At 40.6% G+C, this 119,270-nt stretch overlaps 1 protein-coding gene across 3 annotated transcripts; it reads right to left on the reverse strand.

The window, feature by feature from the left end:
• Positions 1–9,543: 9,543 nt before the first annotated feature.
• Positions 9,544–114,189, reverse strand: DUSP16 (dual specificity phosphatase 16). Of its 3 annotated transcripts, none has more exons than XM_069101502.1 (7): positions 113,420–114,189; positions 59,197–59,798; positions 57,648–57,786; positions 29,115–29,278; positions 21,211–21,370; positions 15,908–16,031; positions 9,544–13,373 (listed from the first exon to the last, which is right to left on the reverse strand). In XM_069101502.1, exons 2-7 carry the CDS (start codon positions 59,422–59,424, stop codon positions 12,206–12,208), a joined length of 1,983 nt encoding a protein of 660 aa, XP_068957603.1. In that variant the 5' UTR covers positions 59,425–59,798; positions 113,420–114,189; the 3' UTR covers positions 9,544–12,205. The 3 variants fall into 3 exon arrangements, with proteins under 3 accessions (XP_068957603.1, XP_068957602.1, XP_068957605.1); XM_069101501.1 differs by having other exon boundaries at positions 113,409–114,189; XM_069101504.1 differs by lacking the exon at positions 113,420–114,189 and adding an exon at positions 112,741–112,850.
• Positions 114,190–119,270: the final 5,081 nt, after the last annotated feature.

The raw sequence follows: 119,270 nt of genomic DNA on the forward strand, positions 1-119,270 counted from the left end.
CAGCAGGAAATCTAACTGAGTCTATTTCCAGAAGTACATATGAAGAAATACAACTAAACAAAGTAACTAGACACTCTTCAAGGTCTCTTCTGGCTCAAAATCTGTAATCTTAGGAACTAACAGCATTTTCTAGTGCTGGATGAAGACAAGCTCAAACAGCCAAAAGACTGGACAAACAAATTCTGTTTGGTGCCTATCTGGGGGAGAATGAATTTGACGCTTTCGTTTCCTAGAGAATTCACAGAGAACTGTGTTGGGAGGGACCCTGGAGCCCAGCTAATCTAATTCTTATATTTTACAGTACTGATAAAACAAACAAACAAAAAGACATTTAGAAAAGTTATGACCCAAGGCCACACAGCTAGGAATAATTCCTTCTTGCCAAATGCTGGCGCAGTATTAATCTTCATGGAGATTGTGAACTTTAAACCTTTCCTCTCCCTCCTCCCCACCCCTATCTATATCTAGGGTTTTTTTTTCTATATCTGTAGAAACTGGATGATCTGGTATGCCAATTTTATTAGGTCTCCTTGTCCCTGGCTAGCTATAGGTTTAGTTATTTTAGGAAAGATCAAGCCTGCCTTGTTGCCCAGTAACAAGGATAGTCTTTCCCCAGTTGTTTTAGGAAGACAGTAAGTCTGACACTCATGTTAGACACCCAGTAGGGAAAGTCTTCTTCTTCAGTTAGTTTAAAAATAAGTGGATTCCAAATGAAGAAGGGCTTCTTAAAGATGTAAGGGAGCAGGACATCTACCATCACTAATCTAAATTAGTGGTTTTATTGGTGGTAAAGCTGGAGGTTTGGGACATTTTTTTCTTCTCACAGTCTAAGAAAAATCCAAAATTAAGAAAGTCTAATTTGGATTAATTTTGTTCTAGGCAAGCTGTAAACATGTCCTACCTTATAAAAATATACATTACAAACCTACAGCTTAATGTTTTAGCTTGAAAGAGTTAGGGTTCATATGGAAGCAGCATGATGGTGCATTGGAAAGTGCTGGATTTGGTGTCAGAGACCCTGGGTTCTTATTCAGACTGCCATTTTTGAGCTCTATGACCTTGAGCAAGTCAAGATCCTTTCTGGGTCTGTTTTCTCATCTGTAAAATGTGGGAGTTATAGATTCAATGATCTTGTGACCAAGCACAGAATGTCAGAGCAAGAAAGGGATTTAGGGATAATCAGAGGTTATCAGTCCAACTACCTCCTTTTACACATGAAGAAACAGGCTGTCATATTGGTTGTCGTTCAATCATTTAAGTTGTATCTGACCCCATTTGGGGTTTTCTTGGCAAAGATACTGGAGTGGTTTGCCATTTCTTTCTCTAGCTCGTTTTACAGATGAGGAAACAGAGGCAAAGAAGGGTACTTGCACAGGGTCACACAGCTAGTAAGTGCTTGAGGCCAGATTTGAACTCATGAATGTGAGTCTTCTGGACTCTAAATTCAGTGTTCTATCCACTGCACCATTGGCCCTTGTCTTATTGGAAAGACCCTCAAACTTTGAGTCAGAAAACCAGTGTCCAACTCTGAACTCTAGTGCTTACATGTGTGACTGTTGACAAGTCATTTCCCTCACTGGGCCACAGTGTTTTCATCTGTTAAAATGGGGTGAAGGAACAGGACTAAATGAATTATCCCCATGTAGCTCTCAATCTAGGACCCAGTAAATTATAATTTTTTTTAAAGCAATTGGGGTTAAGTAACTTGCTCAAGGTTACACAGCCAGTTATTTCTGGGTGTGGTGCTAAGTATCAGAGCCCGGATTCAATCCCAGGTCATCCCGACACTGGAGCTGGTGCTCTTACTCACTGAGCCACCTGGCCGCCCCTAAGCAATTGGGGTTAAGTAACTTGCTCAAGGTTACACAGCCAGGTGTTTCTGGGTGAGTGCTAAGTGTCTGAGCCCAGATTTGATCCCAGGTCATCTGACTCTGGGGCCAGTGCTCTTACTTGCTGTGCTACCTGGCCGCCCCTATAAATTATTTTTAAAAAATGAAAAGACAGACATCAAGCAATCTGCCTGAAGTCACATGACTAGTGACTGGCAGATCCAGGATTCAGTCCCTAGTCTTAATTCTCCCCTCTCATCTGGAGGACCACTGAAAAGCTGTGTTCTTACAGAAAGGTGTTTAGACAGCCTGTTATTTGGGGAAAAAAAACCCCAAACTGGCTGACAAAGGCCTACCCCAAGGCCATAGAGCCTTTGTCTAGAAGGTACTTGCTGAAGGCTTCCTGACAAACCGTACTTTGGTTTGGTTTTGGTCTGGACCTGGGATTTCATTGGGGCAGGATTCAGTGCGGTTCAGCACCTGCTTTACAATGTCGTGTTTGAGAGTTACCAGCACAATGGCAGTGCTGGGAGAGAGGTGGGAATCTTCATAACTCACAGGCCAGTTCTGGCCATCCGGTCATGGTTGGAGGAGCCAGTGTGTCTCACACATAATGAATGGATCTCATAAAGAGTAAAGGCAGAGCTGCACCAGCTGCAGGGGCACCAGGGTGCTGCAGAACATCCCCTTTCCTCAGCCAGCCCCATCCCTCCCATCCCACACTCATGGCAGAGAGAGAGTATGAAGCAGAGAGCGCACACAGCAGACTTGGAACAGACGCTGGAGCACACTGGGCTTTAGACACTCTCCCTCTCCCTTCACTCTGAGTCAGTAAGGGCTCCAATTCAGCTGAATGAAGAGAGGATAGAGCAGCAGGGCCTGGAGTGAAGACTTGAGTTCAAATCCAGCCTTAGACACTTATAAGCTATGTGACCCTGCACAAGTCACTTAACTTCTGGTTGAGTTTCCTCAGCTGCAAAATGGGGAAAACCATCTTCCAGGATTGTTGTGAGGATCAAATGAGGTATTTATAAAAGTGCTTAGCGCAGTGCCTCTACCTAGTAGGTGGAATGAATATTAACTAATACAGCAAATAATAATATAATAAATATTAATGAATCAATAAATGCTTGTTTCCTTCCTTTTGGAAGTGCCTGAGTACTTGCCCCCTTCTAAATGCTGAAAGAATCCGATAGTAATAACAATTACAATAAACATTTATATAGCATTGACTTTTTGCCAGGCACTGTGCTCACAGTAATTTGCTGCGATTTGCTCAGGCTCACCCAGCTAGTAAGTATCCAAGGCTGGATTTGAACTCGGGTTTTCCTGAGGCAGGCTTTAGCACTCTAGCCACTGCACTGCTGAGCTGCCCCTGGACAGGGGCTCCTCACAGCTGGGAGAGGGAGGCACCGTAATTATCCTTATTTTGCAGGTGAGGAGATTGCAGCAGCGGTTAAGTGATCGCTTAGCTATTAAGTGTGGGGCAGGATCCGAACCTGGGTCAGTGGAGGTCCAGGCCCGGGCCTGGCTCTGTATCCATCCACCTAGTTTCCTGCGCTTACAACACACCACCTTCGCACCAAGAGTTTGCAGGAAGGCATGAATGACCAGCTGGCCGCCTCTCCCAGAGCTGAGGGGAGAAACAGAAAGCCCGGCACTCATCTGCATTTAGCCCTTTCCTCCTATTCTTCAGGCGCGTCCAGCTTTGAAAAGTGGTCAGCTTTCTGAACTTGCTTGCTGTTCCTTTCTCCATGGAACTTCCCACCCATTTTCTATCTGTGCCTTTGCCTGCTCTATTTTACTGCCCCATTCAGACAATAACATTCTCCCAAGGTAGTGCCAAGAGAAATTAGGTCAGCGGTTGGTTAAGTAAATGAGCGTACAAGGCTCATTTACGTTTTGTAATGGCGTTGAATGTCTCATAATTTTGGACATATATGGTACCTCTCATTCACATCTGGTCACAAAGAACTCATAACCTCTCAATCAGCTACATGTTGGAATTGCAAAATTGGTTTTGTAAGTTTACTTTTCCAATAGTATATTCAGCATCTCTCCCCCCACACCCCTCCGTCCAATACCTGGCCAGCCTCTTAAGCTGGCATATGGGTGTTACCTCTGGTCAGCAAATTCTCTACAATATGCAATGCCAGAGAGAAACTCAGAGGAAAATGTTCACTTTAGGGCTTTGTAATGATAATTACGAGTCTGTGAATGAGATGTAATCTGTATACAAAACCTTTGTGATCCCCAGTGATTCTGATGCCGCCACTGGAATTCTCTCCCCCCTCTAACCAGACAAAAATTGTCTTCACTCTGACAAGATACAATGTAGAACAGAGCTATTTCCCAGTCAGCAAGGAAGGGATATTGGAAAAGAGACTACTCTTAGACCTAGGAGACCCATGTTCAAATTGTGATTAGTTATCTCCCGAGCTTATATTTTTATTTTTTTTAAAGGGGGAGGGCAGGGCAATTGGGGTTAAGTGACTTGCCCAAAGTCACACGGCTAGTGAGTGTGTTGGGCGTCTGGGGCTGGATTTGAACTCAGGTCCTCCTGACTCCAGGGCCAGTGCTCTATTCACTGTACAACCTAGCCGCCCCCAGATCTTTCTTAATCTTAAGAAGTTTTGAACACAATTCAAATGTTGGTGTGCTGTAGTGGATAGAATGGCAGCTTTGATTCAAATCCCACTTTTAACATCTGGCTATGTGACCATGGCCAACTCATTTAACTTCTCTGGGCTCTAAATCTGTGACTCATCTTGCAAGGCCCTTCCAGCTCAAAATCTATGATGCCACCCATTCTCTTAACTAAATGTAACATCTTTTTGCTGGAGATCCTTCTTCTTAAGAGCTAGAAGTAAGGAAATTTGATTTTCTGTAAACCCAACCAGCTAGGTGGTACAAGATAAAGCACTGGGCCTGGAGTTCGAAAGCTATGAGTCCAGGTCCAGCCTCAGATGCTCACTAGCTGTACACCCTGGGTTATACTTAACCCGTATTTGCTTTGGTTCCTCATCTATAAAATGGGGACACACGAGAAAAATGGCAAACCAATCCAGTATGAACGACTGAATAACAGAACCAAAAATCCAACCCGGTGTATGTCTGACAGTTTACATGTGTGTACACATAATGTGTAATTGTCCTTATCAAAATTGCAACGATCAAAGTGACAGATTGGCCCTGTTGTCTTTTTTATCACTTTAAACATATAATTATTCTGCACACACATTTAAAATAAAGAGAGGCACATTGGATTCACAGAATTCTTTAAATGGCACAAGCAACAATGAGTTTAACATTCAGAGAAAGGTACCCAGAAAATAGTTTTCTGCTGCTAACAAATGAAAAAGCATTGAGAAAGCATTTACTCTGTACTAGGCAGTGCTGAGACTGGGAATTATAAATACACAAATGAAACAGTCCCAGCTCTCAAAGAGCTTATATTCTAGGGGATGGGGGGGGGGGAGGAGGGAAGGGGATGTAGGGCATCATATAAATAGGGAGTGGATCTACACCTCTCCCAGGAACAATGGCGGCATGTTAGTGTTGATGTGGAGGTAGCTAAGGTGTGCTGTGGATAGCAAGGAAGTCTCCTCTTCCTGAATTCAAATCTTAAGACACTAGCTGTGTGACCCTTGGTAAATCACTTAACCCTCTTTGCCTCAGTTTCCTCATCTGTAAAATGAGCTAAAGAAGAAAATGGCAAACCATTCCAGTATCTTTGTCCAGAAAACACCAAATGGGGTCATAAAAAGTCAGACACAACTGAAATGTCTCAACAAGAGTATTAATTTGATTACTGTGCCAAAAGCATAAAGTCAGAAAGGCTGGGGAGAAGAGAGGAGAATGGCAAGAGTGAATAATGGCAAGATTGCCAGAGTTGACAACTGACTGAAATATGAAGCTTGGTCTGGGGTCAAACAGATAAAATGGGTTTTGTCAGTTTGCCACTCCCATTAACACCAACCAGTCAAGACAGTTGGGCCCCAGGGTAACTGTTCCAGAACTGAGTGGATTAATTCCCCCCTGGACCGAAAGCAGGACTATCCTCAGTGTTAGCAGTGTCTCCCTAGAAAAGTCTGTTAGAGCTGAAAGCAAGACCATAGTGGAGGGCGTGCAGGTTTAAAATGTTGACCAATTTGTTTACTATCTCTAAAACTAACCCTTCCTACCAATCTAGCTTTAGCTTAAACCACGGGCTAATCTCTCTTTCATAACTCTACCCTAGAAACAATTTGGTACAGTGGAAAGAACACTGGTCTGGTAAAAGGAGGTCTCCACTGGTGTTTCCCAGGAATCTCTTTACTACTGGATGGAAGGGTCAGGATGGAGAAAGATCCTAACAGAATAGATCACTGGACCATATTAACAAATTCTTTGTTTTTACTAAATCTGTGGGGTTTTTTTTAAGAGGGTAAATTAATTTTTTTCTATTAATTTTTTCAACATTCATTTCCACAAGATTTTGAGTTCCAAATTTTCTCCCCTTCCCCCACCCCAAGATGGCATGCATTCTAATTACCCCTTCCCCCAATCTGCCTTCCCTTCTATCACACTCCCCCTTCCCCTCTACATTTCTATACCCCATTGCCTGTATGTCTTATTTCCCAGTTGCATGTAAAAACAATTTTAGCATTAGACCTGTGATTTCATTGGTGTGGGGGAGGAACTTTCTCTACCCATACAGATTAGTACTTGCTCTGCAATTTAGTCTTCCAAGACTGTCTGGGTCACTGAGAAGACTTGCCCAGGATCACATGGCCAATATGTCAAGAAGGACTTCATCAACCCGGGCCTTTCTGATTTCAAGCTCAGCTCTCTGCCTTTCAAGATGAAATATCATGGGGGTAAATGTCAAGTCAACCTAGGTATTAAAAAAAAAAATCAGTCTCACAAGTACAAGATGGCAAAAACTGTCTAGACATTGGTTCATCTGAAAAATAACTGTAGGTTTCAGTGCAATGCAAGCTCAGATTCCTCTAGGTTAGGTGGTAGAGGAGTGGATAAAGTGCTAGGTCTGGACTAAAGGAGATCCAAGTCCAAATCCGGCCTTAGACACTAGCTGTTTGACCACTTAACTTTTGACCACTTAATAGCCTCAGTTTCATCAACTGTAAAATGGGGATAATAATAGCATCTACCTCAAAAGGTTGTTGTCAGGATGCCTGGTACACAGTAGGTACTATATAAATGCTAGTTGTTATTATAATGCAAATCAGTCACTTGGCCTACAAGAGCTAAGGCAATCTCAGGCAGCATAAAGATAGACATGGGGCTCAGGATGAAGGAGGCAACATTCACTGTCCTCTGCTGTCCTCTACCCTGGTCAGGCCTCATCTGGAGTGTGGTGGGCTATTCCAAGCATCACACTATAGGAAGGACTGTGTTGAGCTGGAAGGCAACCAGAATGGTGAAGGGCCCCCAGTTCATTCATATGAGAATTGGCTGAATGAACTGGGGCTACTTTTCCAGAAGTGAGGACCAAAGTGAAGGCCAGACAGGGTGTCTTCAGCTTTTTCTGCCTTGGCCCCGGAGACCAGTCGTAGAAGCAGTGGGTGAAAATTGTAGAGTCAAGTTTAAGATTGCATGTTAAGGAAAACCTTCCTGTCAATGAGAACTATCCCCCGAAGGGACCAGCCTGCCCTTTACCCCAGGTCTGGGCACCAGGCTGCCCACCCAGGAGACTGCCCTTCACCCCAGGTCTTCCAACAAAGGTTGGATGATTCTTGTTCCAGTACAGATTGGACCAGATGACCTCTAAGGTCTTAGCTTCTGTAATCAGGTGCAGACTATGGTTCTGTCACTGCCACATTAGATTGAACCTTACCTTACTCATCCAGAAGACAAAGGGGTCGGTCCAGATGAGCTCTAGAGCTCCTGCCAGCACTGATGTTGTGATGCCCTATCTATCCAGTGTGAGTTGGTGTTTCTTATCTTTGCCTTTGCCTCTATCGTGATAGTAAATAGCTAACATCTTTTATAGATCTTTCAAGGCTTATGAAGTACTTTACTTACATTTTCATTTGAAATTCAAAAAAGACCTCTGAAATTTAGTGACTCCAGGTTCTGTTACCCTGGTATTACAGAGCCGGAGATGTTAAGTGACTTACAGTTAGGTGTCAGAGGTGAAATGTCAACCCAGGTGTCCTGATTCCACATCCAGCATCTGCCTTCTCTTTGTCTTTTTAGACAAGCTTTGAGCACAAGGTCCCTTCACTGATGCCTCTTCTACCCTCCCCTTCTGTTCTTCCTACTGTACATGTCCTTGCCTGTCTCTTCTACTCAATAGTCTTTAAACTTTTATCACTGGCAGCAGTGGAGAGAGGGCTGGACCCAGAATTGGGAAAAGTTCAAATACAGCCTCAAGACTGTGACTATGAGCAAGTCACTTAACCTTTCCTAGCCTGGGTTTCCTCATCCACAAAATGGGTATAACATCCACTCTATCATGGTTTGTGAAGTGCTTTGCAAGACTTAAAGCGCTATCTGCACAAATGCTAGCTATTAGAGGCTATTAGCTATTGGAGGGGAAGGGGGAAAGAGACGAACCATACTAAAATCCAACATGGCAGACTGGAAAAAGCACCCGGAGTCAGGAAATCTGAATCTTAGTCCAAGTAATGGCAGCGACTGGTTGTATGACCTTGGATAAGTCCACTTAGTTTCTCTAAATAGTTTCCTCACCCATCAAACCAGATTGCTGGACCAAGAGAATTTCTAAGACTAATTCTCAGCTCTCAAGTTAGGTGAGCCCTCCTTCATCTGCTCATCCCACACCTATCTCAGCTGTAACTTGTTTATCCTTCCCACCCCTACCCCCAAGAACATACCACTTCCTAAAGAACATGGAGAAATAGGAGGTTGATGCAAAGGACAGCTCCATTGGCTGGCCCTTCTTGTCCTACCTTACACCACCAATGTACCGTGTTACAGCAACACCACACTCTTTGCTGTCCCTCATACTTGACAAACTGGCTCCTGACTCCACTGGCTGTCCCGATCTCCTTCCTCATCTGCACCTCCCAGCTAACCAAAAATCTTAGCTGAAGTTCTACTTTCTAAAAAAGGCCTTTCCCATTCTTCCTTTATCTCAGTGCCTTCCCTCTGAGATTGTCTACAGCTTACCCTGCACACAGCCTACTTGTGTTATCTCTGCCCTCCTTGAGAACAGGGCCCATCTTTTGCCTGTCTTTGTTATTTTCCGCACACTGCCTGGCACATATCAGATGTTTAATAAATACTAGCTGATTGATTAATTTGCTCTTTTAACTTCCTGCCCTTCCTGTATGCAATGAGAGCTGTCAGCAAATATTTATTCAATGCCTACATAGTACATATTGCTGTGCCAGGCAGTGGGTCTACATACTGAAAAATGAGCATGGTCCCTCTCTCCAAGCTTACAATCTAATCTGTTAAAGATCTGATTTACTAGATCTATTACTAATCAGAGATCTAGTCATTGTTACTTGTGAGAAATATAGGATATCAATGAACGAAACATATTTAATAACGCTGTCATTAAAAAAAAAAAACATTGTCCCTTTACATTTGAAGCATTTACATGAAAATTAATAGTAGATAGCAGCTGTTCAAAGCCAAATCTTGAAGGCACTGACCTTGAGGCTGTTGCAAAGCTTGAGGCCACATGATGTGATTCAGCCCTTGTAGAGCACACAGAAAATAATGCTGTAAAAAGAACTCCTTCTTTGACTTTACATATAAACAGGTACCAATTCTGATTTTATTCATCGTATTAACATACAATAATGTTCATGTCACAAAGTGAGAAACGCACAATTTTTAACCACGTAGCTTGCCTTACACCCAAAGAACATTATATCCATATTCAACATGTACGTAATCAGTCCACTCTTAACGTTTACAAATGTCCGAAAACCACTTCCAGCATTTCTCACCAAATTCTAGTTGGCTGTTTTTTGCCGCTGTTTTGACTTTATTTTGTTTTGAATCACCATCCTGTACAGCGCTAAATAGGCACTAAGGGTTCCCCTAAGAATGGATTCTTGAGTGTGAGTACCAACCATGCCACCTAGAGCTGTCCAAAAGGCCATACTTTCAATGCTGGAGAGCTGGTGATCTGACATTAACTAGGAGGCCTGTAGGTTATGGTATGATTACCAGATAAGAGCTGCATGAAGAGAAACCCCAGGGAGAGGGGTTGTGATTTGGGTTTCTGCTGATACACTTCTGTTGTTGTTAAAATATAAAGTCCTACAAACCTTCATGAAAAGTCCAGAAGGTTGAAACTATTGTTAACATTTCAGAAGTCTGACAGTTGAGACTGGAATTTGGACACCTGATTGTCCATGTATATATTATTCATATCAATGAATGATTCACGTCCATTCATTAACTTGAATAATGAGTAGTTGAATAGTTGATATGTATTGAGAGAACAGTAACATTACACATTCAGAACATCTGTCTGTGTAAAACCTTGAGAATGGGTCTATGTCAAACATTCGAACTCTGCACGTAAGAAACCAAGTGGCAGGAATCCCCTCTCTACCTGCATTTCACCCCCATATAACACCTGGGTCACCACATGCACCCTCACACTCATCACGATCAAGTTCAGTCACCTTTGAATCATTCCGGTCTGTGCTGGATTTTTGCAGTCACCACAGGAAATGTAAGTCACATCCTGGTCAAAAAAGACCTGTTCATTTCTCACCATATAAAAAACCTGAGATTTGAGTCAGCAACTAGCTAGCCTTGAGGAGGATAAAAAGAACAGACAAAACAAAACAAAACAAAAAAAACCAAGTTGCTGACATGAATTAAGGCTTCGAATGAGGACCACATCGTAGTTGACAAGACTCAAGCTTAAAAAGTTTAAAAGTAAATAAGTAATATCCCTCACATACTTGCCATAGTCTCTTTATATTTTCAGCTGCCTAGAGTGATTGGCCATACAGTGATTACAGCTCAGGACCAAGTGCTTTTTCTTCTTGCCCCAGCTACCAAAAAACCAAGGGTAGTTGCTTTTGAGAACTGCTTGGGGACCGCCATCAGCTATAGTGCCATTGTTAGGAGAAGACTACAACATTCCCCAGACATTCCTATACTTGACGTTTTGAGCCTGCTTTCTCTAGCCCCTACATTACTGGTAAATCTAAGAGTCTAACTGGGGAAAGTATAGACACCACCAGAGGAACTATATACCAAAAAAGAAATGTTGCTGGGGAAGCAGATACATTTTCCTTTTCCTTCAGCTCTTTTCCTCCCCATAAATCCTCCCATAGTTTTGTCCCCTTCTTCGGCTTTAAGTTTTCCTGTTAAAAAAGAAAGATACCTTTGGGTTGCACCATGACTAAACCCGTATTAGGAACAGTGGAAAACACTACTAAGCCGAGAACACCTGAGCCGTTGCTGTTACCACCAAACACACATTTGGTTTTAAGGAAAACACAATGGTTAGTGTGATCTCACTTTTTAAAATTCCACTTTGAACTGGTGGATGGAAGTCAACTTGCCTAACCACCCAACTGCTGTGTCAATCAGTAGAGGGCCTGATTCCTAGCTATTTAAATGAACTACAAAATGGTTTTCAGTCTTTTCCTTCCCAAGCCAGAGAATAAAACCTTTTTTTTTAACCCACTTATATCTAGGCCCAACTGGAAATTTGTGCATAGACAGCTTAAATTGCCCTTAAAAATATGACTAGCTAACTACCTATTCACAATGCTTACAAAACCAGCTACCGGAAATGGGTAGCAGTAAAAGCCCTAATTGTAATATCTGAGGTACTTGGTTTTTGCTCTTTATAAAGCAGCTCTTGGAAATCACCTAATAGCCTATCCATTAGAATGACATTTTATGTCACCGGTTTTACTGAATGTGCTTTGATGTTCAGATGGGCCTCTGTTACAGTGAGTTGTTTCTTTCGGATTCATGACTATGTTTCTGTCCCTAACAGGGTCTACCCGCCTGACCCAGAAGCTGGCTCAGTTTCAGGGCTAAGGTGCACTGTGAAAGAATTGGGTAAGGACTAGCTTTTGAGAATTATTAGTAGCACAACTTGGAAATGGTGCTGTCCTCTATCACCAATAAAGCTTTCTTTTATAAGAACAAGAGGATGTGCAATTTATCGCATGACTGCTTCATCTGTCCAGGGAAAAAAAAAATCTTAAACATCTGCTCTTCCACTTTTAACTGGGAGAAAAATTAGCTGCTCTCCCACATGTAGACATCAGAGTAAAAGAAAACAGCTTTTACACCAAAGCCCCACTTTCCAAAAATATCCACGTCCATACATATATTTCAGATTTACAGGGAATTTCTTTTTTCATTAAACAAGAAGATAAAAACAAATCTCCAGAAGTCCACCCGTCCGTGTTTTCTCAGGACACTTCGATAATTTCCATGCTACCTGAAAAGCTTGACTGGCTACCTACTTTTCCTAGCTCTTCTCGTGACCTGTTCTCTGACATTATGCTCTCTCCAAATTCCATCTGGCAGCTCCTGCGTTTCAGCTGCTTCTCGAAAGGGCTTTCCTCATGCCAGCTCCTCCTCGAGTCGGCGCGGTCACTCGGCTTCTGCCGCCGGCGCACTGAAAAAGCCTGGTCACTGCAAGTAGGCAGCTGGCTGCAGCTGTAGGCAGAGTACCTGGAGCTGCCCCCGTAGATGGCGGAAGTGGAGTAGAAGTGAGAGGACTCGGTGGCGAAGTACCAGCTGTTGGTCAAGGAAGGGGCGGAAGCCTGGGGAGCCCAGATGTCCGAGTGCCAGCCCTTGAGGCCCAGGCCAGCCGCCGACTTGGCCAGATGCTGCTGGCTGGTAGAAAGGCCAAACAGGAAATTGGTGCGGTAGTTGTCCTCGACACTCCCGCTCCGCTGCAGCGGGGATAGGAGCGGCCTTTGGGTGGGGTTGCCGCTGCTGGTTCTTCCAGGGTGCAACCTCTTGGTCTGGCTTTCTGACTGCCAAGCAGACTGGGTCTTCTCGGGGATGGTGGCTTCCTCTTTGTCTGGACTGGTCTCTGGAGTCTGTTCAGACACTTCCTGAACTGGAGAGAACTGGCACAGCTTACTGCTTCCATCCAAAGCACTAGAAGGTTTGTAGTATTCTAGAGCGTCGTCAGATGAGGGAAAGCTATGTAAAGATGCCGCCATGCTGGAGGAGTATGAAATGGATTTGATGTCCAGAGAGAAGGAACGTTTGAGTTTGTTGCTGTCTTCCAGTGTGTCTGAAGACATGTGGAGTCCATTGAGTCCCTGCACCAGTGGACTGTCCTCAAACGATGCTAGCTGCATGCCTGGAAGGCTCCCAGGGTGCACGGACCTCTGCCCCATCGTATCTGAGGTAGCACAGTTGGTACTAACGGAGGTTTCGCTGTTTTGTGCTCCTTCGGAAGCGGTGGCAACAAATTCACTGGCTTTCTCTAAGTGCAGAAGCTTAAGCTTGCTTTTTGTACCCAATGCTCCAGTCTGGTTCTTAATCTTTTTCTCATAGTCTAGCAGTTGGCCCAGAAAATTGAAGTTTGGAGAAATAGTTGGTCTTTTTTCTTTCACAAATCTGATGGATAGAAGGAAAAATGTTAAAAACTCAAACTATACATGATTTAAGCTCTTTTTTTCCCCCTTTAAACATACAAGCAAGAATGGAAATCCTGGGAAAGGCTTCAGCCAAATCAACAAGATACTTTCTGGATGACAACTTTGGAAACTAAAATGTATTAAATATTAACTGAAAAACTTTAGCATAAAGAACGTTCCTCTTCATGAGAAAACTTTCAACACATTAATAGCCATAGTAGGGCCTTGGGATGGACACTAGTGGGTGACACTGGACATCATGGTGCCTTTCCATGCAACAGGAAAAGAATACCCAGTCCCTTTAAGCTATTGTGCTAGGAGAATTTTTTTCAAGGAATGATAGTTTAACATTGTAACTGATGTTAAAGGTATATGACTCAGGTTCGCAAGCGAAGCCCTCCTGCCATGATTAAGAGCACCAGGAAGGCTCAGAGAGCCAAAACACCGTTGGCACATTTGGCTGTGGCTGTAGCTTACTGGCTCTTCCGTTTCCCCGTGTGACTCCTCAGGGGGCTTATAATTATGTCTTCAAGGCATTTCAAAATTCAGGATTTTAATTCAAGAAAAAGAAGGCATCAAAGGCACATTTCCCAATTCATCTTGGTACTTAAAGTGACTTGATCAGAAAACTTGTGAGCTACTGCTCAGTTTAAGCCTTTATGTTACAGGGAATCCTCACTAATACCAAGTTTGTCAAAAGGATAAAATCAGTGATAAGGAATGGAAGAGAAGCGTCCACAGCAGTAAAAGACTCAGGAAGCTACCAAACCTTTCTATGGCTTTTTTATATCAGAGAAGGTGCAGTTTTTTCAAAAGTTAATATTGATATAAAACTAAGGTTATAGCTTATTTTAGCTTATCGAGAAAACTAAGGAAAAACAACCTGTTGGAAATAAAATAGTTTAAAACAAAAGAAGAGATGCAGGCAATTGGTTGAACGTTAACTTAAGTATAAATAGAGAAATCCAAACAATTCAGTAGCTCTAGTGAGATAACAATTTATTTTGTTCTCTTTCATAAATGAACTTCAGTGTGGGACAGAAACAAATAGGGGCCATTCACACTGTGCTTTTCTCCATCGGTAGCTATTTAAATATGTAATTTCTCACCTTCATGTTTATCAGCTTGACAGGAAAGAACTGAACTGCTGTCAGCCTATGCCCACCTGTCTGGTACATAATTACAATAGTTCCTGCCATTTGTCACTAGGACTATTTTCCTGGAAAGGCTTAAATATAAAAGCCCAACCATGGTCCCCATGAAGGTTCTCTGGGATCACACCTTCCAACCCTGACCACTACTCACTCCCTAATTGGAGACTGATGGTGTCTTCACTTACTTGCCCTACATTTTGAACTTTGAACAAAGTAGTAGACAGTAGGCCAAAAAGACAATTTATCAGTAAACAATTTGAACAACTGTGATGCTGGCAAAAATGGAGTGTGTGCCACTCAATGATAACCACAGGGTTCAGCATTCAGGTGTATCCTTCAATCTCTAACCTCTGACGCTGCCCAGAAGTTGCTTCCTCATCCTTTGTAGAAAGGGAGTCACATCAGATGTCAAGAAAAGGGCATGTCATGAACAGTCTATCACGTACGTGTCAGATGTTGATTTTAATGGATGAAAAAAGCACAATTATCTTCCCTTGATTTGAGTAAGAAATAAACTAGAGTAACAGTGGATGGTTTAATATGTCTGAAATTTATTCAATTTCATTGAAAATGAGTTTATGCTGAATAAATGCTAAGTAACAAAAATGACCTCTCTCCCAGTTTTTGAAGGATCACAACAACTAGTAAAGAGCACTTGTTGAAAAGATCACCGCTCATGTTAGTTGCAATGGTACCCAAATAATGAAGTGTCCTAAAGGAAGGTCCCCCACCATATTGGACAGTCACCCAGGGAGACTCGATAGAAGGACAAGAGTCGTACCAGAATGTTCAAAAGCTGTGGATGCTCTGTATTGATATAGGAAATGACACATAGCACTGAGATGACAGATCCAATCAAGTACTACAGACGTATAAATATCTGTATTTCACTTCAAGCAGCCATCACTCCCCTCTGTACAGTGCTTTTATGTTTCCAATCAGCCTCTGCGGTAATAGATTCTTATGTGATGAAGGTCACACAGTTACTGAGTAGCAGCTTAGGCTTTTGGCCTTCTCTTTCTACTTCATTCTCCTATTTCTCAGAGACCTGTACCACAAGAATTCATAAGAGAGGCAGCTGGTAGAGCCATGGATAGATCACTGGTCTGGAATCAGGAAAATCCGCATTTAAATCCAGCCTGAGATATTTATTAGCTGTATGACCCTGAACACATCACTTAACCTCTATCTGCCTCAGTTTCCTCAACTGCAAAACAGGGATAACTAATACCACCTATATCCCAGTGTTGTGAAGATCAAATGAGATAATATTTGTAAAAAATACTCAGCACCCTACCTAACATAAAGTAGGCTCTTGGATATTTACTTCCCCAAGATGGAGTCCCTTCTACACCCTTACCTGTAGGCTTCATCTAAGGACATATCCATCCTCTTCATGATGTAGGCAATAGCAATTGTGGCAGAGCGAGAAATTCCAGCCAAGCAGTGCACCAACACGCATCCGTTAGAGGCTTTTGCTTTCTCTGGACAAGAATCACATTCAGGAAATATCACTCACAAAGGCTTTTTCCAATAGGCAAGCAACATTTTAACAAGAAAAACAGTAGACCTCAGAAGGGTTAAGTGATTTGATTTACAATCCAGCTTACCCAATTCCCTATTTTGGTGCTTTTGCCCAGTGGTTCCCAATCCTCTTATTTTGTCCCCATGCCATCCTACCCACCCCGCCCCCAACCTCATAATCTCAAAGGATCATTATGAAATTCTCCCAAAATCCATTTAAATATCCTATAATTTTAAGGAAGCTCATATTATGTTTATGTAGTGAAATTAAGGTCATCAACTTGAATATGTTGACATAACCCTAGAAAAACTGGTTTGAGAATCACTTCATTCAACTAAGTAGTAAAACACTTGAAAACTTAAAAAGAATCCATCTTTATTAAGTCAGCCAGTTCACCTACTTGTCCATAGTATTTTTTAAGTCGTTTTGTTCTGTTTTACAATTTTAATAAAAATATATAGTACATGTCACTGGTAACAATAAGTGGAAGCTTAAAGAAATCCCCCTCCTTGGGAGTTTAGTAGAAAAGTCAAAGTAAAGTTATTGTCTCATCACAACAAAGACATCTTCTATTTGTACTGAAGTTTCAGGGGCCAAGAGGTTTGAACTGTCTTGTTGTTGCTGGAATATGTATAACTTAAAGCATTTCTCCATGTAAATAATGAATTTATTAAACCACGCTTTCATGAAGAAGACATATCTAATTGAATGACGTAAGAGCTGATAGACAGTCAGTAAATTTGGTTGTGTAGATGGCCAAACAAAAACAACAGAAACAAAAACAAAATCCACTTTGGCTGTTTATCTGTAAGCACCTCAATCACAGTCTTTTAAAAGTAATTAATTTATTACTCAATGAAGCATCTATTGAGTCCTTCATGAGTATAAAAATATTGTATTAGGTCTGGGTGGTGAGAAGAAATAGAAGATCCTTAAGAAGTTTACAATCTGGGGCGGCTAGATGGTGCAATGAGTAAAGCGGCGGCCCAGAGTCAGGAGGACCTGAGTTTGGTTCCGGCCTTACACACTTAACACAAAAAAACTAGCTGTGGAACCGTGGGCAAGTTACTTAACCCCAATTGTCCTCCAAAAGGCAAAAAATAATAATAATAATAAAATTTAAAATTTAAAAGAAATTTACAATCTGATTGTTGATACCAAGCTTACATGTATAACACAACTAGAAAATGGAGATAAGGCAAGTGCAAGATAACATAGATTTAGAAACATCCCTCCCCCACCACACCCAGCCCCCACTGCCATGAAACCTCCTCACACTCTTTCAGCGAATACTCCTATTTTCCTTCTAACAATTATCACTTATATTACGTTTTTCTTAGATTGTTCTTGTTTCTTATGTTTAACTCTCATTTCTTCAGCCTGTACAGCTTTAGACAAATCACTTTATTTCTCAGGACCTTAGTCCCTGCATCTGTGAATTTTTGTTTTGTTTTGTTTTATACTTGTTTTAGTCACTTCTAATACTTCGTGACTCCATCTGGGATTTTCTTGGCAAGGCTAATGGAATGGTTTGCCATGTTCCTCTCCAGTTCATTTTAAGATGAGGAAACTGAGACAAACAGGGTGAGTTGCCTAGCTAGTAAGTGTCTGAGGCTAGATTCAAACACAGGAAGATGAGTCTTCCTGACTTCAGGCCCAATACTATCCACTGCACCACCTGGCTGCCCCATTTGTGAAATAAGGAATTTTAAATAGCGGATCACTGTGGTCGCTTTTTAGCTCTAATGTCTATGATTCCATGTCCATATTATAAATTTCTTGTGAAGTAATGATAAAGAGGCTAATTGAAGGTGCAGGTATCAATTAAGGTGCATAGTAAAATACCTACTGATTAACTGGTTGATAGGTATTGAAAATTAATCATCAAATTAAAATGGGGTTATTGGAGAAAGGCTTTTTAAAGAGCTTTAAGAGAGGTCTCGGGAAGTGGTCAGTGCAAAGGGTATATGTTGTTAATAGGGGGAACAGGCAGAGCTTGAGAGGATAGATAGGTTTGGCTGGTGCAAAAAGGCTACACTGGGAAGAAACCAAAGAGCAGTACACAAAGGGTCCGAGCAGCTTGTCAAAAGGCCTTGAACATTAAGCTGAGAACTTTAGATTGTATATGATAGGGAATAGGGAGCCACATGATGTTCCTGAGTTGTCTCCTTGATGAAAACAAAGAAGAAAAAACGAAGGTGGAAGGAAAAGAAAATTCATTGGAGAATTCGGGCATAAAAAGAAGACTAAAAAGGATAAAAGTAACTGGAAAGGGAGAGTAGGGTCAGGAAAAAAATTTTTTTTAATACTATCAAGACTAGTGAATCTCTAAAGTAGAAAGGGGAAGGGGCATGTGCCAGATCTCCATTTTCTCAGTGAAATAACTATAAAATTATACTTTATAAACTACAGTTTTATAAAATTATACTTTATAATTATGAAATTATATAATTACAAAATCATACTTTCCCTATATACATTTACATATAGATATAACTACATATTTATGTGTATATAAAGAGATACACATATATTAATGACCTATATCCTGGAATTGCAGAATTCTAGCTGCAAGTTACAGTTAGCTCAGAGCCCATGTAGGCTCAACCCTATCATTTCATAGATGAGAAAGCCGAACACAGAGAGGTGAAATGACGTAGCTAGTTAGTGGTTGAAGTAGGCCTGAAATCTGGGTCACCTAATTCCCAATGTTCTTTCCGCTCCATGTGGTCTACACAGCCTCCAAATGAGGCATAATGAAAAGTAATGATAGCCTACATTTGAATACTGCTTTACATCAGATTTTGAAAGTCCTTTTACTTTAAGAGCATCAGCTAACATGACCCAGATCCTAAGTTTCCCTCAACAATCATTTACATTTCACAGTGTGAGAAAGAGCGATGGGGCTTATTATTATCATAAGGCCATGGATGTATGGCCCCACCCTGGAGTTATATATATTCATTCTGTGGACATAATAAACCACCATAAATTAGAGAGGAGGGTGGGCAATTATTCAGTGAATTCAGGCTGAATTTTTAAAAGTTGGTTGAATTTTTTTGGGTTTCGAATTACATGTAGGGGGTAAGAGTAAGATTAGTGTCCCACAAAACAATGGAAATCTACCAACAGATAGTAGAGATGGTTTCTTTGTTATTTGAATCCTTAGGGTACAGCACTGTATAATACATAGTAGATGCTTAATAATCCTTTTTGATTGATGGATAGAAGTTTTTGACCCAGAGCTGAAAAAAAAACAAAACTTCCTTTTAACAATAATACAAATTTTTCTTTGGAGGAATAGAACGGGGAAAGGAATAAAAATTTGAGGGGGAAGAAAAAGATATAGTATAGTTTATAGTTTATACAGTTAATAAATACTAGTATTTACAAGGATTTAATCCTGCCTCAAAGGGGGATTCTAAAACCAGAGTTGAAATTGAAATTAGAGTCAAATTTTCTTGAAGCGATCGCTGTGTTATGAAACAGGATCCTCAACTGTCAGGTAGGTTATCAGCTTTTAAAAAAGTAACAAAAAAGCATACATTAGTGGTGTGTCAGGCTTTAGTCTGCTTGTTTTTACTTTTACATTGTCTGAAAGTTACCTAATTGTTGAGGTTTCAAAGAACTGATATATCCCTAAATCAGAGTTTCTTAACATGAGGTCATTAAACTCATTTTATTTTATTTTTTGGAATTTATTTTGAACTTTTTTTTTTTGGTCTTTTTGGAGGGGGGAAAGCATGGCGATTGGGGTTAAGTGACTTATCCAAGGTCATATAGCTAGTATCAAGTGTCTGAGGTCAAATTTGAACTCAGGTCCTCCTGACTCAAGGGCTGGTACTCTGCACCACCTAGCTGCCCCCACTGAAATCATTTTAAAAAGATATTTTGATAAGTGAATTTCAATCTAAATGTGTTCTTTTGTAATTTACACATTTTATTTTATGGTCCATAGGCTTCACCAGATGGCCAAATGGCTTTATAACATGAAAAAAGGTTAAGAACTCCTGCCCTTAAAGAAGATTAAGATTCATAGCAATTTCAGAACTTAAAAAATAAAAAAGCTTGGAAGACAAGTCAGATTATCTGCACACACACACACACACACACACACACACACACACACACAAACCAAATTGGGGGGGGGTGTGGAGCAGGAGAGAAGGGATGTCTCATTTCCTTAAGGAAAACATAAAAGTACCTGAAGTCTGATTTGTAGCTTTTAAAAGTTTATTGTGCTTTTGTAAATGTTTTTATATGATTTCACTTCTGATTGTTTACTGTCTCAGGGAAGGAGGAGGGGAGAAGGGGAGGGAGGAATAGAATTTGGAACTCAAAACTTCTTTTAAAATGTTAAAAAAAATTGGGGAAAAATAAAATATAGATAAAAAAAATAATTCTCAATCTACAGAAACTAATTCTAACTGATTTGTGATGGCTTAGAGGTTGAAGAACTCCTAGACCATATTCCAGACATGACTCACCAATGTCTTTTAACAACCAGACCCCCCCCAGGTTCAGTACAATTCTATAACTGTCCTGTCAGCAAGTAAGGTTCACAGACAATAATGCTCTGAAACCACACCTGGTCCCAGTGGGAAAGAATATAGTACAAGTGAAAAAAAAAATTCTCTAAAAGGGACCGATTACATCCTTTGAACTGGAATTTTCTTTTTAAAAAAACTAAATTAAATGAAAAATTAAATATTTTTATATTTTAATTAAACTTATGAATTAAAAAGCTAATTATATGAATATATGTGTACATGTATTCTTTTTATCTACCACCAGTTTCTTTTTTAAGTTCCCAAGATAATTTTTAAGAGTACCAAAAAAAAAAGAATTCAATCCCCAAAGCCTTACTTTCAAAAATACTTGGAAAAGTAGTATCACAGTGTTCTCACTGAGGGGAGCAGTCAAGCTAGCTATCACATCACAAGGCCAATCCCCTAGGATTTATGTGGCACACACACTTTTAACCTTTGACCACTAATGAGGTAAGCAGCATCATGTGGTTTTTAGGCTTTGTGAATGTGTGAATTAGGCTGCTTTTTCCCTCTTCTTTTCCCTTTGAAAGACAACCACCATTTAGAAACTATGCCAAAGAGTCTGTTGATATTAGCTGAGCTACTTACCAATGAAATCAACCGATTTGTCTAACCATGGCAAAATTTTCTCACAAAAGCTGTCATTCACAGGCACTCGCAGGAAGTGAGACTCAGGGATGAAGTCAGGCTTTGGACAGGTGTTGCTGGCATTTAATACATAACCAATCCCATTCTGTTGCATCAGCTCCTACACAAGGACGTCAATTAAAGATGTTCACTGACGTGATCAGTTCGAAAGAGGGTTGTTTAAAGCAATGATTACAATTATCCTTAGAAAAATTTTAGAATCATAATTATCTGTATTCTATAACTGAAGCAGAGTCTACTCAATTGGTGAAATCTCAAACCTGGAAAAATGGCATTTAAAAAGCCCTGAGCACAGATTGAAATGGTGTTTTTCAAGATTAAACACCGTTATTGTTATGTGTGTTATTTTCACTGAAGGCTCACACCAGGAATGAAAAAAAAAAAATCCTTCAAATGTGTCCTCAAAGTACAAATTCAAATTATACTCAGACGGGTAAACCCATATACTTTGAATTAAGACATTCTCTTTTATCTTCTGCTCCCCAGTATGACCACACCTGTGGCAGGGGTGTGGTCAGGCTGGGTGGACGCTTCCAGGGGTAGAAAGATGCAAACCAAATATCAAGGTAGAAACTCTTGAGTTTCTATCCTCATTCCCCATCTCAGTGCAATCTTCCCAAGACCTGGGCTGGATCTTTAATAAGATCTTATAATCATGATAGATTATTTCAGACATATTCTCAAATCTATCTGTTGTCTATCAATGTATCTTCTACAAAACCACCAAACTGATCCTCCCCAAAGCATAAATCTGACCATGTCATTGAGCTTACTCAAAACTTCTGTTTACTTCCTATTTTCTCTAGGATTAAATACAAAAATTCTTAGGCTGGAATGAATGACAACTCAGAACTACAGGGGTAAATATGTACAGAGAAGAAAATGCCAAACAGCTACTTCGGGTTAAGCTGAAGGAGGTACCTACCCAGGACAAATGAAACTCTTTTTTCTCATTTTCATGATACTGTAAGATAGACCCACATAGGAACTATCACAGATGTTTGAAAACAGTAAACTGACCAATGAGGTATTTAGGGTCTATGAGAGAAAGTCAGTCAACAATCAGTTATTAAGTGCTTACTAGATGGTGATAAAATGATACATTCTCTAGGAAATAACTATCACCCAATCAACAGACTCTAGGTATCCTTTGCATTTATTTGTTTGTTCGTTTATTTAGTTATTTATTGCTTTTTGGAGGTGGGGAAGGCAAGCCAATTGGGGTTAAGTGACTTGCCCAAGGTCACACAGCTAGTGGGTGTTAAGTGTCTGAGGCTGGATTTGAACTCGGGTCTTCCTGACTCCAGGGCTGGTGCTCAATTCACTGAGCCACCTAGCCACCCTCTATCCTTTGCATTTAAAACACATTATGAGGCAGTAGAAGGTCAGCTAGATGGCACTGGTGCAGACAGCAACTTATCCAAATTTTTTAAGTCACAAAATCCCATTGTCAGGGGTCTCAAAGGCCATCTGGTCAACCAGTATCTAAAAAGGAATCTCATCTACATTGTAACAAACAAGTCACTTTAAACATCAGCAGATAAGAGAGAACCCACATCTTCCAAGGCAGCATAATCTACCTTACCATAGTTCTAAGGGATAGGAAATTGTTCTTTAGACCACTTCTGAAGTCTACTCAATGCTCTTAGTTCTGTCTTCTAGGACAAAGTAGAACGAATCTTAAACCCTCTTTTCCATGATAGGCCTTCAAATACTTGAAGACGGCTATTATCCCTTTCACCCCAAGTACCTTCCCTCCACCCCCAAAAGTTCCTGCATCATATTTTTAAGTTTAATTCACATTATTCAACTTTTTCTGCATCACTTTCTTTTTTGCTTTTTTTTTGGAGGGCAATTGGGTTAAGTAACTTGCACAAAGTCACCTGGCTAGTTTTTGTGTTAAGTGTCTGAGGCCGAATTTGAACTCAGGTCCTCCTGACTCCAGGGCCGGTGCTCTTTTCACTGTGCCACCTAGCTGCCCCTCTCTCCATCACTTTCTTAAGTTTAAACCATTAACAAAACAACTGCATCAAATCCTGATTTATAGCATTCATGATTTGTGACACGTAAATGGTCACACTGAAAATTTATCAATCAGCTCTCAGCAGTTTGAGCTGTCTCCAGAACACCCATGCTTTCAACCTTATTCATGCTTACTCATATAGCACAAAGTCACAGCTCTCAATCAACCCAGATCACCCTGCTCTGGTCACTCTCGAGTTTATCCTTCCAAAATGGTGGTGCCCAAAGCTGAGCCCAGTACTCAAGATATGGTCCAAGATCAGGATATATATAGAATACATACATCTCTCTGGTCCTGGTGACAATGCCTCCTTTAATGTTGTTTAAAACAGAATAATCTTTTTAACTTCTCTTTCCTGAGAAAATTGAGGTCATCTAGTAAGAGCTTCCTCTTCTTCCCATCTCTCCTCAAAATCTCTAGACATAAGCTTCCACTCTTTCTAATAAGGAGGCAGTCCTTGCCTTGCCAAGGTCAGCTCCTCTTACATAAGCCCTTGATCATTATCCCCCCTCCTGTTTTCTTCAAAAGACTGTTCCCACTATTATCTCTTCCTTTTTCTAACCTTCAAATTCTTTTCATTTAGTTTCTTCTCTGCCTTCAGAGATGCCCAAGTCTCTCTCCCACCCTTAAAAAGTAACTTTTAACAGACCCAACCTTCCCCCATCCATGATATTATCTCACTTCCCTTTCTTAAACTTCTAGAAAAACCTATTCATGGATTTTATGCTATCTCCACTTTCTCTGTTCTAATCCTTCAGCCCTTTGCACTCTTGTTTAAAAGTTACCAATGATCTTTTAATTAAATTTAATTTTTTCAATTAATGAAATACATATTCTCTCCTTCCCCAGACCCCAGACTAAAGGAGAAAAACCTGACCCTTGTAACAAATATGCATAGTCAAGTGAAACGAATTCCCTCACTAACCCATGTACAAACTAATGATCTCTGACTTGCCTAATCTGATGGGTCTCTTTTCAACCGAATTCTTCTTGGACCCTTTTCTAACTTCACCTCTGTTCCTGGGTATTTTTAACACAAATATTCTCCTGGCAGTACCAAATAACTGTGAATCTTAGAAAAGCACAATTTCCAACACTTTTAAATGTTAATTTTCATAAACAGATACATTTTTATATTAGAAAATTCTATTCTTTGTGGCACAATGAAGATCTCTTTACAAAGTCTTTGTAATTCTTTCAAATTCTTACTCCAATAAATAAAAAGGCAAAGCCTCATTTTAATCTGGATCACAAAATTCACAAGCATTCTGAGGATATTTTAACAGACATCTTTGAGAAGATGGGGAGATAAAACATCTTGATAGCTTTTTGAGAAAATTATCAAGGGACGTTTATTTTGATGCCAATTTTTTCTTACAGAAAATTTTTCTTTGACATTTGCGGCAGAGGTCAAATTGTTTGTTCCTACTTTTGTACATGATGAGGCTATCAAAATAAGTCTAGATGACCTGTCGTTAGGTATATACCATGTGCTACAAATGTAAGTAATGAAACTGGTTCATCAACCAACTAGCATTTAAAATACTGGACTCCTAAATGCAAAGCATGGTACACTACGCAGTGAGGACCAAAGACAAAAAGCCCACACCACTGGTGCTGAAGACTGCCTGGACATATGTAAAGGATCTCAGTCTCTGAAGCCTTACTCAGACCCATATTCTGAATACAGTGGTCATATCCCTTTCCATGATAACATCACTCTTTCCTTATATGAAGGAAATCTTAAATGTATAAGGATAAATCCAGAGTGAAGAAAATCCAATAAACAAAAATCTCAACTTACATAACAGATCAATGAGAAAGAGGTTATTTCACAAAAGAACTTTTTGCTTTACAAAAACAATCACCTTTAAACATAGCTCCTCACTTTTATTTAAATGTTTACTTCCTCAAATCATTAAGTACTTGGCAGATCCAGGGCTGGATTGGAGAAGAGGGAGAATGACAGGCTAAAATTAATTTTCTGAAGATTAAGCAGATAATAAAGCATCTCTGAAATCACAATGTAATTCAAGAGATGGAGTCTAATTTATAAAATCATTTATTTTATTTGTTATATAACAATATAGTTAGGTTAACTATATTGTTATGTAAAATGAGAAATATATGTGTATATGCATATATACATATATATACACATACACACAAATTAAAATGATTGAAAAATCACTGCTTAATATTAAATATGGCTTGGTCTCAATAAGTGATGTCAGCAGCACAGCAGAGTGGAAAGAACAATGACATTTGAGAGACCTCCCTTAGAATCCTAGCTCTAACTACTAACAATTAGTAAATATTAGCTGTATGACCATCATTTAACCTCTCAGAGCCTCAGTTTCCTCATCTGTAAAATGGGGATAATAATGTTTGCACTACCAACATCATGAGGCTTTCCTAAATAAGGCTTTTCATAAGCTTTAAAAGGCTATCTCAAATGGCAGTAGTTATCATCGTCTTTCCATTCCTCCAAGACAAGCAGAGTGGCATAGTAGACAAGAGGTCTGACCTTGGAGTAGGAATTTCTAAGGTCAAATCTGGGTAATTATGTCACCCAGTCACTTACCCCTTCAATGTCCTAGGAAATTCTCTAAAAGATTATGAGTCACAAGAAGGTGCTGACCTGTCCTGGTAGAAGGAGTTTCCATACCATGACTTCCTTGCACTAATGAAATCACAGGTCTGACAAGTCCCTTACCCCCTACAAGTCTGTCCATCTACTCTTTTGGCTGTATCTGTCTGAATCTGTTCATCTAGCTAGGCAGCTGTCTATATGCATCTATGTATATAGGGAGCTGTATGTGTTTATATGTTAGCCAGGGGTAGGACCAGGAAAGAACTTGGTGTGATTTATTTCATGTGACTATAGAAAGACAGATGGTGATACAATGGAAAGAGTGTGGGACCTGGAGTCGGGAAGACCTGAGTTCTAGTCCAACTTCAGACACTTACTATCCATATGACCCTGAGCAAGTCACTTAACCTCTGCCTGCCTTAGTTTCCATCGTATGTAAAATGTAGATCATAATAGCAGCATCTATGTAGCTCCCAGAGTCATAATGATGATAAAATGAGATAATATTTTAAAAAATTAGAGTACTATATAAATGTGTCTTCTCACTCCCTTCTTCTTCCTCTTCATTTATTATTTTTTGGTCCTGAGCTAGTTAGGATTTCATTCATGTGACTTGGTGACAGTTACACAAGATTTGACCTTAATAGGGAATTCCCACCCATTCCACAGACACTCATCAACAATGTGTCTATAAATCAGTCTTAAGAAAAACTGACAGGTGCCCTGAATTAATGAATTCGCCTGTGATCACAAAGCTAGTATGTGTCAGTAGTGAGAAGTCCATTTGCATCTTCCTGACTTCAAGGGCAAGAGTCCATTCACCACTCCACAATGCTTTTCCTGGGTCCTGCTCAGAGATGGATTTAACTTGAGAACGTATTTAATGATTACTGAGTATCTGATATTTGTATCAGCATCTCCTTACCCACACAAATATGTACCTAAGGACTGAAACAGTATCTTAGGGTAATCAGCAGGGCTCTAATAGTAAGAGGCTGGAAATGTAAAGAAGGCAAGATATAGACAACAGGGTCAAGGGAAGACATGGGGAAGGCCAAAGTGGGTTTGTAGGCAAGGAGTTGGTGGTAAACAGAGAGAGGCTGAAGATAAGGGAGGTAAGGATCCAGAGGGATCCTTTAAGGTGGGAGGGGCTAGGATCAAAGGCAGACTTAAGTTTCTTCACCTTAGCAAAGAGAAGGGCCATGTCACAGCATGAGACTGAAAAAAGGAGAGGGAGTGTAGTTTGATATATGGGGAGAGTGGATAACAGATTACCTCACACATCTCAGGAAAATGAGGGGAAGTCATCTGCTAACAGGAAAGGGGATAGAGGGTGAATTTGAGGACTAGAGGAAAACCAAGAAGGTGGAGAAGAGATGCCCTGAGGGCTATAGAAATACAACAGGATATCCCAGCAAGCAGATGTAGGAGCAGCAAGTAGTTGCAAAAAGACAAATTTAGGCTCGATATTAAGGAAAAATGACCCAACAACGAGAGATATCTAAGAGCAGAAAGGACTGTGCCTCAGTTGGTTCCTCCTTAATGGAGAACATCCAGGAAAGGCTAAACAGTCACTTTTCAGGTAGAAAATAGAGGGGAAGGAATCTTATTGAGACACAGACTGGACAAATTACCTTCTGTAGTGTCTTCCAAATCAGATTCTGAGTCAATCACAGGTGATTATGAGGACTGACGTGAAGCAGTGAGGGCCTAATTCAAGTCAAGAAAACCTGATTCTGTAGTGGGTCCAGGCCACATATGTGACTTTCAGCAGTATTCATTAAAAACAGTATCTCTCTGAGTATCTTTTTAATGCTCTGTGATAAGTATCTGTTGTATTTTATTTCTCTGAATCAGAGGGAGTCTTCCCAGCAAACTTATAGGATAAAAAAGAAAGGTATCAATCAAGCCTTTTCTGAATTTTGGTGGGGGAAAAAAATGGATCTGTTTATGCCGACACCTAAAGACTTCAGAATGAGGGTCCATGTATGCTAATGGCATTATAGCTAGAGATGACCAAATGAGACAACAGACGTGGAGCCCCCCCAGGGTAGGGCTGGCTTGCCTAGCCCACCTGTACTCATTTCTGATAGGTTGGGATAGTGTCCTCAGAGGAAGGCCCAGGAGACTAACTACTAAACTCTCAGGTTCCAAAAGGAACGCTATGGGTTGGGGTAAGGTACTTCTCACCATCGAAGCTCCTTTATCCCCACTGGTGTGCTTCCCCATTTACACAAAATCAGTTATGACACCATTGGCTCTTAAACATAAAATATTTACTAAATGAGAAGGCAAAAACAAAACCTATAGAGTTCACCCATAAACCTAGGTCATATTATAAACACAGACACATACACACACACACACACACACACACCCCTAGCAGGCAGACATATATGTCAAGAAAACCATGTCCCCAGAAAACAGTTTGTTCCACACACAATCACTGGACAAAACTGCCATAGCCTCTCCTATTCCAGTCCTCATAGCTCCCCTACTGCTTTGTTTTTCAACTTTCTTTCAGGTAGCTAAAGCAGCATCAAATTCTTTTTAGCACAAAGACTCCCTCAGGAAGGTGCTGAGAAAGTGTCATACTCTTCAGGCAAAACTGTAACAGCCTAACTTCCAGCACAATAGCTAAATGCCTGGCTCTCGTTTTGCCCTCCTCCTTCTCTTAAAGGCAGTAAAGGGTTTACAATTTACTTGCAGAAAAAAAAAATGGACGGAAAGAACATAACTAAATTTGAGAGGGTGGAATTATCCTATACCATGACATTATGACACCAAAAGATACAACATCCCAAAAAGATCATGAAAAATAATCACAAGGGACTGCATTTTCTCTATGAGTTTCAGGTATGCATTTAGAAACTTCATGAAATTTCAGTCAATAATAATAACCGCTACCATTTCTAATTTCTATAGAGCTTACTGTATGCTAACATTTATATAGTACTTACTATGTTCTAAGCACTGGGCTAATTGTTTTACAATTATTATCTCACTTGATCCCCACAGCAACCCAGGGAGGTTGGTGCTATTTTAATCCCCATTTTACAAATGAGGAAACTGAGTCAGGCAGTGGTTAAGTGACTCACCCAGGGTCACACAACTAGTAAAGTGTCTGAGGCTGCATCTGAATCCAGGTCTCCTGATTCCAGGCCCAGTGCCCCCATGCACTATGGCACCACCTAGCTGACCACAAGTCAGTGACCAAAAAATACCCACCTTGTTGAGCACATCTCGCTGGCAGCCGAGATAAAGATTCGGAAGAATTCGGGTTGGCCCAGTGTTGGCGACAGGTAGGCAGGGCTGGGAAATGCAGGTAGGGACTAAAGAAGATTTTCCTTCACAGAGGTCAGGGAAGCAACGCGAGAATTCATCAAACCCACCTGGGAACAAACATTTGTTTCGTCATACAAAGGTCATGTCACGCACAAACATGAAGTCTGCCTTCTGAGGACCACTAAAACTTTTTGGAGAAGAAGAAAAAAAACACACAGAAGAGAGTTAATTTACTAAATTTATTTCCTCTTCTCGTGCTGCTAACTTTAACCTATGAACTAGCACCAGCTCTAGCATGTTTACAATAAGTATATGAAGAAAGACCATCTTTTATTCTGAACTTAAACCCTCACAAAAAACATTTCCATACACACAGCAGAATACAAAAAAAAGGGTTCTACAAGAAACGGACTCATTTTATACCACATGACTTTTTAAAATTAGGAAATGAATTCTACATATACTTTCTAAAGCTTTTAAAAATTTTTCCCAAATTACATGTTAAAACAATTAAAAAAAAATTTTTTTTCAGTCTTGAGTTCTAAATTCTATCCTTCCTGGAAAGAATAAGCAATCAGATATAGTCTACCTATACTTTCAAAGACGTCCTGCTTGTCTTGAATTTGGTTTTTCACAAATATGCTTAAAAACAAACAAACAAAAAAACCCACTAAAAGGACCAGGTACATCAGTCAATGCAAAATTTTTTACCTTGAAATGAAACTTTTATCCTAGATTCTCTATTTTTTTTTTTTTATCAATTGACACAGCTTGGTTCTTTGAGATGTTCTTAAACTTCAGTTCTTCCAGTGTTAAAAAAAATTTCTATGGCCCTCCTGTTTGGGGGGGGGGGGGGGGGAGGTCATCTCTATACCTACCTTCCTACCCCCATTAATCAAGAAAAATAAAAGAAAGTGGGGGTGGGGGGAACCCTTCTAACAAATTAGCATAGTCAAAGGAAAAGGAATCTAGCTAGCGGTCATTTCCAAAAATCTATGTCTCTGCGATCTGTGCTGTCACCTCTCTGTGAGGGGATGGGAAACACTCTTCTTCTGAAGACAGAGTTCTTGAGTCTTTCAAAGTTCCTTTTCTTTCCCATGTTGCTTTCTGTATAAATTGCCCTCCTGGTTCTATTCTCTTCATCTTACCCAGGATTCCCTAAAATCCTCTTGTGTAATTTTTTACAGTTCGATAATATTCTACTGTATTCATATGCCAGTCTGTTCAGTCATTCCTCAACTGCCTAAGAGATGCCATACAAGGCAACGTCTTAGATTTTAGTTCTTCCTCTTCAGTCCTTCAGAATTAAGAAGTCTAGGGGCAGCCAGGTGGCTCAGTGAGTAAGAGCACTGGCCCCAGTGTCGGGATGACCTGGGGATCGAATCCCGGGCTCAGATACTTAGCACCACACCCAGAAATACCTGGCCGTGTAACCTTGAGCAAGTTACTTAACCCCAATTGCTTAAAAAAAAAAAAGAATTAAGAAGTCTATTTCCTTTGTGACTATTCACTCCTCTATATTATCTATCTTTTTAATACCTAGGAAAAAATACAGTATTTCGCTTCTTTAATATAGTAGCCTTGGATTCTTCCTATTATTAATTTTCCTGGGCAGTTTGCTTGAAATACAGTAGCCAGGCTTTTTTGTTTTCAATTAAATAATGGTTTTCAAGGAGCCCAAGGATTCTTAAATGATTTTTCCTTTTTTCATTTTCCAGGTCAGTTAAAAAAAAAAAATAGCAGATAGCTTACATTTTTCTATTTTGTTCTAATATTTCTTATCTGTCTCATGGAGTCAATGATTTTGTTTTGGTTCAGGGAGCTCATTCCCTGAATCATCTTTACCACTACTGCTCTAAGGTACTTGTTCTCCTTCCAATTCTTTCCACAAAAGCTTTTATTTCATTTTTTAAAATGTTTTGGCTACATTTATTCTAGGTATTCATGTAGTCCTTATAGGAAATATAGGGTTTTTTTTTGGGGGGGGGGGAGTTTGAATCTGTAGCTGTCACAAAATTAAATTTTAAATAATTTTTAATACTGATTGGTGTTTTCTTTAAGTTACTCATCTTTAGATTCTGAATCGGGGTTTTGTGCCCCACTTTTGGATGTGGTGGTTGGCCCTGTTTGCTCTCACTCTGGGTCCCTTAGGTTGCCAGGCTGATTTTCTCCTCCTGGGGTTAGGTGTCACCTTCAGGGCTCTCTTAGGCATTTCAGGACAGAAGGGACCTCAAAGGCCTGGGGTCTGGGCTGTCCAGATCTGAGCACTGGGTCATCAGCTATTCTGCACTGTGTAGGCTGGTCCTACTACTGAAGTGCTGGGGGAAAGGAGGGGCAAGAAAACAGGGCCTCTCCTATTACCTTCGGACTTCTGACAGATTTTTTATGTAGGGCTAGGGTGTAAAATGGCACCTCCTGAAATTCCTCATTGGACTACTTGTTGGTTATTTGGTCTGGTGAGAACGTTAAAGTTTTACTACAGGCAGGGAACCACTCAGCCTTCAAGTCCCTCTCCAAACACTCCTGGCCTTCCATTCATTGCACCTGCCCTCCCCTTCCCTCCAATCACATTTGCTTATGGGGTCAAAAGGAAACCCTAAGCAGAGTTAAAAATCAGTAGCAAGTAATGATGCTAAAATCAGTCACACACACACAATTCAAATTTATTGTCAATTTTATTGCTTCTTCAGAAAAAATATGAGTAAAATCTAGCTCTAGAATGAAAACAAAACATTTCCCACCGTAACATTAAATTTCATATTTCAAAGACACAGGCAGATATACTTGGGTCCTACTTCTATAAACTTGTTTCCACCCTCAGATCTATAGAGTGTGTGGAGGGGAAAAGGGAGGGAGATAGAAGAAAATAGAAAGTTAAGTATTTGGGATTCCCCTGGCACTCTGTCAAGATTACCATAATCACCATTGATAAGTCGGCTCTTGTATTCACATTGCAAGGTACTTCAGAAGAGTGTTGACAGATGCTAATTACTTAAAAAGCTCACAGTAGCCTCCTGGGAAGGTTTGTGGACTAGAAATCAGGAAAATGGAATTCTTTCTAATTCTGTCTCTGAAGTGATCTGCTTCCTTAGGAAGTGTTCTGGGGCTTGTTTTTTTCCTCATCTACCAAGAACTTGCAATACCTGTTCACTAAATACTATACCTGGTTGCTATGAAAATAAACTGTATTTCTGAAGCATTCTCCATTATATCAGATTAAAAAGGTGGGCAAAGGTCTTCACTGAGTTTCTGGATATAACATGTTGTGAAAAGTCTGAACCATAAATATGTGAGTTATATGGCAACTTGATTAGAAAAGCAAGGCCTTTTCCTTGTGTTTTTTAAAGCATTACTCAGGAATAGTTCTATGGTGCTCATTTATTTCATAAGTTTGGCTGTTCTCTCCTCCCAGAGCTGTTGTCTGCTAGATTCTTCGTGATTAAGAAACCCATACCTTAATATGCTAATATATGCATAATTAGCTTGTGTTTAATCAATGTCTATTGATTGATTGTTGCTCACACGTGACACCCACCTGCTGAATGTAAGTCTTTGCACTAGTCATGCCCCCAAACCTGGAATACATTCCCAGCTTGTCTCCAACTCTTGGAATTCCTCACTTCTTTAAAACTCTGCTCAAACAACACTTTTTACATGAAGCCTTTGCTGATTACCCCCAGCTGTTAGTGTCTTCCCTCCCCACCCAATTATATTTTATACATGCTTTTTTATTGCATGTTATTCCCCCAATGGCTAAGTGGCACAATGGATAAAGTGATAGGCCTGGAGTTAGGAAGACTCATCTTCCTGGAGTGAGTTCAAATCCAGCCTCAAACACTTAGCTGTGTGACCCTGGGTGAGTCATTTAACTCTGTCAGCCTCAGTTCCTCATCTGTAAAATGAGCTGGAGAAGGAAATGGCAAAACATTCCACTACCTCTATAGAGAAAAATCCAAATTGGGTCACAAAGAGTCAGAAACAAAGGGAAAATGACTAAACAATAACGTTACCCAATAGAATGTAAGTTCTTGGTGGGGGAGGAGGGGACAATGGGGGATGGACAGTTTCATTTTGTCTTTCAATCTCCAACCACCTGGTGCAAATGCTGGCACATAGCAGATAATCTAATTGGTGTGGTTCTATCTATGTATCTAATAGGAAGTAAACTAAGGACTCAATTCATCAAATGTAGCTCAAACGAGTTGCTGATAGCCACAAACTGAAATGATTCTATGCTTTCCCATCACTTAAAGAGCGCTTTAAATGCTATCTCCTCTACAAAACCTCCTCCCATTCCTGTCTCCATCAAATACACCACACATCCCAACACAGCCCACCTCTGCCAGTAACAGTCTTTTCCCTCTTGGAATCTGAGCAGCATGAGGAGCTGAGTCTGGATCCTAGCTGGGTGAATGAATGACCTTGGGTAAATCATCTTAATCTTTCTATGCCTAGGTTTCTTCACCTATGAGATGGAACTCTCATCCAGCTATAAATCCTACAAATGGAGTCTTTTATTGTGTATTTTAACCATCTCTATCTGGATCTTAGTCCCCAGCTAATGAGAGTCATCTAAAATGCTATTATCAGGCCAGCTAGGAGGGGTAGTGAATAAAGCTGGCCCAAGAGTCAGGAGGACCTGAGTTTAAATCTGGCCTCAGACACTTGACACACTAGTTGTGTGACCTTGGGCAAGTCACTTAACCCCAACTGCCTTGCCTTCCCCCCCTCCAAAAATAAAATAAAATGCTATTATCTTCCCCTCTGTGGCTACCAGGGCTGTGAACACAAGTGCTTAATAGATGCTCAATCATTCCAAAGGTAAGTAGTTCACATAATCACAGAATTTAATAGCTGGAAGGGGCCTCAGTGGCCTAGTCCAAACCATACTCAAAAGGAATTTTCCCACTGCCACATACTCTACCAGTGGTCATTCAACTTCCCCCCACCCCTTTCTCTCAGTAGCCCCTTCCACTTTGGGACAGCTCTAATTGTCAGGAATTTTCTTCTGTATATCAAGCCCAAACAGGCCTCTCTGCTAACCACTCCTTCACATGACAGGCCTTCAAATCCTTGACAAGCTGTTAGGCTCCCCCAGTGAACATCACCAGCGCCTTTAAAAGATCCTCCAATGAAATCCACATCCACCCTAGTTGCCCCACTATGAATAATCTAAAGCTTTTCCATGTCCTTAAACTGCAGTGCCCAGAATACAGAGGGACATTTTTTTTTTCCTTTTTTGGAAGGGGGAAGGTAGGGCAATTGGGGTTAAGTGACTTGCCCAAGGTCACATGGCTAGTAAGTGTATTAAGTGTCTGAGGCCGGATTTGAACGCAGGTCCTCCTGACTCCAGGGCCAGTGCTCTATTCACTGCGCCACCTAGCTGCCCTACAGAGGGATGATTAAATCCTTATTCTTCTCTTAAACTTGCACGAGTTTGCACAGGCTTTTCTGGCTGCCATATTTATGGGCAGCTGGATGGTAGAGTGAACAGAGTGTGCTGGGTTTGGAGGTCAGGAAGACAAGAGTTCAAATCTTGCCTCAGTCACTTAACAGCTGTATGACCCTAGGCAAGTTACTTTACCTCTCTTTGCCTCAGTTTCCTCCTCTGTACAATGGGAATAACACTACATAGGATTGTTGTCAGGATCATATAAGGTAAAATATGTAAGGCACGTTGCAAACTTTAATGTACCATACAGATGCTATCATAATATAAATATTAACTAACTGGATCCCAATATTGATTTAACTTGAACTTTTAATACACTAAAATCCCCAAATCTTTTTTTCAAATAAATGACTATCCAACCATGCCTACACCATCCTGCATTTACAAAGCTGATTTTTTGTACTAAAGTGTTAAGATTCCTCCCTGGGCACAGACTGGCTGTCTTAGAATCAATTAAGCAAGCAAACTTTCCCAGCTTCTGCCTGGCCCTTTTAATAAATTCCAGGGTCAGATCTCAGCTCCTTTAATTATAACTTAATTTAATTTGTTTGGTATTGAACTTTTCAAATTCTATGGCTTTGATGTCTTCTCTCAACACATTTTTTTCATTATTTCCTAACTGGCTCCAAAAAAATTTCACAAGACATTCTCTTTTTAAAACTCAGTAAAAGAAAAGGCAGAAGAAAGTTACAAATGAAAAAAGAGAAGCCAAGCAACAACCCAAGTAGGTTCAATGAAATAGCTGCAAGCAGCTTTACTTGTATATTCTTGCATGAAAGAAAGAAAAAGCATTATTTAGCATATACGAGAGTCCAGCCACTGTAGAAATGAAACAAAGCAAAGACAGTCCCTGTTGGTCAGTCAATCAACAAGCATTTATTAAGCACTTATGGTTATACACATTTTTTTTTCAAGTTTATATTCTAACAGAAGGGAGTTGGTGGTGTTAGTGGGGGGAGGGGGAGCAGAAGGTCCAAAATGTTATAGGAATTGTGAGTGGGGCCATACGGGGTTAGATTGATGCACTTTTCCTAGGAACAATGGCAGTTTTGATTTGGTAAGGTTCCAGAAAGAGAGAGTAGGGAAATGGGTAAGTACATAGCAACAACGTGGCTGGTGAAGCTGTTCAGAAGGTGGTAAATGAGGACAGAGTAAAATAAAATATGGCTGAAGAAGCCTGAAATAGTGGGTCAGGAAATCATCTACCAAGACAATGGGGCCCTCCCAGGAAGAACATTCTGGAGATGAAAGTGTTTATTTACACAACAAAACAGTGTATGGCTTCTGAGAACGATGGTTGAGGAGTAGCCACCATTCTTCCGGCATGTCCCATGTATATGAAATAATTCTTTCCTCATTTCCTCCCTGCATTATTTTTCTTGCCTCTCACAAAACCAACAAAATCAATCAAACTGGCAACTAACTCCCTCTCTAACTTTTTAGAATAGTAGGACTCTGAAGGAAAACTTACTTCATTCCCCCCATTAGAATGTAAGCATTTCACTTAGTTCCTTTCCACGGTTCAAACCTTTCTAGATTTCTTTTGACTACTATTTCTGCCCCATCTCCCTATGCACTGACCTATCAGGAGTGATTCTGTCTCTGGCTTGAGTTGTCAGAGGCCAAAGCTAGAATTTAGTTTCAGGCACGCCATTATTCTAGCCAGTGCTACCTCAGAAGGCCTGTTTAAAGCACTGAGTAGTCTCAGATCCCTTGGTGAAAGTCTTTTTTGGTTTCCCTAGGACACCTGCCTCTGGGGGCATCTTAATCATTTACCTGTGCTCAAGATAACTTCCTGGTGTGGGCCCCAAAGCTAGAAGAGTTGGGCTGACTTCACCACTCTCCTCCTGTACTCTGTAAGCTTCTAGGAATATCTACGTTCATGCCAGCTTCTGGCTTTCTTTTTGTGCCATTCTGGACTGGACGTAGGCATTTGCCAATTCTTTAGGGTTTTCTTTGTCTTCGGTCTTTCTAGAATCGTTCCCCAATATTTACTAGGGGAGAAATGGGCCTCTCTCTAACCTTTCACATTGCCATCTTAACCACAAATCAAGAAATCTACTTTTTTTCATCACCTGCAGGACCCAATATATCCTTCCTCCCTCTGCCTTCCAGACAACTATCTCATAAAAAGAGAGGGGGAAAAAACACTCAACAAAACCAAGCATGAATGAAGTCTGACATTCTGCACGGTGTTAGTGGAAGGGTGCCCAAGGCTTGTCCTTATAGTTTTGATGCACACCATTTCATTGTTTTGTTACTTCTATCCTCTTCACTGACATTGTTCTAGAAATCATGTGTCCTGTTCTCCTGGTCTACTTTCTTCACTTTTCATCAGTTCATCTAACTCTTCTAATATGGATAAACGTAAAGTTCTGAGCGTGGTTCAAAATTCAACTTCACAAATGCAACGTGGAGACGTGGACTGAAAATGGCTCCTATCAAATAGCTCTAGGAGAGCCAACAAAACTCAGATCTAATACAAGGGACAATGACGACATGATACTATCAAAGTTATCATCCTTCCTGTCTGTTAATAGTCGGTAAACAGCGCAATGGAAAGTGACAAGTGACTTCAGTCATATTCATTCTGTTAAGTAGTTTTGTTAAAAATCGTTTTCAGAGAATGACCTTGGTGATTGGGGTGGGGGCGAGGGGGTTGTTTGGGTTTTTGCTGGGAAAATTCTGTTGTGTCCAAACAAAATGTGGCACGTGGGAACACCAACCCTCACTACCTAGCTGGAACATGCATTTTGGCCACTTTGCAATCTACCTTGTCACCCTCCCTATGAACGAAACTAGATAATACACAGAAGAGCATAAGAAAAAAGCTTAGGTGGGAGCACAGACTAGCAAGCCACTGGGCACCGTCATGTTAAATTATATGTACACCTTTAAAATAAAGCTTATTCTGATGTTTTTAATAAGGAAGGTGGAAAATATCGGGAAGATGACAACCAAGATGGAAAGAAGACCAGAAAATGTGACAATCTGACTGAAGTACCTGGGGCTGGTAAGACTGTGAAAGACAAGAACTGGGATGATTAGAATAGTCATTTATATGAAGGATGTCAAGAGGAAAAGGGATTTGACTTTTTCTACTTGGCCCAAGGGAGCAAGAATTAAAAGAAACAGAGAATTGAATAATCAGGTCTCCCCATCCCAAAGCTGCCCAAGGGGGCAGTGGATTCCTCCTCGCTGAAGACCTTCAAGCACAGCCTTGGGGAGCATGTAAAAGTCAATTTGGTTGGCTATGCATTGGATGAGATGGTCTCTTTCCATTCTTAAGATGCTGGGATTTCCCTAGTTGGGTGTAGGATGGAGAAATTCCTAAAAATATCTTCCCCTCTTTGAAAGACTTGAGTAGCTCACATGCCATCCTCCCAAAAGCTTTGGGCTTTCCAACAGGACTGTAAATATTAAGACACACAATGGGACTACACAAGGACTCTGACCAGCGGTACTTAAAATGAATGACAAAGAAGATACAGTAGTAGACTCAGGTTTGCAGATAATAAATTTTTTTGGCTGCCTCGCTTATTCATAATAATAGCTAGCATATATACATATATGTATTATATATAGTGCTTTAAAATTTGCAAAGTACCTTACAATAATTTAACACAAGAAGAATTATAATGACAACTAACATTTATATAGCACTACAAATAAGGCCTTATACATATAAGGCACTGTGCTAAGTGCCTTAGAATGATTAATCTCATTTGATCCTAACAACAACCCTGGGGAAGCAGGCACTGTTATTATTCCCATTTTATGGATGAAGAAACTTAGGCAACAGAGGTTAAGCGACTTAGGCAGGGTCACACAGCTAGTCCTGAATCCAAGAATACTGATAAACGGGCTGCGTTACCCTAGGTTTAAGTCAGTATCAGGTCTGAAAGGCTTTTTTTTTTTTTTGCCTTTTGGAGGGCAATCAGGGTTAAGTAACTCGCCCAAGGTTACAGGGCTAGTTTTTTTGTGTGGGTGTTAAATGTCTGAAGCCAGAACCGAACTTGGGTCCTCCTGACTCTGGGGCTGGCACTTTACTCCACTGCACCACCTAGCCATCCCTGGCCTTTTTTTTTTTTTAATGCCCTCTATCAGACAACATTACTTTTAGAAGAAATGAAATTCAAATTGGTTTACAGGGACAAAACAAATGAATACCATTTTCCCGAAATCTTAATTAAAAAAAAATTTTATGGAAAATTTTACTTAACCAAGAAATGGTGTAATATCTGTAACAATGTTAAGTAACCTAACATTCTGAAGGAATCAGGGCACCACTGCTTTCTATACTAAGCCTCACTGAGTGTTCAAAGTCTACCTTTAAATGCCCCTAGCAATGGCCTGATGTAACTTCCTAGGAAAGACTCAGGAATAACTAACTACATTTTCCCTGATCTTTATCTATGACAATGTTCCATTCTGCTGACATCCTCCTTCACTGACAATTTTTTTCCACTCACTGACCTTTCATTCATTGCTATCTGTATCTCGTGAAGCATTCTGTTAATCATCTGCCAATGAAACTGCCTATTTTCCTGAAACCTTAAAAAGTAGCTGCAGTCTCACTGAATTTTTATCTGCTTCTAAAATATACTCCCCATCCCCACGACTAGCCAAACATACAGCTCCTCTAACAAGCAGATTGAGGCAATTTATTCAGAATTTACGACAGAATATTTTTATATTACATATTCACTTATATAAAAATTTATAATTTAGAACGAAGAATAATTTTTCTTGGACCAGATGTAACCCCAAATTAGTTTCTATTCCAGAAAGAACTCATCAGCAGCATTCCTGGAGTTGAAACAACACCCGATTTCGAGTCAGAGGAAGGTGGTTCTGTGGAAAAGGACCATTGATATGGAACCCCAGAATCACAGGGTCACACACTTAGAACTGGCAGGGTATGAGAGGTCATTTAGTCCAAATCCCTTATTTTACAGATAAGAAACTGAGACTCAGAAGTCACAAGGTGATCAGAAGGTCTTATGTTTCAATCTTGGTTCTGCTTTGAAAACCGAAAATTTAAATCTGTGAACTTGAGCAAAGTACTGGGTCTCTCTGGCCCTCAAACATCCTTACCTCTAAAATGAGGGAGTGGGATTAGAAGGTCCCTTCCAGCTCTAAAGCTGTAATCGGATAACCCCAATATTATTAGGTCATACTTTACAATCTATTGTTTACTGTGCCATGGTACTGAAAATCTGCTTAAATGGTAACAAAACTCCCCCTGCCCTGAATTTAACTTTCCACTCACTTGCCCTAAATTCCCCTTATAGACTTAGTTTGGTACCAGCTAGACACCAGTGCCAAAGAGCTGGCTGAGAACCTATGTGCCTTCCCAAAAGGGACCTATGAGCAGTAATATGCCTGCTCATTCTCATACTAAAAACACTGCCACTGGACCACAAGATTTAGAGCTTAAAAGAAGCTTGGAGATCTAGCCTGGTGCCCTCATTCCACCTGCCCAAGGTCCCCGGGAGAGTAACATGAATGGGATATTGTAATTACTACTCATAACAAGATCTGAGCCTGGATTCAAAACCAGGTCCCCCACTCCCAATTAAGTGTTCTTTTTACAAGACCATGCCTGTTGCTGCTGGGTTTTTTTTGCTTAGGGAAATTAATAAAAATAGCTAACATTTATAAAGTGCTTACTATGTGCCACTTGCTGTGCTAAGCTCCTTATAATTGTGACCTCATTTGATCCTCACAACAACCTGGGAGGCAGACATGACCCCCATTTTAGAAATAAGGAAGTTGAGGCAAAGAGAGGTTAAAAAATAGCAGCAGTAGCTACCATTTCTATAACATTTACTTTGGCCAGGCACTGTGCTAAACACCTTATAACTCTCCCATCTGATCCTCATGACGGCTCTGGGAAGCAGGTGCTGTTATTATCCCCAGGTGATTCAGATTAGAACTCTGGTCTGTCTCCCCCATTCCAGGCCCGTGTTCTGTATGTTTCTTTAATGCTCAAAAGACGCAGCCTAGCCTCTGTAAAAATCCATCAGAAGAAATCAGTGGGATACAGGGACAAAATATAAATTACATTCAGAAATCCAACTAAAAATTACATACACTCTGGTGAGTAGAGAAAATAAGGTGGTTTGTTTATCCTTCTCACCTCAAATGCTAAGAATTAAATCTCAATCTACTTCTGCCCCATCAGTCCTTACCTTTTCTGTTTAAAAATTAAATATTTTTTACCTGAACTTAACAAAAACCAAATTAGAATGGACATTTGCATTTATACATCAGAAGAGACCTTGCTAATAAGACTTATCTATTAATATATACTCTCCCATTAGCTTGTTATCAAGTGGGCATTTTATTAAGTGCCCCCAGGTGCCTAGCCCAGCATTAAGGTAATGTTAATGGATTTAATATCTTCCTCCCCATTAATAGGCCTCATGTGGAGCCCATTAAGGGAAGCTTCCTTAGGGGAGGCTTGCTTGTAGGAAGGCTTTCACACCTTTTGCTGATTTCTAATTAGGCACTCAGTAAGGAAGGGTGTGATGCCTTTGGCTCTGAGAAGTGTATATATACTCTGAGTTGGTATTTTGCTTTGGGGCTCGCTTATGAGAAGGATCTTGTGATTCCCTAGTTGAGATTCTGAGTGGCCGTATGTTCAGAGCTCCATGACTGCTCAGATGTAAAGGCTCTCTCGATCCAGGGATGTATGTAAACAGTATAGTTCATTCAGGCAGTCAGAGCCCTGTCTGTTGGTCTTTATTTCTCTGCTTATATTTTCTCTGAAGTTCAGGGTGCTGACTTTTCCCCTGAACTAGTAATTAAAAAAGACTGTTGCCCCCTTAAACCACTATCTTTCCTAGTGAAGCAGATCTAAGAACCCGTGCTAGCAGATATCCTGGGTATGCCAGTGTGGTTGCCACCATAGTTATGCACTGGGGGTATAAAGACAACAGCAAAACAGCCCCTGAATTCAAGCAATTTACTTTCTAATGGAGGATAAAACACATATTTTAGGTATATATGAAGTGCATACAAATATAATACAAAGGGAAGCTGGAGGGGAATGCACTAGCAGCCAGTGGACCACAAAAGGTCCCACCCATAAGGGGATGCTTGAGCTGAGGCTTGAAGGAAACAGGGATTTAAGAGAGGAAGGCGGGAGAGCATTTCCGATATAGGAGACGGCCAAAGGCACAACAACAGAAGAGGGGAAACATCATTTGAAGAACAATAAAGAGGCAGGAATGGGTGAGCCATAAAGTACATGGAGGGGAGGAGTGGGTAAAAAAGGCAGATTGGGGCCAGGTTGTGAAGAGTTCTAAATGCCAAAGAGAGGTATTTATATTAGATCCCAGAGCAAGAAAGAAAGAAAGAACCACCTGAGTTTAGCAAATGGAGGGTACGGTGACATGGTCAGATCTGAGCTTTATTTGGGGGAAATTCCTCTGGTGGCTGTATGTCCCTAATGAAGATTCATCTTTTTCATTATACAATGTTATGGAAGGGAAAAAAAAAAAAAGACACGATCTAGGCATCTGCCTTAAAATAGAGGAATCAATGGGGGGGAAGGCCACAGGGACAAAGTTACTTCCAATCTAAGAAGTAGTTCAGGGGTGAAGTGAACTTCCAAGGCGATGAAGTTTCTTTGGCTGGTAGATATAAGTCCTATGATGAGGCAGGGGGGTATAGTATAGCCAGTAAGCTCTTTGAAAACAGGACTGTTTTCTGCCATAATGTATCCACAGGGCCTAGCACTTACACAGACACTTAATAAATGATTGCTGACAACTTGATAACTAAATAAATAAATAAAGGACACTGAGAATAAAAAAAAGAGCCTTCAGACAGGTAGTTTCCAGAAGAACCAAGAGAGAGCAGTGTCCAAGAGAAGAGCGCAGCTAACAACGTTAAATGCTCTGGAAAGGTTGAGAAGGATTAGGATGGAGGCCATTATATATGGCCTTTAAGACATCAATCAATCGATCAATGCTACCAGGCCCTGCTCCAGCCCTACCGGAGGCAAGGCCTGAGACACACGAACTGCCTTCTGACCGGGCTTCCAGAGGTCCACGGTGCTATAACATGATCGTGGCCTTGCTCCTGCTTACCAAAAGGATCCCAGAACATGCCACCACCCACCTTCACTAGCAACAGAGGACTTCTTGCTCATGTCTTTGGTGAGGCAGGCTTCCTAAGGATTCAGGGCCTCCCTTGCCCAAGGTCATTACAATCCACTTTTGTGACCATTCTCTCCCCTCCACCTCAGCTTTTGCCATCGTTTACAAATGTCCCACTTCCATGATTAAGACGTCTGAAATCCCTTTACCTGATCACAATCTGCCACTCATCACCTTCTTTGCAGCCCTCAGACCATCACTCTGGCTCTGGATAGCCTGTCCTCCCTCCCCAATCTTAGCCCAAGTGCAATCTTTATCCTCTGTCCTTTTTGCAATGGGGGGAGAAAAAGTTTGGGTATAGGTTGTACAAGGTTTTTAAAATCAAGAATTTTATTTGTTGTTGTTTTAGTTGTGTCCAACACTTTGTGATCCCATCTTGGCAAAGACATTGGAGTGGTCTGCCACTTCCTTCTCCAGCTCATTTAACAGATGAGAAACTGAGGTAAACAGGGTTAAGTGACTTGCCCAGGGTCACACAGCTACTAAGTGTCTGAGGCTGGTTCTGAACTCAGAAAAAGGAGTCTTCCAGACTGCAGGCCCAGCATTCTATCCATTGTGCCACCTAGCTGCCCAAAGTCAAGAAAGGAGTTTGGAATTAATGCAGCAGACAATAAAGAGTCACTATAAATTCTCAGATCAATGACATGATGAAAATGACATTTTAGGATGGTTAATCTGGCAATAGGGTACAAGTTGAATAACTAAATAATAAGAGAAAATAGGAGAATATTCTGCCTTGCTTGGGAAGGCCACAAAAATGAGTTGTGATGGTAACTCAAAAGTATAATGTACAGATAAATTCTTAGTAAATCATCAGTCTTCTAACATTATCAGTTATTTCTTAAGGACTAGTCTGTAGATACGGCATCCTGACCCTTTAAACTTTAGGCCTGAAATGTCACCCAACAGGAAAAAAGAGGAGCTTCTGGGTTTTGTGACCTTGAGCAAGAAGATGGGCAAAGCCTAGATCTGCAGGAACAGGAGTTGGGATAAAAAAAAAATTAGGGAGTTACTTTCAATCAAGGTCATAGATTTAGAGCTGGAAGGGTCATCAGAAACCATGCAATTCAATCCCTTTATTTAGACCTAAGGAAAATAAGGTAACTGAGTTGTCCAAGGTCACACTGGAGAGAAGCAGCTAACGGGATTTGAACCCAGGGTTTTCTTTCAACAAATTCAGTGCTCTTTCTAGCAGAACACAACACTGGAGGGAGGAGGGAAAGATGCACGTCAGTAAGTGACACCTGACTGATTGGCACCAAGTGTCAAGAAATAGGAGGCAGTGCTTAACCCCAACTGCCCTCCAAAAAGAAAAAAAAAAAGAAAAAGGAGGTAGTGATATATCTGGCTGGTGCCATGAATTTTGTAGGGATTGTGACTTGGCTCCTAAGGGGAGACACAAGGAAATGTCACTCATCAAAAGGAGGGCGTCTAACTATTCCTCTACTAACCAGATTCCAATGTGAGCCTTTTTCCTGTTCTTTATGAGACTTGATAAAAATTGTACTACATTTAAATTCAACCAGGTTGTGCAGTGGATAGAGCACTAGGCTTAGAAGCAGGAAGACTCCTTTTCCTGAGTTCAAATTCATCCTTAAGACACATAGTAGCTGTGTGACCTTGGGCAAGTCACTAATCCCAGTTGCCTCAGTTTCCCTACCTGTCAAGTGAACTGGAGAAGGAAATGGCAAGCCACATTTGTCAAGAAAATCCCAAATGGAGCCAGAAGAGTCAGACTCCACTGAAAGGACTCAGTAACAAACAAAACACCAATACTAAAAGTTCCAGTGGAGAGCTAAAAACAAGACAAAATCAGATGTCCCCAGGGTTTCCCTAGGTAGGGCAATTATTAGCCAGGTTTTTAAAATGCCTTTAAGATTTAAATTAGTCTCTATAAGCCTAAAGTTGTGGTTCTGAGCCACAGATCAGGCATAAATATTTATTACCCATTTACTATGCCTATTTAAAAAAGTCAAGGAGTTGTTTAGGGGAGAGAAAAGTAATTGGAATTGGTAATTAAATCTTAGGTCTTTATTTCAATTTCTTTGGCTACTTTTTTCTCTTTGGTTAAAATAAATTACTTGGTTGCTACAGTATCTTGGGTTTCAAAGTTTCTAGGATTACACTACCTGTATCTTACTCCTCCTAAACCTATTTACCATATTCCTGGTAATCTTTAATTCCCAATCCTCAGTACTTTCCTATTTTTTCCATAATGGCAGCTTAGAGTTCTGGGCTTGGAGTCAGGAAGACCCGAGTTCAAATCCAGTCCCAGACATTCGCTAGCTGTGTGACCCTGGGCAAGTCACTTTGCCACTACATGCCTCAGTTTCCTCATCTGTAACATTGAGATAATAACTGCACCTACCTAATAGTAGCACCAGCCTCCCAGGTTTGTTGTGAGAATAAAATGGGATACCTCCTGTAAAGTGTTTTGCAAACCTCCAATCACTAAATAAATGCTATTACTGTTGTTATTACTTCTCTCCTACTTTTTATTCCCTTCCTTTCCCCTGCCTTAGACATGCCAGTGCCAATCAATAAATCAGCAAGCATTTATTAAGAGAGCACTATGTGCTAAGCATCAGGGATACAAAGGCAGAATGAAATAATCCCTATTCAAGTTGCTATTCCCTACTTCAGCTCAGTCACACTGTATCTTCCCATCTAAAACCAGTATATAAATATTCCTGAATCAAGCTCACCACAATTCCATTATACATTCCCTGATTAAGTGAACACCAGCTCTAAGATGCATGCATTCCTCTTTGACCTCGCTGGCCAAACAGGGATCGTTGCCATTTTTCCATTACATACGATGTACACTGAAGGTGAAAACACTTCATTCCACCCAACTGCTGTTCTTTATGAGTTAGTTCTTAGGGCACAATAAAAGTGGGATAGGAACTGACCTCATGGCTTGTTAATTAATTACAATTAAAAAAAAAAGTTTGGCAACACACTACAGTGTTAAAGTTTCTAAACAGAATTAAATTTATTCTTCCTCATTAAGATGGAATTGTATAGATAATTATGTCAACTATCTTTTGGGAAGAAATACAGGCTTGCTTACTATAATGGAATGCTTTGCTTACAGGGAGAACTACTGATGACTATATGGAATTCTTTTTTCCTTGCCACTGAAAAACAAGTTGTTCTTGGGGCAACTTATTTGGACTTCACACAACATGCATATGTTCATGTCCTTTTATCATTCCTTGAATATGAAGTTATTGGTTGATTCACCCACATACACACACACTTTTTTTTTTTTGCTCAAATGGACTATTTTAAGGCCAATATGAGCTAACACTAAATTTCTTCAGGGCATTTACTTCATATTTTGATACTGGGCACTTTCCCATAAGACATTATGTTTGCCCTTTTTTATACAAAGGAAACTTCTGAGCCTTAATCACTTAACAAATTCCAATTTCTCAAAACTTTTAACTTTTCAGAAGACTAGACTTGATGTTGTTGTAGGATTTCCTACTCACTAGAGACTTGACTATCTTAATGGATCTGGGAACTAATTTTTATCAATCAATAAGCATTAAATGCCTACTATGTGTCAGGTACCATCCTAAGTACTGCAGATAAAGATGAAACAGTTCTTGCTGTCATGGGCCTTATATTCTACTAAGATGATAGAAGAGAAAATACAGAGTGCTTTGGTGAAAAAGAGAAGGGTGAAGGGCAGGGGAACGCCAACTGGGGAAATCAGGAATGGCCTTTTGAACCAAGTAGCATTGAGCTGAGCCTGGAATGGAGATAGGGAGTTCTGAAAAGCAAAGGGGAAAAGGGAGGGCATTCTAGGCATGGGGAAGGCGTGTACAGGGAATTGCAATTAAACCAATTTGGCTGCAGCCTAGAGGAGTAATTATAATCAGCCTAAAAATGTTAGAGCCAAACTGTAAAAGACTTAATTGCCAAGTGAAAGACTATTTTCTCACAGAGGCAACAGGAAGCCACCGGAATGTCTCCAGCAGGAGAGGGATTTGGAGAGAATTATACTTTAGAAATACCATTTCCTCATTTCTCACCTGGGGTGCACTACTTTGGGACTTCTTCTGATTTCTTGACCATGCCTAGAGAAGCTCATTATTGGGGTAACCTCATCATCCTGTAAGACATTATCAGCCTTGATCTTCCTTTCTCAGCCATTCTGATTGGAGGTTGGGACCATGCACTCCAAACATGATGGTATCTTCCCCTAAGACTCCTCCTTCCCAACCCCATTCTTCTATTTTCTTTTGTGTTTTGTCTTCCCCGGTAAGACTATAAACCAATTGGGGCCAGGGACTGTCTTTCTTTTTGCCTATCTGTATCTATACAGTAGGTACTTAATAAATGCTTACTGACCTACTGGTTGATATCAAATTTGACAGTTGTGCAGAAGATGGATTAGACAGGTGAGAAGCAGGATGCAGGGAGACCAGTCAGGAGGTTATTGCAGTAGTTCAGGCCAGAGGTGATGCAGGCAGTGGATTAGGTGCAAGTAATGAGAAAGGGGTAGAAAGGAGAGATGTGGAAGAAACAGAATCTATAAGACTTGGCAACTGATTTATTGAGGGAGGGGGAGAATGAGAGTGAGGAGTTGAGAACATCTCTTAGGTTAGAAACCTGTACAACTGGAAAGGTGGTGGTGCCTTTAAGAAAAACTGTAAAGTTGAGGAGAAGTGTACAGATTGAGGTGAAAACATAATGCATTCAGTACTGGGTATATTGAGTTTTTGATGTCTGTGGGGCATTCCGTTGTAGACATGATGTAAGATAGGAGAAAAAGCTAGATATACAGATCTAGAAGCTATCTGCATAGAAATTCTACTTGTCAGACAAGTAAAACAGAATTGTGACAAGAAAAGCCAGTTAAGAGAGTATCCAGAAGAAGGGGGTAGCCAATCCACCAATCAATCAGTCAACCAAAAGGCATTTAATACATGTCTACTACGTACCAGTCACCATTCTAAATAATATAATACAAAACAAAGATGAACCAGTCCCTAAGGAATTTACATCCTATTAAGAGAAGAAACATGTATATACATAAAGAGATTTTTTTTAATGTATAAAATAAAAACAAAATTATTTGAGGAGGGGGAACTGGCATTGGTGGTAGGGGGCAGGAATTGGGAAAAATCTCAAACAGGAGAATGTTTTGAAGGAAGCTAGGGATGACCCTAAGAGGCAGAGATGAAGAGGGATTGAGTCCTAGATATATAATGTAATGAGACAGAAGATGAAATGTATTATATAAAGAAGAATCAGAAGGTCTGTCTTAGTAGATGGGCCTTAGAGTACAAAAGAAGTAATGTCTAATAAGCCTGGAAAGTTAGGCGGGAGTAAGGTTTTGAAATACTTTAAAAAGAATTGGCAATTGATCCTATAGGTAAGAGCAAACCACTGGAGTTCATTAAACAAGGGAGTTACATAGTCAGATCCATACTTTTGGAATTACACAATGGTATTACTATAAAACAGAAATGCTTTAACTTACAAAGGAAAGCTACTGCAAAAATACAAAATTGTTATTTAAGCCCCTACAATGTGTAAGACACTGAATCAATTGTCCTGGGAAATACAAAAATGTCTGAAACAAGGTTCCTGACTTCAAGGAGTTTAAGATTCCATCAAGAAAACAAGACAGAAACAAGTTATAGATAAACAACAATGTAAGATTTAGATAATAGTTCAGGAAAACAATGTATGGGATGTTACAAGTTGGTACATGCATACTTACCAAATAATTTAGATATGCAATAACGGTTATGAAAAGTTCAGAGAGTGCAGGTTGGGTAAGGCTTGATAGAAGAGGTAGGATGTGGACTTTTAGGATGGTCAAGATTTAGAGACACTGAAGGTACCCCTCTATGGGTTGAAAGTGAGGTCACCTCTGGTATTAAATGGTAAGAACAAAAGCAAAGATAAAGTAAAATCTAGGATGGCTGGAGTGAATGATTGAATAATGGAGTTAAGACTGTTCATGCAGGTGCTGGTACATGTTTCACTTGGTGGGCAAAGATTCTTTTCTATTACTCTTGGGCTGCTCGAGCGGTGTCAAGGTCTTTTGGAACATAGTCACCCTTGGCAGGGTTCTGGGGAAGTGTTACCCTCTCTTCACAAAAATGCCAGTATTACAATTTTTCCAGTAATAGAGCAGTCCTAAGCCAGGGGCCTGCAGATTTCTAAGTGTGTTCCTTGCTGGGCACTGAAAAGCAATAAAGATCAACCCATCCAGCTCTTCACACAGCAGGATTCTGCAATCTCCAACCAGCTCCCAGCAGCAATATCTCTCATCAACATAGCTCCCAGCAAACAGCTGCAAAGTCTGTCTTTCCCGTTCTTATGTCTTCTTTTTTAAAAAGTGGAACACAGACAGCTTGAGAAAGAAAGATTAACCCTCTTTCAAGCTACAAATGGTGATGAAGAGCAATGTAGCCTTTCTGCAGAGCATCAGCTTGAAGCAAAGCAATGCCTCTCTTGCACTCGGCATAGCTCCTAAGCAAAGCAGCCAAGCAGCCAGAGACCTCTGGTGCCTCCACTCAGATGTCTTGTCTTGAAGCAAATGCTACTCTATCTTATTGTAATCTGTCTTCGGATGTCTTGGCTTCCAGTGCCTTCTGTCCCTGGGTTCCTTTGATTCCTGCTTTGGTTGCTGATCTTTGATGCCTAATCTCAAAGACCCACCTCTGATGCAGGTTAAAAAAAGTCAATTCTACAATTCTATCAAGTATGGAACAGAGAGACGATACACTAATTTTCCCATATCCCTCAAAAAAGTTCTTTGTCTTATAGTTCTCCAGAAATATCCTTCAAACCTCTGAAATCATATGGAAAGGAACTGATGGATCAATTCAATTTAGTAAACATTTATTAAGTGCTTATTATACTTAAGGCACTATGCTAAGCACTGGGGATACAAATAGAGGCAAAAGCCCATCCTTGCCCTCAAGGAGCTTATAATCTCTAATGGGGAGAGGAAACAAGCAAACAAATATGTACAAACAAACTATATACAAGAAAAATGGGAAATAATGAAAAGAGGGAAAGCAGGAGAATTAAGAAGAGTTAGGGAAGACTTCCTGAGGCAGGTGGGATTTTCACTGGAACTTATAAAGAAACTGGGGGCGGTTAGGTGGCACAGCGAATAGAGTATCGTTCCTGGAGTCAGGAGGACCTGAGTTCAAATCTAGCTTCAGACACTTAACATTTACTAGCGATGTGACCTTGCCTAAGTCACTTAACCCCAATTGCCCTACCTCCCCCCCTCCAAAAAAAAAAAGTAAAAGGAAACCGGAGGGGTCAGTAGTTCATGCAGAATGATCCAGGAAGGGGGGAGTGTCAGGGAAAATGCCCAAAGCTGAGAGATGGAGTGTCAATGAATTGAAGAGTCCGTGTTGGGGAGTGAGATGGAAGAAGACTGGAAAGGTAGGAGGGGGAGAGGTTATGAAGAGCTTTGAATGCCTAAGAGAACATTTTGTATTAGAGATCCTGGGAGCAATACCTGTCAGACTAGTAGAACAGAACTGTGACAGGAAAAGCCAGTTAAGGGAGTATCCAGAAGAAGGGGGTAGCCCAATGATTAGCTACATTGGTCTTCAGAAACTCCAGATTTACTTTAGAAAAGCCACTTCGACAGCTAAAAGGAGCCTGGATTGGGATGGGGAGAGAATTACAGCAAGCAGACCCCACCAGACTGCCCTACAGTCATCTCTATAGAGGCTCACTAAGTGCAGTGCTCTTTCAAACAGGTCCTCTCTAAAACATTAAATGTGAAAGACAGTTTTCTGCCAGGTCTGCTGTTCTGCTCAGATCAATATCTTTTTTTCCTGTGGCTTTCACTGAATAAAATTTCAGTATACAAAAGGGGCTCCTACATGTACCATTTTTTTGTTTTTGTTTTTCTTTTTGGAGGGCAATTGGGGTTAAGTGACTTGCCCAAGGTCACACGGCTATTTTTTTTGTGTGTGTTAAGTGTCTGAGGCCGAACTCCTGACTCCAGGGCCAGTGCTCTCTCTATTCACTGTGTCACCTAGCTGCCCCCGGTTTTTTTTTTTTAAGGGCATTCATGATATAGAGGCATAAGGCTTCTGCTTAATCTCAATCTATGATTTCTCTTCTTTCTCCTAAGCCATACTTTTCTATGTATTTCTCCTGATCTTCACCTTTTCCCCATCTTTACATTGCCATCATCAAGTATTATAGTGTATGTTGATTTGGTTTGGAGAGTGTTATCACCTTCTTAATGGAATTTCTCTACCCCTCTGTCCTCAGCAACCAGTAAACTGCAATATGTTGATGTCCTTTTTTGCGAAAACTTATCATTAACATTGCAATACATAATGACCATGAAATCATATAGCTTTAGGGTATATAATAAAACCCACCTTGCCATCATTGCTGCAAAAGGGGAAGGCAGAATCAAGAATCCTAGGAATCAGGGTAATTTAAAAATTTTTATCTCACAGGTAGCCATAGCAAAAAAAAAAGACCTCCATAAAGTATTAATATGATACCTCATGATGTTTTGGAAATAAGCCTGGATTTCAAAGGTTACGGCAACAGAGCATAAACTTTAGCAGGTGCTACCATATTGGAAATGCTTTCCAGTATGGTCCTGGCTTCAGACTTGAGCCTATTTTCTGAAGACCAACCTAGCTAATCATTGAAAGACCCATTACCAACAGGATCAACACCTGGAAATGATTATTTCTGACCACGACAAACTATGGATCAAATGCAAATTTTCATTCTATGAGGTAACTCATTCTGTGTTCTATCAAACTACTCTTCATTTGTGACTTTTTTATCTGCATTTTAAAAATTTATGTCATACTTTTGATGCATATAGACAAAGACTATCTCATATATCTAGCACCTTTTGTCCTACAGAATCTCAAAGTACTTTACAAATGCAGTGAAGAAAAGCAATCATACTAGATGGCTTTTCTTAACTACTACTTAATTATTTAAGTAATTGATATTACTTAAATATTAATATTTACTTAATTATACTGTGTGAGGAAGTTTGTTTTGGGCAACTAGGTAATGTAGTAGATAGAGTCAGGGCCTGGAGTCAGGAAGACTCATCTCCCTGAGTTCAAATTCATCCTCAGACACTAGCTGTGTGACACTGGGCAAGTAATTTATCCTGTTTGTCTCTGTTTCTTCATCTGTAAAGTGATCCAGAGAATAGTAAACCACTCTAGTATTGTCAAGAAAACCCCAAATGGGCTGATGAAGAGTTGGACACAACCAAAAATGACCAAACAACAAAATTTGTTATGGAAAGACAAGTTTTTAATGTAAAAATCAAAAATAAAAACAAAAGCAAAGAAGACTTCAAAAATTATGGCTTAGGAGGCAGCTAAGTCAGGAGGCAATGAATAGAGCACTGGCCCTGGAGTCAGGAGGACCTGAGTTCAATTCTGGCCTCAGAAACTTGACACACTTACTAGCAGTGTGACCTTAGGTGAGTCACTTAATCCCAAATGCCCTGCCTTGCCCCCTCTAAAAAAAAAAAAAGATATCTTAAATACTGGATCATCTCCAACCACCTTGCTATTTCCTCTAACTACTGACGTGGATGTTTTTTCCATGCTGATCCATTTACTTTTCTACCCCAAAAAGATAGTAACAACTTAAACACCTGTTTTTCTGCCCTAACTCCTCAGCATGTGATCTAATTGGCTCAATCTTGGCATCTGACTAGACTGTCCACAGTTACCACAAACATCTTTCAAAGCATGGCCTTCCCATCTATTTAAATGGTGTTTAGCCATTTTTCAATTGTAGTCAAATCTCTACAACCCCATTTTGGTTTTTCTTGGTAAAGATACTGGAGTGGTTTGCCATTTTCTTCTCCAGCTCATCTGACAGCCAAGGAAACTGAGGCAAACAGGGTAGGTTAAGTGACTTGCCCAAGGTCACACAGTTAGTAAGTGTCTGAGATTGGATTTGAACTCATGAAGATGAATCTTCCTGATTCCACACACAGCACTCTATCCTCCATGCCACCTATCTGCCTTTGAAGGAAAAAGGGGGTTGTTTTTGACTGGTCAGGGGCATGGCAAGCTAAAAATACTCCTTATAACTGTAAACAGATGAAAGCTTCTCTGTTTATGGATGCTGCAACGGCTCCCAAGGAGGAAAGGGCTGCTAGTCATTCATGGATGACTGATGCTGAGAGGGAGATATTGTAAATAAACCGGTGTACCAATCACCTCAATGTGTTCAGGGCTTGGGGAACTTCGGAAGGTGTTGCTCTGTGAAGAGGGAGGTGACTGCTTAATAAGCTGTTAAAGCAGTCACCGATACATGTAAAAAAGATTTCAGACAGGAACAAGAGTACATCTAGGAAAATGTCTGCGTCTGCTCACTTAAAGGAATGATTCCTATAACTGGATACCAGGATACTCCACAGAAAGTTTCACATATGAGACTGAGAACCATCTCTACTAAATGCATAGCATAATGTTGGATGTTAGCTAGTTTTAAATCTACTGAAAAGGGCCCACCGATCTTTTTTTTTGTGGAGGGGGGGAAGGCAAGGCAATTGGGGTTAAGTGACTTGCCCAAGGTCACACAGCTAGTTAAGTGTGTCAAGTGTCAGAGGTCACATTCGTACTCAGGTCCTCCTGATTCTACTCACCTAGCTGCCCTACCCATCAATCTTTAATGACTAATTACATATTATCTTAGAAAGTTCTTCTGGCAATGCAAAATCTCTCTGCACCCTACTGGTCTAATGCCTCACCATCAGTGGGGAAAGGATTTGGATACTATAATCACTTCTCAGCTCTGGATTTTAAACAGTTTTCTAGACTGCTACAGAAACAAGATGAGATCATAGCATAAGCAACAGGCATGAGTGTAGTCCCAAGGAGAAAATAAAATGAAACAAAACTTTTCTCTCTGTGCCAATAAGGAAGGAAGGGACAGAGGACTTTAACCAAATGATAAAATAAGAAAGTTGTTTTTCAGAGAACTTGGGAACAGAGAAGCTATTCAAGCTTATTTGCTATCAATTTAACAGTTTTTACACAAATGTTTATGATTAATCCTCCTTCTCTGAAAATGGAAGATTCGAATATTTAGGAATCTATTAACAGCCCTGGCTTTAAATTCTCACTTCCTAACAAGACAGGGAGTGGGATTAAACGTGAGGGAAGTCCCATGTAAGGAAACTCCCCCTACCAACGCAAGTTAGTACCTTTTCTGTGACTTTTCTGGGTCTTACAAAGTTGCTCAGAGTAATCACAGGTAAAGAGATACATGTGCCCAGGGTGCCCACAGTAAATACCGTGCCAGGTATGTGGCATGAACCCAGGTCTTTCTGGCTCCCAAGGCTAGCTCTCTTTATCCAATTTGCCTCTAAAGAAATAAAATAAAAAGTTCCAAACTAAGATTCTTCCAACAACTTTATTAAATCAATTATATACTATAACACTTTCACGGATGAGGCAGCTAGGTAGTGCAGTGGATAGAATGCTGGACTTGGAATCTGAAAGACATGAATTCAAATCCGCCCTCAAACGCTCACTAGCTATGTAACCCTGGACGTATGTAACAATCTAGTCTCTGTCCGCCTCAGTTTCCTCATCTGTAAAACAGGGATAATAACAGCACCAACCTGGCAGTGTCATTAAGGATGAAGATGACAAATGAAAATTATTTTGTAAGCCTTAAGCCCTCAATAAGTGCTAGTTATTAGTATGAGCACCATTATGAGCAACTTCCTTCCCCCCCTCACAAATATGCTGCTCACAATCCACCCCCCTTTCTATTCCAAGCTATTCTTATCTGTGTCCTGCCACTGGAGACCTACCGAACCCAGCCTTTCTTTTATACTGTATTTTTCTTACCCTTCTGTGGGTGCCAGTGCAGGTCTCAGGCTACGCTTCACCTGTTAATCCTGCTCTGTCACTCCATGACTGACCCACCTTCATTTCCAATCATATATCTCCAGGATGGTCTTTTTAATGTCACTTTTTGTTTGCAAGTTGTCACTGAAAACACACTAAAGCCTGTTTATGCCCAACATATGTTTTTCCATTGCTTTTGGTAACATCGAGCAAGATCCAAAATAGGAAACGTGTGTATTCTAAAAACGGGCAGCTGAGTGGCACAGTGGGTGGAACACTGGGCTTGGAGTCAGGAAGACCCATGTTCCCGAGTTCAAATCCAGCCTCAGACACTTAGTAGCTGTGTAACTTTGGGAAAGTCACTTAACTCTGTTTGCCTCAGTTTCCTCATTTATAAAATGAGCTGGAGAAGGAAACGGCAAACCTACAGTATCTTTGCTAAGAAAACCAAGTGGGGTCACAGAGAGTGGGACACGACTGAAAAAAAAACAACAGACCTGATTAAACAACAACAAACAATAGGGCACTTACTCATTTGTCAGTGCCCCACAGGACATAGCCTGAGCTCTGCCTCGGCTACAAGGTGATCTGGGGGACAGGGAATGAGTAGGCCTTGGCAGGGCAGGTTTTCCCAATGGCCCTGAACACACACACATACACACACACGTATATATGTGTGTATGTGTGCATATGTATGTGTGTATGTATGTATGTATGTACATACGTACACACACGTTTCCTATTTTGGATCTTGCTCGATGTTACCAAAGGCAATGGAGAAACATATGTTGGGCATAAATAGCCTTTAGTGTGTTTTTAGTAACGACTTGCAAATAAAAAATGACATTAAAAAGACCATCCTAGAGATATATGATTAGAAATGAAGGTGGGTCAGTCATGGAGTGACAGAGCAGGATTAACAGGTGAAGCGTAGCCCGAAACCTGCACTGGCACCCAGAGAAGGGTAAGATAAAGTATAAAATTATATAGATATGTATGTATTTATATCATAGCATATCATATTAATCATATCATATCATATATTAGTATAGCAAGTTTTAAGGTTTGCACCTAGGAAATTGTGTAGTTCTTTTTTTTAAAGCAATCGGGGTTAAGTAACTTGCTCAAGGTTACACGGCCAGGTGTTTCTGGGTGGGTGCTAAGTGTCTGAGCCCAGATTCGATCTCCAGGTCATCCCGACTCTGGGGCCGGTGCTCTTACTCGCTGTGCTACCTGCCGCCCCTGTAGTTCTTCTTTACAATCATCCCAAGCTGCTTCAAGAAACAAAAAAAACATCTTTTAAACACCAACACTCTTCTCATTGGTGTCCTGATTCTAAACATCCATGAATTATGCAATACTATAAAAACTATAATGGTTAACATTTATATACCACTTTGAGGTTTGCAAAATTATATATGTGTATGTGTATATATAATTTATACACACATATATACAAACACACATATGTATATCTATAAATCTCTCTCTCTCTTTCTCCCTCCCCTCATTTGATCCTTACAACAACCCTGGAAGGTAGGTACTATTTTCCAGATGGGGAAAGTGAGAGAGAGGTTATGTGACTGCCCAGGTGCACAGGGCTGTAAGTTGCTGAGACAGAATTCAAAGTCAGGTCTTCTGGGCTCCAACTCCAGCCTTCTATCCACCATATCACCTAGGAGACTCAGTCTCGAAAGAATCAAAATTCCAGGTGACACAACTGTGTGATCACATGTGCAACAAGGAAAGAGCTCAAGTAACCAGGCCTCTCATCAGAACTCTGGGTGACTGGTCTCTAGGCATCTACCAGTTCTCTATGTGAGTGTCAGTCAGTGAGCTCTGGTTATGATGTCTGTGAGGGTGACATAAAGGGGTAGTATATTTAGTGGTTCAGAGGCTCACAGATTTGGAGGGGGAAGGAACCTGAGAGTTCATCCAGTCTAACCCCAGTCTGGTCCAATTACAGATGAGGAAATTGAGTCTCAGAGAAATTAAGTGACTTGTCCAAGGTCACACAGGTAGGAAATGGCCAAGCTTAATAAGAACCAGCCTATAAAATAAAGTGAGAAAGTCAGTTCCCCAAAATTATACAGCATACACACACACACACACACACACACACACACACAATCAGCCCATATAATAAAGCAAAAATCAGTCCCTGAAATTATGTAGGGGAAACAGACACACACACACCCCAGCTCTGGATACATTTCCTTCTGTGTCTACAACTAGTATTAAAGTTACCTTGGACCTATTCTCAACTACAAACATACAAAATATTTTTCAGATCCTTAGTCTGTTCTTGAACTTGTACAGATCCACGGGGGGGAAACCATGAGTGAGGGGTCATAACATGGCACAGCCGGGAGGGGAGGACCAGGACACATGGCGGAAGAAGTAAATTCCTGAGTACAGGAATACAGCTTGGAGCACACAACCTGGGGCCTTCAGTTTGATCAATGCGGCAAGCATGGCAGTCACGCCGAATACCAGTGCATGGCTGATGAGGCAAAAAGAACCCATCCGGGAGAATGACAGTCTTCAGTTTACATAAAGCACCTGTATTGGTTTAAAGTGTATCTAGAAGCCATTAAGTGAATCGCTTTGAAAACAGCTTCTCTTTATTTGTATCTTCTGTTTTTATCACATTGATTTCTGATTATATTCACACACATATCCTGCCCACTCAGCCATCCCTTGTGACAAAGGTTTTTAAAAAGCAGGTCACCACCAACAAGTCATACATTGAGAAGATGGGCAATACCTCCTACCCATGGACAGTCCCAACCTCTACAAAGAAGGGAGGGACGTTTTGTGAGTTTTTCTCCAGGTCCAAACTTGGTCATGACAAGTAAATAACTTATTTTTTTTTTTTTACAGAACATCTATGACTAAAATGAGCTTTTTCACAGCTTACAGAAGAACGAGGGTAGGTGTGCACACCCCTCCTGGAAGACGCAGTGTCTCCGGCATTGACTCCAATTCTTACCTGCGAGTAAGTGCACCGAGGTGAAGCTCTTCTCCAGTTTACCCAGGAGCACAGTCAGAAAAGAGTCTGAAGCCAGAGAGGACACATCTTGAGAGCTCTGGTCATACACCACCACCTTTGGGTTGCAATCAATGTCAACCTGAAACACAAACGGGGGGATATTTGAAAGAACATAATGAGAGACCACCTCAACTCCACTAGCTGGCAATTCCTTATCCTCATGCAGTTTTCTAGGCAAGTAGGTGGTACAACAGATAGAGCTCTGGAGTTAGGAAGACCTGAGTTCAAATCTGGGCTCAGACTCTCAGTAGCTGAGTGACCCTGGGTAAGTCACTTAACCTCTCTTTGCTTCAGCTTCCTCATCTATAAAATGGGTATAACAGCACCTACCTCCCAGGATTGTTGTGAGGATGAAATGAAATGATAATTGTAAGGTGCTTAGCTTAGCATGTAATAATCGTAATAACTGTAACACACTTAGCATGCTTAGCTTAGCGTGGCACATAGTAGGTACTATGTAAATGTTACCCCCGGGGGTCTCGAGGCCACATATGGCCTCCTGTTTTCTGTTTGTAGTTAGAGTAAAAAGGTGATGTGGCTAAATAACTGGATAGAAAACCTCACAAATATTCATTCTATACATGAAGACCAATTCAGAGAGGAAAATAATGATGCCATTTCCATCTGAAGACTTCATCTCACCTTGACAATTATAAATCTCCTTGTAAAACTGCCACAGAAAGAAAACAAAGTCAGAAAACAAAACATATACCAAGGACCCCAAACCACTACACCATATTTTTAAAAAATGTTTCCTATAATATAGGAAACCAGTTTTTGGCAAGAAATTATTTTGTGAAATATTTCAGAAAAACTTTTGAACTTGATTTAATGAAAAATGTTTATAAGGAAAAAATATTTTTTTTTCTTAAAGAATGAACTTTTAACTATAAGACTGGAATGGGGCAAAGTTTTATTTCCATAAAATCGGTAAGACTTGTCCTTCTAAAACGTATACTGTTTCACTTTTTCCCCATAGTACTCTGAAAAATGGTGTTTAGGGAGGCAATATATGAGAGAAGAAAGCATACTGGGTTTAAATCCAAGCCCTGTCACTTACTACTTATGTGACCTTGGGCAAGTCATTTAAGTTTTCTGGGTCTCTCTCAGTTTCCTATTTTACAAATTGGGGGTGGCTTAGATGACTCCTATGGGTCTCTTCAAACTCTTAAGTTTATCTGCCTATGACCGTCAAAGTTAATTTGCAAAATATAGTGAATGATGTTTAAGTTAAATGAATGAAAGTCACTCAAAGGGCATATGGGTGGGGAGCAAATAAAAAAACAACTTATTTTTTAAAATGTCAACTTGTGTTTAATTGAGAAACACTCTTGACTCTAACAAGAACACCTCACGAATGATAAGCACTTGATGTACCCAAGTTAAGAAGGATTTCAGCTTCCACAGATTTACTTGTTCCAGCTGGAGGGAGCAAGGTTCTAGTCTAAATGGTTCCTCACTCACTGTGTCCACTTAGGAGAAGAGTTACCTTGTGTTTTGCGGAGTGCTGGATCAGTTCGGTGATGAACACTTTGTCCTGCTGCAGCCTTCGCTTCATAAGCTTGGAGCAGTTGATATTGATGGCTTCCAAGATGTGGGATGCATTGTACTCCACAAAGGGCCGGCTATCAATTAGCAGCACTTTCTCTGTTCCACTTTCGAGCAGAGCCACCAACCTCTCGGTAACAATTTGGGTCCCAGTCATCTCATCAGCCATGTCAACAATAAGTCCTCTTTGATTACCTCCTTTCTTGAAATTGGCAACGATGATGTAATGGCTGTGTGCTCAAAGGCTCAGCCGCTCCATTGTGACCAAGATGTATGAGGTCAGCCTGGCAGCGACTGGCAAAGTGAAATGGAGCCCCATTTGCAGCAAGAGTCCTCCAAGTGAATGTCTGTGTCTCTCTTTCCTGCGGATTCGCCGTTACAAAAGGCTCATTCCACAAAGCCGCCCCTCACACCAGATTCATGAAGAAATGACTGGGGTAACCATCTCACAATCCCAACAAAAGATGCTTCAGGGCTCCCCCTGCATTACATCACCTTCTACCTTGGCAGCTTCTCACCAAGAGCTTCACGTGGATGGAGAGCCTGTGTGAAGGAAAAAACATGGGAGACAGAAGGTACATTGAATTACTCCGTCTGGGCAACTGATAATATTTACATAATTACATTTGGCACTTTTTTCATTTAAACAAAAAGAAAGCCATGGGCTTAACCCCAGAGAAAGCTCAGGTGGCAGCAGCAGATCCCTGCCTAACTTAAAACGTAAAATAGTTAGTGTGGGCCAACAAAGGTATCTCCATCAATGCATGACCTTTCGAGGAGATCAGCTGGGAAGGGAAATTACTAACTCCCATCACATTTGTTTACTATTTGGCCACATCCCAAAGAATGACCATCCAATTCCAGGGCTGAACAGCAGGAATATGAATATTTTATACCTGAAGAGAGAAACAGACAGACAAATAAAGACAGGGAAAGACAAACAGAGAAATAGAGAGACAGAAAGACACAAAGAGACAGAGACAGAAAGGAACAGAGAAAGAGAAAGAAACAGACAAAATAAGGTAGACACACACACACACATACAAGAAAGTACAAGGAGAAGGATTGAGTAGTAGCAGTCTCATTAAGTGGGGGAGAATAATGACAAAGGCAGGCAGGCAAAGATGAGGACCCAGGATTTTAAATTACTTCTGCCATTTAGCTATTAAGAGGACTGGGTAGTTAGGTGGTAAAGTGGATAGAGTGCCCAGTCTGGGGTCCCTCACTTTAAATCTGACCTCAGACATTTACTAGCTGTGTGACCCTGGGCAAATCACTTTGCCCTGTTGTAGCAGCAAGCACCCCAAGAGTCCTCAGGGTTGCTGCCACCACAGGTTCTTGGATCTGCTTTGATAAAGGAAAGCAACTCAAAATGGGTTAACAAGCTTACTTTAATCAGTCAAACATATATCGTTTTTCAGCACCCCGAACTTCAAAGTATACAGGCAGAATTATCAAGACAGAAACAGATCAAGTAGGCAGATTTCCAAACTGTCCAGCCATTACATCCATACCCAATCAACATCTGGGTTTTTCAAAGGGGGGGGGGGGGTCCGGACAACGGCTTCCCAGAATCCAGATCAAATCACAGAACACTTCTCAAAGTGAGCCCCCAAAACAAAGCTACACACCAGGGCTTATATAGCCTTCTCCTGGCTCAGAGAATGTAACAACCTTTTGGACCCACTGGCCAATCAAAAAGTATCTACTGAAAAACAAGCCTCCCTCCCCAGGCTTCTGGTGCACTTTAGCCTAGGGGCAGGGAAGATCTTTAAAATTTACATTCCTATTACACCTGTTTGCCTCAATTTCCTCATCTATAAAATAAGCTGGAGAAATGGTAAACCACTCCAGAATTAACCCCAAGCAAAGTCACAAAGAGCTAGACAGGACTGAAAAATGAGTGAACAAGTACAAATTAGGAGGAGCAGAGATAGCTAATGAATATGTCCTAAGGCATTTTCTGGAGGAACATGCTGATTTTGATCCAATGAAAGGGTCCTCATGCCTTTGTTTTAAAATTTGGATGATCCCTATCCTTTATCTCAAGTGGTTGTTGAGAAAATTAAATGGAATAATAAATACCAAAAGTTTGCAAATAATTTTATGTATATTATTTTATCCTCAAACCAACCTTGTTTAGTAGGGTCTAATATTATCCCCATTTTACAGATGACAAAGCTGAAGTTAAGATAAACTAAGTGACTTACACAGGCATTCCAGCCACCAAGTCAGGTGGTTTAGACCTCCCTGGTCTTTTTTTTTTGGAGGGGAGAAAGCAAGGCAAATTGGGGTTAAGTGACTTGCCCAAGGTCACAAGGCTAATAAGTGTAAAGTGTCTGAGGCTGGATTTGAATTCAGGTCCTCCTGACTCCAGGGCCAATGCTCTATTCACTGCACCACCTGGTCTTTTTCTTAACTTTGGTTCTACTTATTTGCATGAAAGCTTTATAAATTTTAAATATTACATAAGTGTAAGCTCATTTTTGCCACAATGCACTGGCCTTAGTCCGAGAGACAAAGAACTACTATACTTCACCCAGAGGAAAAAGGGAGACATGACATTTCTAAAATAGAATCTTGTAAGAAAACATGAGAGAAGCAGTGTACTATGATGGATGACAAGAATCTCATTCTGACACGTAATAATAGCTAAGATTTACACAACATTTACAGGCTGGAAAAGCATTTTACATACATCACATATTTGATTCTCACAATAACTGTGGGAGGTGGGTGCGACTGTTATCCCCATTTTACAGATAAGGATGCAGAGGCTGAGAAAGGTAACCAGATTTCTCCAGGGTTTTACATCTATCTGGGGTCATTAGTAACATTCAAATTCAGGTCTTTCTGAATCCAAATCCAGCCCTGTTACCCCAGTGTGAAATGTCTTCATAGGCCAACTCTGTGACCAAGGAGAAGGCATTTAAACTGTCAGCACCTCTAAGGCTGTAAGGTGGGTCTGTTCTGGTGGATGGAGTTCCCACACAGAGGAAATGACAGGTCCAGACTCATCACAAAAGGGGAAAATCCTTTTAAGATGTTCAAACCGAACACAGGCATGAAAGCTGGCGTGTCTAGTCTCCAAGACATCTGAACGCTCCTACACAAAAGCAGCTAAACCTAGTACTCTAATAGCTGAGTTTTTCTCAGAGCTTAAAGAACAATTCATTACTGACATGTTTCTGGACTTCTGAGATACTAAACCTGTGTTATATCTCACGTTTTTAGAATCTCAGTGGAGCAGTAAAGGAAGGAGGGTGAAACTGGGGGGGGGGGGCCACAAAACTGTTGTTTCCTATCCAGTCAATCAATATGTATTAAGTTCCAACAGTGGTTATAATGCTGTTTTAGGTCCTTCGGTGCAGTAAGTGGGGCTAGCTCTTTCTTGTTTTGTTTTCTTGGAGTGGAGAAGACAGGGCAATTGGGATTAAATGACTTGTCCAAGGTCACATGGCTAGTAAGTGTTAAGTGTCTGAGGCTGGATTTGAACAGGTCCTCCTGACTCCAGGGCCGGTGCTCTATTCACTTCACCACCTAGCCGCCCCATTCTAAGGCTCTTTCTAAAGGGTTATGTTATTCCCTAAGTAGCTTAACTGGGAAGGAAACCAAACTGAAAACATCTCACAGGACTAGATGGTGAAGCCAGCACTTGATTTAGAGTCTGGAAGACCCAAGTTCAAATTTATACTAGCTGTGTGACCATGGACAAGTCACTTAACCTCTCTCTGCCTCAGTTTCCCCATCTTCCTACTTCCCAGGGTTATTGTGAGGATAAAATGAGATATTTGTAAAGTGTTTTACAAACCTTAAGGTACTAAATAAACGCTGTTTCTGCTACTGTGGCTGATGGTGACAACTGGTCTTCTGTGTTAAGTGATTTACAAATATGATCTCATTTGATTCTCACCACAACCCTGGGAGGTAGGTGCTATTATTATCTCCATTTAACATACAAGAAAACTAAAGCAAGCCAAGTTTATAAGTGACTTGCCCAGAGTCACACAGGTAACAAGTGTCAAAGCAGAATCTGAACTCAGGTCTTCCTGAATCTGAAGCCAGTACCTAACTGGAGAAGGAGTTCTCAAATTAATGAAATCACAGGTTCTTCAGATATCATCAGATTTATGAGAAAACTACCATTTTTTCCTTTAAATGTGAAACTGTAAAATGTTTACTATCCTATAAAATGTGACTTTTGTATTTGGGGTCACTTACACCTTCCCCCTGTCCCATAGAAAACCACCTGTAACGTTATTTATAAAGTTTGTGAGACAACACAGTCTGATTTATTGAAATTCACTTTATAGTAAACTTTTAGTAATGAATATTCAATCAAGTGAGGTACATATGTATTCATGTGATCTGTGTGAAAAAAAGACTGATTCTGCATAGTGAAGGGAGTTTTTTTGCATCTGTATAAGATATCATTCAATAAAACATTACAGTGAAAATAAACCAGCCTTAACTATAAAAATGGGAGCACGTTACTTAAGAAAGAACTCAACATTACCTATATTTTTAAAGTAAGTGTTGCTATTTCAGAAAAAAAAACAAAAGCCAAGTCAAAATTCTGAATTTCTAACAATACATGTTTAGCAACTGTCCTAGGTCAAATTATTTAGGAAAAAAAATCCAAAACATCAAATATTAAAGTGTGTGGTGTCTCAGAATGAGGTAAAATATATTTTGAAAACATCTCCACTTAGATATAATGCTATTATCATTGTCACTGAGAAGAAAACCCAGTTTTCTCATCTTAGCACCTGAAGTGAGAGAGAGAGAGAGAGAGTGTGTGTGTGTGTGTGTGTGTGTGTGTGTGTGTGTAGCCCATGCATACTGTGTAGTTTAAAAGTAAAAGGAAGGGAGAGCATCATTTATACAAAGAGTTCATTTTTAGCTTTTCCCCCAAACTTGAAACTTAATATTGGTAACTGATTTTCACCCTTCCTACTTCCCTGAAAAGCAGCAAAGGGTCCAAGGAACTTGTTATTTCTATCAAATGAGAAATATAATTATATAATTATCAAAGGATGATAGCACCACAGTGCTGCAAGAGACTTAAACATTGAGGCTCGGCTAGGTGGCACAGTGAATAGAACGACCCTGGAGTCAGGAGGACCTGAGTTCAAATCCAGCCTCAGACACTTAACACTTAACTAGCTGTGTGACCTTGGGCAAGTCACTTAACCCCAACTGCTCCTCCAAAAAAAAAAAAAGTATATAAAAACACACAAGGAACAAGGGTCAGGGGTCAGGTCCTCTGATTCCAAACCCACTGTTCCATACTTCGCTGCTTCATCCTAGAGAAAAACAAAACTTTCTTCTATCTAAGCTTCCCAAGCTCATAGCAAGATATGTATAACTTAATTATATTAAAATATTTATATCATATATTCTCTTCTGTTTCCCAGAGAGGTCAAATAATAAATTCTCCTTCCCAATTTCCCCAAATTTTGGCACAATATTGGTACCTATATCACAGTGACACTGGATACTATCCACTTGAAAAAAAAAAAAAAGAAACAGGTATAATTTATTCATAGTTATTTTGTAACAGCCACACCTAACTGGCATCTTATCCCTATAGATATTACAAGAGATTAAGTTCTAGGAACTGGGTTTCCAGACTGAGTAGAGAGTAAGCATGTGAACGCCCTTCTTAAAGGCACTCTTCAATGTAAATGTGTTCCTTCTAAGAGGACAAAATCTGTAAGAAAAAGAACTAGCCAGTGGTCATAAGGTATCTAGAAGACAACCTCAGGGTCCCCGTGACTTGTTTTTTTTCCATTTCCTTCTCCAGCTCATTTTACAGATGAGAAAACTGGAGTAAATAATGGTTAAGTGACTTGCCCAGGGTCACGCAGCTAGTATCTGAGGCCACATTTGAACTCAGGTCTTCCTGACTCCAGATCTGGTGCATTATACCACTTAACTGATTCCCATACTTTCCCCTCATATTTCCATATAAGCATTTCAGAATTGGAGTAATGATCTATTACTGGGTGTCACTATTGTTAAAAGAGCCTGGCTTAATTTGTAAAAGGTAATCTCAGACAGAAAGCTAGAGACAGGCTATAATTCCTCTTATTTTCCACACACCTGGTTTCTATGCCTTTTTCTATTCTAATTTAGTCTGAATTTCCAATAATGACAAGGAAGATAATGAATGATCATCACAGAAGCACCTCTGTATGTCAAATGACTGAATTTTGACAGCAGGTATATTGGAAAAAGAACCTGGATTCCAGGGCAAACTCTACCACTGGGCCCAAGCAAATTAACATGTAAAAATGCACACAATATGACTCGAATGCAGATGAGCTAGGGATCCTAGAAGATGAAGGCAAATCTGACTTCACAGATATCAGTAAGATTTTATAGCATACGACCCATGACTGGAAAATTCCCCCTTCCTGTTGTGACCCAACCTAGAGAATCATTGAATTTCCTTAAAAGGATAATGTGGAAATCAAAATTTTAAGAAATGAAAGTTAAAAGATTTTTCTACCTGCAACTGGGAAATATTTAACAAAATAAATAAAGATGTAGTTTTGAAAAGCTGGGGAGGGCCTCAGGCCATCTATACTGAATAGGAATCTCCTTTAAAACTCCTCTAAGGGGCAGCTAGGTGGCATACCCTCCCTGAAATCAGGAGGACCTGAGTTCAAATACCGCCTCAGACACTTGACACTTACCTAGCTGTGAGACCTTGGGCAAGTCACTTAACCCCAATTGCCTTGCCTTCCCCCTCCAAAACAAACAAACAAAACCTCCTCTAAGTTAATTATCCAGCTTGCTCATAAAGCCTTCATCCAGGCATGGTAGCACGATGGACCATGTGTTCTCTCCCCACTCCCACCCCAACACACATTTTTAAAAAAGCAAAATAATACTTTTTGTTATTTTAAGTAAATAATTTAAGATTAAAATATTTTAAGACTTAAAAAGTTTAAGGACAGCAGCATCACCATTCCAGGCCTACTGTATTTACCTTCATGAAGACTATAGTCTTTGTGACTTTTTTTTTACCTATGGTTTCTTAGTTCTGCACTCCAGAGCCAAGCAAAACAATTCTAATCCTCTTTCCACAGGACAGTATTCTAAGTCTTTTATTTTTTTTCCAGGCTAAACATTTCCAGTTCCTTCAAGAGGCCCCCATCTAACATGATCTTGAGGCCCCTGCCATCCTGGCTGCCCTCCTGCTTGGCAATGGCCCTCTTAAACTGCAGCACCCAGAAAACGGAAAGCAAAACTGACCAAGGCAGAGTACAATGGGGACATAGCTTTCCAGGTCCTGGATACTATTCTTCTGAATGCCGGCTAAGATTGCATTAGCTATTTTTGGCTCCAACCACCCTGGAAGCAGAGAGGTCCTATACCACTCTGGAACTCCCCTTTTCTTACTGTAACTTAAAAGAACGCTTTTTTCCCCCTTTAGCTTTCAATTCTGAGCTTTTATACTCCTGACAAATTTTATAGAATCATGCCACATTTTTGTATTCACCTTCCATCATCTAACCTTTCTTCCAAATTTTTGTTGAAAAGTCATTTTTAGTCATGTCCCCATTTGAGGTTTTTCTTGGCAAAGATACTGGACTGGTTTGCCATTTCTTTTCCAGGTCATTTTACAGACGAGGAAACTGAAGCAAACAGGGTTAAGTAACTTGCCCAGGGTCACACTGCTAGTAACTGTCTGAAATTGAATTTTAACTCAAGTCTTCCCAATTCCAGGTCTGCCACTCCATCCACTAGCAGCCCTCCAAATTTTGGACATGTCTTCTAAAAACCACCCAGGACTCCCACATCAGTCTTTATTTTTGAACTGGACCTGTGACTTCACCGGTATCCCTGGATGAGGAAGGTGCCTCTGTTAAGACTGATCAGCCATGGGGCGGCCAGGTAGCACAGCGACTAAGAGCACCGGCTCCAGTGTTGAGAAGACCTGGAGATCGAATCCCGGGCTCAGACACTTAGCACCCACCCAGAAACACCTGGCCGTGTAACCTTGAGCAAGTTACTTAACTCCAATTGCTTAGGGGCGGCCAGGTGGCTCAGAGAGTAAGAACACCGGCCCCAGAGTCGGGATGACCTGGATCAAATCCAGGCTCAGATACTCAGCACCACACCCAGAAATAACTGGCCGTGTAACCTTGAGCAAATTACTTAACCCCTATTGCTAAAAAAAAAAAAAAAAACTGATCAGCTATTTGTGGTCTTACAGAGTTTTCTGGGGAATTTGAGGAGCTAAGGGACTTATCACTGAGGTAACAAAGCCAGCACAGGCCAGAGGCAGGAACAGGAGCCCAGGCCTTCCTGACCCAAGGCCATCTTTCTTTCCACTATGCCGCACACTCCCTCCACATCAGTCTTTGGACAACTGGATAGCTCCCCCATGTCGTCCTCCCATGTCAGCATGGCTTCTCTTTGGGTGTTCAGAATTACACGTAAGGGGCACAACTTCACTGCCCCATAAGGGCCTAGAAATGGAAATAAAAGGCAGTTTAAAATTCTCACCATTCACGTCTCATGGGCTGCTAATGCTCTTACTGGATATTTTTTTCCACTGCCCTCCCCCTACCAGTACCACATTTAAATCAAAACAAAAAACCCTTAGTGAGCAGGTAAGGAACGTGGGTGGCTGTCACGGTTCCTAGGGGCCAGGGGTAAGGTAGTGAAAGTAGCAGAAAACTTTCCACCTGAGGCTGGTGAGTGTGGGAGGATGGGCAAGGGAGCCCATGATGGACCACAGCGAACCACTATGTTACTACTGAACAAAGACTGGGAGAACCGACTTCACTGTCTGTTTCAAACACCAATAGAAATCCCCAAACAGTGCAGCCAGACCTACCCTGTAACAGAAAATCTAGAACATGTATATACTTCACTTTAAGCAAGTTCAGGCTGACTGAGAAACCTGGATTTACACTGAAGCTGTATGGGAGAATATTCTGGCTTTCCTGGAGCCAGGTTCAAATCCTGCCTCAGACACTTAACTGGCTGTGTGATCCTGGGCAAGAGACTTAAACTCCCAGTCTCAGTTTCCTAATCTGAGGAGTAGGGATAACAATAGCACTTAATGGGGTAATCTATGGAAGTGCTTTGAAAATCTTAAAGTACTATATAAATTCTAGTTGTCACACAAAAGTTCACACAAGTACCCCTTTAAATACAACCTGTCCTAGCCCATGTGAAGTGTGATTATATTTAAAAACATCAGCCTTGTATACAGTACAATGTTCACTATGTATGTCCTACTATATAAAGACACACCTGGGAGTTTAAATGTAGGCTTAGAAAACAGATAAATGAAGGTGTGACTATTCTAACTGCAAAGGAATCACAAAAAAAAAAACAACCACAATGTTAATTTGCTATATTTCTTTTATTTCTTTGATTTTTTTTTGGAGGGGCAATTGGGATTAAGTGACTTGCCCAAGGTCACCTGGCTAGTATGTGTTAAGTGTCTGAGGCTGGATTTGAACTCAGGTCCTCCTGACTCCAGGGCCAGTGCTCTATTCACTGTGCCACCTAGTCTCCCCAACTTGCTATATTTCTTGAGAATGAATTTACTAGGGCACTTAAAATAACATTTTAATTTTTTTCATTATTTATTTTTAGTTTTCAACATACATTTCCACAAGATTTTGAGTTCTCCCCATCTCTCCCCTATCCCCCACCCCAAGATGGAAAGCATACTGATTACCCCTTTCCCAGTCTGCCATCTCTTATATCCTCCCTTACTCCCTTCACCCTGACTTTCTTGTAGGGCAGGATGCATTTCTATACCCCATTGCCTGTGTATCTCATTTCCCAATTGCATGTAACAACAATTCTTTAACATTTGTTTTTAAAACTTTGACATTTTAATTTTTTTTTTTAAATTCAAGTTAGAACTTTTCAGGAATATATCGAGCAAGTAAATGTGTCCAGCTAGGTGGCACTGTGGATAGAGCATTGGGCTTGGGATTAGGAAGATTCATCAAATCCAGCCTCAGACACTTAATAGCTCTGTGACCCTGGATAAGTCACTTAACCCTGTTTGCCTCAGTTTCCCCATCTGTCAAATGAGGGCAAGAAGTAAATGGCAAACCACTCCAGTATGATAGTCAAGAAAATCTCAAAATGGAGTCACAGTGAGTCTAAAACAAATGAACAATAAAGTATCAAGCAAATAAAACCAGTGTGTAGACCAAGAAGACTTGGTACCTTCCTCAGCCCCCAGCCCCTGTCCCAAACAGCCACAGGGGCCGAGCTACTTCAGGCACATTTAACAGGGGACTCACTTCATTCTGGCTGTAATACAGACATGCACAGCAAGACCTGAATACAATCCACTCATGGCCTACATGTGAAGGCCACACCTGCTTCCAAGGACATACAGACAAAAATAGCACCGGGGTTTTAAAAGTGGGACACTGGCCAGACCCGAAGGTGATAACAGGCTTTTCCCCTCTACGACGCTAACTTTTAAAAGCCTTTATGCTTCTCAAAAAAATTACAGGAAACTCTACAACTGGTCTCAGACCTCACCCCAACCCTCATTCCCTTTTCAGCCTGAGCTCCTTATGGCTAAAAACAAGTCCTAGGCTCTCAAGGTGGTAGCAAACACTGCAGTGGACATCAAGAGACTTTGGCTCCAGACCCATTTCTCCTACTAACTCAATAACCCCTCCCCATGGAGTATTTCACAGTCAGGTCCTCTCTTCTTCTTCTCCTGCAGGGACCCCATCCTCTTAACTGATGTGTTCCTCCTAGAGTCAAGAAGGACAGTCCCAAAGGTCACTCAATTCACCCCTCTCCTGGCTTGGCTCCCCAGGCATCTGCTCCAAGCCCCTCATGTCTGTACCTTCCCTCTCCAACTTTTCAGCTCCCTTTTAATTGCTGCCTTCCTGTACTATAAGGTAAGCTCCTTGAGAGAGCTTGACTGTTTTTATTTTTTAATGTATACATATTTCCAGGGCCTGGCACATAGTAAATATTAAATAAATGCTTGTTGATTTAAATAAGCCCTTAACAGGGAACCTTAGCCATTCATCTATAAAGTGGACAGGTGTGGGGTGGCTAGGTGGCTCAATGAATAGAGCATGGGCCCTGGAGTCAGGAGGACCTGAGTTCAAATGTGACTCAGACACCTGACACTTAACTAGCCGTGTGACCTTGGGCAAGTCACTTAACCCCAACTGCCCTCCAAAAAGCAAAATAAATAAATGAAGTGGACAGGTTGGACTATACTATCTCTAAGGTTTCTCTCATCATTAAACTTCTCTGTCTCAAAACAGATGGGCAAAATGTCCCCCAAATGCAACCAACACATACTCACACTTTTGCTATTAGATAATCTATAAACTCCAGATATCCAACTATGAAACACTTTGTAAAATTAACCAATATTTGGTTATCACCCTCAATATTTTAGGGAGTTCTGGGTGGTTTTTAGAAGACATGATAGATTTAGGGTTGGCGTTCCAAACACCAAAGGCAGAATTATAAAACCGAGACTGATGTTCAAGCAGTAGTCCTTTGTAGTATCTCCCAACCCTCCAAGCCTCCACGCTTTTGCTAAAGAGAATCTGGTTGGCCCTAAAATGGTTCTGCTAGGCACCATGAATACCCTTCTGGTAAGAGGAGGCAGCCTTTGTAGCAGGAAAATTGCTTCCTCTGGTCCTCTAACAATCCCTTGGAATTTTACACACCCACTGGCCCCTCTCCTGGCAAATCAGACCTGATGTCTACTCCTAGTATTTCTCTCATTTTTTCCTCCATATTGATTATTTTCCTACTCTACCCTCTCTTCTCTCTGTATCATTCTATCCTCTCCTTATTAGAGTTAGTACTTTACTTTTTAAAGGGCCATCTTCATCTCAAAAATTAAAGTAATATATATGATGGCTGTGACAATAGAAATGTAAAGAACATCATGTACAAAGCAATTAAAACAGAATGCTCCAACAATTAGAAAAATTGTTTGGAAAAATTGTCTGGACCCAGAGAGGCACAGAAAAGAGTACTTCTTTAGTACTTCTTTGTAGAGATGGAGACATGGGAGTGGGCACTGTATAATGTCAGACTTTTTTAGTTTAATTTTAAATTTAGTTTTAGAATAGTTTGGCTGAACTGTTTTTTTCTCTTATTATTTCTTATAAAAAAAAAGATTTCTGGGAAAGGAAGGGGGAGGAATACATTGTGAAATTCAGACCACATAAAGACAAAAGATATCAATAAAACTTTATTATTTTTTTTTTTTTAGAAAAATCAAGGTTAGGGGCGGCCAGGTGGCTCAGCGAGTAAGAGCACCGGTTCCAGTGTTGCGACAACCTGGAGATCGAATCCTGGGCTCAGACACTCAGCACCACACCCAGAAATAACTGGCTGTGTAACCTTGAGCGAGTTACTTAACCCCGATTGCTTAAAAAAAAAAAAAACAGAGAAAAATCAAGGTTGAGTTAACAGAGACATCATTAAGGTCAGGACAACCTTATTAACAAGTAATTAACTGGAATTTCCTACCTCATTAAGGAGACACTGGAAGGATTCTGGACCCATCTTACCAAGCTCCTCCTTCTACACTGGGAAAGGAATAATTTCTCATGCTTTTTCATACTACATCCATTTTACTGAAAAGCTGACATTTTAACCTTCAGATGTTTTGAAACGTAAAGTATGGAGGTGGGGAAAGCTGGCTTCATCAAGAATCTGATTTCCTTCCTCTACAGATTTGGAAGAGATGAAAATGCCACCCATGCCAAGGGAGGGAAGCAAGAGGCTCAACAGCTTTTACACTGTTCATCCTTCTGCCCTCGGGGCTCCACTGAGTTATAATTTACCTCTTTAATTGAGAATAGGATCAAACCAGAAACATCAAAAGGAAATGAAAGAAGGCAGGGAGGACAAAAAAAAAAACATCTTTGAAAGTTAATCTGTTGCTTAATTTATATATAGGTAAGGTAGGTGGAAATTATCATTCCCCAAAGCCACTTCCTTTACCATAAGACGTTGTGGGGTTTTTGGTGGGGGGTGAGGAGAGGGGAGAAAAGAGAATGAAGAGGTGTGGGAAAAGAGGAGGTTATAAAGGGTTACTTTTTTTTTTAAATAAAAAAATTAGCAAACATTTACCAAATAAAGAAATGATTTTGTCATTTCTGGTCAATACTGCATCGAACCATTAGATTTGACTATGAAAATAAGTGCTGTCTTTGGAAAGAACAGTTTCAGCTGAGTGATGGGGTCCGATATCAAACTGTAGAGTTTAGAAGATAATGAGAGGAGAGGAAGAAAAACAATAATGATGATAGCTAGAATTTATACAAAACCTTACAAATAGCATCTCATTTTATCTTTACAACACTGCAAGGACACGCTTTTAAACTCTATTTTACAGAGATGGAAAACTCTGAGGAAATTGAGGCAGAGGAACAGTGACTTGCCCAGGGCCACACAATTAGTAAACTATCTGAGGCCACATTTGAACTCAGTTCTTCCTAATTCTAAGTTCAGCATTCTTATCCATTGTAAGACCTACCTACCTGCTTCTTGGGAGCACCAAGTGAAGGTAACTTTTTCTAGAAGTGACAGAAAAGGGGAGAAATATAGGATGATAGCAATTGGGGGCTGAGGAACACAGTCAGGATTTTTTAGGAATGAGGAAGCTGGGGTGTATTTGTAAATAGCAAGAATGGAGCTAGGAAATAGGGAAGAATTAGTGATTAGATAGAGGGTAATAGTGGGAGTTACGTGCTAGAAAAAAATAGAAGGATACGGCATCAAGGGCACATGTAGAGAGGATGGCCATGGCAAGGAGAAAGGTTTTTTCATCATCAGAGTCTGGAAAAAAGGAGGAAACTGGGAGGGACAATATTAAGGGGGTTATGAGATGAAGAGGGGAAAATGTGGAGACAGGGGAAAGGGAAACTTTTATCAAATGGCACTGATTTTTTTTTCCAGTAAAGTATGAGATAACGAATCTAGAGAATAGCAGGGTACGGTCTACTATGGTATACCTAAGGAAAAAAGAGAAAGTTTGGAACAACTATTATGGAAAATAGATTAAAGAATCAATCAGAAAGGAAGTATCCTTCAAAGATAGATATAATATATTTTTATATACTTACATTAAATTATATTACATGAATATAAATATAGTATATTTATAATATAATATAAACCTGACATTTCTATTATATGTAATATAAATGTAATACACATTATATACCATATAAATGACACATATCACATACACATATATATTACATATCACATAAAATATTATGCAAAATCAGTAAAATGTATAAAAAAGGACTTTATAGCAGGTTAATATGGAAGGTTTCCTTTAAAAGGAGTTTAAGGGATTTTTTTTTTTTTAAAGAAAATGCATACAGGGTCAAAGGAGAAAACAGAATAAATGGGGGGGGTGGGATAGGGCAGAGGGAAATACAGTCTTTCACAATATGATTACTATGGAAATGTTTTGCATAACTACACATATATATAACCTATATTGAATTGCTTGTCTTCCCAGTAGGGGTGGGTGAAGAGGGAAGAAGGGAGAGATCCTGGAAGTTTTAAAAACAAATGTTAAAAAGCTGTTTTTATATGAAATAAGATATACAGGCAATGGGGTATAGAAATCCATCTTGCCCTACAAGAAAGTAAGGGAGAAGGGGCAAAGGGAGAGATGGGAGAGATATAAGAGAATGCAGACTGGGGGAAGGGATATTCAGTATGCTTGCCATTGTGGGGGTAGGGGAGAGATGGGGAGAAAATTTGTAATTCAAACTCTTGTGGAAATGAATGTTGAAAACTAAAAAGAAATAAATAAAAAGAAAAGAAAATGCACATATACATACCTAAATATATACATACACACACACACACACACTGAAACTCTGAGAGAATCTATATTCCTTAAGCACTGAGATAGTTTCATTTTTATTTTTGTGTCCCTAGCACCAAGCACAGTCACTGGCAAACAGCAGGCACTTAATAAGTGCTTGTTGATTGACTGACTAACTGATCAGTTACCTGAGAGGAAGACAGAATTCCAGGAGAGGAATGGAGGTATGGAGGTAGAAACAAGCTAACTGTATGCTGAATTGCTTTGCTGATGTAACCATGGGGGGAATAGTGATAAATCAGGTTAACAAGGTAAAAAGTCAGGAGAGAGATGGTCAGAGGGGTGTCTCCTGAAAGTCAAGCTAAGGGAGTCCCTACAAGTACTTGATCAGAAGAAAGACAGAAAAAAAAAACACGTTTGAGGAAAAATGCACGCTTGGTTCTACAGAAAATGAATTAGAAAAGGGAAATAAGAGAAGAAAGAAAACCAGCTTCAGGCCACCAATGGCTACAGTTGTGTAGGGATGGTCTTGGTGGCTGTGAAACCTAAAAAGAATACATAAATCTACTTACTAGCTATGTGATCTTGGGCAAGTCATTCAACCCCAACTGCCCTCCCTTCCCCCCTCCAAAAAGACAAAAAAAAAATTCATAAATTCAAGACATTTGGTGACTGACAAAGTTCCCATGGATGGTGATGCTTTAAAAACTCCAAATGATGTTACCAAACATAACTTTCCTTACTAGGCTATTTAAATTATCCCAATGTGATAGCCCTTGAAGTTGTGTCAGCCCCTTATATCCTCTCCTCTCAGATGAGGTTAAATTAAGCAAACCGTCTAATTTCTATCAGCTCACACTGCAACAACAGAAAACACATACTATCCAGCTGACAAGATTTGTAGTCAAGTTACTGTTTAAAAACAGAAGAGCCACAGCTCATGTAGACTTATCACTAATGTCACCAAGGAGAAGAGGAGGGCTGAGGATTAATTAAACCTAGTCTCTTAACAAGACAGGTGGAAAATCATTGTTGCACTAACTAGGTTACAATTTATTATTACACCCAATTTCGGCAGCAGGGGAAAAGATAGGAACTCAAAAATCTAATTCACTGTTTTTAAGCATTTTCTTGAAATTCTTCTATGTTCCTTTTAATAATTTTACCCAATATCTATTAATACTACAGTTTACAAAATAATGTCCCTGACCCAAGTAGAGCCTTCAAACTACGAATACAGCCCATACTGGTAACATGCCACAATTTTGCATTACAATCTATGTACTTATTTTCATGTATTTTTAATTTCTCCCAGTTGAAAAAAAGCTTCCTGAAGACAGGGACCAATCAGTTTTGGTTTGGGTACTCCCAGAAAATAGACAGTGGCCTGATGATGTTTTATGGTTGTTTTTGTGGTCCAGACCTCTGATTTCGCTAGTATGGCGAGCTCCTGGTGGGGAAACACCTTTCTCACATCTACAACTCCTGGGTAACTTAGGTTCTTAAAAAATTGGGCAAAGAGAAGCTGAATGAGTTGCCTGTGGTCAGTCACACAACTAGCATTGTGTCAGAGGCTTGATTTGAACACGTCTTTCTGACCTGAAGGCTGACCCTCTATGCTCTGTACTTTGTAAATAATAGCCACTTACTACATGTTTGCTGAATTAGGAAGTACCACTTCCTATACAATACTGGCAACTTCTCGACAATGGTTCTTGTATACCCTGCTATTGGGTGTCAGGGGCAGGACTTGGAACCAGGTTTTCCGAATTCTGAGGGCAGCTCCCTATCCACTGCATCACAATGCCTTTCAGGCACTGGGGATACAAAAAATAAAAACATAACCAGAAGCAAAATAGTCTCCCCTCAAGGAGCTTTTTATTTGGGAAACAACAAGCATTTAGAAAAAAAATACATGCAAAGTAAATAAAAAGTAAATTTAGGGAAATGGGGACTAGGCTCCTAGGGGAATAGGTTTCCTACACAGATAAGCAATAGTGTTTTGAAGGATGCTAGGGACTATAAGTGGCAGAGATGAGGAGAGAGTACATCCTAGGGAGAAGAGCAATTAACTTTCAAGAAACCTGGAAACGGAAGCAGAGGACAAAAAGGAGAGTTTGTATTTTATCCCAGAGACAAGATGGAGACTTGTCTGGGGTTTCTTGAACATGAGAACAAGAAGGTCAGATGGGTATTTGAAAAAAGAAGCTATTTGGTAGCTTTGTGGAGGGAAGAGATGTTCATTAAACATCTGTCTTTTGAATGAATAAGCAAATAAACATCTCTCTCTTCTTAGTAGCTTAGTTTTATTTTTTGCTATGCAAGTTAGTAAGAGACTAGATGGAGAGACTAGATGCAGGGAGACAAGTTAGGGGGCCACTAGAATAGTCTGGGTGAGAAGGGAGGAGGGCCTGGACCAGGGACATAGCCATGTAAGTGTAAAGACAGGGATGGATACTGGGGAGGAAGAAGCAACAAGGTAAGGCGACTGCCTCAAGAACGGGGATGAAGACTGAAGAGTTGACGATGATTCAAAGGTGGTCAACCTGGACGAGGAGAAAAATGATGGCACCTTCGACCTCTGAGGCTGTTGTAGCAAAGCCCTCTAAGCAACACAGCATGGATTTTAATATAGTAAAGCAGGGTAGATTTCTTATAACATCAATAAGGGTAAGTATCCACAGAACTCATCTTTATGGGAAACAGTTTTTAAGTGCTGGGGTGTTTATTCTTCCAAGCCCTGGAAATACAGGCCCTTACTAACTTGCATAGCAAAAAATAAAACTAAGCTACTAAGAAGAGAGAGATGTTTATTTGCTTATTCATTCAAAAGACAGATGTTTAATGAACACCTGTCATAAAGAAGGCAAATATGAAAGGAGGGGAAGCTTAATATGGGGAAAGAAATAGAACATATGTAAAGTACAAATGTTCAAAGCACAGGTAATAGCTTTAAAAGTATAAAACTGAAAAGAGGTTAAAAAGGGGAACAACTGAGAGAGAAGAAAGGGAAATGAAAACCGTGATGACACTAATAGTGAAGTATGAAATATGGCGGGTTGGAAATAAAAATGACTGCAGGGGGGCGGTTCTGAGGCAGCCAAATCTGTCTCCATAAAATCGGATCACCTCAGATGACACCCAGTTGTCTCTGATTTCACATAAAGTTATCAGCAAATGAGAAAACAACTCTCTCTTTATATTTATATACACACACATACATATATACACAATACATATATATGCATATATGCAAGAATATATGTATATGTATGTGTGTATACATGTACACACATACATGTGTGCGAATGGCCGTGTAGCACATGGAAAGTCAACAAGAGGTAAAAACTCTATGTGGAGTTTGTACTGTCTAATCCAAAAATGAATTGAAAAGAAAGACTACCTACCAAGTTTGTATGCTAATGCCATGATTACAAATGTGATGACCCAACTCATTCGATGCAAAAATATTAACAGATCTTGTAGAAGTGGCTCAGCAGATGAGTTTCCTACAGACATTTCAAGAACTACAGAAATGTTCAAGTTAGTCAAACATGTGCCTCTTTGCAGTCTGTTCTTGCAATTATATTTTGAGGGCGACCACGCCAATTGGTGCCTCAGTTATGCATGACCACTGAGCTACTGATAGACAGCAGTGAGCCTTGTCCTCGGGCTGGGACTTCTGAATTACTAGCTGCTGTAATAATCATGAAATCCAAGCATTCGGATGTTATAGAATAAGAATGACTCGGTGGAAGAGAGTCAGGTAAGAATACGATGAACAACTCTTTGTATTTGTGTAACGTACAGATGTGGGGGGAGCTCTTCCCCCAAATTTCTGAAATACTGATATTGAAATTATTTGTGAGCACATAGTAAAGAAAACTTCATGACTCTTATAACACTACTTCAGCACCTAGAATTATCCTATTAAGTCGGTGTCAACAAGCCTAGTTGTAAAATGGATGATCTTTAAGAGTGGTGTGATTGGTTCTAAAAGGAGTACCGAAAAATGGTCAGAAGTTAAAAGGACAGATCTGGAACTGAATCCAAAAATAAGGAAGGGAAACTCACAAGTAAGCCCATTCCGCCCCCCCCCCCATAATTGTACCACTTTTTGGATCATAGAATGATCTTCATTTTGCTGCTCCTAGAGTCCTTAACTGGGTTGAAACAAAAACTGATTCAAGTTTGTGCTTTGCTGTTCGAAGGGTGAGATGAGTTCTTGGTACAGCTGGAGCAGTACCTGAAAATGTCAGCAAACTGAATGAAGCATTATTAAGCTCTTACTATATGCAAAGCCCCGTGCGAAGTGCTACAGTTACAAATAGAAAGGGAGTAGGGTCCCAGCTCTCCAGTAGCTCACATTCTTATAAGGAGACAATACAGATGGGACGTTTCAGCTGCAAGTCAGATGGAAAGGTCTCATGGTCCTTAGGGGTGCATCAGTAAAACAGATGCTAATGCTTCTCCTTTGATGTCATTTCCACTGAAAAAAAAAATGCAATTTTCTGACGTTAAGCCATTGGACAATGCCAAGTATCTCTGATGTTAAGAACGTTCCTTTCTGGGTCTTCAATATTTGTGTCTGTGATAGGAGCAATTTCATAGCGGGTACCTCCCAGGGTGATGGCTGAGGACACTGGGCTAGAACCATTGCTTTCTGCAAGGTTCAGGGTCCTAGCCTATCTCCATCAGATTCTGAGAAGAGACAGCATTTGTCACTGGGGGAAGGGGGAGGGACCATCAAAAGATGACTTTGAGGTGTGTACTCCAGAGACAAAAAAAATCAGCAAAGATTGTGCAAGAATGCTTATGGTGAGAATAAAAAAACAAGGTTTCTTTGTCTCAGTGAGAGGTGATGAGGGCCTAGACTGGGGAGTTGGCTCTTTAAGTAGAGAGAAATTGTGAAGGCAGAAGAGACAATATCTGTCAACAGATTTGGATCTGTGGGGTTGGTGCAAGGGAAGAATTGATTATGATGCAGAGGTTGCAAGTCATAGACAAATAAATGAATGAATATATAGAGGGATAGATAGATTACAAATTCTGAATACCCAAAAAGAATTTTAAGAAGTTAATTTAAAATAAAAGAGAAGAAACAAGAAGAGCAAAGAAGACTTAAGTCTTGGCTCTCCCTTTTGAGGATATTTAGATAGAAGACAATATCTGCAATCTAGATGAAAAAATAACAAATTAAATCAGTGTATCTAAAGCACTAAAGCCAGGAAGGGACAAAGCAGGCAGGAATAAGGGGAGAAGGCCTTCAGAAGTGTCCCAAAGAAGCAACATTTGAAGAAAATGTTATTCAGTCAGTTATCAAGGTACATACAATGGGTGGAATAACACAGATAATTAAAAACTGCTGATGATTTGTCATTTTTAAAATACATATGTGGCTGTGGCCTGCATTCTATGACTCTGGAGGAAAAGCATTACATTTCTAATTAGCTGAATTTTTTCCCCCAAAAATTTTAATTGGGGGGGGGGGGGTGTTGCAAGGCAATTAGGATAAAATTCCTTGCCCAGGGTCATACAGCTAGTAAGTGTGGAGGGTCTGGGGTCAAATTTGAACTCAGGTCCTCCTGACTCCAGGGTTGGTGCTCTATTCATTGTGCCACCTCACTGTTCCTAATTAATATTAAGGCAAGTGCATCACATATAGCAAAAACGTGTTTGGCCTGTAACAACATCCCTTCAGAAGCATTAATTTTTTTAAAAAATTTAATAGTTTTTTTCCTCTCAATTACTAGCTTAATATTTTAAAAAAGAGTTTGTGCCTCTTGACCATAACACCTAGTGACTGTATGGGGAGGCTGAGTCTCAAATAAAAGCAAAAGGAACAGAAAGAAAACTTTGAGGTTCAGAAACCTTTCACAGATGTTTCACAACAGTTAGGTTTAGTCACATAGCTACGACTTGGCACGAAGAAAAGATGACCAAAAAAAGCTGAAAATTATCTCAATTTCAGTTCTACAAAATAGTGAAAGAAGAGAAGAAACCCTCTATGTGACATATCAGACTATGGAAATAGCTATCCCACTGATCTTGAAAAGTAATATTTGAGGTAAATACAGATAGATCTACATTTAGAGGGAAGAGATTGTTTTTAAAATGAACATAGAATATGGAATCATAGTAGATGCCCACTGATCATGAAATGACAAATCATGATACATGAATATAATGAAATATTACTATGCTGTAAGAAACAATGTATGCGATGAACAGAGAAACTTCAGATCTAAATGAACTGATGCAAAGTGAAGTGAGTAGAACTAAAAACAATATATACAATGATTACAACAATGAAAACTACACACCAAAAATTCAAAAATGAATTGAACAAAAATTATAAAGATCAAGCATGACTCAAATTAAGAAACATGAGAGGACAACCCATCCCTTCCTTTCTGAAGGTGGGAGGTCCTTAGGTGGGTGGTAGACACTGCACATGTTTTCAGCCTCTTTCACTATATTCATCAGTTGCACTGATTTTCTTTCTTCTTTAAAAAAATTCCTCTTTGTTGGGGCAGCTAGGTGATGAAGTGAATAGAGCACCAGTCCTGGAGTCAGGAGGACTTCAAATCTGCCCTTAGATACTGACCACTTCTTCTGTCTCTTATTAAGCTTACACTCCCACCCCAACATTCTTCCACGCTTCTTCACATTTATCCCCTTCTCTCCAATCATATGTCCCCCAGCTCTAGTTCAAGCTTTTATTACCTCTCTCCCTGGACATTTAAATAACCTCCTTAACTGGCTTCCCAGCCTTCAGTCTCTCTCCTCTCTCCAATCCACCCTCCACACAGCTGTCCAATTTCTGTTATTTTTCAAGCATTGGTGTGATTATGTCACTAACCTCTAAAAGCTTCTCTAACTTCCTCTTGTCTCTGGGATAAAAAAAACAATCTCTTCTCTTTGGTTTTTCAAATCTTTCTCGATATTCTGTCTTTCCAGATTAGATGCATGTCACCTCCCATCCTACTCTTTAGACTGAAGCCAGACTGACCTTGCTGCTCTGCACACACATTCCATCTCCTATCTCCAGGCCAGGGCACTGTCCCCATACTTGGAATGTTCTCTCTTCCTCAGCTTTTTGGAATTCCTAGCCCTATCCAAGGCTCAGCTCAAACACAACTCTCTACATGAAACCTTTGTTGATTACCTGGTAGTTGTGGTCTCCCAGGCCCCCACCCTTAATAATTGTTTCCCACTAATTCCTTTGCCCCTCCCAGAAGAAAGGAAGCTTCCTGAGAGCAAGTTGCTTTGTTTATGCCTTTTTATTCCAAGAGACTAGGGAAACAGTGTAACATACTGGATAGAGAACTGGCCTCTGAGTCCAGAATACCCGGGTCGGGTCCTGCATCTGACATATTCCTCTTAATTCTAGTGCCTTCCCTCCTGTGGCTATTTCCAACAACTTCTTGGTACATAGTTGTTTGCATATTGTCTCTCCCGTTAGACTCTAAGCTCTTAAGGCAGGGACTGTTTTTCACCCTTCTTTGTATTCCCAACACAAAGCTCAGTGCCTGGCACACAGTAGGCATCGTATAAATGCTTATTTCCTCCTCTTACCCTCTACAGTAGTAGAAGCCTTCCCTAAAAGGTTCTGGAAGGGCCTTTTTAACCCGGACCTCCCAATCCTTATAGACTACCTCTTCTTTATTTCATTATATCAGAAAAACAAATAGTTGGTGGTCAGTTTAGGGATATGGTTCCCAGGGGGAAAAGAGTATTAGCAATGACTTAATAGGTATTCAGAGGGTGGGGCTCTTCCCTCTCCCCTCTCCCAAAAAGTCACAAAGGCCAGGCCACTCTCATTGTATTGTATGAAGGAAAAAGCAGAGTAAGGTTTAAGAACACATATATTATGGCTTAGAGAACAGTGATTCAATTCATCTTATTGTTTTAAAGTTTTATTAGGAGGGGTGGTTTATTATCTTTGTTAGACACTTCAAGTTCTGGATGCACAGTCAAGATTAGGTCCTATGTATTAACTGGATTAGCCATAATTAGATAAACAGAATTATCTCCCAGACCCTGCATTTGGTTCTCCATGCTACTATCATCTCCAAAATTCCCTTAACAAAGAAACAAGACTACTCAATACTACTAACACTAAACTCCTGGGTGTGCTCCTTGGGGGAGAGGCCCCTGTATGATTTTACCAAAAACATTTAGTGTTTAAAGCAAACTCAGTTTTTGGCGCCTTCCCCACCCACCCTCTAGAGACATATGACCTCTAGTAGTTTTTTGATTCTTTTTCTGAACAAATATGAAACCAATGTTAAGAGATACAGGAAATCACGTTAATGCCCAATCTGGGCCCAATTCCTAACTTTGGACTTTTAAAACCATGCCCCTAGCTACTGTCTCATTCTGGAAGTTCCTATAGCACTGGGGGCTTCCCTCCTCACCCAGGAACATCCAACCTCCTTCCCTCAGAGGCATACTCAACCTGGAATATGCAAAACCTGCCCCCTTCTCCCATTGGTGAGCTCCTCCTGGGACTTCCATTTTGTACAGAGGTCCAAGTCAGCTTTCACTTCTCTCCCAGCCCTGCTCATAACTTTTAGACTTTAAAACTGTGCCAGGCACTGGGTACGTTTATCCTACCCCCATTACGTGTTCTCCTCCTCCACTGAAAGCAGGGGATGTTTTTCTTTTTGCTTGTATTTGTTTCCCCAGTATGAAATTTGACAGACTTCAAGAGACAGGACAGTGGAGGATAGAAGAACCTGGCATGCTATGGTCCATGGGGTCATGAAGAATTGGCCATGGTATGGGTGCTGTCTTTCGATTCATGCATAAATTGGATTTAAGTGAGGCTGAGTTGCAGGAAGTCCTCACTTTCTCCTCCAGAGTCATCACAGTCCAGTGGCAGGACAGAATCAAGACAACTGGGGATGACTCAGGATGCAGTCGATGACGATGACTTGGCGTCTTTGATGTCTAACCAAGCTCTAAGCGCTCCACAGCCCCTGCTTCAGCTGCCTTCATGGCAACTGGAACAAACTGTTCTCATCCGCCCATTCCACCAGGGGAAGTCTTCACATGCTTGGGGTATACCCCCCCCTAACTCATCAACGGGTTTGAGACCCCTTGATTAACCTAAACGGTTCACCAGGGTGTGGCCACTGCTCATGCTACAGCTTCTTGGAGCCACAGGTGAGAGTTAGGTAGAACAGGTGGACACCAAAAGGTGGAAAGCAGCCCTGAAAAGGGCTCAGCAAGCCATCACACCAGAGGTACCAGTCCTTCCCGAACAAGAGTATAGAAAGAGCTTAGTAAATGCCTATTTCCTTCCTTCCTTAAAACATGTTCTAGGAAAATCTGAAAATAGCAAGTTTCTACCTATTCCTGTATCATCGGTACATACTAGCATGCCAGGTACCCACTATTACACAATTCTAAAATCGGTTTTTTGCCCAAGGCCCATGAAACACCAGGGGTGGATGGACAGATTTCAGGGAAGGGATCTATGAATTCAGATGGGGGGTGGGAAATCACATATTCATTTTCACCAGCCTTTAACTGAAATTTTACTTTTTCTTCAATTATAAACATAGGCAAAAAAATTTATTCTTAGAAGAGGCCATACACTTCACTACACTGCCAAAACAGACTTCAGGTCTGAAGCATCTTAGATAATGGCTCAAATTCATGCACTACAGTGTTTGTATTTAAGTCAGAAAACTGTGGCCCTTTATTTGTCAGCTGACAACGTAACATTCTCAAAAGAGCAGTTGAAAGAAAAATTCTCGTCAGAATTTGTGTTCCAAGCAGAAAGCATTAGGAGATTTGTTGGACAACTGCTTAGAGCCAGAAAGTGTAATAATGGAGATTAATTTGTCTTTATTGCTGTTTAATAAAACAGAAGAGATGTTGAGGAACCTTTTTACTTTCCAAGTGGGTGTAATAACATCTGAAGAACTTTTTATTCCTTGCACCCCCAATCTCTAGTTCCTAAAAATACACAAGTGTAATCCTCTGAATCTTGGCCATATTATAATTCAAAAATAGCCAAGGTCTTAAAAAGAAAGAAAAACTTAAAATATCAGAACTTCCTTCCTTTCTCAAAAACCCAAGGTCGGACTTCTCTGTCTCTTCTCCCTGAGCTAACCCCTTAAGAGCAAGTATTCTAAGAGTCCTTAAGAGTCTACACCAATTCAAGTCTATTATTGCCAAAAAGAGAATCTAGGAAGAAGACGAAACTGTTCAGAAAGGAAAATGTTAATTAAAAGAAGGCATTCACCTTATTTTAGAAAGAAGGTTATAGTAATGCCACTGGCCAGGGATTTAATTTTTTTAAGGATGAATTACCATCCAAAAGGCATACACAGTTCCTTTAGAATTTCTCCCTCCAAACCAATTGTTTAAAACTTCAACAAAGTTAGGCAGTAACGGAAAATAAACTAGGCCCCAGGCCAATTCTGGGGCTATAAATATAAAAGATAGCATTTTAAGAGCCAAGTACTTTCTCATCTTGAAGATTTATTTAGAAGCATCAAAGTAGAAAATGCTTATTAAGCTTAATTCTCCCTATACATGAATGTGTGTGTGTATGTGCATGTCTCATTCATTCAAAACTTCACTGAGTGCCTGCTATGTGTACAACAGCCTAAGATATAATTATAGGGTGAATGTCTAACATCTAGCTCTGGGTAGAGAACTTGTATTTATGACACACTTTTAAATTTAATCACCATTATCAACATTATCCTCATCACTTTCTTAAGTCTGGACAACTGACAAAATAATAAATCAAGCCCCGATTTGCTGGGTTGACTGATTTCTGAGGTGTAAGTACTTAAAACTAAAAAGTTAAGAAATGGGCCAACTGAAGCCAGTTCCAGCACAGGCCTGGATCATAGGATGTATGTAGTCCCGTACTTTGTGGAATTAGTTTATAGGAAGAGATAAGGGAGGTAGGGAAACAATCAAAATACCAAGAAGTCTGTGTCGTCCCAATAGAGATACAAAGTAAAGAATTCAGCTTAAAGAAATCACTTCTAGCTAGAGAACTGTCAGGAAAGGCTTAAGGTCAGTCAAATGTCCCAATATATTTATGATAGGGATGATGTCTTCACCTCTATCCCTGCCATGGTAATCAAGGCTCTCTATGGAAGGGCAGGATGAAAAAAGCCCTCAGACTGAAGCAAAAAGACAAGATTTGAATCTCACCTCTGTTGCCTCTGAATCCTTGTGAAAATCATTCTACTACATTAAGGCCTCATAAAATGCAGTGTTTGGACTCTATGATCTGTAAGGTACAATCCAGCTCTAAATCTTATGAGAGTAAATACCCGTGTTTCCCCGATAATAAGACCTATCCAGAAAATAAGCCCTCCTCTTACTGTGTAAGATTCCTCTAAAATAAGCCCTCCCCCGAAAATAAGCCCTATTGAGATTGCTACTGTAGTGAAGGTGATCCCCTGTGCTACACGCTACATTACGGTACCCTCTGCATGCACCGTTTCCCCCCCCATGAAATGCACGCCACGCTCCGAGCTGCATCCAATCAGAGCTGCAGCAGTGAGCGCGTCATCCTGTTCTTCCCCAGTGATTTGCTTATTGAATAAAGGTACATTTTTTTGTTCACATTTACCTGTTTATTAAAATTGCTGTCAATGTTCATTAAAATAAGCCCTCCCCTGAAAATAAGCCCTCTGGTGTTTTTCTGTCCAAAAAAATTAATAAGACAGTGTCTTATTATCGGGGAAACACGGTACTTTCTGGCTATATAAAAACACATCAAGCCCACATTTCCAGTGGCATTTTGTCCAATCTGGATGTCTAATCAGTCCCTGATTTATTTCATTCTGCGCTGTCCTACCTTCATACAATTTGTACAGGCCATCATGCTCTCCTATAATAGGGAACCAGGCAGTCAATCAATTAACATTTACTAAACATCTACAATATGCATTGAACTAGAAGGGGACTGAAGCAGGTGCTTCGGAGCACTTAGAGGCTGGCTAGACATCGAGGACACCGAGGTCACCCATTGCGGCCCAAGCCATCGCCAGTCTTCTTGACTTTTGCCTTGCCACAGAACTCTGATAACTATGGAAGAAACAATGAGGCCAACAACTTCCCGAATCTCTGCCTCACTTATTTATTAATGAGTCAAAAGATAATCACCCAAAGACAAGGTAGGGAGTAAGGTGTAAGAAGACTAAAGGAAGGAGTTAGGTTTTACAAAGGATGCTGAATGCCAAATCTAGGATTTTGTATTTGATCCTGGAGACCATAGGGAGTTTATTACTAAGTAGAGAACTGATAGGCACTTTAGGAGTATCACCTTGGTATCACTGAATGGAGGACTGGAATAGGGGGAGACTTAAGGCAGGCAGAATCACCAGCAAGATATTGCAATAATCCAGGTGTGAAATGATGAGGGCCTGCACCAGAGGGGCTGCAACTTCAGAAGTGGAGGGTGACACCTGCGTATCAAGCTTGAGGGATGGGGAAGATAGTATTGATATCTACAATAACAGGAATGGTAGAGGGATGGGGGAGGGTTTGGGGGAAAGAGAATGAGTTGGTTTTAGACATTGCTGAGTTTAAGATGTCTACAGGACATCCAATTCGAGATGTCTGAAAAACAGAGGTCCGAGATCATGGTAAACTGAAAAAGTACTGGGCTTGAAGTCAGAAAACCTAGATTCAATTCCTCATTATGAACTGTGACCATGTGAGCCTCAGTTCCTCAATGGGGGACCTTCATTCATTCATACTTGTTACTGTTACAGAAAGAGTATTTTAAAAATTAAAGCTTAAAGTGCTAAATCTAAGGTATTATTAATCTTCTTCCTTTAAGGCCCAGCTTAGGTCCAACATCCTCCATGAAACCTTTCCTAACAACTGCACCAAAAAATATTATTTCCCTTTTTGAGTATTCTTCAAGAACTCTGTCTGAATCTTCTCTTAACCTTTATTGCATGCCACCTATTAGCATATTTCATTGTTCCCTGCACTTTATTAGAATGCAAGCCCCTTTAGGGCAAGAACCATCTATCTACACATCTTTCCATATTTGTACCTCAAGCACTACAGCATACAGTAGACACTTTAAATAATGTTTGAACTGGACTGGGAGCACACCTACAAAATCAAGGCAATCGCTTAAGACCATTTCCTAACAGGAAAGATACAACAGAATTTCAGGAAACTGTGAGCTCATTTACTTCTTCACTCGTCCAATGTCTGTGAGAATCTTCGACCAGATTAACAAATATTTCCCAGGTCAAAGGGGGAAAAAAATGAAGAATGCACAATCAACCCAAATACAACAATCAATTCAGAGAACTCACATTTCCAAAATAATTTCCCAGCCCTACTGGGTAAAAAGTGGGAAAATAAAAGATAAAACTAACCAGGGCACTTGAAGGCAAAAGGAATTACAGGGAAGTGGGGGAAATGGCCAGCTTTAGTATCTCCATAGTTCTCAAACCTTCCAGGTTACTGGTCACTTAACTAAAGCAAAACACCTCTCCTCCTAACTCCTTTCAGGTTGAAGAGCTTTGATCTACAACAGTCTTAGGTACCAGGCCCACTGCTAGGAAAAGGGAAATAGGTCTGGGGGTAGGCAAAGGAGGAAAAGCAACTTCATCATTTTTTGGTCAGAATGGAAACCCTGCCCCATGCTTCCTCCCAAGCTCCCACCAAAGTGAGTATTCAGTAAGAGAGGCACCCGGTCTATATCCCTGTCTCTTTTCTTTTTCTTCCTGTAGACTGGGAATCTCATCCCCAAACCAACACATTCTATGCTTGAAAATAATTTACGATCTTCATTTTGAAAAAAAGACAGGGATAAGATGCTAAATGAGCAGGCAATGGAGCTGTGATTTCTGATATGAGGATTTCCTTTACCAAAGCAGATGTTACCTTACCTAGAACATAAATCCTAGGGAGTGCCATAGAGGTCCACTGCTTCCTGTGGTTCACGAAGGTCCAGAGTTACACTTCTAGTCAATGTCAGAGATATTCTAAAATAATTCTCTATCCACTACATCACACTATCTCATCATGCAAAAAGACAATGTCTGCTTCTCAATGTCATTAATAGAATGATTGCTGAGACAATTTAATGATGAAGAATTCATCCAAGAAAAATATACTACCTATCTGTCCTGGGAGCTACTAAATAAATGTTTGTGGCTGATGATAATGGCTAGCATTTACATGATGCTTTAAGATTTTTGAAGAGTTTTGCATCTGTGAACTCATTTTATCCTTACAACAATTTTATCCTACCTGTGAGGCAGATGTTAATGATTATCATCCCCATTTTATGGGAAGGTTGGACCAGATAACCTCTAAGATTATTTATTCTTCATAATTTTATGTGTTACCTTTGCAGCGAGTACAAACCAAAATAAACTAAAATTATGTATTGTAATAATACTATAATTAAAAGTAATTATCAAGTCCATTGAAAACCCCAAAATATTACACCACAGAAACAATAGATTTCCCATACAAATGAATACATCAAAAAGTTTTAAAGCACAAATAACAAGAATTTGTCAATATAATTAATGAATCATATATTTTTTTGGAAAAGAAAAATTCTGAGCGTGATTAATTTCATTATCTACCCATAACCACAATAGCCACTGTTGGCTAGAGTTTTGTCTTTTTACTTCCAAGAAAAGTAAAGCACAAAAGAGGAGGTACTTTTAAATTGTTAAAATGGCAAGAAACCAGTAGTCAGAAGGAGAATGAGGAAGTGACACAAAGGATTTAGGTAATCCCTTGCCCATGGAATCTTTTGCTAAGGTATTAAATTCAGTCGCATGGAGTATTAGCCCCCTAACCTGATTCTATTATCTAAGTTCAAAACGGCCAGTGGCAGCTCTGAACATGTTGGAAACTCCCCAAGAGGCTTTCTGAACCATTCTCTTATCCCTTCATTAACTTCCCTACTCCCACAAACAGCTGTATTTGGTCATGTGTGGAAGAGGCAGGAATGGAGAGTAACATCAGGGTCTGGCACCTGACCAAAGACTAAGAGAGCTCAGATGGAAAGCAGAGAGTGCACACACACACATCCACATCTACGCAAACATAGGAGTGAACGTCTGTCTTAAAGGTACCTACCAACTCATGATGAGTCTTGGCAAGTATCACTAACACCTCCAGTCTTACCCAGAGAATGATAGCATTGGACAAACCCTGAAGGTCACAGAGTCCAAATCCTTAATGTCACAGTGCAAGAAAATAAGGTTCTAGTCACACAGCAACTCAATGGAAATGGAAGCAAATGGAAAAGCCAAAACAAAAAGTCGGGTCTCCTGAATTGATTTCTGATTCCCAGTCGTATGCTGACCATATGCCATGTATGAGGAATGGTTTAAGGGATGGTCATCCATCTAAAATGAAATTAGGATGAAGTCTAAATTAAAACCAAATCTAGAATCCAAAATAGCACTGGATTCTGCAAATAGTAGCTTCCAACCACAAACCCCAGGATATTTCCCACAGGTTACAGGGTAAAAAAGGGTGTTGGTCGATGATTATATACCCACATATATTATAAAGAAACTGGCCAGCCTCAGACTCAAATATGAAGGAAGGACAATAATCTGAGTTGACTTGACCACAAATGAAACCAATGTTTGAATCACTTATATACCTACTGCTTAATTCTTTTTTAGTTAGTACTGATTTTCTTTGGCTAATGGATTTGAGTTCTGTATTCTTTATCTACCATATTGCTAAAATGTTCTCATAACCATAGCTCTTAGTCAAACTGTTCTGTTCCCTCAGTGATCTGTACTCAGGGGCATTTTTCAGGACCTTAATCAGTACTGGACAACGAGGGGATGTGGCCCATGACTTCCCCTTTCTGCCTCCTCTGTTTGAATTTGCTGGATATGGTGAGTGTTGACAGACTTTTTGAATATGCACACAGTGACATATACTGATAGATGCCCCATAAAGATCTGTTAACTCTCTATGAAATTGTTTAAGGCCATGAGAGATGAAGAATGATAAGACCACAGAGAGCTTTTAAAAATGATGCAAGTTCAACCTTCAACTTCACTAAAATTTAGAAGGGGCACATCTTCACAAGAGTACAAGCCAGAGAAAGGAGAACTGAGAGCAGACTTCCCCAGTCTAAGCCATGGTAGCAGTTCCTGCCAAGGCAGATACAGCATGTCCACTCAGCCCAAGGTCAAGAGTGCAGGGATTGCACCTTCTAGGGAAAGAAGGGAATTTCCTGATGCATCGTGTTCCTTGGAGAAATAAGAGGACAGTTCACATAGTAACTACACAGCATCCTACTCGGGGATGAGAACCAGTGAGTTATTCAGAGTGTGGGTCATATGGGAAGGGAATTGCTTATTTAGCAGCCCTCAAAGTGTGTTTACCTTCTGGGAGGAGACTAAACCACACAGTGATCCTATGAGTCTTAGGGAGACTGTGTCAGGCTCTGTGGGAAAGAGACTCGGCAGCATCTCCAAAGGGCTGCCTGACAGCCACCCCAAGAGCAGTTCCATTCCAAGGAGAGCCGATGCCCTTTATCCATTTTCTCTTTCTTGTGTGTCCATCAAGTCTTCTGCATCTCATGCACATATTCTGTATCAGTGAAATAAAGGCTGTCCCAGACCTAATATCTACACCACACCTTGAATGCTAGCCTAGGAACTGAGGAATTTTTTGTTCATATTTAGGGAAACTTATTTAGGAAACTTAAATCTATTATATTTTCCTGAAGTAACTTTACCAAGTAGGGGCAAAAAACAACTCGGAACTGTGCTACAAATAAGACTAAAATGTCCATTCTCTTTGACCCAGAAATTCAACTGGTAAATATGTACCCCAAGAAGTTCAAATCCGGAAAAGTACTAGGTAGATTCAAATATTCATAGAAATTTTTTGTGGGGGGAAAAATGAAATCTAAGTAGATGTTCACTGACTGGGGAATAACTGAACAAATTATGGTACATACATATAATGGAATATTACTGCACCATAAGAAACAATATGAAGAATATAGAGAAGGGACAGCTAGGTGGTGCAGTGAATAGAGCACTGACCCTAGAGTCAGGAGGACCTGAGTTCAAATCCAACTCAGACACTTGACACTTAACTAGCCGTGGGACCTTGGGCAAGTCACTCAACCCCAACTGCCTTGCCCCCCCCCCAAAAAAAAAGAAAAACAGAGAAGCATGGAGAACCTTACTATATGAACCAATAAGGTAAAGTTATTAATAGGGTAAAGGTATATAGGGTATTGTTATACCAGGAAAACAACATACACAATGACTAAACAATGTCAACAGAAAGAACAGACAAACAAAAATCCACAACAGCACGCTCTGTAATAGTAATAACCAAAACTAGACCAAAGAAGAGATGAGAAAATTATCTTTCTTCCCTTCTTTGGATGTGGACCACTGTACACATGTCACCTATCTTTCCTTTCTTTTTCACTCGGCATCCGGGTCTGTCTGGCTCACTTGGGGCCAGAACAGTGGAAGAGTTATATCAGGAACTAGTGAAATAATTAAAAAAAAAATCAATGACAATTTTAAATTGCTTATGAGAAGCTGATTTTAAGAACTGGGAGCATAGCTAGTATAAGGGGACCCTCCAAACTAAACCCACTGGTCTGAACAACTTTTAAAAATCAAAGGAAAACCAGTACACAAAGCTAACATGGCATAGTGGATGGACTTTGGATTTTACTTTATTAGCCTGTAAGTAGGCAGAAAAAAGAGTATCAATCTGTTCTTCGTCTCCAGGGTAAAGTACAGGTCTCTTTAACTACAGCACACCTTTCTAAATGACTCATCGCTAATGACAGTTAAAACAAATGGACTGTGTGCTCAAGGTTGTTGTCATTTGTCCTTCCTTCTCATAGAGGACCATGACATCAGGGAGGGGATGCCACGACTTGCAAGTGAACTGGATTGAAGTGAGGGAGGGCTGTGCAGAGTCACCAGCCTCACTTTCTCCCCCAGAGTCATCTGGATACAGATCCAACATGACTGGAGATGGCCCTGGATACAGTGGGAGACCACGGCCTTTTTTTCACACTCAAGGTGCCATTGGTATGCTGCAATACAGGAGTAATTAGAAAATTCAGAGGATAATTAAGGTAACACTTTATTCCAATTTCTTAATCAGGGTTACAAAAGCAACAAGAGATCTAAAGAGACTTTGCTCTGGTCTAGACCTCGGCAATGATAAAGACAACAGCTCTTCAAAATGCCATCATTTAAGAGCTGTAAAGGCCCTGAGAGACACCAATTTTATAGGATGAAGAAACTTTAAAGATCAGTCAGTCATTTTAGAGGTGAAGAAACTGAGGTTCTGAAATGTAAAATTACTTGCCCAAGGTCATTCAGCTAATAAGTCACAGACTGGCTGGAATATAGCAAAGGGTCCTTTGATTTTAAATCCAGTGCAGCTACCAGTACACTCCCTTCCCTCCTCACCATCCTGCCCATGTAATCTGCTCTCCTCCCAAACGTGCAATCACATTCCCCAACCCAGACACCTGCGAGTCCTTCTTTCCCCATTCACCTGCCTATCTCTTCTAGCAGCCGTAGGAAATTTAGAGATAGCATGGCTGATTCCATTTCCCAAGAGTCTTTCAGCAACAGCAACTGTGCTTGGTCTTCCTGTCTCCAAAGCAGTGGCTGCTTCCTGAACCACTTAAAATAAGGTTTTTATTGATGCCTTTTGTTTTTTACATCACACTCATTTCCAGATAAACACCCCATTAAACCCCAACTTGCAACAAAGAAAAACAGTTAAGTAAAACGGAACAAGAGGAGCCTGTCGGGCAGCACAAGCCATCTTCATTCCTCCCCTATAGGACCTCACTTTTAGCTAAAGGTGTCTGAGGAGTAAGAATAGGACAGCTGGTGGATTCCCTTCTTGTCTATGTAAATCAAAGGGCATGAGGAGAATCCTCCCTCCACACCTAAAATGGCCCCCTTCCAAAAAAAAAAAAGTTTTGTTCCACCCTTCTACCCCCTCCCATTTCCAAGCCCTTCTTCAGGCTATTCTCTATGCCTAGAACATAATAATCTATCCCTTCTATCTGTGGCAGATGGAATTCATCTCTTCCTTCAAGTCCAATGAGCTTGGTTTTGTTGTTGAGCTTTTATGTTTCATTTATGTCTGAATCTCTGTGACCCTATTGGGGGTTTTCTCGGCAAAGATACTGAAGTGCTTGACCATTTTCTTATCCAGCTCGCTTTACAGATAAAGAATTGAGGCAAACAGGGTTAAGTGAGTTGTCCAGGGTCACAAAGTAATTAAGTGCCCGAGGCCAAATTTGAACTCAGGTCCTCTTGCTTCCAAGTCTGGTGTTTCCATTGGGCCACCTAGCTGCCCTAGCAAATGAGGTTGGATTCCTTCATTCCTTCCTTCCTTTCTTCCTTCCTTCCTTCCTTCCTCCCTCCCTTCCTTCCACCTCAATGTAATTTGACAAGAATCCACTGTCTGTAAGATAACCATACTACATTCTAGAGGTACAAAAGATAAAACAAGATGAATTTCTTGTCTTCAAAGGCATTACATAAAGGGTGGGGAAAGGAATATATTTGCAACTAAAGGAGGAAGCAGTGAAAACTAGGGGGATCAAGAACAGTTTTCTAGAGGGGATAGTACCTGAACCAAGGCTTGAAAGAAGCTAGAAATGCCAAGAGAATTCATTCCAAGCATGCAAGACAGTCTGTGCAAAGGCAAAGAAACAATTGATGGGAATACCAAGTTGGAAGAATGGTAAGTAGGCCAGTTTGACTAAAACTAATAGGCCTGTTCCTTCAGTCTCCCTAGGTCAATCAACAAGCATTTATTAATGTGCCTGCTATGTGCCAATCACTATGCTAAGCACTGGGAAGAAGAATGCAAAGAATTAAATAACCTCTTCTTTTCTCAGGGACCTTTAATTAAATTTTCTACCTCAATACTAATTGGTGGAGTTGTGAACTGATCCAACCATTCTGGAGAACAGTTTGGAATTACGCCCAAAGGGCATAACTGACCCAAAGGGTCAAATTGTGACCCTCTGACCCAGCAAATACCACTTCTAGGTCTGTATCTTAAAGAGATCCTAAAAAGGGGAAAAGGACCCACAATGTACAAAAATATTTATAGCAGCTCTTTTTGTGGGAGCAAAGAACTTAAAACTGAGGGGATGCCTGTCAACTGGGGAATGGCTAAACAAGTTGTGGTATATAAACGTAATGGAATAATACCATTATGCTATAAGAAATTATAACAGACCAGAAAAACTTGGAAAGACTTATATGAACTGATGCTGAGTGAAGTGAGTAGAAAAAGGAGAACATTGTACACAGAAACAGTCCCACTGTGTGATAACTGACTTTGATAGATTTAGCTCTTCTCAGTAATGTAAGGTTCTAAGACAACTCCAAAAGATGGAAATGATGGAAGCTGCTATCTGCATCAAGAGAAAGAACTCTGAGGGGCGGCCAGGTGGCACAGTGAGTAAGAGGTGGTCCCAGCATCGGGAGACCTGGGATCTGTTCTGGTCTCAGATACTGGGCACCCACACAAAAATAACTGGCCGTGTAACCTTGAGCAAGTTACTTAACCCCCATTGCTTTAAAAAAAAAGAGAGAGAGAGAAAGAACTCTGAAGTCTGAATGCAGATGGAAATATACTGTTTGCTCTCCATTTCTTTTGTTGTTGGGTTTTTTTTGTTTCTTCTTTTTTGTGGTTCCTCCCATTGGTTCCAATTCTTCTTTACAACATGATTAATAGGAAAATATATATGTAGAGCCTATGACAGATTGCACGCTGTCTTGAGGTGGGAGGGTAGAAAGGGGAAGAAAATTTAAAACTCCAAATTTTATGGAAGTGAATGTTGAAAACTAAAAATAAATTAATTTTTAAAAGTAATAATTTTCTATCCCAGTTCAGAGTGAACTTTCTTCCCCTGGATGTGACATTCTATTTTACATGGACCTCTCCTTTGCACTTACTAACAAGAATGATATTTATTTTAGGAATCCCTTCCACCAGTGCTGATCATTAGCTTTCCAGTAACTTTTCATCTGAGAGAGCTATCATCATTACGTGACTTGCCCATGGAAACAGATATGATAAGCAGAAGCAGTACTTCAACACAGGTTTTGCTTACAAGGAAGGCTGGCCCTCTACCATCAAGGGCATTTACTATATTATAAACTGCCTCAAGACACAGACTATGTCTGATTTCATCTTTGTATCCCATACCACCTAAACAGTGCCTGCACATAGTAAGGATGTAATAAATATTTGCTGAACTGAATCAAGTTAAATTGGAAAGAATCAAGTTTATACTGTCCGTCCATTCTGTTTGAAAAGTAGCCAAGAGTCTGGGGTAAACAAAAAAATCAACCAACATTAATAAGCTACAACTCTGTCGAGAGCACTGTGCTAGATAAATAGGGCAGGATGCCTTACATTAAACATATTATCCTGTACATAATAAGGGAACAGAATAATCACTGAATTTGCAATCACAAGACTTGGGTTTGAATCCCAGTTCTGAGACTTACTACTCATGTGACTTTGGGCATGTCACTTTAATTCTGAGTCATTTCCTCATCTGTAATATAAGGACATTAGCCTAGAAAAGGTCTAAGGTCGTATCCAATCCTAAATCAATAAATCTGTGACGTATTTCCTACCCCTCTCCTCCAAAGTTCTCTGGCTTTACAGAGTCTAGGTTCAATATCAGAGGTTCTCTGGCTTTATTTTGAGCCCACTTTCCTTTGGGAAACTCAGAATATAGGTCTCCATAGACATGGAGAAGGGGGTTCCTAGTGTAAGCCCTCAAGTAGATGACAGCCTTTATTTTATCCCCCAGACAGAAAAAAGAAAATACAAGAGCTTGGAAGAGCCCATAAATAATCAATACAATTCCCCTCCCTCTCCAATAAACCCCACCTTCCCCCCAGGGACCTATATAATTATCCAGACTCATAGTGCCACCCTGTGGTTTGGACTCATCTCAGAATAAAAACAACAATGTTGGGGATATGGCAAAGACAACCCCAGGACATTCAGGTAATTGACTCAGGTCTTTGGATTCAGGCTATTATCCAGTGGTCTAGACTCCTCAAAAAATAAAATGAACTTGGGTTTGTAAGAGAGGCAATCCCCTTTCCTACTGGATGGATACCATTCAAATAACTCCCAACAGTAGCCAAAGGTGAACCGAGTCTTTGCCCTTAAACATCATGGCTGCAGAGCCCTGTATGCGCACAGTGCTTTCTATCCAAAACTATGTGCTGTTATCCAGGAACTATCTCTTCTCTGTCTGGAAGACTGGGTTCAGAAGGCCTAAAACTTATGCAACATTATGCAAGAAATCCCTTGCTACTCTTTCCAGTAAATTGGATCCTGGAAAACTCCTCTGGGAGGCTGGGGTTCAAAAACTCCTACCCCTTTGCTACATGGTTCCACTCTTCACAGCTGTAATCTCTTGGACTAAGAAGTTATGCTATTGCCTCTCCAGGAACATCTCAGGGTCTAGAACTCTCCTGTGGACAAGACGTTTAAAAGCCACCACCATCTGGACACACAGGTAACAGATACACTCCCAGAAGGAGTTTACTATAGGAAGGTAGAGATTGATAGGCAAGATCTTCAACTTGACAATACCTGGGACTGAAAACAAAGAGTCAGACCTAGTGTCTTGTAGTATACCATGAAAATTAAGTAAAAAATAAAAACCATGATAAATGTTTAAATAAAAAGTGAAAAGAAAGCCCCTTCACCCTCCACCCTACCCCTGCCCTGGATTTGGAGAAAGTGGATCTGGGTTCAAATCCTGTTTCCCCCACTGATAGCTGCAGGGCACCGGCAAAGTTACAACTTCTCAATTCCTCATCAGTAAAATGAGGAGACAGACCTGAGAAAAATTTCTCAAATCACTAATTATCAGGATAATGAAAAAACTATCCAGGAAAAAAAAATTCATACCTATCAAGTTGTAGTTGTTCATCCTTTGTTCTCAAACAGGACCAATGATGTCAGAAGGAGGAAATTTTGACTTCCAAATGAATTGGATTTAAGTGAGGCCGTGTTGTGCAAAGTTATCAGCCTCATCAGAGTCCAAAGGCAGGACATAGGTCAAGGAAACAGGCGACTGGCTGTGTTTTAGATACAGTGGTAGACCGTGGCCTTTGTAAGCCAAAGCCTTTCCAGGTCTGTTTGTCTGAGGCAACGCCCATTCAGTAATTAAAGGTGACGTAAGAATTGAGGCAAAAGATGGCCTAGTCTGCCATCATAAAAATATCCCTCTGGGAGGGAAAGACCCTCGGTTTCTAACTAGTACAGACACAATAATAATAAATATTAAATAAATAATAAACAAATTAAATAAATAATAAACAGAGTGAATGTTTAACAACCAGCTCTAGGTGGAGAACTTGTATTTATGGCACACTTTTAAATTTGATCGGCATTATCAACATTTTTCTCATCACTTTCTTAAGTCTAAACAATCAACCAATTAACAAATTGAGCCTTGAATTGTTAGATCTGCTGATTTCTGAGGTATAACTACTTATAACTGAAAATTTACTAAATGGGCCAACTGAAGCTGGTTCCAGCAGCTTCTACCTTAATCTAGTTACTGGAGAAGGAAATGGCAAACCACTCCAAATATCTTTGCCAAGAAAACCTCATGGAGCTATGATCTATGGCATCACAAAGAGTCAGACACAACTAATGACAACCACAACATGAACTTCTAACCCTAAAAGACTCCCCCTCCCTTCTACTACATACTTATAAACGATTCACTCACTTCTGAACAGATCTAAGTGCTAGCAAGTTTTTCCTAACATCCAGGCCAAATTTGCCTGTTTACAACTTGCTCCTGGTTCTGCCCTCTGGAGCCCAACAGACAAATTATCATTGCCCCCGTTTTAAGATGGTATAGAGGTAGCAAGTGTCTGGGTGTGGGCTTCAATTCAGCTACTCTAACACCAAGAGCAAAGTGACCATGATGCTGTAGATGCTGCTTTGAATCCCTTACAATATTTATCCCACACACGGTCACCTATTTCTTCATTTTGATAACTTCTTTTCAAAAAGAGAAATGGGAATTTGTTCAGAAAAATGTAGGCTATATATATCCTTTACAATTTCAGAAGTCGACCAGCTTATTTTAATGAAAGAATTACAAGGTCCTTTCTGTAACAAAAGTTTCCATTAATTCCATCCATAATCCTTTTGACTAAAGAGCTGTTTAGTTGCTGTTGTTTTTTTCAGGCAAATGGATACCATTCCTTCTAAACACTCAATACACAGAAATTCCCCAAATATATATCTCTTTAAACTAATGCATTTGGGGCGGTTAGGTGGCACAGTGAATACAGCACCGGCCCTGGAGTCAGGAGGACCTGAGTTCAAATCCAGTCCCAGACACTTAACACACACACACACACACACACACACACACACACACACAACTAGTCATGTGACCTTGGGCAAGTCACTTAAGCCCAAATGCCCTACCCTCCCCTTCCAAAAAACAAAACAAAAAATAAATAAACTAATCCATTTTCCAACATTACAATTAACTTCTGTTAAGACTGCCACTAACAGTGATCTTGAATCTCATATCTTTCCACTGAATCAACAGTGGTTTGGCTTCTTTTATTTCAAGATTTTTGATGATTTATGAGGGAAAGGGGTGGCACGTTTTCCTGTATAAGATCTTTAATGTTGATCATAAAAAAGTTATCAAATCAAAGAAATATTTACATTATTGATGACTTGTACTGAATTCACAGAATCAGAAAGGAAAGTAATTGCTACTACAGTCACCTACCAAAAAAAGTTTCACTGACGCTGATAATTTGAACCTTTTGTAGCTGTAAAATCATATGGTGGCTCAAAAGTTGTTTTAAAGGAGCCTCCCATCAATTAAAACAATTAAAGTCATATTCAATTCAATAAAAATTTGACAATGTGCCAGGTGTTGGGACATACAAATCAATAAATCCATAAGCATTTACTAAGCACTTTGTCACAGTGGAGAGCCAGTCAGACAGCCTCAGTCAAAAAGACCTGGCTGGGATCAAATCCTACCTCTGAAACATTTTACACATACATATACACACACACATACACATATATGTGTGCATGTTCTGTGTATATACATCTATGTAGCTAGAAGACACCGTAGATATATGGCTAGGTGGTGCAGTGCTGGGCTTGGAATCAGGAAGACAACTTCATAAGTTCAAATCTGGTATCAGACACTAGCTATATAACCCTGGGCAAGTCACTTGACCCTGATGCCTCAGTTCCCTCATTTGTAAAAATGAGTTAGAGAAGGAAATGGCAAACTACTCCAGAATCTTTGCCAAGAAAACTCCAAAATGGAAGTACAAAAGGTCAGACATACCTGAACAACAACAAATATGTATGTATATATAAATAAAATATCAAAATATATTATTTATTATGCCATATTAAAATATAGCTATTATTATAATTTTACATATACACAAAATAAGGCAAACTCATTCTCATCTGAGGTCAATCTTCTTACACAGTATTCTGTTTTTGTTGTTCTTTCCATTTACAGTGTGGTAATCATTGTGCACATTTTGTTGGTTTGACCATTTTTAATTCTCATCAATTCCTATGTACTCCTATGCTTTGTGGCATTTTTCATATTAACCATATCTAACTACACAGTAACATTCCAGTCTATTCATATGCCATAACTTGTTGAGCCATTCATCAATTGATGGGCATCTATTTATTTCCAGTTTCTTATATGGTGTCCTTGGGCAAGTTACTTAACTTCTCAGTAGTAATCTAGGCATATCTCTTAAGACACTGAAAATATCAGATCTACAAAGCTATACATTTCTCACCATGGCTTCCCTAAGCTGAAGAGACCATAGGTCTGGAGTTTGTTTGTTTGTTGGGGGGGGGGGGGGGGGGGCATCTTTTTTTTTGGAGGGGGGAAAGCAAGGCAACTGGGGTTAAGTGACTTGCCCAAGGTCACACTGCTAGTAAATGTCAAGTGTCTTGAGGTCGCATTTGAACTCAGGTCCTCCTGACTCCAGGGCCAGTGCTCTATTCATTGCACCACCTAGCTGCCTCAGTTTTCAAAGTACAAGGTAATTCTAAGTGGGCGAGGGGAAGGGATCAGAAAAGACATCACACTGGAGAACATGTCCCAAGCTAAGCTTGGAAGGAAGACCATTCTAGGCTTGAGGAACAAACTGTGCAAAGGAATATGAAGTCCATGGTTAGGAATTGGACCTGGAATTTCAATGATCCCAAATGAGGAAAGTCCCCTCTTACTGGTGTAGACTGGGCACCTTCTCGTCCATTTATAGTCTGAGACACTTCAAAGTTACATGACCTACCCAGGGTCACAGACCCAGGATCTTGACTGAGGGCTAACTCCCTATCCACTACCCCCACTCTGCCACTGTATAAATACTTTCCACTTTTAAAAATGCATTCTGCATTTAATTAGGGTTGTTTCTTCCAACAAAAATCTAAGATTACCAAGGTGAAGAGTCATTTGGTTTTTATGTTTGTATGACCAGTACCTTAGCAGTACCTGAAACATAATAGGTACTTAATAAATGCTGCCTCAAAAAAGATTGTGAAGCAGGGGCGGCCAGGTGGCTCAGCGAGTAAGAGCACCGGCTCCAGTGTCGGGATGATCTGGATCAAATCCAGGCTCAGATACTCAGCACCACACCCAGAAATAACCGGCCATGTAACCTTGAGCAACTTACTTAACCCCGATTGCTTTAAAAAAAAAAAAAAAAGATTGTGAAGATGATTAATATGAAATGTCACAGGTTCACAGAACAATACCTTTGGAGCCAAAAGGGACATCAGATACATTAGTCCGATTCTCTTCCCACCCCCATTTTACAGATTAGAAAACTGAGGACCTGAGAAGCTAAACAATTTGGTCAGTGTCACAAATATTATGACTGAGGCTAGATTTGAACCCATGTTCTCTGACTCTATGTCTATTTTTACTTCAAACTCCCTGTATCTAAAAGGGATTCATCTTCTTTGCCTCTAAACTGCCCAACCCCTTATCAAGGCATCATCATCTTCCTCAATCAGCCAGGTTCATAGCCTCAGCCTCAGGTCTTCACTTTCTTTCCCTGCACAGAACCAGCCATCAGGCTGATCCCAACAGCTGAACCATAAATCTGTCTCTACAACATCTCATATCCCTCCCTTCCTGGTCTCTTCACCAGTACAGATCAATACAATTCAAGTTTTAATGAACCCCTGCCGGCCACACTGCAAAAGCCTCCCAGCCTCCCTGCTTTCAGCATCAGGCCTATCTGGATCCACCCGCCACAGAACTACCCAACAATATACTGTATTCCTAAGGTACAAGTTTAACCAGGTCATTTTCCCCAGTCAGAACTCTGAGAGGCTTCCTATTGCCTCGGAGATAAAACACAAACCCCTCTGCCTGGCATTTAAGGCCCTATACAATCTGGCTCCAGTCTACCTTTCCAGCCTTATTTCACAAGAGCTCTGCATTGTAGTCAAACAGACGGCTAACTGTTCTCCAAACCTGACATGTCATCTCCTGCCTCTGTGTATTCACTCCCGTCTGAGGATGCCCAGAATGTGAGCTCTCTCTCCCTCCATGCTCTCCATCTTGCTTTCTCTAACCCCCCTGCACCTCTCTGTCTCTATTTCTGTTTTTCCTCTCCTTCCTCCATATTTCTCTGAATCTGTATCTTCCTTCAGGGGCCAACTCCACTGTGAAGCCTTCCCTGAACCCCCTCATATTTGAGTGTTAACCTGCATTTACTCACCTGTGTACAGGTGGAATCCCACCAATACAAGGAATCTAAGCTCCTCTGGGGAAAGGAAGAGGAAAAAAGCATTTATTAAGCACCTACTTTTGTGCCAGGCCCTGTGCTAAGGGCTTGGCAGTTCATGATCCCATTTATTATTTATTTCTCATTTATATTATTAATATTTTTTTTTATCTCACTTGCTCCTCACTGTTACCCTGGGAAGGTAGGTGCTATTATTATCCCCATTTTACAGATGAGCTAGACAGAAGTTAAGTGACCTGCTCAGGGTCACACAGCTAAATAAGTGTCTAAGGCTGGATGTGAACTCAGGTCCTCCTGACTCCAGGACCAGCATTGTATCTATCGCACCCACCACCTAGCTGAGAGAATGGAATGATGGGGTTTTTCTTTGTATTCCCATATTCTAATACAGTACCTTGAACTATATGAGTAACCAGATTTTGTTGAAGTCTAAGTATGTGGAGAAGCATAATATTTGGAAATAACTTAACAATGAGTTCATTTCTATCATGGGTTTATAGGTACCATTCCTTATAAAACGAGGGATTAGGAATTGCCTGAGTGTCAAGTTGCTTTCTGCAATTTACTTCAACCCAGAAACCTCAGGAAAGGCCATTACGCACCAGATACTGAGTAACTACAGCAAAAACCCCAAGATAAGCAGATGGAAATCATTTGCAAGACAGAAGTACCACACAAGGTAAAAACCTCACAAAATAACCCAAGACAACTGTAATACTTCCATCTCCCACTTGGCATCCCCAGCCTCCAAACCATGCAACATGGTGGGCTTGGCCACTGCCAGCAACCTCAGAGGTCTATGATTTAGGGTCCGGCTGTGGGGATCCTCAGGCAGGATGCCACCACATCCCACAGAGGCGGCTTCAGCCAATCCATGTGGAAATACAAGGGGAAAGCAACTAAATTATAACAATAATAAATAATAAAATAATAATAAAAACCCTCTGGGAGTTAAGATCATGCCCAAAGGAAAGGACTGGTAACCCAACTGGCACCAGTCCCCTCCCCTTGGTGTTTACTCTGGGCAAAGACTTAGACCAGATCCCCAAATTCCACAATGCTGGAAGAGGTTGAAGACACCTAGTCTCAGGATATCTGTTCAGCAACAGAGGGAGATGAGTCCAAGGGTAAATAGAGAAACCAAAACTCTCCCAGTTTGGCTTCCAACCTCATTCACCTGAAATTGCTCCCTCCAAAGTTATATCCATCTCTTAATTTCCAGACCTCTTCTCAGTCCTCATCCTTCTTGACTTTTTTTTTTGGAGGGGGAAAGGCATAGCAATTGGGGGTAAGTGACTTGCCCAAGGTCACATGGCTAGTAACTGCTAAGTATCTGAGGCCAGATTTGAACTCCGGTCCTCCTCACTCCAGGGCCAATGCGCCACCTAGCTGCCCCCCCCCTTGACTTCTTGATAATCTTTATCACTGTTGATCACCCTCTTCTCTCTTAAATATTCCTCATTCTCTTCTCCTGATTCTCCTTCTGCCTGTCTGTCTGACTCTTCCTGTTCAGTCTCATTTGCTGGACCTTCATCCAGATGTCCTCAAAGGGTCCCTCTTGTTTACTCCCTCTAAGCTATCAACTATCTCATTTGGTAGTCCCATCAGCTCTCAAAGATTAAATTATCATCGCTATGCATATGATTCTCATATCTATTCATCCAGTCATAACCTTTCTCCTGATCCTCAGGCTTCTGAACTCTAGTGTCCAACTGCCTATTGGATATCTTGAACTGTCTATGTCACAGACACTTTAAACTAAACAAAGCCAAAAGTGAACTCATTATCTTCTCCTCCCTCACCTCCCCAAAGTCTGTCCTCTTCCAAACTTCCCTATTACTATCAAAGGGCACCACCATCCCCCCAGTCACCTAGATTCACAACCTAGGGGTCTCCTTTACTTATCAAGATCACTCAACAGCCATTTCCAAGCTCTTGCCAAGTCTCCCTACCTCGTGTCTCCTCACTCCAGTCCATCTGGCACTATGCTGTGAAAGTGATCTTCTGACAGTGCAGCTCTCATCTCATCTCTCTCTTTCTCAATCTCAGTTCCAATGCTCTCTATCATGTTTGCTGTTTAAGTCTTTCATCAGACAGTCCCTTCCTACTTTTTTAGTCTTACACTTTAACACCCTCTACATATACTGCACTAGCTTCCCTGCTGTCCCTTGCATAAGACACTCCCATCTCCTTCCTATTGGTGTATCTTCCTTAGACTGTTCCTTCACCCCCACCCCACCCTGGAATTCTCTGCCTCTTTATCACGGTCTCCTGGACTCCATCTAAAATCCCACTTTCCTCATCCAATTCTTAATATTAGTTTCTTCCTTCTAAGATCATCTCCAATTGATCTCATACACACACACACACACACACACACACACACACACACATATATCGGTGGTACAAAATTATTTAGGAGTTGTTTTTTTTTAATATCCTCTGTGCCTGGCACTTAATAAAAGTTTGTTGATATGACTTGACTTACGTGTATGTTCACCATTTAGCACACTAGTAAATAGTAAGCTTAATGAATACTTGTTAATTGACTGCTTGATTATTCTAATAAAAATCTTGTAGAGACAGCAAAGTAATCATGGCTCATCAGCTAAAGAATATTTTATCTGCTGTATTTTTTTCAGTCATAACACCCTATAGTTTTCACAGTTGGCATTCTCTCCTCTTTCAGATACCTTAAGAATACATTCCTCAATACCCACAACATTTTGCCTCTAAACAGACCAATATGTATATTCATCTAGTCCAAATGAAGTTTCCACCTTTTTCTCTGCTTTCTCATGCAGGGGATGTTAAGAGTCCAAATGTGACTCTTTATCACTGATAAAGTAATTAATTACAAAAATTATTATTAAAACTTTTCCATTTTTTATCTGTTTCCCTAATAACCTATCCTGACACATCTTGAAAATGGCCTAGAGGGGCAGCCAGGTAGCACAGTGAGTAAAAGCACTGGCCCCAGTGTCGGGATGACCTGGGGATCGAATCCGGGCTCAGACACTTAGCACCCACCCAGAAACACCTGGCCGTGTAACCTTGAGCAAGTTACTTAACCCCAATTGCTTTAAAAAAAAAAAAAAAAGAAAAAGAAAATGGCCTAGAATAATTATGTCTCCTGTCAAATTGTCAGGAAACTTTTCCCTTCCATTGTTTGATGAGGCAACACTGCTCATAATGTTCCCCACATAATTTTCCATGATATTTTACCGAGTTTATATTCTAAGCTATTTTTGCTTGTAGCTGACAACTCTCTCTGCTTAACAAGGAGATGCAAGTGTTTGCTGATTAAGGTAGTTCTGGGGTTGTTTTGTTCTTCTCCTTACTATGGCATTTAATTTACATTATATTTCCTTATAAAATAGTAAGAGTTTGTCAATGCCTGTTCATTTTATTCATTTCCCATTCTTCAGTAACAATCACTCATTTAAATAGGTCAGGTCGGAGATACCTCAATTGCATATCATAGCTTCTCTTTTTTTTTTTTCTCCTAATTTAGTATTTTTTCTTCTTTTCTCTAACAGGCTGTTGTCTTTACTATATACATTTATTGCTTCCACATCCCAACTATCCCCATCTAGGTCTTGGTATATTGAGGATTGGCATATACCAATATATATACCAATATACCAAGAAATTAAAGGAGAATTTGGGGGAGTTTTGCAGAAGCCACAGATGACGCAAAAAGGCCAGTAGAAAAACATAAAACTTTAGAAACTTAGAAATGCATAAAATGTATGTATAGCATTATATAATACCAACACATATATTTTTAACACCATAATAATTCAGACTTCTTCTCTGGTATGAAGGTAAGGCCAAAAACTTTAACATGGATTTTCCAGATCTCTGGCTGAGCCCCTAACAGTACCACCCCTTCTCCCCTCCCTTCTGCAATGTGGAAGGGATAACTGTACAGAGAACTGACTCAGAAATTACTCCATTAGTAATCAGTAATTCTGGTGGTGATGTTGGATATTCATGATGCCTAATACCTCCTGATTCTTCATGAAGAAATCCTTTTACACACATGTAATATATACATTGAATGTGTATATTATATGTGTATCTGTATATCTCTGTATGCATTTGTATATGTGTATACATATGTGTGTTGTGTTTGTGTGTATATATATATATACATATATAATTATATATGCATGTATATTTGAGGAGGCTTCAGTATGTAGTCTCCAAGGCTCTGGTCTCTTGTATCACATGACACAGGATCAAAGAATCCAATTTCTTATTCTTTAACCATACTTCATAACAAATTTTCATCATCCTCCCCCATGCCCACACAAGTATACTAAGTACAAAAGCATAAGTTGATCTAATTTTTTAAAGTCTTCATAAAATTTCTCTATCTCATCATCCTCCAACACCTATGTCAATGCCCCAGTTGAAATTATCTTTGTGGTGATCACTTTGAAAAAGCATACAACCAGCACTGCAGCAATGAGATGACCAAGCGTCCCAGAAAATATTTCTTGTTGCATTTGGATGCATGATAAAGCCAACTCCCGTTTCCAAGAGGAAATGAGCCATCCTTCCATTCAGTTACAGATTCTCTGCAAAGTCTTACTCTCTAGGGCTTCATTACATTAAGCATTTGGCTCTGGTTCTCAAACACATAAGCATTTAGGAGGTTTCTATGGGTCAGGCACTGTGCAAAGCAATGAAGACACAAAGACACAGTGGTAAAAGAAAAAAAAAACTGCCCTCAAGCTTACGTTCTAAGGAAGAGATTACTAGCACATAAATAGATGTAGGGAAGAGACATGTAAAGTAGATACCCAGTAACCTTAGAGGAGAAAACACTGGGGGTTTGGGGTTGAGGACCAGAAAAGGCCTCTTGCAGAAATTGGCACTTGAGTTGTTTCTTGAAGGAAATCAGAGCAGGGAGGTAAAAAAACAAACAAACAGAGGTAAAGAGAGAAAGTATGCTAGGCATGGGGAACAGATAATGCCAAGACACAGAAATGGTAGAAGGGGCACTCTGTGTGAGGAACATCTAATAAGCACCATGAAATGACCTGTATGGTAGAGAGCAAGGAGTGGAGAAAGATGCAAGACTTTAAAGTCAGGGAAGGGACTGAGTTGCAAAGAGCCTAAAAGGTCAAAAGAATAATTTATCTTTGATCCTAGAGGAGCATTCAGGGGGAGTGAAATGGCCAGATCTGATCTTTGGGAAAGCCTCTTTGGTAGCTTTGTAAAAACCTGATTGGAGTGGGAAGAGGCTTGAAGCAGAGTGGCCAATTAGGAGACTATTGCAATAGCCCTCAAAGGAAAAATTTCAAGTATGGTCCTTGGCAACAGATTTCATCTGCTTTCCAAGGACGGCCTGGCTAAGTACCCACCGGCTCATCCCCAAGAAGGCTGGTCACTTAGTGAAGAATTCTTTGAACGTGGAAAACTCATGAAACAAAACAAACAGAAAAAAAAGAAAGGTTTCTGTCCTAAGGAACTTTTTCTGTTTCTGCTGTGCAGTAGTAAAATGGGGACAAAGGCTGTTAAAAATTACACCGTTTTTAGGTGGCTTGTAAACATTAACTTCTCTGTTAAACTCCAGATGTGACCATACTCCTCCACCGCAGGCATTTTCCAACCTGCCACCATGGCTCTTACACCCTCCCACTGGACTTCCAGAGACTATGCTATGGAAATCCTGTCCTGGTGCTAGACTATACTGATTGGTAACACCTCTGACTGCCCCATTATTCCACTCACTTTGTCCTTGTTTTCCCAGACCAAAACATCCTTTCCTTGCCATCATTCACCAAGATATAGTCTCTTCTATTAGAATATAAGCTCCTTGAGAATAGTGGCTGTCTCATTTTTCTATTTGTATTTGCACAGTGCATAGTATATGGTAAGCACTTAATTCATGCCCATTCATTCATTCATGCAAGTCCTCTAATTCTGCGATGCTTGTCCATTCAGCAAGAATTTATTAAGTATCTACTATGTGCCTGGACCTATGCAAAGGGCTGGAGATATGGCAACAATGGCCCCCTGGACCTTTTAGGAACAAGACAATTTGTCTTCTCTTCTGGCATTTTCTCTGACTGCCCCAATTCCTGGAATATTATCCCTCCTCCTCCCCATCTACTGACCTCTCCAGTGGAATTCCTTCAGATCCTAATCAAAAATCCTATCTTTTCCTAGAAGCCTTCCCCAATCCCTCTCAATTCTAGTTCCTTCTCTCTGTTAAACATTTCCTGTTTACCTTGTATATCATTTGTTTTCTACATATTTATTTGTATGCTGTCTCTCCCATTAGATTGTAAGCTCCTGGGAGGCAGTGACTGCCTTTTGCCTCTCTTTCACTTGGCACATAATAATCAGTTAATAATGTTAATTGATTAATTGAGATACAAATTATCTCTGATATCATTGATAACTACCTGGACATTCATTACATGCAACAGTTCCTTCTGTACACCTGATTCCACAGTTCTCCATACATAAAAGCAAATCTATATAAAGAATTCGTAAAGAAATCTGCATTCCAAAAAAAAATCTGTTAACTTTACCATATAGTACTTTTCTACTCCTCCTCCCACCAAAAACAAAAACAAACCCAAATGAACTTGGGCACAGAGCTTCACAGTTCTGCCAGGCGAGGGACTTGGCTTGAGATCTCCTGCATCCAGGGAGAAGAACTTTGCCCACTCTGCCCACCCAACTGCCTATTGGCCCCTGGGTGTCTTGCCTCAGTCACTGCTCTGGCACTCAGTGTCTGTCCCCAGCTCCCCAAGTTTGTTGCCCGTCCTTACCTGTCTGGTCCTCACGTGTCTTCACCCCTAGTCTTCCACTTCTTGGTTCAGGTCAGGCCCCCACGTGGCTGGCCCCCAGCCAGAGTTATCCCTTCTCAATCCCTGGCCCCCACGTGTCCTTGAACGGTGTTCAGGCCTCTCTTCCCGCCTTCCTCTCTCCCTTCCCCACATGGAGGACAAATTCAAATTACACAGAGAATTGATTTACATAGAGCTCTAGTCCACTCTGTAAAGCAAGATTCATCTGCAGTTCATCTGGGCCTGGCATCTTGAAATCATAAACGGTAGCCAAGGGCTGTCTTACAATCTCCTTATTTATTTATGCAATGTAATAGATTTGAAGTTTAGTGTTTTTCTCCTTAACATATTTACTTATTCTTGCACATGTTCTGATTTGGTTACCATTAACAAGTGTTCAAGTTAATGGAAAGAGGAGGATGTTCAGAAGCACGTTTGATGAACAGAAAATAATGTAGGATTTCAGCTGTCATACATAATCAAAACAGTAGAAAATAAGAGCTGACTATAGCTTTTACATCATAAAGAATTTTTTTACCTAGTTCCCTCCATTTATTTAATATAATCATAGGAAGCCAGAACAGAAGAGACATAAGATAATCTTGTCATTTTATAGATCTTTTTAAAAATATCATTTTTTCGTGTTTGACTTTTCAAACTCTTTTTCTGGGTGTTTTTATCTCAATCATTTTGTTATATTGGTTTATAGTTTTATTGTCAAAATCTTTTCATCCAAGCCCAAGCATGTAAACACTAAAACTTATACTTCTGTATGCCAGATGGTCTCCAATGCAATAGTTTGGAGAACATAAGTTAGGGGGCAAAAATTTATCAGATAGTCCAGGAAAATGTGTTTTCCTATATATATGTGTGTGTTACATTTTACCAAGGATCAATTATGTACTCCTGAGTTGAAATTACTACTAGCTGAATAAGCTGAATGCTAGATATCTCCTTAAGTTTATTTGATCAAGACCATCCAATATTACACACCTGCTCAGCTCAATTAAATTCTCAGCATAAGCAATTTTTTTAAAAATTGGAGGAAAAGAGAAAAGGAAGATATCACAACAGCAAAACAAACCCAAAACACCAGTTCTGGCTCTGCTCCCAGTCACTGACCAAGGCCAGCAACCACTCTGGGTCCTGTTCTTAAACCCCTACCTTGGCATCAACTCAAACCCAATACTGTAGTTAGACACAGTTTTAGAATTTAAGAGAGAAACTGACGGTCAAAAGGACCAAGGTGGCTCCAGAGACTTCTCCCAAATACTTCCAGGAAGACTTTGAAAAGACAAAGTTTCAAACTCCTGGCTTTAAATAAGATAAATTTAATAGGCATTATTCCATTCTTTTTACCATTAGCCTCCAAGTCTAGACTCCATGTCTAAAACGCGCTCACTTCTGACCTCCAGCTCTTAGAATTCCTAGAAGCCCCAGATCAGGTACTGCCTAAAATTATCTGGCATTTACTCATCAGTAGCTGTTTGATCCCCCCAACAGAATATAAACTCCCTGAGGGCAGTGTCTGTTTCGGTTGTGTCGATGTATCCTCAACATCTAGCAGAAAGACTTAATAGATGCTTAATAAGTGATTATTGAACTGAATTGAATCTTTACACCAAAGGACAAGGATCTGCCAAGGTTCCGGCCAAAATGGTAAAATTGTGGAACTACTTTTCTGTTCTCCCTCTCCCTACCCAATCAATGTTTTGTTGGAATGGCAATATTCCAATACTTGGAATAGAAACACCCAAATAAAATATATATATTTTCAAGACTAAAGACCATACTTTCAACATTTAGTTATTGTCCCACTGTCCAGAGTTTGAAGATTTTTCTATATTATATCAGTAAAATGGTAGTAAGATAATCTTTGAATTTACACTGCTGGTATTTGGGTTGACTTTGTCAATGTAATCACTTTTTGCTTTTTTTATTTTAATAACAGAATTAAGGACCTCAGTTTCAAATTATTTTTTCTCTTATGAACTTTTGGTCAATTCAGTGAGCACTGATTGGCTTATCTGTAAACTACATTTAGTGATTATTTTAAGCTTGTTGCAACCCAAAATTAAATATTAAAAATTTAAAAATACTAAACATTCCATATAAACAGTCCTTGATAAATATCATAAGTTAGGAAAAAATGCTTTTATGAAAAACATAAAAGAGTGTAGACAACGTCTGGATAAATCTCTTTACAAAGAAATTCAATTTTGCCAATTACAAAGTAAGCAAGTTTTTTCTTAATTATGACTACTTTTAAATTGTTCATCCACAGATTTCTTGGGGGATTAAAAAAACACACACAGACAGATAAACTGACATGTAAATCTAGGATTGTATCAATTTGCTAATGTGGCTAATTCAGTTAGAACTTGAAAAAAAGGAAAAATGATTGTTTTCTTGACCTGAGATGAAGCATTGTTACATACTTTCACGAAAAGGTTGTATTTCTATGACACACAATCAACCCAACAAATTCCAATACATAAACAGGTATTCTTCTCCCAGCATGTCCTCCCAGTGTGTAAGTGCCTCTAGAAAATGAAGTTCTACCAAAAAAAAAATAGACAAAATGTCTGACCATTTTCTGAATGAGTTTTCTTCATTTTTAAGGGCAAAGTGAGAAATCACCGCAAAGTGGCAGTGAGGATGAATCCTTGAGAAACAAAAGGTTTCATAGGTTATGTCCTGCATTTTATTTATACCCCTCAAGAGAGCACAGTTGTAATCCGTGGCCCAGAACTCTCTCCAAACCAGGTTTACAACAGGTTGCTCCCATGTTTCCTCCACTCCTATGAAATTTCTCTAAAAAATAAATTTGGGAGCCACATCTGATAAGCAGAAAACACAAGGATTGCCCCTGGCAATTAAAAAAATTAATGAAATAATACACTACTTAACTCACAAATTTCTAAGGAGTAGGTTATAGATTTAAAAAAAGATTTTACATTAACCCTTCATCTTGTTACAAGAAAATACGTTTATCCTTTTTAAAGTACTCGGTTTTATTTTTCCAAAGTTACTAGTTTCCATTAAGAATAAACCAAATACCTAAAATCAAACTTCCTTTGCTTCTTTATTGGTTGGAATTACAAACACATCTACCTCTACAATACAAACTTCTCTGCTTAGCATCTGAAGCTCTTCAGTACACCTGGTTCCAGGCTACTTTTCCAGAATTATTACGTTACTCCCTTTCAGGTTTTCTTTGCTCCAAGACAAATTACCATCTCCCATCACAGTCTTTGCACACGCTGCCTGTCCCCTATGGCTGAAATGCACTCTTCATCTCCGCCTCGGAATTCCTCCCTTCCTTCAAAGTTTAACTTTAAATCTTTAAATGCCACCCCCTACAGAGTGCCTAACCTAATGCCCAGAGCTGCTACTGAACTGCGCCCCCTCTATCACCCGCAGCCCACCTAGATCCTAGCAGTTGCTACTGCCCCCCCCCCCCCCCCCCCCCCCCTTTCTCTTCCCCCCACTATTTTTTTTCTTTCTTTTTTCCCCTTCCTCCCCCCCCCCCCCCCCCCCCCCCCCCCCCCCCCCCCGCCCCCAATACCCCCCCCCCCCCAATTACTTTGTATTTACATTGCAAATATTTTGTATATTCTTCTGTGCCTACTCGGTCCCCCCACCCCCACGGAACGTGAGCTCCACGAGGGTGCTCGGCTTGTTCTTGGTCCTGGCGCCCCCCAGAGCCTAGTCAGGTGCCCGGCACACAGTAGGGTCACATTCCAGGTTTGTTGATGGATTATTGGTTAAAGCCTGGATTATTATTGGGGGGGGGGGAGGGTGAGGAAGGAGCTCGGCAGATCTCGAAAGGATTATAGAAATGTGAGTCATTGTTATTGTTACATAAACTGCAACCAAATCAACAGATCCCAAGAAACTGGACACCTGAACCCTCTGGTCCCTCCAAAGTGCGCCCATCGGGACCACCTCTCCAGAGTCAGAAGTGACACTGGCTTCCCTCCGATCCTCACCCGCGAAGCCCACGCGTGACTCGCCTGCCGACCAGAGACGCGTTTACAACAACACCGATCCTCCCGGCAGCCAAAGCACGTTCTCCAGGCAGGAGTGCGGGGCGCGGGGCAAACAGGCGTGCCTGGAAATGAGCAGCTCCGCCCGGGCCGCCCCCCCGAGGGCCAGCGGCGCCTCCCGGCTGGGCGCGAGCAGTGGGCTCCGAGGGGACCGCGGGCGAGGCGCGTCGCCCCCCCCCCCCGGTTGCCCCTCGCCCCACGCGCCGGCCCCTGCCCCAACTCCAGGAGCCGCTTCTCCGCGCGACCAGAGCACCCGCGGACCCCCCACCCCACCCCCGCCAGGCCTACGGATCCCTCCCGGTCCTGGGACCACCCCCGGACAGCCACCCCCCCTCCCCTTTAAAAGCGGGGGAGAGGGGGAGGGAAAAAGTGAATGAAAACCCCGAGAGAGCCGCAGCCGCGCCGCCCGCCCCGAGGTGTCCACGCTGCGCTGCGCTGCGCAGGCTGGGCCCGCGCCGCGAGCCGGGGCGCACGGCTGCTCCCGGGGTCCCTCGCTTGGCGGGGGGGGGGGGGGGGGGGGGGGGGGGGGGGCTGCCCCCTACGGCGCCTCCGCTCACCCCTCGGCAGTCCGTTTTAAAAATAAAAACAACCCAAGCCAGCACCCCACTTACTTTTCCCCCACCTCTCTTTTGCGCTCCCCTCGCTCGCCGGGGAAAAAACGAAAGTTGTCACCCGCGTCCGTCTCCCGGGGGCTCTTCCCCTTCCGAGGAGCCGCCGCCGCCAACGCTGGCCCGGCTTCTCTCCTCCTCCTCCTCCTCCTCCTCCCCTCTTCCTCCTCCTCCTTCTCTCTATTATCTTCTCCTTCTCTGAGGCTAGGCGAGGGGAGGGTTAGGAAGAGAGGAAATTTGCAACTCTTCTCCCACCCCCAACCTGCCTGGAGTTAAAAAAAAAAAGTCGAAAAGGATGAAAAACTTCGAGAGGAAAAGAGACTTGTAGAGAAAGTGAAGGGGGGGGGGGAGATAAATAATAATAAGGTTTTTTTTTCTAAAATAATTAAATCTCCCTCCCCCCCAAAAAACAGTGATACACAGAAGTGGGGAAAAAGGCAGGGGGGAGGGGAAGGGTGAGGGGGAAAAGAGAAAGAGTCGCTGGTCAGGAAACTTCAAGCTAGGATGAGGTCATTGGTTTAAAAATAAAGCGATGGCGTCATTTGAAACCAATCCCAGTGAATGAACTCAGCAGAGCCCCGGGGAAAGGAGGAGACAGGCGGAGGAAGAGACCGGAGTGGGAGAGACGGGAGCTTGGGCAAGGAGACAGCAGCTCCAGCTCCTCCATCCCAGTGACCCGAACCCGGCTTTTATTAGGTCTAATGTTCCATGCTTAATAGTAGAACAGTGTTTCTTCTCCTCTGTGTCATCTGTGCAAGGCATAGAATTACGTCCTCCCTCCTTGCACTCGGCTGATTCACAAGTAGGCTCCGAAGCGGCAGCTGGGAGGAGCCTGGCTGCACAATGAGGCGCTATTCAAATAAGTCGCTCCTCTCTCCTTCCTTCTTTCTCCCTCTAGTTCCCGCCTCTTTCTTTTTTTTTCTCCTCCCTCCTCCCTCTCTTCCTCTCTTCTTCACTCCCTTTCTTCTTTCCTTCTTTTCATCCCGGCCCTCTTCTTGCCCCCTATGGTTATGTTCCCATACCAGATATTTATAGGATGGATATTCAACAGATTTCTTCCTACCTCATACTCAAAACCATCCTTGTTTTCCAAGGGTGTTTTCATTTGATTCACTAACGTAAAGGAAGTTTAAGAAAATGCATTGTACGACTTTTGGTAGCCAAATCTTTTTTTTTAAACATATAAATCCAAAATGTTTCTTTAAAAACAACACAAAAACTGTTTCCTGCTCGAATTTTCTTTGGTGGGGGACAAACCTGGACAAACTTCTCAAACCACTACTGTTTGTAATGTTAAAAACCCCATGCCAAGATTTCTCAAGTTGCTGTGCTTTATGGAGCAAAGGTAAATAATATATTTTGAATGATCATAATTCAATAATGATACACCTGACAACGTGACTGCCTTTTAAATTAAACCAGTGGTTTACAATCGATCTCTGGGGCTGCAACATTTAGTTGAGTTCACTGCACACACCAACTCCTCCAAAAAGTGCGATATAACATACTTTTTAAAACAATAGAATTAAGTAAAAATAAGTTTTATTGACTTTTTGTTGCTTTTACAATTCTATGATGACCCTTGGATAACTAGAGACACGCTGGAGTGGCACAGACCCAGGGCTGAGAATCACTCAATCAGATAATCAGTGCTTTATTTCAATGTACTTTGAGCAAGAACTGCTTTTACTTAGGAGTATTCACATGGATATCAAATAACAAAGATGTGATTAATGACTGAAAAGCACCCTGCGAGTGGAAATGCTCTGTGAGCCAGATTCTCTCCGTGCATTTAAAGTAATCCCGAGGAGTAAATTAGGCACTTTCTGGAAGGTGCAGTAATACTTTCGGACCACTAGAGTATCATTTTAAAAGTGTTTTAAGTAGTGCCCTAGGACATAAGGTGGATTCCAATCAAGCCAAATTTATTCCCAAACAATTTATACACTGGGAAAATCTGGCTCATAACATTATATTTGCCTTTACAATGTGCCTCAAACACATCTTTGTTATATGATATTCATAGGCATACTCCCTGAAGGACTTTTTCTTTTAATAGGAGAAAGGATTGAGAAACCGGCTAGGCTGACAAGGGAGTGAAGAAATGTTTGTTTTTATGCCTTTAAACACACCATCTAAATGGTTATTAGTCCTTGACAACTGGGCTAGTCCCCCCGGGAATATCAAAACTATCTTTCCTAGGTGGTGCTGTGATATCTTGACTTGCAAGTAAATTAGATATAAGTGGGAGAAGGGGCTGTGCAAAGTCACCAACCTCACGCTTTCCTCTAGAGCAGTCTGGGTCCAATGGTGAGATATAGATCAGTGGAAGTAGGGGTGGCCCCAATGCAGAGAGAAACCTTGGTCTTTTTAAGCTCTTTCCAAGATCTCAGTTTGTCTGAGGCAACACTCATTCAGTGATTAAGGCTAGGTAAGAAAGGAGGGGTGGGATGGGTGGAGAGAATGGCCTCTTTTACTTAGTTTTTTTTTTTTTAATCAATCTGGGAGGGGAAGACCTCAGGTTTTCTGACCAAAACAGAACTGATTGCACTTTTCACTCACTCTGAGCCATCAAAACCCAGCAATGACCAAATGAGGCTTGACCTGGGACCTGTAGTTGGCCAGTGAGTGCCAGAGGGATTTGGGTTTAAGGCATGATCCTTTCCTAGGTAGGAAGTAAAGAAAAGCTTAACTTAAAAGGGGGATAGTTCTAGGGGAAGAGAGGAAGGAGACCTTCAGGTCGTCTGATATGTCCATGGCCCCTGGTGGCCAGAAGATGTCACTGTAGCCTGTTTGGCCTCACAAGCCAGGATAAGGGTATAATATTCATAGATAGCCTTGTGGAGCCCTCAGATCTAAAGGTTGATTCAGAATTACTTCAGCACTGTTCATTTCTAAGCATCAGCACAAAGTGGTTGGAAAACATGTATTTCAAATCCATTAGACTAATGGAGTGGGCAGTGGATAGAGTGCCTTGCTGAAGTCAGGAAACCTCATCTTCTTGAGTTCAAATCTGGCCTCAGACACTTACTGTGTGCCCCTGGGCAAGTCACTTAACCCCATTTGCCTCAATTTCTTTGTCGGTCAAATGATCTGAAGAAGAAAATGGCAAACAACTCTAATATCTTTACCAAGAAAACCCCAAATGAGGTTACAAAGAGTAAGACAGGACTGGATAGCAACAACAAAAGTTAAGAACAAATCTAAGGAAAATGGGGGGAGGTTGATGTAGAAATGGGTGTCACAACCCTTTTCTGGTACATACTGGCTGTGGGACCCTAGGCAAGTCCCTGAAACTCTGTGCTCTGAGCAACTCTGAGATTATGTAGAAATTGCAAAGCAGGTGCTGACACTAATAACCAACATTTATGTACTGCCTTCAATGTCTGCAAAGCATGTTCTAAATTTGCAAAGCATATTTTATATATGTGTCTATACATCTATATTTACATATGTACATATATAGCCAAGAGTACTACCCTCTTATAGAAGGAAACTAAGGTGATAAACCATCACTTAAGAAATGGCTAAACAAATTATGGTATATGAATGTAATGGAAAAATATTGTACCATAAGAAATATGTATATATAGACACACATATATGTATGAATAAATATACATATATGTATTCTCTTTTGAGTCTTACAACAATTCAATTAGGTAGGTGTTACTATTGTCCCCATTTTACAGGTAAAGAAAATGAGACTGAAAGAGAGTAAATGACTTTTCCAGTACAGTACTTTAGTCTTCCCATTACTTCCATAGGTCTGGTCCAGAAATGGAAGAAGACAAACACATGGAAGACTTAAGGTAGATGGACGGCATTCAAAGCTAAGAATGCAGTGTGTGGGGAAGAGCCAAGACAAATTAATGGAGCACTCTTCATAATCAGGCTCACTCCTTGGAACCCTGAACCCTGTACTTCATTCATTCAACAAATAATTAAAGATGCTATGTAACCAATGCCAAGAAACATAAGATGTAGGCCATGACTATTGTAATGGAAAGAATGCTAAATCTTAGAATACTAAACAGAGAACCTGTTTTCGAGTTCTGGCTTTGCCACTTGCTACCTGTTTGACCTTGGGAAAATCATTTAACCTTTCTTGTTTCAATTTCCTTATCTGTAAAATAAGGGTGTCAGGTTGTTGTCCTCCATTCTTGAAGAGCACCCAAATGACATCACTATACTAGAAGAGTCAAGTTACGGTGTGTCCTACTGTGGCTGATCAGACCAACGTGAGCTCACAATGTTCTACCACAGTTTGGGCATAAATAGTTCATGTGAACATTTGGGGTAGATTCTCTAACTATGGGCATCTCGAGTTTATTTTGAACTACAATTATGCTTGCTTGTAGAGCACAGCACCTTCTCTGATGTGGGCATGCCATGCTAAGCGGTCCTGTGCCAGTGTCTCCCATGTCCCACAATTGGTACCAAAGTTCTTAAGAGAGACCTTGAGACTATCCTTTTATCACTTCTTCTGACCACCGTATAAGTGCTTACCCTGTGTGAATTCTCCATAAAATAGTCTTTTGGCAAGTGTACATTTTGCATTCAAACAACATGGCCAGCCCATCAGAGTTGCACCCTCTGAAGTAGAGTTTGAATGCTTGGCAGTTTAGTTTGAGAAAGGACCTCAGTGCCTGGTATCTTATCCTGCCAGGTGATCTTCAGAATCTTCCTAAGACAATTCTATCGGAAGCAATTCAGTTTGTTGGCATGGCATTGGTATACTGTCTAGGTTTCCAGGCATGCAACAGTAAGGTCAGCACAACGACTCTAGACTTTCAGTTTGGTGGTCAGTCTTCTGACCTCTCCTTTCCCAGACTTTCCTTCAGAGCCTTCCAAACACTGAGCTGGCTCTGGTAATATGTACATCAACTTCATTATCAATGCTTACATCCTTGGAAAGTATACTACCAAGGTAAGTGAATTTATCCACAGCATTTAAAACTTTAGTTCTTCCAAACAAAAATCTATAATCTTATGATTCCTCCCATCCCACTCTCTAGGAGCTCATAATCTAGCTGGTCAATCAAAAAAAAGATACATATTAAAAATTAAATAACAATACTAGGTAATACCAAATTAAATGTTGTAGTAGAAACAATATCTCACAGTGCTTTCTCACAGAGGCTGGCCTAGCCTACCACTGCAGGTGAGGCTAAATTTTTCTTAAAGATATTAAACCCATTCTCCAAACTTAATTGGCATAAGGGATTAAAAATCACTAAAGTGACCCCAAGTATGGCTATTTTAGTGGACAGTAGGAGGATAGTCTGCATAGAGAGGTAGGTTTGTATTAGGCCACCATGGGAGATAAGGTTGTAAAGGAAGATTATGGCGGACCTTGAATATTAAACTAGAAAGTTTGTACTTTAACCTCTAGGTAACATAGAGTCATTGATGAAGTTGAACTCCCCAAAGACAGTTACCACAACCCTTAAAAACCAATGGTTCACAAGGCTCAAAACATGAGTTTTTTTCTTTTCAAATGAATGAAAACATATTGTCAGTTGCAATCAGTCTAATGCAATCTACTGGGATAAATGCTTTTTATGAGAAGGTACTTGGGGGAGGGAGGTTTTATAGTTTATTGGCAACATAATAAAAAATAAACTTAAAAAAAATCAAGTTGATACAAAAAGGACTTGCATTCAGGTCCATTGAAAGGAACAATTGCCATCAGTAAAAAACCTCTCCCCCAGAGATCTGTACAGTCTCCATGATTTAGATTAATACTCTCTGTAGAAGGAAACTAAGGAGATAAACCATCAGTTGAGGAATGACTAAATAAATTATGGTATAGGAATGTAATGTAATACTATTATGAAATAAGGAATGGCAAAGTTAGGCCAA

The sequence above is a fragment of the Petaurus breviceps genome, unplaced genomic scaffold (assembly GCF_028583685.1).
Source record: "Petaurus breviceps papuanus isolate PSGF00001 unplaced genomic scaffold, PetGlider_PUasm1.0 470, whole genome shotgun sequence".
Lineage (NCBI taxonomy): Eukaryota > Metazoa > Chordata > Mammalia > Diprotodontia > Petauridae > Petaurus > Petaurus breviceps.

Bases quoted from the DNA above. Each gene is read 5' to 3' on its own strand.
- DUSP16 (XM_069101502.1), bottom strand. From the start codon at position 59,424: ATGGCTGATGAGATGACTGGGACCCAAATTGTTACCGAGAGGTTGGTG. The intron at 29,279-57,647 runs GTAAGAATTGGA...GTTTGTTCCCAG, and splicing joins CTCGGTGCACTTACTCGCAG to GTGGGTTTGATGAATTCTCG. The intron at 13,374-15,907 runs GTAAGGGTGTAG...TCTATCCATCAG, and splicing joins TCCTTAGATGAAGCCTACAG to ATTTGTGAAAGAAAAAAGAC.